At 34.0% G+C, this 137500-nt stretch overlaps 1 protein-coding gene across 1 annotated transcript; it reads left to right on the top strand.

Annotated features, from left to right (window-relative positions):
- The first annotated feature begins 35769 nt into the window (after positions 1-35769).
- LOC136850456 (uncharacterized) lies at positions 35770-114379 on the top strand. The gene is made up of 4 exons (XM_067124032.1): positions 35770-35801; positions 36606-36723; positions 112097-113056; positions 113414-114379. Exons 1-4 carry the CDS (start codon positions 35770-35772, stop codon positions 114377-114379), a joined length of 2076 nt encoding a protein of 691 aa, XP_066980133.1.
- The last annotated feature ends 23121 nt before the right edge of the window (positions 114380-137500 follow it).

Here is a 137500-nt window from a genome sequence, read left to right as displayed (position 1 = left end):
GAGCGTTTGTGCATGTGTGCATGTATATGCCATGAAAAAGTTTACAGAAATTATTATTATGTTATTCAAAATTATCAAACTGTTATTAAAATAAGGATAGAAGGCATTATACTTACAGAGAAAACTTCTTTAATGTACAATGTGCATTAGAGTAAACAGAAGGAAATATCTTTTGAAAAAGAACAAACAAATCATATTAGCCTACATAATTCATATATGTTTTAAAGAATAATAATTATATGAGGCACTGAAGCTTGTTTAGACATATGGATAGCGATTTCTGTATCAATGCTAGTTAATCCGTTTAACAGATGGGAAGTGAAAGGGAGTGGAAGAATTATGTTGCTGGGTTTTGTGACGATGATAGACCAAAATATCTGAAGCATGTTAGATTAATTCTCTGTGCAGAGAAAATTTGGGTTCGATGGTAACATTAATTAATGCCATATACTGAGAATGAAGCAAAAGGTAAAATAGAGCTAAAGCAATGTGTCATATAGAGAGAGAGAGAGAGAGAGAGAGAGAGAGAGAGAGAGAGAGAGAGAGACTTTTCAAACGAAGTGTGTGTTTATGTGTGAATTCTTGTGTGTTTGTGTGCACGTGTGTGTATGTGTGTGTGAAAGAGAGAGAGAGAGAGAGAGAGAGAGAGAGAGAGAGAGAGAGAGAGAGAGAGAGAGAGTGACGGGGGACCCCGCATACTAAATTTGACAGGAAGTTATATTAAGCTTTCAAAATCAAATAACATCAGATCTCACCAAGTTTAGAGATGTTATCCATCGCTTGAGTCGAACTGAGTAAGTATATAAACGCTTGATATCGTATCTGAAGTTTATTCATAAAACAGAGAAATGTTAATACGCTGTTCTTTCTTTTTATATTTTCAAAGTATGTCCTAAAATGCCGAACTAATAGTTCTGTTAGTAATCATTCTTAATCTTATTTTTTTTTGGAAAAAGAGTTCCTAAGAAAAGGGAGCACTGGATCTTTCACGAAATCTCAATATTTTCTTTTCATCATAATTATATCAGTGTTGAAATATTAAATGAATAGGGAAGAAAAATTGTTACATTGGTAACAAGAATAGGGATGTAACAATGGTAACAAGAATAGGGAAGAAAAATTGTAAAAATGGTAACAATCATAATTAGAAAGACGAATGAAAGAAAATGAACGTAAAAAATAAAGATGACTGAGCTAAAATAATGTAATATAGTAGTAAACGTGTAAAGGCACTCATACATGAAATGCCATTGTTAAGTTTAAATGTCGCAATAAATAACTGAAAAAAGAAAGTATGGGTACAGAAATACAATGTAATCACAAAAACTAGATAATAGTAGGGTATAAGGAAGTGTAAAAAGAGTCTCCCTATTTACTGCTACAGAAAGGTAAAACATGATAATCTAAAAAAATTGGTATAGAGCATTTCAGTTTCTGTAGAAAATCTTCACTACAGTCTTCAAAAAAAAAAAAAAAAATAAAAGCACGCAAAATAAAGACGAATATTGTTTATATCTCGAAAAGGTAAAATATGGTAACCTAAAAAATTGATATTGCGCGCTTTAATTTTTGTAAAAATTCTTCACCAAATTCTTGGCAAAACAAAATAAAAATGAATGTTTATTTTTGTAATTTAACAACATAATGGCCATCTTACTCCGACAAATATGCTGGGTTTGCAGGGTAAACAGCTGTGACAAGTTATCGAACGGATATTGTGATCAAGTGTGTTATCAAACTTTTCAAAAATTCATTACAATGAAAAAATTTAGAGGCAAGATTCATGTTACTAATGATATTAAGGTTATCTGGGAGAATATTAAAAATAAATTGGTGAGGTTCCGTTGCGGGGTTTATGAAGGTTATTTTCATTTGTTGTTTAGTAAACTAAGGCAATTTATCTTCTGCAATGTTACAGGGAAGAGGAAACAAGGTTGAAGATGTTGAAAGATGGTAAGGAGGACGAAAACCTCTAAAAGTTTCTCTGTATGAATGGGATTTTTGTTAAGTCTTCGGATCGCTCTTCAGACCTGTACATTCGACACTCCTCAGAGATTCAAGCCACATAAAACTGTCTAAAGATATGAATAAATGAAAACTAAGAAGAAGAAGAAGAAGAAGAAGAAGAAGAAGAAGAAGAAGAAGAAGAAGAAGAAGAAGAAGAAGAAGAAGAAGAAGAGGAAGAAGAAGAAGAAAAAGAAGAAGACGCTTGTGAAAAATGCCATGAGATTCGCCCGGAATCAAGATCAGATTCATATTGCATCATAAAGAACAATAATCTTGTGTCACTGGCTTAAAATTAAAAAGGGCCATTTTATATATAAGACACTCTTTAATCCATCACACAGCATAGCACAACAGCAAATCTTAAATGAAATTCTGCTTAATCAAAAGCTTTCAGTGACCTTTCCAACCAACATAAGTAAATGGTGGGCTCACCATAGAAAGGGTAAAGGTACAAAGCTAATAGACTGGAGAGTGACCTCTCTAAATGCAAATTAGCAGAACCTGTGCAGTGAACTGAGACAGTAGCATTCGTCAAGAGAGCAAGTAATGGATTTAGACGAGGAAGGCTTAATTAGGACTTGGAGTCTAGGTAAATGGAAGAGGTGAATTGTGTATTTCATCTCAGAGTAAGGCGGATTAGCCTTCAATTATAAAGAGATCATCGTTTGGTCTGTATCAACAAGTATAAGGTAATATTAGGGTTCTACCTATTCCATATCTCCGTCTGTCTGTCTGTCTGTCTGTCTGTCTCTCCGACAAAGAGATATTAAATATTTTTTTTTTTTTTTTTTACTAAAAATGACCATAATTCGATTTTTAAATATATCCAGCTTAATATCTGCTAACGACCAAATACTTTGCACAGTAAACTGAGATTCATAGAAATCTCAAGAAATGCGTAAAGAGGAAAGCAAGGCTATTTGGCAAATATATGTGAATTCCTGAGCGTAATTTTGCGCATGTATAATTATGTATGCACACTCAAGGAGTAAAGGAGGATTTGTCTATTAACGTAATTTTTTCTTTGAATCTGTTGATGACATCAGTCCAATTAAATTCTTCCAGGTCTTCATGTCGTTAAGACATTTCTATTCCTTAATGGCTGTCCATTAAAATGGAACAAGATCCTGTCTTTGTTTATACAAATAAATCCTTTGCTGGGTAATCCTAAGCGATATCCGGAACTCAATTAGAGCTGAACTTTCAAAGAAAGCTTTCAGAGCGAAATTTATTCCATTTGGATGAGAAAAAAAAAGGCAAATCAGAGCCCATCAAATTAGCCAGTTCGGAAACCAGAGAAAAGATAAACAGCGGCAGAATTGCGTTAAATAGAACGCAACCGGTTCGAGGTTAGGTACGAGTGAAGAAAGGCAACACAACAAATGAATTGCAACCATGGTGCCTGCTGTTTCCTCTTTTTACCTTATTTAAACCCTTTTTTAGTTTTCTGCTAAAGAAAACTATTGTGCCGGCTTTGTCTGTACGTCCGCACTTTATTCTGTCCGCACTTTTTTCTGTCCGCACTTTTTCTGTCCCCCTCAGATCTTAAAAACTACTGAAGCTAGAGGGCTGCAAATTGGTATGTTGACCATCCATTCTCCATCATCAAACATACCAGATTGCAGCCCTCTAGCCTCAGTATTTTTTTTTTTTTTTTATCTTATTTAAGGTTAAAACTTTCGTGCTTCTGGCAACGATATAGGGTAGGCCACCACCGGGCCTTGGTTAAAGTTTCATGGGCCGCGGCTCATGCAACATTATACCGAGACCACTGAAAAATAGATCTATTTTCGGTGGCCTTGATTATACGCTGTAGCGGCTGTACAGAAAACTCGACTGAAGCGAAGAAATTTCGGCGCAATGTTTACGTGTTTAGTTTTAGGTACGATCAGCAATAATTAGGATGTAAAAACATCAGCTGGTGGTGGTGTAACCAACCCGAGATGGGAAGAGTTAAGAAAAGTTTTGATTGAAATGTCATCCCAATTCTTCCATAACTGTTAACTGAGTAAATGAACCAAACAACAATCTTTTCCCTATTTTTTTTAAATCAAAGTTTCATCCTTTTCGACTATGCACTCAAAGGAATTTTATGCAGCCATTTAAAAGCATTGTATGGTCTACTGAATTCCTATTTTTAATGTTTGCTTTGATAAAGGGAAATGTTATAAAACTTAGCTTTCTTTTAACAATTTGCCTGATACTCTACGATTCCCTTTGATGGGAACCTCATTAACTAGGATGAATCATCTTTACTGAAGTTCCAGTTCAAACAGGATGAAGTTCCTGTTCAAACAGGATGAAGTTCCTGTTCAAACAGGATGAAGTTATTGTTCAAACAAGATGAAGTTCCTGTTCAAACAGGACGAAGCTCCTGTTCAAACAGGACGAAGCTCCTTTTCAAACAGGATGAAGCTCCTGTTCAAACAGGATGAAGCTCCTGTTCAAGCAGGATGAAGCTCCTGTTCAAACAGGATGAAGTTCCTGTTCAAACAGGACGAAGTTCCTGTTCAAACAGGACGAAGCTCCTGCTCAAACAGGACGAAGCTCCTGTTCAAACAAGATGAAGTTCTTGTTCAAACAGGATGAAGTTCCTGTTCAAACAGGATGAAGTTCCTGTTCAAACAGGATGAAGTTCCTGTTCAAACAGGACGAAACCTCCTGTTCAAACAAGATGAAGTTCCTGTTCAAACAAGATGAAGTTCCTGTTCAAACAGGATGAAGTTCCTGTTCAAACAGGATGAAGTTCCTGTTCAAACAGGGATGTTCAAACAGTTATTGTTCAAACAGGACGAAGTTCCTGTTCAAACAGGACGAAGCTCCTGCTCAAACAGGACGAAGCTCCTGTTCAAACAAGATGAAGTTCCTGTTCAAAAAGGATGAAGTTCCTGTTCAAACAGGATGAAGTTCCTGTTCAAAAAGGATGAAGTTCCTGTTCAAACAGGACGAAGCTCCAGTTCAAACAGGACAAAACTCCTGCTCAAACAGGACGAAGTTCCTGTTCAAACAGGATGAAGTTCTTGTTCAAACAGGATGAAGTTCCTGTTCAAAAAGGATGAAGTTCTTGTTCAAACAGGATGAAGTTTCTGTTCAAAAAGGATGAAGTTCTTGTTCAAACAGGACGAATTTCCTGTTCAAACAGGATGAAGATTCTGGAATTAGTTATCATAAGTTCCTGTTCAAACTGATAATTCCTGTTCAAACAGGAAAGGGCTTTGTTCAAACAGGAAAACTCCAGTTCAAACGAATCAGCTCATCAAAAGGATAATACTGTTCAAACAGGCGAAGACCGCAAACATGAAGTAACTAATGGTTAAAAAGGATGAAGGTTCAAAGAGGTGAATTCTGTAATCCATCACCTGCCTAGAGCGGCAAATAAGAACTCGCTCGGAGGAAAACAAGTTTAGAAAGCATACCTTCATAAAGCCAAACCACTTAACTCTAAAATGCATTTTTATCCTATTTAGATATCATAGCCTCCGCAAATCCCTTTCTCACTTTCGACTGAGACCATGACAGGTGCGTATTTGTTGAAAATTTAGTCATTTGTTATTTAGAGCGGCAAATAAGAATTTATTTGTTTTTATTGCCAAACCACTTAACTCTGAAATGCATTTATATATTTATATATCATATATATATATATTTCTCACTTTCGACTGAGACCATGACAGGTATATTTGTAAATTCATTTGTTATATACATTTATTTGTTTTTATTGGCTTATATATATATATATATATATATATATATATATATACATATACATATACATATATATACACATATACATACATATGTATATATAAAGTAGCATACTATATAAGCTGCCTAGGCTGTGTCCCAAGCATTTCTACAATATATTTAATTTCTTCAACGTCAGGATTGAATCCTCCATAAGAAGGCGAAAGATACTGAAAAAAAATATATAAATAATTTTTCCCAGTCGCGAGGCTCCTACCTCCTCAGCCTTCCGAGACCACCGATGCCTTTCATTGCAACAAGGAGGGTTTATAAAAGCTCGCGTAGGGATGCGTCTAGTGCGCCTGTTTTCGTGAATAGATTTCTGAAATGGATCCTCTTTTTTCCTCCTTCCGTAAGAACGAAAGGCAGGAAAATAAAAGGGAAAAGAAAAAATAGAGGATAACTTTTATAGACAGCGATACCGCGGGTGAGAGAGTGAAAGGCCGGCTGCTGGCGTCAAGTGGGTGAAGAGCTTCCTAAAAAGATGGCGTTCAGGCTGTACAAGAAACGAGAGAAGAAAAAAACAGAAATTGAGGAACCTTGCTTTTGAGTGAAGTCAGTTGTGGAGAGAGAAAGAGAGAGAGAGAGAGAGAGAGAGAGAGAGTGGTTTAGGAACATGCAGGATTACATATTACCGGTTTGAGAAATTAGAAACAATAAAAACAGGAGGCTTTAAGAATAAAATACTGAGAAAAGGAAATATTTTTCTTTTGTGCAAAATTATGTCGATCTTATAGAATATATTATGCTTGGCAAAGCATAATATATATCTATAAATATTCGATCACAGTTTTAACACAAAAAAAGAGAAACAGCACCAATAATTCACGTTTGGCCTCAGCTCCCCAGAGCACTATATTTTTATGACAACGGTTTATGGATACAAGTTCCTTGTGGAAAGAAATAAAGGTTTTGTTACCACATTACAGCTTGGATTATGTTAAGCCTCTGTCACTAGGCTTCACATCCTGGTGTCTTTTGGCGTCTTACTGCTGAAGTTTACCCAAAACTGTCACCAATGTATGCCATCTTGCAGCTCAAGATCAGAACTTTTGCTCGTAAAATATGTTCCCAGCCAACGACAATATGATTCTGATCAGGACAGTAGAAGTATTATTAGGTAATGTTATTAGAAGTACATTGCCCAGAATATTTTTCAAACGAATTATTCGTTTATTTGCTTTGTTTTAAAGCAAAAGTAATCAGTTTTAGCCTAGGCAAGGACTGTACGATATCCTTTGGGGATGAATCTACGTGACGATTTTGTTTGTATTAAGCTTATTATTTATTTGAAGTATAGAAATATCTGTTTACGGCAGTAAAATTTGTGGAAAGGCATCAAAAGATGGTTATTAATAAAATGAGTGCAGATTGCTCTGGTGATTTTTGATTTAGCTTTTATTTTGTCCCCTATGCAAAGTGGATAAAAACACTAAAATTCACTTAGCTCTACACTCACTGCTGTTATGTAACTGAAATCTCATTATTATTCCGGAAGCCAATAGCAAAAGTCAATAGGCTTTAGAGGCTTTATAATTCAGATGCGAAAATGTCTTTCGGTATCCTTTCAGGGTAATCTACACTGCTGTAGAAATCACTTACTTATACAGACAATGAGAAATGCAATAACATACCCATTTAGGGGCCAGGATTATTAATTATGGATAATGAAAATGAAAGAGTATGGTTAGGGCTTATCAACGATCAAAGCACTTGAACTATCCCCAAAGGAGTGAAGATTATAAGGGTCAGGGAAACAGAAACAGAAAGGGCATTCCGGAGCTGTGCTGTGGAAGGAATGGAATAGATGCTGAATCGTGCAATCCATGGAATACAAATTCACTCAGGCTAAATAGTGGGAGAAGTGGCCTGATTAATGTTCTGAGACCTTCTGTTAGGAGGGGAAATCATCCACTAAGCTCAAAGTAAAAGTAACGAAAACAGTGCCTGCAGAAAAGAGAGAGAATTCACTTACCAGTCGAGTAATAAGAGGGTGGAATTGTAAGATAAAAAATGGTGCAGTTGGTCGAATGAATTGCTCTGGATTTAATCCTGCTGAGAACAGAGGTCAAATATTAAGCATCAAAGGTATGAGGATAACGCAGCAAGCGGGTACGGATATGTCCCTCACAAAAAAAAAAAAAAAAAAATCTTTATCAGTTTATATGGAACAAAACCTTATGACAACAAAACGGTATATATACTCAATTTGCCATGAGCAGATTTAACTATTTGACTTAAGGAATGTTTCCATGACAAGTTTGAAGGCCCGTAAAGTTTCAAAATACTAATAAAAGTAAGAGGCTGGATGACATTCTCTCGTAAAAAAAAAGAAGGAAAACACAGAAAGGTTTCCTTGATCGAGTGAAACCGTTTACTCTCTCTCAGGTTTCTCTCTCTCTCTCTCTCTCTCTCTCTCTCTCTCTCTCTCTCTCTCCTCCAACTGCTGTATAATATGGCATAATATCAGAATAAGTTCTCCAAACCTATGGAAAATAAACAAGCGGGGAGTGGAAGAGTTTCGACGTAAATCCCGCCCCGTCTAAAGGGAGGCGAGTCATATATCTCATCTCATCTCGTAGCATTCCTAAAAACCCCCATTTTTAAAGTTGGTGGAAGTAACGAAAGTTTTCCTCGCTCCTTTTCTCGTCTCCGTTTTCCAGCCGGAGGGACGAAAACAATGCTGCAGTTTCTGTTCTCCCCACTTTAGAAACAACACGAAACAACGCGAAACAACACTTCCTGCGTTCGCGTAGAAGGATTTATTTCCACCTTCGTTTTGTTACTCATATGAATATTTTTCTTTCGAGTATTTTCTTATATAGCTCACATTCTAACAAGCTTACGTAAGCTAATGTGTCTGCACAAGCAATTACCTACTATTGAATATTTTTGCATAATGAGAAATGGGTGTTAGGGTTATGTAAATTTTATTGTTATATCAAAATTCAAATATCCTTAAAATTTCCCTTTTATTGCCTAATATTCAGTTTAAGAATTCTGAATACGTTTAAATCAAGAGTTATTAGAAGAGTGCCACCTATTTCAAAACAAATAGTGCTGATACAAGAGGAACTTCTTTACGCATCTTAGTTCACTACGGAAACAAACGTAAGGTTTATGGAATCTCGATGTAAAGAAATACTAAAAATAATAAAACCTCAACGTGAACAAACTTCTTCGAATGAAAACTTAAAATAAATTTGTGACGGTTCTGAAATTTAAGTGTTATATTCTGATGTGTCTTAATAATCTCCTTCTTTTACGTTTCACCTCTTTCTAATAGTCCCTGTCTTTGTTACTTTCTTTTTATCATTTCGTTATATTTTCCCTTCAGTCTTTGACTTTTCTTCATCCTTCAAATAAAAGTAGCAGAAAAATGATTGACTCTGATGACAATCCAAAGGCCATTTTGTCTTGCAACATCAACTTTTGTCATTATGATTAGAATTTCTGGTGAAGCCTAAAATTATAAGAAGATTCAGATAGAACGATTCTTTGCATTATGTCGAAATAACCTCAGTTAACGTTCAGCCTCCACGTATGGTTGCTCAGAGGAGACTGAAAATGGATGAACCTTAGAAAGGATTCAGAGAGAGAGAGAGAGAGAGAGAGAGAGAGAGAGAGAGAGAGAGAGAGAGAGAGAGAGAGAGAGAGAGAGAGAGAGATGCCAATTAAATGATACGAAGGGTGAAACAGTTCGAACTTGTAGGGTAAAATTACAACGCCAGAAGGCTTCCCGAAATGTTATATTGTGCATCTATATATATATTTTTTTTGGCGTGACCCAGATTGGCTGCAAGCGATAGACATCACCTTTAGAATTGCTCTCCACCCAGACAGCAGCCATCTTCTCCTACCACTGGCTCTTATATAAGCATATAGGGTGAGAGTATCTAACCAGAGTATCACGGCGGCACGTAACGTACCAAATTTGGTACTTACCGAACCACGACCTTTTTTCAATTTTCATGGCTTACGTAGTTTAGTCCTTTTATAATGTGGACAATGTTCTACTGGTGTTATAGAACGTAACACTATTTGCTATTCGTTTTATGTATAAGAGCAACATATTAAATTTCTGGTACTAAACAGTCTTCTAATTATGTGTTCAAGGTCTGATGGACGACATATATCTATGATGTTTTGTAAGTAATGTATCTTTTAGTTCTCAGCTTCTACAAGATTTTATGAAGATCATTTGGATTATTTCAACAGAGACAAATAGAGGGAAAGAGAATTTTCCTAGAAAGTATATAAGGAAGCAAAAATATGTATTATTTGTGTCATATGTCTGACCAATACGGATGAAAAGAGTAAGATGTGTAAAGATGCGAAGAGATCAGAAGGTCAGCTAACTTAAAATATGAAGAGAGTATTTTGAGATGGTATGGTCATGTAGAAAGAAAGACAATAGAAGAGTGAAAGATTCCATAATTCTAATGAGCTTGGAGGAAGGAGGAGAGAATGACCTAGAAATAGCTACGTAGAACAAGAGTGAAGAAAGGTGTAAATATCCGTGACAGAAGAAAGTACGTGAAAAAAATGAATGGTAGCGAGTACAGATGAGCCACATGTGCAGGACACTTCCACGGAATAATATACTTCATACTCCTACAGAGGAGGCTCACCTGCAGCATATCAAATCCTTCTTCATATACTGCAACACTCACATCTATCTGCCCTTGCCAGGTCTTCCTATCTCTGTTCTCCTAACATCTCCGAACTAGCCTATCATTTTCCATTCTTTATACAGGTCCGAACCATTTCAGATCAGTTGGATCCAAACTAATACGAAGTGGTAATCTCTAAAACTTTCATAATTTTCTTTCATTTTCATGGAGGCGTTACCATTCGTGGGCTGTTAATAATAATATCAAATATTCATTCAACTACTTTTCAAGTTTAAATGTATGAAACTTCTAGGACTATCATTTATGAAGACTTCGTACTCTGCATTTAAATCAGTGCGTGTGTTAGTGAAAAAAATTTCAAATGACTTCTGCCAATATATCTTTCGGTCTTGAAAATTTGCCTTTGCAGAAACTGATTCTCAAAATCATATGCCACTCTGATTTCGTAAAACTCTAAACAGCTAGAGAGTTCCTCAGGTCTCCAGATCATGAATAATAATAATAATAATAATAATAATAATAATAATAATAATAATAATAATAATAATAAAAAAATCGTATGTTTTCCCTTACGTCATCGAGTGCGGGACAAAACAAAGACATCCTTTTGACCACAGTTCGGTCGAACAGAGAATCATATGTAGCGGAAAAGTCTGAAATGAAGGTTCTCTCTCTCTCTCCCTCTCTCTCTCTCTCTCTCTCTGCCTGTGTGTGTGTGTGTAAGGCAAATGCGAGTTAAATGGTCCGTGAGCAATAGGCGTGCAGGGGTGGGTACGTGTGATATGTTGGACGGTTCAAACGGGGAAATGGCAAGATGACTTGTCCTCCTGGACTTTGGGAACTTGGAAGTTATGAAAGGGGATAATATTAATGAATAGAGGTTCGCATGTACAAGGGGAAATATCAATGAATAGAAATTTGAATGTAGGAGGTCATTTTGAAATCAAGAAACCCAATTAAGGAAATTAAATAAGGGGGGAAAATATTAATAAAGAGAGCTTTGAATGTAAAAGCCTATTTTCAAATTAAGAAACACAATTAAGGAAATTATATAATGGGAAAATATTAATGATTAGAGGTTTGAACGTAAAAGGTTAGTATTTTTAAATCAAGAAACTCAATTAAGATTATTATATAAGGGGAAAATATTAATTAACAGAGATTTAAAGGGAAAATAAATAAAATATATAAGGGGAACGTATTAATGAATGGAGATTTGGAGGGAAAAGCCCATTTAAAGGGAAAATAAGGAAAATATGTAAGGGCAAAATTTTAATGAATAGGGATTTGAGGAATAGCACATTTCTAAATTTAGAAACGCAATTAAGACTATTATATAAAGGAAAAATATTAAATTTAGAAACTCAGTTAAGACTATTATATAAAGGGAAAATATGAAGAGATTCGAAGGAAAAAGCGCATTTTTAAATTTAGAAACCTAATTAAGGAAAATTATATACGGAGAAAATATTAATGAATAAAGATTTGAATGTAAAAGTTTATCAATTTTGAATTAAGAAACCAGAATCGTTTTCCTTTCACAGCTTCTCTGGGCTGTTATGGCAAATGTTTCTATTTATTTTAATGAAATATGTACAAAATGTCTTAAATGTTTTTATTCCCGAACTAAGAGCTTCCTATTAACTAGTGTATTCAAAAGTGGCAAGATACAGAATAATTCTACGCACGTAAAATTGCTCTCTTTCAAAATGAATGTATTGTTGGTTGGAATAATGTCATGCATTTCTTATCGTGCGACACATGATTCTCATCAAATAAAAGTTCTCTAGTTTTTCAGGCAAGAAAACCAAAAAATATGTTATGTGTTTGTGCTGCACGATGGGAAGTCTTGTTGTTAATATTCAGTGTATAGGATTATGGAAGTGTCATTATTTATATCAAATAATTATATAAAATATACATAACATGTGATTTTACAATAGAAGGCGCAACAGAACAGATATATACTTATATATAAACACACACACATACACACACACATACAAACACACACACACACACACACACACATATATATATATATATATATATATATATATATATATATATATATATATATATATATATATATATATATATATATATATAGATAGATATATAAATAAATAGATAGATAGATAGATGGATATTTGGAATGTAAGTAACTTTTTTCATCTCTGTACGTAGCGTAGAGTTCAGTGGTCCGCATCATACTTCTAATCTACTACCGACCGTTTGTAAATGACTGTTGTCAAGGCCGTAAGCCGTGCTACAGGGCATCAATGCCCTTCGAAGCGCTGTTGATGCCTTCAGATGCTAATGCAACTACTTCCAAGTCAATGAAGGACCTACTTGAGCGTTATGGAATCCTTAGAACGGGAATATAGCTGAATGCATAACTAAGTAGAGAATAATGTGATGCGACCCTCGATTTCATCTCGGGGAAAAAAAACAAATAATTTCTTATTGATGCGGGAATGTTGCTCGTAGAAAGGAAATAGAAGTCAAAGCTCGCTTCTTTATTTTCCTGTTTTATGCCAAGTGTTTTCTCAGTCAAAATCGACTTGATAAACGTTCGTTTGGATGTATGATGACAGTTCTTAACAGTCATATGATGACGGGGAGGGAGGCAATTGGTTGTTTGGTTATCACAGTCCATAATGGAGTTGTAATAAAAAAAGAAATAGCTGAACTATATTTTATATAAATTAAATGAATAGCCTTGATTCGGATGCTCGGTCTTTGCTCTTCTTTTCAGGAAGATCTTTAATATAGAAAAAAACATAATTTTTCAAAGGACAAATAACCTAACTATACTTGTTAAAGCTCGTCGTTAAATATTTTGGATTATTCCTTCTACCTGACATAACTATACTTGATATGGAAGTTAGAATATCGGAAAATATCAGAGAAGAAAATATTTCAAGCAAGATGCTTAATATCGAGAGAACAGCTCAATAAAAATCGAATTCATCACTGGCTGGTTTTTTGGGACACAATACCGAAAGGTGAACCGAACTTAGCTGGACAATAGGTGGAATAGGGTTTGTGTTAGGAATATACTATAACGATGGTGTTTATTATAACTATAGCGTTTGTGTTATATTATATTAAATTTTATAAATAAATTTATTTAAATTCGATATTTTTTTCTTTTCAGATAACCCATAATTGTATTATTAGTTAATATAACCGTATATGTAATCTCAAAATAAATGTCATCATCTACTGTCCACCTACTTTTGGTTCACCCTGTATCTGAGTTCAAAGTACCGCTGATATTAAATCGACAGTTTTTAATTTTTTTTTCTTTATTCAATTCTTGAATATAGTGAAGTATTGCAGTAGATTTATGTTTTGCACGGTAAGTATCAGAAATACATCGTGTTTTAACGCTGGAGATTTTGAGATTTACACTTTAAAGCTTATCGTTTTGTCTCGGAAAAAAAAGTTTGCTATAAATGCGACAAAAATTTCTTATTAAATAAAACTTGAACTTCATGGCGATTCTAAATTAACAAGCTTTAAAATTAAACTCCAAAAAAAAAAATTTTTTGCCATGAATACCACCAAATATTTTCTGTTTTATAATACTGAATTTAATGGCGGTTTTAAATGAACAACCTTTAAAATTAAACTCTTCAAAAAAAAAAAAAAGAACAGTTTGCGATAAATGCCACCAAAAATTTCCTATTTCATAATACCGAAATTTCCTGCCAGCGTAATGTGAACCTTTTCAGAGCTAACTGCTCCCATGAAAATCCTGAAAAGTAGAACTGAGAGAGAGAGAGAGAGAGAGAGAGAGAGAGAGAGAGAGAGAGAGAGAGAGAGAGAGAGAAAACAACCTTGTTCTTTTAATCTCGGATAACCCGTTTGAAGAATATTCAGAGGAAGTAGCGAGGATATTCTGCCTTTTAAGCGACGCAAAAAAAAAAAAAAAAAAAAAAGGAGTTGGAAGAAGTGATTTACTCTGAGGAGCATCCTCGTATCCAGAGCTTTTAATGAAATCAGATCTTCTCTTCATTGAGTGAAGCGTCCTTTTGATGTTTACTAAGAATCTCCGAGATGCGCCTCGAGGATTCATTGTCTGTTGTTCGACTTCTTTTTCTAACTTCTGGAACTACTATTTTCTGGAATCATTCCGGTCTCACTGTTTCTTTTCTCTCTCTGAAGGAACGCTTTCAGGGAATAATGACAGATCGTCGTCACTTACTTCCGTACTAAACAAAATGTTCTAAGCGTATCATTCATTTTATTTGTAACTGACAAAGGTAAATGTAACGGTATTTACAGTGTTCGCCATGAATATATTCTAGTACTGTCGTTGAATTTTTTTTTTTTTTTTTAGAAAATCGAGAGGGAAAATAAAATACGGAGATCATATATATATGTATGTATGTATGTATGTATGTATGTATGTATGTATGTATGTATGTATGTATGTATGTATGTATGTATATATATATAAATACATATATATATATAAATATATATATATATATATAGTGTATATATATAGTATTTATATATTACATATATATACAGTATTTATATATATACATATATATATTTATATATAAATATAAATATATATATATATATATATATATATATATATATATATATATATATATATATATATATATATATATATATATATATATATATATAAATATATATATACATATATATATATATATATATATATATATATATATATATATATATATATATATATATATATATATATATATATATATATATATATATATATATATATATATATATATATATATATATATATGTGTGTGTGTGTGTGTGTGTGTGTGTGTGTGTGTGTGTGTGTGTTTATATGTATGTGTGTGTGTGTTACAGATACTGTGTAACAGTTAATTTGGGTTTGTCATTTAGCACAGATTTTGAAATTGCTACTACCGGCCTGGTAACTCAGGTGGGGATAATCTTTTTTTAATGACCAAACGTTTATTTCTCTATGATAAATTATTATTATTTTTTTTTTTGGATGAAAGGTACACTTTTAATAGTTTCGATACATTTGTCATGACGTAGAAGTTGTCTGAAAAAATATTTGCAAATATTTCTGATTTTTTAGTTCTTTTCAATGATTTATTTATTATTTTATTTACAGGGCATGTCATGGCAGAATATTCGCATGCTTTCAGTTTGCCTGCTTTATTGATTGTTTTAGTAAATGTTTTTCTTACTTTAAAAGTAACTGTATCAAGTGTCTACAGATTTTGTGTTTAAGTGAGGAATATTTATATATTCCCTTTTTTGGTAGTTTCACGATATTTACAATACAACGGATTAAAACAATAGACAATTTACAATCGCCGTTAGTTACATCGAAGTAGTGATTAACAGATAAGGAAGGAATTAAATTGAAAAACAACTGCATATCGCCATACGGCTAAATTCAAACTAACCAAAAAAAAAAAAAAATAAATAAAAAAATAGACGTTCAAACGTCGCTAGAATGGCCCTTGGGCCAGCTGTGACTTCTTAATTGCAGTTGACAAAAAGCTGTTTTGTTTGTTTGTTTTGTTTTGTAAGACAATATTCTTGATTTCAGTTTTCTACATTAATTTTTTTCATGGTTGATTGCATTAGTTTTTTTTTTACGCTCCTGGAAGGGTCCTTTGATTTTAAGAAATTTTTTTGGGAGTAGCTTTTTCATCAGATCCATGGACTAAAGTTTTTTTAATGTTTGCTATTTCATTTATTTGCCTTTAATTGTTCTTAATTTGAGTGAAAATATATATATATATATATATATATATATATATATATATATATATATATATATATATATATATATATATATATATATATATATATATATATATATGCCTGACAGAAAAGTATTATGTATCCATAACTGTTTATTGTCCTTCTGAAGCGAGTGATGTCAGAAAGGACTGCAGGTCTCAGTTTAAAGTCGCAGGCTAAAAATGGGTTGTGAATGACTGATGTTTGCAGACGTTGCATTACCGACTGGTGATAGTGAAGAGAAACTACAATACTAGCGAAAGAGTTGAAAAATGTTTGCGAGAGGAGAAGGTTGAGAAGAAAGAACTGAGATGAGGATGGTGAGATGGATTGCTGGAATATCACGACTGGAAAGGAGGGAGGGTCAAGATATAAGAAGAATGCGTTATATATAATTTATAATGTAAAGGAGAAGGCTACAGAAGCTCGTCTGAGATGCTATGGCCATGTAATAAGAAGAGAGGAGGTGGAACCAATCAAGAGAGCTAAGAACATGCCAGTGATGGGGAGGAGGAGTGTGGGGCATCAGCGGATCAGATGGACGGATGTGATGAGGAGGGATATAGGTGAGGTGGGAATGGGGGAAGAAGATGGAAAAAATAGAAGTAGATGGAGAAAGTTGACTCGAGTGGCCGACCCTACTATACAGTGGGACTAGTAAGGTCGAAAGAAGAAGAAGAAGAAAGTTGAGAAGAAACATGAGCAAGAGTAAGTTTAAAAGGTTAATGGAAATTAGAGAGAGAGAGCAATGAATGTCACATAGGTGGTTTGGGAATGGAAACATTGATAGCAAGGGAAAAGTTACTTTGCTTAGGTATTTGTAAGTTAATGTATCAAATGAGGGTAGGATGAAAGAGGAGATTCAAAAAATAGGGAGAACGAGGAAAGTAGCTAGATCTCTACAGAAAAATAAAAGGAAACTAAGACCGACAATAAATCTAAAGGTTGAATTGCATAAAGGAAGTGCTAAGCAACCCATATTCATGTGAATTGTTAGGAATTCATACCAGTGAAAGGATAAAGCTGGTGAGGTTAATTGCTTGCATAATTGCTCGCGCAGTAGTTGTCACAGGAAAAACCGTGAGGGTGAAAACACAGAGATATGTAGAAGTGGCGAGAAGGTTAGTCTAAGTAAAAGGAGGATTATAGTGCTTCTAGATTGCGTGGTCATGTGGAAAGAATGGAAGATGATAAGTTAGAGTTAAAAGTGTGTAATTTTTGAAGTTTTTGGAGCAAGGAGAGAAAAAGACTACGAAAATGCTGGATTGATGATATAAAAAAAGGTACTGGAAAGTAAGTTCATCTACATCCAGAAGGCGATAGAGTGTGCAAGGCAGAGGTGAATGTCAGTGCGTAAAGGAGGCTTAACGTGTTGCCTATGATCCTTCTCTGTATGTGATTGAAGCATATGCATATATATATATATATATATATATATATATATATATATATATATATATATATATATATATATATATATATATATATATATATATATATATATATATATATATATATATATATATATATATATATATATATATATATATATATATATATATATACATATATATATATATATATATATATATATATACATACAGTATATATATATATATATATATATATATATATATACACATACATACAGTATATATATATATAATGTATAAACACATACATAAATATAAATATGTATACGTATGTATATATGAATACATGCATATACATAAGTATATATAAACATAAACATAAACAAACTGACACTCTTGGTACAATAACCAAATAAGAGACGAAGGGAAATAATATCCAAAGGTGAAACGGAACGAAATTCAGGTAAAATATACAGTCTAAGACGCTGATAAAACTCGCGGAAAAACAAATGATTAAATCAAGGGCTTTATCCAATAGAGCGAAGAAAAAGACCACAAGTGAAATCAACACCGATTGAAAAATCAAAGCAGGAAGTTCGAAAACCGTTTGGCAACCTCTTGCCCGTGAGGGATTGAATGCTGTGAATTGTATTTTAATACGGGGGTTTTTGTTATTTGGATGCTCAGTGCATGAAATGCAATATATATATATATATATATATATATATATATATATATATATATATATATATATATATATATATATATATATATATATATACTGTATGTATATATATATATATATATATATATATATATATATATATATATATATATATATATATATATATATATATATATATATATATATATAATTTATATATATAATTTTAAAGCCAGGCAAGTATCAAGACCTAAAATACGGATTAATGTTATCGTCTCAAGCCGGTTGAAGATGTTAATTTTTTATTTCAAACGATGCGTTTTTGTTGAATGTATCTTGTCTTACGTTTCTAACATTCGAATTACTAATGATCATACATTACAATTTATGTATGAGGATTGATTTGTGAAAACGTCCATCAAAAAAAAAAAAAAAAACTATAATAAGGTGATTCTTCAACATCGCCTCGACTCCTCGTAGAGTCTCCCAAACGAGAGAAAAGTACGTTGATTAATCGAGCGACCTTGTCAGACGACTCCGCCCTCATCCCCGCCTCCACATTTCGTCTTAATGAGAAGCTGTACAGTCGAGAAGACAGTCCCACGACCCCGTCAGCAGTAAAGTCACAATCCTACCGACGACCCTGGACGTCATCCATCAAGGAAACCCTCTCGAGTCGTGCCACGGGAAGTCATTGTTTGTGGAGGGAAGAAACTCATTCGGAGACTCCTAGGTTTCTTGTCAGATGGTGGGGATTTATCGTCCCCCTTTGAAATACAGGCATGGAGATTAATGGACTTGGAGATTCCCCGGTCATAATGGACCCATATTTTTCCAAGGAGACCTCATCATTTTCCCCTAATAAAGGGTTACGGAAACTTGAGCATGTGACTGATTATCGTCCTCCTTTCAGTAGCTGCTCTTGTAAGCAAAAACGCAGTTCATTTGATTTTGCTTTACAAAAAGCATGGAATGTTTCGTTCATCATATCCCTCTCATTGTATGCGTGCAAGGATTTAGTCCCAAAAAAGTATATGTTTAACATGTGTGACTTGAGATAATTTTGACATAAGCTTACGGCATTTTTGCTCATTAAGGCAATATAACGAAGAATTAGGAAAGTAAAATTATCATTATAGCATCATATAAAATGCTCTTGTTCGTTAACATCTCGGAACGGAGACATAATTACAATTATCATTACAGCATTATAAATGGTTTGTATCTGCACGATTATTCGTTTAAAAAACATTTACGACTTTAAACGTAGCTTCACTTATATTTGTATTATAACTTATCTTACCCTTATGGATAGTATAGCCATTTCAGATCTAATTTAGAAATACACGCAACGTTAATGACAGTGCGATAATGTATTACGAGCTTATAATGTAATATAATACGCTTTCCATTTAAGCCAGCAGTAAATAGTGAACACAGGACACTCTCGTGGAAGATTATCTCATAATTTTTCAATGCTAATCCCATATTTATGAAACGTAATTTGATTATCAAAGCAGCCTACGAGCGACATAACTTAGAGAGAGAGAGAGAGAGAGAGAGAGAGAGAGAGAGAGAGAGAGAGAGAGAGAGAGAGAGATATGGGTAAAACTAAACAGAAAAGCGAGTAACTGTATTACAGTTAATCTACGAGGCATTAGAGTGATCCGTGTTTCTTTAATTTCTAACTTGTACATTATTTCGCAAATAACAAAAGGCCTGATTATAATCACTTTCATTTGTAGAATCCAAGCATTTCTATGTTCAAGCATTTCGTAAATACTAATTCCATTTTTCTCTGGACAAGTTTCTTGTTCATTGCGTTTTTACAGACTATATATTATCATGGTGTACTCTGAAAATATATAAGATTTCAGCACAATCTACTTTTCCAAATTACTTGTAAAGAGTAAGCGAACTACGCCCTGAATTTATATATTTAGGTGACAGTTCATTCAAGGAATAATTTACTTTAATTAAATGCCTTCTTCTAAATAATTAATCAAACCACAGAAAATCAGGATTGAAATTATCTTCATAACGTGATAAGTTACAAAAACCTGAGGACTTAATTTGGCCATACACACACACACACACGCACCTATAAATATAATATATATATATATATATATATATATATATATATATATATATATATATATATATATATATATATATATATATATATATATATATATATAGTATATATATGATATTTGTATGTATATATATATATATATATATATATATATATATATATATATATATATATATATATATATGTGTGTGTGTGTGTGTGTGTGTGTGTGTGTGTGTGTATGTGTGCGTATGACCAAATTAAATCCTCAGGTTTTTTCTGACTTATTACGTTATGAAAATAAGTTAAATTCTGATTTTCTGTGGTGTGATTAATTACTTAGAAGAAGGCATTTAATGAAAATAAATAATTCCTTGGATAAACTGTCACGTAAACAAATAAATTTAGAGTGCAATTCGATTACTACTTTACAAGTGAATTGGAAAAGTAAATATTGTGCTGAAACAGATAATATTATATAGTCGGTAGAAACGCAACGAACAAGAAACTTATCCAGAGAAAATGGAATCAGTATTTACGAAATGCTTAAACATAGAAGCGCTTGGATTCTACAAATGAGAGTGATTATCATCAGGCCTTTTGTTATTTGCGAAATAATCTTTATGTCAGAAATTAAAGAAACACGGATCACTCTAATCATCTAATGCCTCGTAGATTAACTGTAATACAGTTGCTCGCTTTTCTGTTTAGTTTTACCCATCTCTCTCTCTCTCTCTCTCTCTCTCTCTCTCTCTCTCTCTCTTTACGAATCAGGATTGTCAGTTATGTCGCAGGCTACCTTGATAATCAAATTACGTTTCACAAGTATGGAATTAGTATTGAAAAATTACGAGATAATCTTTCAAATTCCCCGAAAATGTCAGAGATTTCTGAAATCCCTGGTTTCACAATCTTACTGTAACACGCAAACACACACACACACACACACACACACACACACACACACACACACACACACACACATATATATATATATATATATATATATATATATATATATATATATATATATATATATATATATATATATATATATATATATATATATATATATATATATATACATGTATTATTTTCAATGCCGGTAGTCACGCTTGACAATTAACTAACTTAAAGTAATGCGGGTTAAAAATATTATTTACGACAAATATTTTCTATACCACATGAGTACATCCATAACTTTACTCGGCATTTTCCACCATTAAGAAACAAATTTCCTGCGTTTCATTCCCTCGTGAACAGGGACGGACATCACTAGCATTACCTTTACATTTCCTGGATTTTCTCTTTATTCCTCTGCTTTAATTTTCCCCCAATATACTTCTGCTTTTACTTCTTTTCGTAGGGATTTATGTGCTCTTTCATCTGCTCACTTTTATCGCCTGTTACAAATTTTCGTTCCTGAAAACCTGCTCCAGTTTCGCACGCAGACTATACAAAATCCACGCACGTTTTGTAGTCATTCATTGTTACTGCCACTACGTCCCTTAAAACGATTTGAAATTTGTTTATTGAGTCGTGGTTTAAATATACACGCATTCGAATAGCCCAGTGCTCTCACAGAATTTTGACTGCTGTTAATTTAAGATTTTTGTTCTAGTTTAATGTCCTCGTTTCTCACGTCCTATAAAGCTTCACGGTTGTCTTAAATCATACTGCACCTATATCATCCTAGATCAACTTTCCATAAAATGTTTGATATTTTCATCTACTTGGTTTTACATATTTTCTTAATCATTATGTTCCTTGAATATCAGTATAAGTTTTCCTCTTAACTGTCTAAAAACAACTGATAGTGGTGCATATTAACTAATTCTAGAATGATACCTAACTGACTCATCTTCGAACCCTCTCCTGCTTTCTGCTGAAGTAATCTTGCTCAGTACGTCCATTGTCCTGCCTGTTTGTCTAAACGTGCACCCTACTATTTCCAATAAACTCACGAAATTTGTTTGCTTTTAGATATATTGCTGGCCTTTTTATTCTTTGCAACATTTCCAGAAATCATGCCATACATTATTCCGAATTCACCAAGCTGTTTCATTATTCCTGAACATGAAACATTTATTATTCTGCATTATGAACTAAGACTGAGAAGTAAAAGTTATGGAGACGAACTGTTGAGTGTGGTAAAATGAACATTATACTGCTATCAAATATTGTGTGCAATAGATATTTTATGATAAAAATTCTCCAAACTCTTTGGATCATTGTAAACTGATTAGGTTACACACCACACAAAAACGAACACCCACATTTCTCGTAAAATGCAACGGTATTCTATCTGATCATATACACTACTTAAAGCTTTTTTTTTTTTCGTAACTCTTGTGGAATATTTTTGAGTAAATTTTCCATATCATTCGCATCAATATCACCAATTGGGAGATGTTGTCTTAAGACAGTGAACTCAAGGATCACTTGGAGTGAATGGCAAGTAAGTTAATGACTTACCAATATCATGTTATCATCTTGGGTACAGTTTGCGTAGTCAGTGACTTTTACGATGTAAGGGACTATAAGCGAATTGCCAGGTGTAGGAGTCCTAAGACTCACTTCCTAGTATCCCGATCTATTTTCGCCCACCGAGTTTGTGATCTTGTTATCCTGAGGTTTAGTAGCACTGTTATCGCCTGTGCTTTCTATCTGTCTTAATGAAATTATATTCTACTTTCACCTCACAGACATCCCCATTTTCACCGAGATAACAGAGAGAGAGAGAGAGAGAGAGAGAGAGAGAGAGAGAGAGAGAGAGAGAGAGAGAGAGAGAGAGAGGAAAAACACATTTCTTGAAAGATATTTTACCTGACCTTACCTACCTATAGATCAGGGGCCATGTTTTAGATTACTTCTGCTTGTTTCTCACTCAAGTTGTAAAAAAATGAAATACATTTAAGCTTTCTTCACAAATATTCACTGGTATCGTTTAAAATATAAAAGTAAGGACAAGGGTCCGGGTTAAAATCATATCAAATGGATTTGCTTGAACTATTAGAGCTTAAGACTTTCACTGAAGTCACGTAATTAACGAAAGAACTGCCACTGAAACGGAGAAAATCTTGACATTGGATTAATTACCAGTTAGAGTTTTAATCTTTGAACGCATCCTTTTGGTGGAAAGTTATCCCTTGAAAGCACTGATACTCGGTTATAACACTGGCAGGAGGTAAAAGAGAAGTAATGAAGAACTGAAATAATTCTAAATAAGGTATCAAGTTCTCTCTCTTTTTATCTTAGCATTAACAAGTTACCTTGCTACCTCATTCATTCTCTCTAACGAATAAGTGGTGATACGAGCTGTATATGTTGCAACATGGGGAAAAGTGCTGCAAGAATTTTTTGATTAAAACGAAAAAAAAACGCTAACAATCCTGTTTCTTTCATGATTTTGTTGAAAAAGTGCTAACGCCTTCCGCTTTTATAAAAAAAAATAATGTATATTTCTCCCGTATCTTCATCGTGAATTTCAAATTTGAAGTTCAATTTCCTTTACCAGATAACCTTATATTCTGTCTCTTTATATCGAACACTTAATGATTTTAAAAGCTTTCTTCATGAAGTTAAAGTTAAGTATACCTTAGTTTTACCAGACCACTGAGCTGATTAAAAGCTCTCCTAGGGCTGGCCCGAAGGATTAGACTTATTTTACGTGGCTAAGAACCAATTGGTTACTTAGCAACGGGAAGTGGCACTAACTATAACTAAGAAGGGAAGTCAGAACATCGTCAGGTCAAAGCGTTTCTCTGATTTTTAATTCACTGAAATTGTTTCAGAATCAAACTGAAGTCAGCGTTACCTCATTCACGGATGGGTGTCTTAAAGGTACTCATTAGTCAAAATACAATAACTGATGAATGAACAATAAGGCAAGTCGAACTCCCTTGTGTCTTGATATACAAGTAGTCAAATAATGACCGCATTAACTCTTTCTTTCATATGAAAATTTGCTCTCTGCATTAAATTCATAGATATGATGATGATTCATTGTAATGTTTCCCTGTGGCATTTAGTTGTTAGAACCGCCATTTCAAGGAATCTCTGGCAAGTATATATATTTTATTCGAGAAAAGCAAAAACATAAATTACAGTATCTGAAATATCTTTCTGTTAAACAATCAGAAACATTAAAAGTGAGACTTAGATCTCTAACTATACTGTAAAGTTAAATGCAAATTGCTGTTTCATTCTTTATGATCTCTCAGAGATAAATGAAAACTAAATGACAGTCATACAAAATAACCTTAGGTTAAAAAACTTAAATGGAATGAAGGATAACGACGACAGACGAAGTATTTCAAACATTTACGTAAAGGCAAACAGAAATACAGCGCATTCACATGCACATTTACAACGTTATACAAGCGTGGACATACACGCAAAATCTCACGCATGCTAATAAAATACTGAGCAATTTTCGAAAACTGACAACTCTTGGAAATTAGAATGTCCTCCAAATAGGATTTTTATGAAGCTATTTCGGCTTTCTTTTCCCTTTGATGAATCAGCATTTTACGCATCCGGGATCGACAGAAATCAATAAAGCAGAATGCAAAATGTTTTCCAGCGGCAATTTATACAAACTGATGAATCCTTGCTTTCAGGAGAGAAAAATTCATAATTTTACAGGAAGCAATAAATACCCACAAACGAACGTTGCATGTAAATCTTGCATTTAATACCGATTTTGCTTTGCGCTGTATTAAATATTTTGTCTCACGGTTTAGGAGAGTTAGTATTTTTTTCTCTCTTTCAGATAGAATTAATCGTAGTGGATTTTCCCTCGCTATCGCTTTCTGGTTAGAAGTTGAATTTAAATCCTTAGCAAAGGCCGTCCTGGCGATTAAAGTACACACACATATAAACATACATACATACAGTATTATTAATTTTATCCCAAAACATAGGTCGTCCAAAAAAGGTGGCAGATATTCTTCAATCTTGAAGTGGATCATTTAAGTAGCTGTGTTTTAATGGAAAGAACCCGTTAGAATAATAATGAAATATAAAGATTGATAAGTAACGTAATCAAACTATTAATAAAAAAAACTATGATTCTTGACTAGTGCCACACAAACTTCATCCATGATTGGATAATAAGAGCTGAATAATCTCGATGTAAGAGCAATATCAATGAATGTAAAAATTCCCCACTAACTGGTGTATTTCAGAGTCAAAAGGAACATGACTCAAAGAGGTTTTCAAAGACCAGAAAACATGTATGGATTTTGTACTGTACATTCATGTAAGATGGATGCAGGATTTCATGAAAGGAAATTTGTAACAGCCGACAAATCCGAACAGGTTGAAGAGTGCACAAATTCTTCCGAAAAGGAAAAAAAGTAAAAACCGAACTCTATTGGGGAAATGACTACGACACCTCGCGAGTAAATGAGAAATGCGTTAAACAGCACCAGAAATTGGCTAATAATAAAAAAAAACCGAATGACACACTAAAAATTAAAATTTGAAGAAGAAATAGTGTTATAATATGGTTGGTTATCGGGGCTTGAGTCAGTTATTTTGCTTCAAGCTCTGCTTTCCCCTAATCTTGCCATTTAACAGATAAAGATATGATTTCTAAACAAAATTTTGTCGTTTGTGAAATGCTTTATGTTTATTTTCCTTTCACAGCGGTTAAATACATGGTATATGCCGTAATTCATTAAGTTGAAAATTAATAATAATAATAATAATAATAATAATAATAATAATAATAATAATAATAATAATGTTTTAAATTTTCATATAAAAAGACAGTACTAGAAACACACAAAATCTAATATAAATAAAAATTTTGAAAGCGGAATCCTTCTCATTAGATATGAAACACTGATTACAATGCCCAGCACATCTAACAATGAGCCGCTCTATGAGGAATCTCCAGCCTGCAAAAGCGCCAAATAAACTGCCAACAAAATTATATGGCCTTCGAAAGATTTCAGAAGGACATATTTACACCTTATTTTAAAACCACATCACGAGGAAAATAAACAGAAAAAGACGAAAACTAAATCCGTCTGAACGCCGATCTCCCCATCGCGTAAGAACGAAAATCCAGCGATGGAATTTGGAATATGGAATTCGTGTCAGAGAAAGATTTTATGCGTCTGGAAACTGCAGATTTGGGATTCATGGTTCATAATCTCTTTCCCTTTCCGTTTTCCAAGCGATGTTTAGAATAAGGAAATAAGTTTCCAAACGCCTCTGACGGCTGAGTCATCGGGATCAACGGAGGGTTCTTAAAGATGAGGAGTTATTCTTGGATCTCTCAACTCTTCTTAGAAGAAGAAGAAGAAGAAGAAGAAGAAGAAGAAGAAGAAGAAGAAGAAGATGGTTAATGGCAACAGCAACAACAAAAAAGATGAGGAAATAGTTGCTTTCCTTATCAAATGCACCTTTAAATACTTCAAAATCATGTCCTCATTGGGTCAATAGCTTTATGCTGCTTTCTAAATAGGATAATGTGCCTCAGATCTATTACCTTCATCATTGCGAAATTCACAAAATTTTCATGAATTTGAAAAACGGGAGAATGTTAAAAAATTAGATCATCGCAGGTGCTATACACACACATATATATAATGTATATATATATATATATATATATATATATATATATATATATATATATATATATATATATATATATATATATATATATATATATATATATATATATATATATATATGTGTGTGTGTGTGTGTGTGTGTGTGTGTGTGTATACAGTATACACACATACCTTTCTTATATTCTTTTTTTTTTTGGATGTAAGGAGTGAAAGAATCAATGTAGCATGTATGGATATGGTAATAGTTTCTACAAAAACTTATCTATGAAGTTTTTGTTGATTTAAGAGCAAATGTTTTATCTCTCTCTCTCTCTCTCTCTCTCTCTCTCTCTCTCTCAAAATTCGAAGGTTTAAACGTTTTTGGTTTCTTTTACCTCATGAGAAACACGAGGAATTTTGGCAATGTCTTGCACATTGCAAAAGAAACCTACAATTTTCCATTAGCCAAAAGAACACTCGGTCGAAAACATTCCAAACTTCGCTGAGGTTTTGTACCCAACCTCCGGCTAAGGTTTTTCTTTTCTTTCTTAGCGTCGGCTATTTTTCAGCAGGAGTGTAAAAACTTCTCTTCGACAGCTCACCAATCATCAACAAGTAACCGAAGTGACGCGAGAACGAAAAACGGTTGTTTCTGCCAGCGTGTCTTCTCACCTCTCTCTCTCTCTCTCTCTCTCTCTCTCTCTCTCTCTCTCTCTCTCTCTCTCTCTCTCTCTCTCTCTATTATCCATTTGTCTGGGAACATATAGTCAATGTTAGACTGTGCCTTACGGAGACGTGTGATTACCCATACAGGGGTCTAACATATTACAGAGTATACGTGATTCTGCTAGCGTGTCTTCTCTCTCTCTCTCTCTCTCTCTATACTATTATCCATTTATCTGGTAGCATATATTCAATGTTAGACTGTGCCTTACGGAGACGTGTGATTACCCATACGGGGGTGTAACATATTACCGAGTACACATGATTCTGCTAGCATGTCTTATCATCTCTCTCTCTCTCTCTCTCTCTCTCTCTCTCTCTCTCTCTCTCTCTGTATTTATTATCTATCTATCTAGTAACATATATTCAATGCTAGACTGTACCTTATGGAAAAGAATAACATATTGCAGAGTAAATGTGATAATATATCGTTGAAATGGATAGATTTCCTACATGTTTCTCTTATCAAAACAAATCAAATAATTATATAAATTCTGTCTGATAAACCCAAAGAGAATGATTTTTATGGAGTCATCGATCAGAAAGGCAATTAAAATCTTACGCGTCAAATAATTAACTTCGGAACAGTTTTGATTTTTCGTGGGTTAAAGCTTAAATTTCTGCGGAGTGCCCTAACGAGGTGGGTACTCAGTCCTTAATCACGGTACGAGAACATGTTATATATTATTATATATATATATATATATATATATATATATATATATATATATATATATATATATATGTATGTATGTATATATATACATATATATATATACAGTATACACATGCATATATATATATATATATATATATATATATATATATATATATATATATATACATACATAAATGTGTGTTTATATGTGTAGACCATAATACAACCATATCATTCAAATCCGTTAGTCTTTAGCTGTTTATTTTTAAGTTAAGGATCAGAAAAGGAATAAGTGCAAATTGTTTTGGCTGTAGAGTAACCACGTATGCAAGATTACAATTAACAGGAATTTCTTCTTCAATCTGTCGAGCGGGTAAAATGGGGAGAGTAGTTGTAAAGTGATAGAATGTCCACTTGAGGAATTTATAAAGCTTATTTGTAAAATCAAAGTGACAACAAGGATATATAACTGTTGAACATTTAGTAGGAATTCTGTTGTAGAACTATACCGACAGAGAATGGGAATTATTAACATTTTTGGCTTTCTGCAAAACAAAAATATTGTGCAGGCTTTGCCTGTCCGTCCGCACTTTATTCTGTCCGCACTTTTTCTGTCCGCCCTCAGATCTTAAAAACTACTAAGGCTAGAGGGCTACAAATTGGTATGTTGATCATCCACCCTCCAATCATCAAACATGCCAAATTGCAGCCCTCTAGCCTCTGTGGTTTTTATTTCATTTAAGGTTAAATTTAGTAATAATCGTGCTTCTAGCAATGATATATGATAGGTCACCACCGGTCGTGGTTAAGATTTACGGGCTGCGGCTCATATCGAGACCACCGAAAAATAGATCTATTTTCGGTGGCCTTGATTATGCGCTGTAGCGGCTGTACAGAAAACTCGAGTGCGCCGAAGAAACTTTGGCGCATTTTTTACTTGTTTATTTCATTTTTAAAACTCACCCACTGAAATTAGATTTCGCTCGGCTTGAAATATACATAGCAACGGGCTTTGAGCGGAAGTAGGTAGTGTTTCAATCAAGTAAGCAGAGAGAGAGAGAGAGAGAGAGAGAGAGAGAGAGAGAGAGAGAGAGAGAGAGAGGATTCGTTTTGAGAAATTTAAGAAAACATAAATTTTGAATTAACTTACACCAACAGTTTTTGTTCAAGAGATATAGCGACCGATCTCCATTCGTCGTCTATCTAACTATTGAAGTTCGAGTTCTTTGGCCTAATTTAATCTAACTTTCGTAATTTATTCAGATTCTAAGGCTGTTCGGTTTGCTTGTCAACACGAAGGGAACTCAAATTGCTTTCCTTATCTCGCACAATAGCTCCGAATCTTGCCAAATTGCAATGAACAACTATTATCTAAAACGAATTTTTCAAAACCAAATATTACCGGATAACCTCATTAACACAATTTAAGTTTCAAAATAATTTTTTTTTTTTTTTTTTTTTTTTTTTTTTTACATTTTAGAGAAGGGGGGCCATATTGGATGAATAAGGCCTCAGGCTTGGTCGCTACATATTGAATCAAAAGGCATAACCTCAACGTAACGCGAAGGAGCGTAAGGTTACTGTGCAATAACAGAAAATGACTAGACTGTCCATTGCTCAGTCCTTCTCAAGTCTCTTCAGACTGAATAGCTTTCATATCAAACATCAAATGACCCTAGGAACGATCTTAAACAGAAGTCCTTCCTTTACTCCTCACATTCCAAAATCAAATGATCCTGTTATTTACAGAAATTCCAAACAGTCATTTAAACAGAGCCATCATATTATACACATGATTGGATCGAATATAATGTATTCAGGGTAATTCCATTAGTAAAGCTCTTAAGCCTCGTCTAATTGCGTGAACGTACGCCGCATTCAAATGAGCTCTTCAATACGGATAACGTCAGTTGCTTCTGACAACAGAAATGTGAAATGTGATTCTCAATTATAAATAAAATAAATATTCCCTGTGGGTTCAAATATACCTGGGCCACATTCTTTCACCCAACATTTTTGTAGAACAGTTAAAAGGGTGATGTTTATATTTTGACCATTCTGCTTTTGATAAGGGTATTCGTGTATGCTTCAGGCATTTCAGATTTACGGGAAATGGGAGGGAATTCATAATTTACGACTTAAATATGAATATAACACTTTGGTGACATTCAATCATGGCTGGTATCCCTACCGATAATAAATAAAACTTTTATGAAGGTCATTCCTACTTGCAAGCAAAACGATTAGAAATTTAAAAAGAAGCATAAAGAATTCGGGAAAATATTGAAATCAAGCTCGTGTAGAAACAACTGTAATCTCGTTTTAGCTCCTGGAGGAAATTTACCTAATACTAGTAGCAGTCTTCTGGGACTAGACAATACAACTTTACAGCGAATCAGGGTCTCTAGGGAAATTGTCAACGGCAGAATGAACGTTTCTTCACTTAAAAATGATTCCTCGGGGGCAACTAAAATGCGGAATTCCGTTTTCATTGTTTTGTGTGGGAAAAAAAGAAACGAAAAATAATCCCCATTGAAGGTTTCGGTCATATGAATTAGGCTGAATATATCGTGTACAAAAGTGCCTGAGTAAAGAATAACTATGCCTAGAAATGAAATGCAAAACGTAATCTAGCAATCTCTTGGGGAAGTGATTATAGTCATATGAATAGTTTTTAGTTTTTCTGTTAAAGAAAACTATTGTGCTGGCTTTGTCTGTCCGTCCGCCGTCAGATCTTAAAACTTACTGAGGCTAGAGGGCTGCAAATTGGTACGTTGATCATCCACCCTCCAATCATCAAAAATACCAAATTGCAGCCCTCTAGCCTCAGTAGTTTTGATTTTATTTAAGATTAAAGTTAGGCACAATCGCACTTCTGGCAGAGCTATAGGTACCAACAACATCGGCCACCACCGGACGGTGGCAGGGTTTCTTGGGCCGCGGCGAAGAGTTTTATGGGCCGTGGCTGAGGCCACCACCGGACAGAAAACTCGATTGTGCGGAAGAAACTTCAGAGCATTTTTTACTTGTTATTGTTTTATCCTCGGTACTCCCCAATAAACAAAAAACAACTCTTCTTTTATCTCTAGCCACCTTTATCTAAGTTCTCCAGTTACGGTATATCTGGGTCATCCAGCTCTTCTTTTGCCCCAGGAGCCCAACTTAAATCATCATATATAGTAGCATTACCCACGGGGTTGTGTTAAGGCCATGTCCAAGCCGTTAACTAAAGCAAACAATAGCAAATATAGACTGGATCCTAACACGACTACAGATGGGGTTGTGACAGACTGTCTACAACAGTAGATATAAAAGCTAGTGTAATAATACAATAAGCAATCTGAGACTGACTATGTCACCTGCGATGGCAGTGCTAAGGTAGGAGTCTAACAGTATTTAATACGTATTATGTGAAAGATATATATACAGTATATATATATATATATATATATATATATATATATGTATATATATATATATATATATATATATATATATATATATATATATATATATATATATATATATATATATATACACATTTATATATGTACAGTATTTATATATATCTACTATCTATCTATCTATATATATATATATATATATATATATATATATATATATATATATATATATATATATATATATATATCCAGTTGTGTATGTGTGAATGGTTATTCACTGACCTCACATAAATTTTAAAAGACTAAACTTATTCGCAAAGGAAAAGAAAAAAATCATTTCCGGACATGTATATTTGAATCACATAACCTCTCTTTCACGGAATAATCCGTTCAGGAACATTTTATTGGCAGGTATTCACGGTCAGAAAAATATATAAACTGGAATCTGAGAAGCAAGTGTTAAGTAGTCAAGCTCCATTCAACGTAACTCACCCTAATGGACCAGAAGGAGGAGGAAGAAGTGCTGGGAAGAATTTATTCATTTGTATATAAGTGCTCAAATGATTCGCGATTCTTGAAGGTTCGTCGTAAAATCGTCAAAATCATATTTTTTTTCAGAATTCCTTTCTTCTTGGAATTTACGACTGGATAATTCTTAAGCAGATTTTACTCAAGTTTCACGACAAGGGTTTAAAAAAAGGAGGAGACATTTTTTGGGAATAATTTCTTTGCAAAGATTTTAAACGGCGTCTTCGTTCCGTCAGATTTTTATCTTTATTTCGAAATTGTCCAGAATTTTATGACTAAAGCTTTACGGTAAATATCAAGTGAAATATTTATCAAGGACTTTAAATGCAGACATTTAAAAAAGGGAAGTTCTTTTCAACTGTGAAGTATGCATTTACTTTCTCCAGAAGCTGTTAGTATTTTTACTACCATGATATTTAATTACTAAACTCGTGAGAAATCTCTTCTGGTAAAAGTTTGAAATTTTGTTGAATTTTATGTGATAAAATTTAAGATTATGTTTCATAAGAGTCAAGATGAAAGAGAAGTAAGATAAGAAAATTTTATTTGCGACAGTAAGATCTAGAGAAATGTTATATATATATATATATATATATATATATATATATATATATATATATATATATATATATATATATATATATATATATACAGTATCTATACAGATACTTATATATATTTGTGTATATATATAAATATATTATATATATACATATATAGATACAGTATATATATATATATATATATATATATATATATATATATATATATATATATATATATATATATATATATATATATATATATATATATATATATATATATATATATATATATATATATATATATATATATATATATATATATATATATATATATATATATATATACATATATACACACACACACACACATATATATATATATATATATATATATATATATATATATATATATATATATATATATATATATATATATATTATATTATATTATGTGTGCGCTCATATATTTTCTTTTTGTACTGTAACTATTACATAATATTTGTCAAACAATTCTGCCAGGGAAATAGCATTCTATATAAAAAAAAACATCAAAGGGAAGAATGATAAAAAATTTTTTTACTTTTAAGCGTATATTATTTTGTAACGCCTCCTTTTTAAAACTGAGTGAACGCATGCAATCTACGAGCGTCGCATTAATAATGCTTCAGGAGTTTAGAACTAATCAATGCACCTTGTTATTTTCGAGATGTAAACAACAAACAAGAAAGAACTTGAAATTTACAAAATAATTTATTTAGATGTCAGTGAACAATAAGATAACCCTTTATTATTCCTTTAAAATAATTGTACGGTTATATTTTGAAAGTCACCTAGCTTTTGCTTCCTTTGTTTATAATAATGTTAATGTGGGCTCTATTGTCTACCCCACGCCAATCTCTCTCTCTTTCTCTCTCTCTCCCCACGCCAAGGTCTCTCTTTCTCTTTCTCTCTCTTACAGTAATGATAATATGAGGTCTATAGTCTCCCCACGCCAAGATGCTCTCTCTCTCTCCCCACGCCCAGCTCTCGCGCGCTCTCTCTCTCTCCCACAATAATGATATTACGAGGTCTAAAGTCTCCCCCACGCCAAGATCTCTCTCTCTCTCTCTCTCTCTCCCATAATAATGACATTATGAGGTCTATAGTCTCCCCACGCCAAGATTCTCTCTCTCTCTCTCTCCCTTACAATAATGATGATATGCGCTCTATAGTCTCCCCAACGCCAAGATCTCTCTCTCTCTCTCTCTCTCTCTCTCTCTGTCTCCCTTTCTCTCTCTCTCTCTCTACTTTCATTACTATGATTATCAAGGGTCTCAGTTCTCGCGAGGCAGATATTCCAATTTTTGGTAAATTTTGGCACTATAGAAGCGGAAGTATTAATAACTTGCTATATACAGCCTCATTCTCTATGTAAATGAAATGCAAATTTTCAAATTTTCTTAGCATGTGTACTCTCTCATATATCACTCGGAAATTTAAGAGAGGTCGGAAATTCACTTTCGCATGTCTATTATCATACATCTTGCACATAAACTTGTGTTTTTACGAGTGAAAAATATTATATGTTTGCACAGGAAAAGAACAGGGTTCATTTACGCATGCAAGCAACTGCTGCAGGTATTCATTTTTCGTAGCGTTGTTATGTACAGCATATTGAGACCCTCCCCTCCCCTCCCCTCCCCTTACACTCATCCGGGACGGAGACACAACGGCCCCCCCCCACCCCTCAAACTGACGAAATACCGAGGCGCTAACCCACTCTCCCCATAATTTTACACTAAGTGGTATCTGCTATTTCAGTAATATTTTCAGCCGGTTGCTCGCCTGTGGTTTACCTTTCGAATATAAGAGTTTTAAAATTCTAGCGTATACACAGTGATTTATTTAAAATACAATGATACTGTAATCCATATCTCCGTATTTTATCGTTAAAGTCCAGAAACAATTATTATACGCTCTTATATTGTTTATGAATGCAGAAAAAATAGATGTTGTACATTTCTTTAAACTTTCACGTGAAGAATTTCCACTTTTTTAACTGGTTTAGTGTTCTCCAGGTTCCTGCCCCCACCTCTCACTCTCTCTCTCTCTCAGCAAGGTGACTAACTTAACCACTCTCAGTAAAAAGCACGATATCTTTTTTTTTTTTTTGTGAACTACTTAACGAAGGAAATCAAACAAAATTAACAATAAATGGATTAAACGTCGATTCAGTATGCTTTCCTTTCAAAATGGCCGACACTGGGGAAAGTTCTCTTTAAATAACTCGCCTTCCAATGGCACTTCCAGCTCAGACAGTGGATCCATTTTCCTCACGGCAAGCCGAGTTGAAAAAAAGGTCGGCCATTTTTCACTTTTACTGTGCTGCAATTTGTAATCCTTAATTCATGTTAGTTTCATCCATCTTCCGGAAGCCTACAGAATTATCTCTATTTTTCACCTCCATTTCTTTTACCTCTAATTACCTCAGCTATGCTTCATGTAAATGGAAAATGTTTTGCTATTTCTGAAATAACCCAGTTTTAGTTCTCTGTAAAAGAAAACTATTGTGCCGGCTTTGTCTGCCCGCCCACACTTTTTCTGTCCGCCCTCAAGTCTTAAAAACTACTGAGGTTAGAGGACGGCAATTTGGTATGTTGATCATTCACCCTCCAATCATCAAACATACAAAATTGTTGCCCTCTAGCCTCAGTAGTTTTTATTTCATTTTTTTTAAGGTTAAAGTTAGCCATAATCGTGCTTCTGGCAACGCTAAGGACTGGCCACCACCGGGCGGTGGTTAAATTCATGGGTTGCGGCTCATACAGCATTATATCGAGACCACCGAAAGATGGATCTATTTTCGGTAGCTCGATTTTACGCTTTGGCGGCTGTACAGAAAACTCGATTGCGCCGAAGAAACTTCGGCTCATTGTTTACCCGTTTTCTTCATTTCCAAGTATGAGGTGGAAAAATAGTGTGTTAAGAGATCTAAGGGAATTGGGAGTGGAGGATCCTGAGAATAACTGGAGACATGCAACAGGGGAAGGTGGAAAGGTCTGGTGCAAGCGGCCATGGGTCACCAAGAGGCCCAAAAGCCACCAGAGTGAGTGAGTGAGTTAGTGAGAGTGAGTCATTTTCAAATATAATGTTACGCCATTCGATTCGGTTCAACGGAGGTCCTTGCGTTGATCTGAGACGTATTTATAGGATGGTACTGATACTAGCTGATGTTATTCTTAATTGAGGATCTGCCTTGATCAATCACGTTTTGAATTGCATTTTTTCCAAAAAGGCTGCACAGGCCTTTGTACACCGCTGTAAGTCCTTACGCGTATTACTACTGTCCTGTTGAAGGCCGCCGTCTGATAATGTTAATAGTTGTTGGTAGAAGACAATAAATGGAAAAAACACTGTGGCGATTTTCGTCTTTCCCCTTATCTTCTTTTTACGGACAGTTTTATAAGGGAAAGACGAAAAGAAGTTTTTTCCATTTGAGAAAATATGACGTTGGAAGTGTATCATCCTTCAGTTACACAAGTTGGAAAAAACACAAAACGTGATTGATCAAGGCAGATCCTCAATATGTAATATCACACATATATGTATATATATACATACACATGTATATGGAAAAAATATATAAATATATAATATATATATATATATATATATATATATATATATGTATATGTAAATATAAATAATATATATATATATATATATATATATATATATATATATATATGTGTATATATATGTATATATATATATATATTTATATATACATATATATATGTATATATATTTATATATACATATATACATATATATATACACACATACATATAACAATAGATAAAATAATGTTAGCGAAACTATATGGTCAAATTCACCTGACCTTTGAAAGCACAACAGCCATTGTTGTGCTATCCACAAGACGCCGCGTCAACCCAGACAACGGAGAAACAACACATCTCACACGTTTGTTCCTCGCAGCCGCAGAAGCCAAGGCTCCTTTGGAACAAGTTTGTTTTGATCATCTGTAGATACGTCGGCCAAAGCATGTTTGCTTATCTTTCGGTACAATAACGCCTGTAGATGGGCTGTTTCCCATGTGTATGCTTACGCACAATGGCCATTGGCCAATTTCAAAGCCGAGGCCATAGGCAATTCCCTCCACCATTTGCAGACTTGGACGGATGGGACAAGATACTACAAGGGCGACTCCTGTCGCTGAGATTTCGAGAGATAATGAATACCGGGCAATGGTGGACATTACCTTATGACCTATCTCCCGTGCAAACACTCACACAATAATCCCCAGCCTGGAGAGAGAGAGAGAGAGAGAGAGAGAGAGAGAGAGAGAGAGAGAGAGAGAGAGAGTTTTGAGTGGATTTGGTTGATTGGGTTTGATATTTAGCAAATTTTCTCTTCTGGTATATTCTCCCGTGCAAACACTCACACAATAACCCCCAACCTGAGAGAGAGAGAGAGAGAGAGAGAGAGAGAGAGAGAGAGAGAGAGAGCTTTGAGTGGATTTGGTTGATTGGGTTTGATATTTTAGCAAATTTTCTCTTCTGGTATATTAGCCGTGCAAACGCTCACACAGCCATACTTGGGGAGAGAGAGAGAGAGAGAGAGAGAGAGAGAGAGAGAGAGAGAGAGAGAGAGAGAGAGAGAGAGAGAGAGAGTTTTGAGTGGATTTGGTTGATTGGGTTTGATATTTTAGCAGATTTTCTCTTCTAGTATATTCTCCCGTGCAAACACGCACACAATCATCCTTGGGAGAGAGAGAGAGAGAGAGAGAGAGAGAGAGAGAGAGAGAGAGAGAGAGAGAGAGAGAGAGAGAGAGAGTAGTTTAATTCTAAGAATTTGGCAAAGGAATCAAAACGTTATGTTTACCTGTGTTCAACATCCTACAGCAGCTAACCTGAGTATTCTTAGATAAACGATTTATCCTTATTGAAGGTTCTCATTTTTAAAAACTTTGCATTGTTCCCATTTACTCAATTAAGGAAACTGAGGAAATGCTGCGATGCAGAACACAACCGTCAATAAAGGCTTTGAAAGGTGCACAACACATTTAATACATCTGTAGATTTTGGATTCAAAATACTTTCTAAGAAAAGCAGTAAACAAAGAACATCAAACAACATAATCCTTAATAACTAACAACGGAATCAACTTCCAAGAACTTTACAGTCAGCGTCGTGAAACAAAGGCCTCAGTTATGCATTATATATATAAATTGTCTCCCTGTGAATGAATACCTCTCGTGGAGAACAATGTACTCTCTCCTGATTCCCGGGAAAGTTCATTATTAACTTACGGAATAAAGTCATCATATGTAGCGAAAGACTGAAGGGTATTGTTGAACTTACGGCCAAGTGTCATTCAATCAAACTCGTCCTACCATACGCGGATATCTGGTGAGCTTATAGTATACGCGGATATTTGGTGAGCTTACACGGTAGAATGACCATTATACTGATAAGGAGAATTCAAGGCAGAGAAACAGATATTCCTCTTGATCTCATGGTTTGAAGGCTGAACTAAAGGTGATCATTCGGAATTATTTAATGAATAATTGGTAAGAAATTCTTCAGGATTCCTTCCGATGATCAAAAGAAGATACCAGACCTAAACAAATGTTAAGGGAATTCTCTTTAAAGTTTCTTGATTGTTATTTACATATTGTTGAATTGTTGTTACCAAAAGGTAGCTGAAAAAATAATGATGTATTATAGCAAAAATTAATTGGTCAAATAATTATAAAGAGGTACATACTTCTGAAAGCTTTTAAGTAGTAGAACCCATTTTGCGAAGATATTTTTAATTGAATTATTTATGAGCTACGGTAACACTTGCATTTACTATGAATAATCTGTTTTACAGCCGTGGACAAAAGTTCTACGCATTTTTAACGTAGAATTTATATGCAAATCTATAGATGTTAGACAGTAATGTCTCTTGTAATAAAAGAAAATAAAGATAAATTATGATCCTACTAGCAAGAACCTATACATATAAAATGAGATTCAAATTGGAAAACTTGGACAAAATGTAAATAATTCACAAAGGCAATGAAGAACATATGGACTCAAATAAACAATCAATTGACAGATAAAATTTAGAATATAGTAGCATACGAAACCAAACATATGAAACAGGCCAGTCCCGTAACCATAGGAAGACAAGTGCTCAGTTTCTGTAGTTGAGTTCCTTCATCTATGAGTATGTAAACCTTTCATACTATAATAGCACAGATGGACAGACTCCTCAGTCGCGTGTAAGGGAACAGTTTAAGCCAAAACTCATTGACAGCTCCAACTGGCATTCGGACAAATTAGCATATGTGAAGGGCAACGGTGGGGAGGCAAGTTACCAGGCCTTCTGTTATTTAGATTTCAAGAGCCAATAAACGCAAATTTGCATTTGAAATGACCACCAAGTTCCCTCTCCCATTCACTGACTCATATATGTATCTGACGTATCGTCTGGGAGAGAGAGAGAGAGAGAGAGAGAGAGAGAGAGAGAGAGAGAGAGAGAGAGAGAGAGAGAGAGAGAGAGGACTTGGTTGGCTGTTACTGGCTTGTTTGGCAAACATTCTTGGAACTATAATTCCCGAAGTTCTCACATTTCTATCAGTTTTAAAGTTCTGACGTACACACAGACACATCAACGCACACACACACATACATATACACACACCGATCGAATGGTGCATGGGACTTCTTTTGATAGCCTAACATTTTATGTATATGTAAATAATATTATTGCACCTCTTTCAAGTTTGGTAATTTAGCAAGTGAGTGTTTATCTGGGAATGGAGTTTTTATCTATGAATGGAGTTTTAGGTTATGTTGCTGTCTAATTGTTTACACAGAGCAATGTAACTGTGGTAAAACCACACGAGAACCTATCTTTGAAACGTCTGAAATACTACGCAACAGAAATTTACTCTAATACCTACGCACTTAAAATTGACAAACATTTTCATAATTATCCTTTTCTTTGTTCATAATATATATATATATATATATATATATATATATATATATATATATATATATATATATATATATATATATATATATGGCCCAATATAGTGATTATTCACTCTGAGTCTCAAGTTCAAAGAACAAGCAAAGATTTTACCCTTTAAGTTACCGTTAATTCTTTATTTATAAGACTAATTACTATATACTTTTAAGAGAATTATTCTTGACAAAATGGCATAGATATGCACCCAGCTATTAAGTGTAAGATCTCCCTATATGTTATTTCCCCTCCATCCTAAAAGTACATGAGAAATGGAATAGAAGAAAATTAAACATATTTTAATGACACCGAAAACCTCCTCAGTGAGATCATTGTCATCTGATGTTTAACGAGTAGCCTTTAATTACCAGACCTCAAAATTATGGTCTTGCATCTGTCAAATAAATTAAACGTTGAATGTTTCCCCAAATTTGTGTGGTAAATCGCTGAAATTTGGTTGTTAGATTTACGTAATGGAACAATAACAACGAAAGTCCTCGGAGAAGTATCTATCCAATGAAAAGAAAATAAAACCCAAAATTTGTGGTCAAAAGACGACACGAACTTTTTTGGGTACAGTATAAAGTTGACATCTAAAGAAAATAATATGCAGACGTTTAATCTTCTTCTTTAGCTTCCAGAAGCACTATTTTCCAGTGTCTCTTAACACACATTGAGAAGGTTAGTGTATTTTTTTTTAAATCTGTCCAAACTTCGTCTCTTCTTCTCACCACAGTCTCTTAATTACCCACCTGTCCGATTTCGCCACTCCCCAACATGGCAGCGACTTGCGCGTCCTGCATCTGTTCCTTCCTACTAATTAATTAAGAGATCCCTCATTTACCGCTTAATTAACTCGATAATTGAGTCGTACATCTCAGACGCTCTCTCCGGATGTTGAGGATGTTAATTAACGCGATATTAACTTAACCTGCTTCCTTTGTTTGTCCATTCGGAATGCCGCGGTTATTAGACATTTCGAGTCGCCGAACTTCTGATTAGAACTCCATCACCTCCGAGGTGTTGACATGCTCTCTTTGTGGCTCCGCTGCCCTCCATTGCTTAGTGATGTGTTGGAGTTTTAGGTCTTCGTTGGTTTGAAGTTGGCTCTATATTACCCAGGTGTCGTAATTCGTAAGTTATTTGTTGTTATATATTATGATACCGCGAGTGAATGACTTGGAGTTTTCGTTGTTCATTGGTTTGAAGTTGACGCTATATTACCCAGGTATCATAATAAGTTATTTTTGTGATATATTATACCGCAGGTGAATGACTTGGAGTTTTTGTCTTTTTAGTTTGGCTTTGACGCTGAATTGCACAGGTTTCATAACTAATAAGTTATTTGTTGTGATATATTATGATACCGCGAGTGAATGACTTAGAATTTTCATGTCTTTTTTGGTTTGAAGTTGACACCGTATTACCCAGATATCATAAAATCGATAAATTATTTGTCGTGAGACATTACGGAATCACTTTTTCAAGCAGGTACGAATTAACTTTGATACTTTGTGAAATCCGCATAGTTTGAAGGAACTGTTGCGGCAGTAAATTTTCAACAAAACAGAGTTGTATTAATTCTCTGTAACAAAATACATTTGCGAAATAATTAATGAAGAAAAATTAGTAACATAAAAGAGAGGTATTCAAAGAACAAATGAGCGCAGGACAGTCGAAATGATAATTAAAGACTAATAATATGACAAGTTTCAAGTAGAAATACAAACTGATATTTCCTGAATACAAACAAATCACTAAATTAAAATAAAATAAAGAAGTATTTCTTTTAAAAACCTGTCGAAAATAAAAATGGAACACAAATACGGTTTTTCATTTTCGGTATTTTAAAAATAAAAGGTACAAACGACAATATAAATCAAATAAAAGAAATATATAATGAAACAATGATGAAGAATACGGGAAAGACAAAATTGCGCAAGTTCTTTCATTTTGAAATCAAGAAATTCTGAAAGCAAAGTCTTATGCATGCGAGAATGCAACAGACAATACAAATGGAATTTAAATGCATGTATTGAAATTGTGGAACCTGGAAAAATGAAAGCACTGCCGAAGAATATAAATTCGTTAGAAAACGAGAAAGTAACTGGAGTGAAAAATTATGCATTTGTCGCTTGAACTTTATTGTTTTTTTTTTTTTTTTTTTTTTGGAAAAACATGAATACTGAATAAATACTAACAAGTAAAAACTGCGCCGAAGCAATCGAGTTTTCTGTACAGCCGCTACAGCGTATAATCAAGGCCACAGAAAATAGATGTGTCTTTCGGTGGTCTCGGTATAATGCTGTATGAGCCGCAGCCCATGAAACTTTAACCACGCGCCGGTGGTGGCCTGTCCTATATCGTTGCCAGAAGCACGATTATGGCTAACTTTAACCTTAAATAAAATAAAAACTACTGAAGCTAGAGGGCTGCAATTTCGTACGTTTGATGATTGGAGGGTGGATGATCAACATACCAATTTGTAGTCCTCTAGCTTCAGTAGTTTTTAATATCTGAGGCGGACAGAAAAAGTGCGAACGGACAGACAAAGCTGGCACAACAGTTTTCTTTTACAGAAAACTAAAACCCATTTGTTACCTGTCAGTTAGACTGCTACGTAGCTAACATATATAATACAGAGAAAATAATGAATTGCTAAAAAGTCTTAGATTATTACATGTCATTATAAATGTATTACCTTCGCCTTGACAAGAGAATGAAAGATTAGAATGATTGAATTCAATGTCTGAGCTGTTTATGTGGCTTGTATTACTACTGCAAGTATTAACTGAGTTACCGAATACTGGACTGAGACTGAACAAGTTTAACTAGAAAATTAAGGCTGATTTAATTATATGAGGAACAGTCCTAACTATTTTCTGAGCCTATACGTAAATTTACAAGCACCTAAATCAATATCAACAGATGATCTTCATTGTAACTACAATTACCAACATGATATTTTAGATACAACAACATGCAAATACTCCTTGAAATCTAAATGTAAATAACATTCTCCATCTTAAGTTCAACGTAGGCTACCACAGTAGTGAATATAACTATAACAGAGAGACATTGACAGATCTCTCTCTCTCTCTCTCTCTCTCTCTCTCTCTCTCTCTCTCTCTCTCTCTCTCTCTCTCTCTGTGGAGGAAAGGGAAGTAGAGAAGTCATCAAACATGCTACCAGCGCCATGACAATGACGATATCGTTTATTTGACAAGTTTTCTTATTAGAGAAAGACTGGGAAAGACGCTGTGGAACTGGAGAGAGAGAGAGAGAGAGAGAGAGAGAGAGAGAGAGAGAGAGAGAGAGAGAGAGAGAGAGAGAGAGAGAGAGAGCTGTAAATAAGAAAAGAGACAGAGAAAAAGAGAGTGAAATCAATAGAAAGAAAGGTATATAGAAACAAAGGATATTTTTGCATCAGAAACAAAGTAGGCTATTTTTGTCTATCATTTATACAGTAAATATATATATATATATATATATATATATATATATATATATATATATATATATATATATATATATATATATATATATATATATATATATATATATATATATATATAATCAGCTATCTAGCGTCTGACATAAAAAAAATGGACCCCAAAGGCTTTCATACGATTTTAAGTGCAATGTCCTAAGTAGTCATATTCTTTTCCCATAAACAGCTACTGTCTACAGAGATTCTGAATAGCTTGCGTAAGAAAATTATCATTAATAATTATAAAAGACTATTGCTATGTCAGGTAATTTTAATGTTTCATGCGGTTTCTCATAACTGCAATAAATTGTCATATAATAATTTTTCTGTTTGATTTCGAGAGACAAAATGAATTTAAAATTCAGTGTGCAGAGTCGAAAAGAGATGCTTAATAAAGAAGCATACATTAAAAAGATAAATAAAATAGGTACATATTAAGAAAAGTATATGACTTTCTAAAGGATTTTATATACAGGAAGCACAAGCGATCGACATTTCTGGATAGTAGCGAAAAACTAGAGAGTGAAAAATCAGGTTTTTGTTGTTCGAATTCAGTGAGGTGTGAAAAATGATAAACGGTGCGTGTCCATGGACTGAATTTGTTTCATAAGTCAAGCAAAACTTCGTTCGTGGGACTTTGCAAATAATATTCCGCTAGGAAATTTTCGCAGGTCATTAATTGAACGAGGGATAGCAGGTCGCGTATCTTAAAATCTTTGCCTATTTACAAAAATTACAGTTAAAGTAATATTTGTGAAGTAATATCAGCGTGTTCGGCAAAATGAAATATAAATAATGCATGATGAAAATGATAATAACACTGCAGAAATAAGAATAAGTAAAAGAAAGTAAATGTTTTGCCAATTATCGACCTGAATTTTATGAGGTTCAAAGAGACTCAGAGCCGGAATAAATTTGAGCCGAAGAAGAAGAAAAAAAGAGGAAAATGAGACATAAAAAAAATAAAATGAACTGCCTTATGTTTCCCTGAAAAATATCCTTACAATTAAATTTCTCCGAACAAACAAAACCGATTGAAATTTAATCCTTAGCAGAGTCGCAGTAACGAAGTTGTCAACATTCTCCTGCATTTGTTTTCATTTCTCAGATAATAAGCTGATCTAATTTCTCGCTTTCGCTGTTGTATTTAAAAAGATAATGTTAATAGAGAGATTCAAGTGTCCTTAGAATTAATATAGGTGTTTGCAGCGTCCCTTCGGCCCCTAGCTGCACCCACTTTTAAGCATTTTATCTAACCTCCATTCTTGCTCCCTTTTTCAGTCTTGCTGTCCAGCCTCTCTAACTATTACCTCTTAGTGCAAATGTGGGGTTTTCTCCCACTTCCACCTTCAGAACCTTGAACTTCATCTCCATTATCTTATGGAGCTCTCAATCTTGCTATCCAACCGCTCCAACAGCATTTTTTTGTCTTAAGCACTGAATGGCAGAAAGTGCCCAAGCGCTTGGCTTCACAGCTTAAATCAAATCATGTATGCTTGCAATTAGTCTAGCGTCATGGATAATAATAATAATAATAATAATAATAATAATAATAATAATAATAATAATAAAACTTCGAATCGCCTTATTATGTTTGGAGTGTAGTTATATTTTCCAGAAGAAATTAAGCGCATTTTTCATTTAATTATCGGATTCCTCAAAACTTACGATTATTTCTGGTCACAGTTCCGCAGTTCCTAATACTGAAAAAAAATTATATTTAAATACTGTATATATATTATATACATATATATATGTAAGTATACTATATATATATATATATATATATATATATATATATATATATATATATATATATATATATATATATATATAAATTAAAACAAACCCCAATTTATCAAAAAGTTGAATATCTACATTGAAATCAAGCAGAAAAATTTATCATTCATTCCTCATCAGTGAATGTGATATTACTAAAAATATCATTAAAAGATAATTTTTCAGATAACATTATTAATATTGAACGACCTGAAGGATAATTAATCTTTAAATCTATTCTCCTAACATTTTATCAAATGCAATTACGTAATTTTTAAATTTTTTAATTATGCAAAATCTGCCTTAACTGCAGCAGTTCAAACTTTAATGTAATTGATTCTAATTATCATATATTTTAAAAATAGGCGTGGTTAATTCAAATATCATGGTACATCTCATGATTAGATAAGAAAATAGTAAAATATCTATGATGTTAATGTTGATTATGATGGTATATATGTATATATATATATATATATATATATATATATATATATATATATATATATATATATATATATATATATATATATATATATATATATATATATATATATATATATATATTGAAATATACAATTCAACAGATTCATGTTTTCTTTTCGATCACTTTTGTCATTCAGAATGTAATTATTAATTATATATATTGAAAGACAATTCAACAAATTCATGTTTTATTTTTCGATCACTTTTGTCATTCAGAATGTAATTATTCATTTTCATTAATTTTATCTGCACGTGTGTTCAGAAAGGCGATATTTTCTCGCTACTTTCCGTCTTTTACAACTACAAGAAGCTTCAAGCTCCCAGCTGGCTCTGTAAAATTCTCTGATTGCTCACAACAAGCTCTTGTAAAGTCAAATAATCTGAAACATAGATTTTGTGTTCTTTCAGAATTACTTTTTTTTTTTATACATCCCACTCAGAACATTACGCAATTCTGTAATTGCGTCATGGCAATTCTTTTTGCGTTTCATTCAGTGGAGAGACTCAGTTATCCGCATTTTATCAGTTCGTTTCTCTCGCGATTAAGTGATATGATTCTAGGATTTTCTCAGCTAAAAATCGCCTCTTTTGCCAAGTATCGGATTCATCTGTCTGTTTTTATTTTCTTTCAACAAGGGACTTGAAAATGTCATTAGAGGTTTTAAAGTGCTTTCGTTTTCTGTACGCAAAAATGATATTCAAGTTCATAATACTTGTAAAATGTGTATTAAGAATTTTCTTTATTTTGACGTCATATAAAAATATAGGCTAAAATATATAAGAGGATTAACATTTGATTAATCGGATGGCTTTTCTTATTATTTTCTTTAGCAACACTTGGAGAATAACGAATGGGGATGAAAAGTCGTTAAATAATGAATTCATAATTTTTGCTCAGAAGGGTATTTTACCTACAGCACGATAACTGCAACTAAGTGGTCGTATACGGAGTTACGTATCCATAAATTTTTTACTATTGTACTGATGACATGCGCAAGGGAATAGTGTTGATTATTTTTTTTTTTTTTTTAGAAAGCCTATGATTTTCATCATCGCGATTATCTGAAATTGCATACCCTGAGTTTGTGTCGCTAAATATTACTATTTACCTAACGGCATGAGACGTCAAATAGCTGTAAAAGAATACTATTTATCTTCTTAGAAAAACTATCTTTTTCATAATCATGATTATCTAAGAGTGCTGTTATAAATACATGTATAAAAATATATATTGTCTGAGATTGCTGTTATACATACACGTATAAGAATACTTACTATCAGAGATGGCTCTTATAAATACATATATAAGAATATTTATTGTCTGAGATTGGTGTTATAAATAAATGTATAGGAATATATATCATCTGAGATTGCTGGTATAAATACGCGTATACGAATATTTATTATCTGAGACATGTATAAGGATATTTATTGTCTGAGATTGCTGTAATAAATACATATACATGAATACTATTATCTGAGATTGCTGTTATAAATACATGCATAATAATTATAAATAATATACAGGAATACTATTATCGGAAATTGCAGTTACAAATATATGTATAAGAATATTTATTATCTGAGATTGCTGTTATAAATACATGAACCGGAATATTTATTATCTGAGATATCCGCTAGAATTCCACGTATGAGATCATTCTCACTAAAACCACTTGACTTTAGAAACAGCTTCGCCATTAAGAGGAATTGTAATTTAAAACATATGAAACACATTTAGCTCCATGGATTACGTTCACACCTTTGACCCTTTGGGAGTTAAGTCAAGATATAGAAGGCGGAGGTAATTCAGTTTATATCCAATGATTCTTCAAGTCCTTAATGAATTGATACTAAACGTTTGTCTGGCTCTAAACACAATAAAATTTTCATCTGTTATGTACGAAGCGAGTTTAATAAGAGATCATGAGAGCCATAACTCATGACGACTGACTAAGAGGATATTTAAGTGTGTAATACGTGCAATAAAATAATGTATATAATTATATAATTATAAATGTGGGAAGAGACGAATAGAAGTGTCCGTTTAATTGCATCATTAATCCTATAATCTCCACTAAGCACACATTTGTTCAAATTATATCACTAATTGCAGCGTAAAAGACTTGTTTAGATTCTCTCTCTCTCCAATAAATTTATTATTTTCCATTGTCTGTCACAACAGAAACAACATTGTAATTTAATTATTATTAGTTATCTATTTGCTTTGCTGTCACTTATTATGTTGATGAAAATGGTGACAAAGGGAGGGAATTTAAGATTATCTATACGAAGTTATCTCGATAGAAGAAAAGTCATTGCATTTCTTCACTAATGAATATACTTTATATATATATATATATATATATATATATATATATATATGCACATGTATATATATACATATATACATTTACATACATACATGCATACACATACACACATATATTTGTATATATATACATACACGCATACATACATACATACATACATACATACACACACACACACATATATATATGTATATATATATATATATATATATATATATATATATATATATAATATATATATATATATATATATATATATATATATATATATATATATATATATATATATATATATATATATATATATATATTACAAGTCAACGTAAAATGGGAATATCTAAGAAATAACCAACGAAAAACTGAGTTCCATTTTTATTCAGATTTCTAAATTGAGCCCCATTTGCCGAAAGTGCCTTAAAATGTGAAATAAAGCCAACCATTACACCTGCACAGAAAACTTGTCAGTACAGTATCCACTCCACCTGACCAGACTGTACTTTTATGACAGATAGATGTAACGCAATGTTTTAGTGTTTTTAGCTGTCTAATGACAGGGTATGCGTGTCCGACAGCGCAAGAAAAACATCTTTAGAAACGACTGATCAGAGTTTCACGAAACTTGGTAATCAAACTCATCAGATTGCCAGCCCTAGGAGCGCTGTTAATCAGCTCAGTGGTCTGGTAAAACTACGGTACACTTGCTAACTCGATAGGATTAGTTAAGTATACCTTAGTTTAACCAGACCACTGAGCTGATTAACAGCTCTCCTAAGGGCTGGCCCGAAGGATTAGACTTATTTTACGTGGCTGAGAACCAGCTGGTTACTAGCAACGGAACCTACAGCGTATTGTGGAATCCGAACCACATTATGACGAGAAATGAATTTTTATCACCAGAAATAAATTCCTCTAATTTTCACTGGTCGGCCGGAGACTCGAACTCGGGCCTAGCAGAGTGCTAGCCGAGAACTCTATCGACTCGCCCAACGAAGAACTTTCGATAGGATTAGATTTTGTGAGAGGTAACCAAAGGTTAAAGAACAGAAGTTTAGGTCACAGTTCTATGGTTAAAAATACTCAATAACTAATTAACATTTCTCTCTAAATGTTAAACGTCAGGGCATAGGAATTTCAGAGATTCACATATTCCGTAACAAGTGTCACCCCTATTGGCATTTTGATGCCCCAGGATGATTGCATAACCTGCATAGTGATACAACAAAAGGGCAGATTCCTAACAGTTAATTTAGTTAGATATGACCTTTAAAGACCAAAGGTCTAGGCAGCAGACCAAACTACAATATTTGTTTAATGTAAGGTCATATGACTTGAGGATAACAACTTGTTCATTTATTCACTGTTTAAAGGCACAGCATCGAGCCTTCTGTTCCTAAAGAAATCTGCCATGGGTTTCTATCACTTCTATATTATCATCATGAACATTGAAAACCCTAGCAAGCAATGTTCTCTCTCTCTTTATTATTATTATATTACTGTTATTATTAATATCATTGCAATTATATTCATCTTCCCCATCATAACACACACACACACACACACACACACACATATATATATATATATATATATATATATATATATATATATATACACATACATATATATATACAGTATATGTATATATATATATTATATATATATATATATATATATATATATATATATATATATATATATATATGCTTATATGTATGTGTGTGTGTGTAAGATAAAAGGCTCTAGGGCTTCTAGTCTATCACTCATGCGTTGCATCAGAAATAGATAATGATACGGTGCATTTTGAGATCCACAAAATTTGACTAACATTAACAACAACTGCATCAACATCAATAACAACAGTATCAGTACTAAGAAGTACCTGAACAAAGGAGGATAAAAAGAATATCCCCTTTCCAGCTAATTCTGGCTCCCCTGATTAGCACTTCTTGTTGGATTCCGTTACCTTGTATATGAGATTTCTCCTGACGTAAGTACTAGTTTGAATGTTTGTCGAAACTTATGTCAAATGTTACGATCAATGGGAACTTTTCCAGCTGATGAGAAAGACGGGAGGTTATCGAAGCTGTCAGTGTCCAGTTACTGGAATTGCATCTAATTATGTGAAAGGTCAACGAGAAGTACGAATGACATAGTGTTGGAGATGGGTACTTTCTGGTTTTGATCAAATAAATACAAGAAAGAAGAATCTTAATCGGGTGAGGAACTTTGACGTCAAAACAAACTTCAACATTCTCTTCTCCCCTTCATTCAAACTCTATGCTATAACGTTTCAGACAACTGTCCAGCATCAGGTTCTGTAAAAATTAAAAATCAACACATTTATAATCCGAAGAAACATAAAACGAATATAAAATGAACATTTTCTTCTCCCTTCATTCAAACTCTATGCTATAACGTCTCAGACAACTACCTGGCATCAGGTTCTGGCATTTCATAAAATGGTTCTCATTCAAACTCTATGCTATAACGTCTCAGACAACTGTCCAGCATCAGGTTCTGTAAAAATTAAAAATCAACACATTTACATAAAATGAACATTTTCTTCCCCCTTCATTCAAACTCTATGCTATAACGTTTCAGACAACTGTCCAGCATCAGGTTCTGTAAAAATTAAAAATCAACACATTTATAATCCAAAGAAACATAAAACGAATATAAAATGAACATTCTCTTCTCCCTTCATTCAAACTCTATGCTATAACGTTTCAGACAACTGTCCAGCATCAGGTTCTGTAAAAATTAAAAATCAACACATTTATAATCCAAAGAAACATAAAACAAATATAAAATGAACATTCTCTTCTCCCTTCATTCAAACTCTATGCTATAACGTCTCAGACAACTGTCCAGCATCAGGTTCTGTAAAAATTAAAAATCAACACATTTATAATCCAAAGAAACATAAAACGAATATAAACTGAACATTTTCTTCTCCCTTCATTCAAACTATATGCTATAACGTTTCAGACAACTAGACGGCATCAGGTTCTGTAAAAGTTAAAAATCAACACATTTATACCCCCAAAAAACACAAAACGAATATAAAATGAACATATTCAAAATGCTATAACGTCTCAGACAACTGTCCAGCACAACACATTTATAACAATGAATATTTACAAGCAACACACAAACAATGAGTTTCAGTAAATGAGAGAAGAGGATATAGAGGTTTGCTTTGATGGTGCAATTCCTCGCCCGATTAAGGTTTCCCTCATCTGAACACCTCATTACCATAATCATTATGTAAGGCATTAAAACAGGTGTTAAAATATTTATAGTCTAAGGTTCCATTTCGATGCAGTTTTCAAAATAACGATAATATGCTAATGACATGTTACGAACGATGAACTTCTTGAAAACCCTCCAACAATGGCCAGGAATATAAACAATAAGATATTTACAAAGAGTTCACAAATGAGGATGTGTGATTTATTGACCAATAAATGGTTTTTTAGATATGAATTTATATTATCTTATTTATCTTATTTTTCATTAATATATTTTCTACAGTACAATATATAACGCATTAACCAATAATTTCTCCTTACATGATAACACATACATTATTATGTAGTACATGTATATCCATGCACACATGCATAATGTTAGCCAGCATAATACAACGATTTAATTCCTTCCACAGAGATTATGTATCGCATTTAACCTTTGTTTTTATGTTTCCGTTTTTTGTGGAGAAGTGGCTACACGCCTCAAGGTAGCTGCGATGAAGCAGAGAATTTGCTTTATTTCACTGTGAGAATGATTACATGCTTTGTAGAAGACCCCAACTTAGTATCAAGCATAACTACTATCCATATCAGGGACCGAGAGCCATCGTTTTTCTCAAATATCTTTCAGACTGATTATTTCATCGAAATGGTACTTTGACACAGTGTACAAGACACCTCCCGCTAATGTTTGGTAATATGGTGCATTGTCAAATGGTTTTGGCTAAGGTATTTACTCTTAACTTACATGGTGTTGCCAAGCATCGCCAAACTATGCAACCCCATCCCGTACCTCCCTCCCCCTTCCCCTCCTCATCCCTCCCTCACACCACTTTCCTGGCCTCCCCATCTCGCCTCCCACCCCCCTTTCCTGTCTATGGTGGATAGAGGACGTTCCGTTGCACAGAATAGACCTGCTGACTCATACGACTTTGCCTTTAAAGTCAAGAGTAAACGCCTTAAATAACACCATTTGACCACTATATTACCAAAAATATGCGGGAGGGTCTTGTACACTGTGTCAAAGTACCATTTCGATCAAATAATTGGTTTGGAAGATATTTGAGAAAAACGATGACTCGCGGTCCCTGAAATGGATAGTTTTGCTCTGCGTCCTTTTATTTCCTGTTACACGTTTTCTTTACTTTCATTTCTAATCTTTTTGTGGATACTGGGATGCGAATGCAGTGTACTTAATGTTCCTCGAAGAACAATGAGTTCATAATCGCTTGGGAAATAAAAGAAAATAACACTACGGTCCACGAAAGTGCCAAAATATCTTGTGAACGAGAAGCAGTATCAAGAAACGAGGTTCTCATTAAAACTTTGAATTTTCTCATTCCATCCACTTTGATAAAAAAGAAAAAAATTATTAAGCCTTCATTAACAGCTAAAACGCAACATCATTTTCGAGTCCCGGGTAAATTGGTTCCAATATTGCTTGAAGAAGTTTCTCGCTTGTATTTTCTTATGTACCTCCCAATTAAATAATATTATTTTTTATCATATTACTCTCCGTACCAAATTACGAAAGTAACACGAACATATAATTTTTCACGGTGATTTTATTAGTTTTTCACGTTGATAAAATCACTCACTAATTTGCAAGTAAACTTGAATTTTGTGCAATAATTGCCAATACCCTTTTGCTAGCAAATTGCATATATGATAGACACACATTTATACAAATATTTTATATTATGTTTTACTGTTATACTTGATATATACAATATGGTTAGTTCAAGGTTTTCAACATTTCCTCTCAGTTAGTCTTTGCATAATTGATATGAGTATATGTGAAGTATATGTGACACATGGGTCACCTTTGATACTCCAACTACATCCCATCATGAGTTGCTGAGAATTTGAAGGTTAACTCACTTTGGAGCCACGCTTTCTTAGGTCAATATATGTATATGTATATATATACTGCATATATATATATATATATATATATATATATATATATATATATATATATATATATATATATATATATATATGTGTGTATGTATATATATATATATTATATATACATACATATATATACACATACACACACACACACACACACATATATATATATATATATATATATATATATATATATATATATATATATATATATATGTATACGAAGTGTGTCTATTAAATAACGAGACTGATTAAATAAATCACCTTTATTTATGCTCCCCATTTGCATTAATACATTACTGCAGTCTTCTTTTCCACTGGTCGAGGGCACGGAGGAAATAAATTTCTGTCAGCTGTTTCAACACATCCGCCGTTTTCTTCTTTACAGCACCAACTGACCCAAAACGTGTCCCTTTAAGCACTGATTTTAACTTTGGGGAAAAGATAAAAATCGCGCGGTGCTAAATCGGGCGAATATGCAGGGTATCTTTGTCAGTGCTCACAGATTCAGCTTTCTAACACTGAGTCGGCGGACTTTTCGAATAACTTGACTGATTTTTTTACATTTTCTTCTGTTCTTGAAAGTGCAAGGTCGTCCAGGGAGTTCATCACCTTTGACAATCTCACGTCCCTCGCTGAATCTTTTGTGCCACTCAATAACGCGCACGAGACAGGCAGCCATTCCCATAAGCTGTACTAAGCATTTGAAAACATTATGTTGATGTTTTGTTCAATTTTACTAAAAATTTCAAATTGAAACATTGTTCAGTTTTTAAACTCAAGCATTTTTTAGGTCCACTACAGACAACACAACCAGACTAAATGGCAACTCACAATCAACTGAACGTCATAAAGTGTTGCTGCTCGTCATGCAGGTTCAGACATGTTCAAAATCGCCAGGCATCCAGTTATGACCGGTTCTGACTGCTTTGCTTACTGGGTGGGATCACAGTCTCGTTATTTAATAGACGTACCTCGTATATATGTTACAGGGAATATGTGAAATCAGGGATTTCACGAAATCCCGAAATCCCTGGGGAATTTGTGAAATGACCAATTCGCTTAGGAATACTTGATCCCCGAGAGCTAGTACTAAACATGGTGAAACAGTGATTCATATACACTGTTTCGCCGTGTTTAGTACTCGCCCCTGGGGCGTCAAATGTGTTTCGCAATGGGGGTTGATCAAAAGTCCCTAAGTGCATTTTTGATCCCCCAGGGCCTAGTAATAAACATGGCGAAATACATTTAACCCCCTAGGGGCCAGTACTAAGCATGGCAAAACAGTTTAGTACTACCAATCGTGGATCAGACGTTCTTAAGCGAATTGGTCATTTCACAAATTTTCTAGGGATTTCATGAAATCCCTGATTTCACATATTCCCTGTAACATATATAAGTTTGTAATTAATTAAGTTTTTTTAATATTACTAGATTAATTTGTCTCTCATATTTCTTGAGGTTATTGATGCATGAAATTTATATTTTTTGTAAGTCTAATGACAATTTTTGTTTTGGCTCACGCACATCTGTGTAAGAACTTAAATGCGCATACTTTAAAAGTTACGACGCAAAGTACGTACAGACCTACGAACACGTACAGTACGCTTTTTACCAACAAACTTAATCAGCCAGGATTGTGAAACTATGAAAATAAACTATCATCAGAGCTCTTGTAGTGCATTACTAATATTTACAAGCCTGACACCTGTAGCTCTGTTCATGCATGAACAATACAGAGGTCAGTTTGGAAAAGATTATTTAAACATTTTTATATATTTCCCAGTACTGGTCGCTTGCTAGTCAAATAGCAAATAGAGAAGGTTTGAAAATATCGCTGTTCGTAGAATTGTAAAGGAAATTTATCTCTATTTGTTGACTGAGCTGTAGTTGCTTTTCCATTTTTTAAGAAAAGATAAACAAGTGTTAGCTCTTATGCAACGTCCTTACCTTTTGGTTTTACTGTAAGTACAAATGCTTTCATCTACGTTTTATTACACTCTTCTGTTGTTCTGAAAAATTTTTCTGCATTGTAAATACCTTTAATTTACTTATTTATCTCTTTTCTTATTATAAAATTTTGTATGAAAACATAAAAACTGTTGTCCTCCAGTGTGCTGTCATACGTATCCACAAACACCTAATTAAAGGTTGTGTAATGTAAAAAAATTAAATATATATATATATACATACATACACACATACATACATACACACACACACACACACACACATATATATATATATATATATATATATATATATATATATCAGACAATAATGTATAAGTTACTGTAAGTCTTACTACCCATTCCTTATCATTCTTTCTGTTACTTGTATCGTTGAAAGAAATGCTTACCACCGCTAACTAGGCTATTTCGACTCTCATGATTATGGGTCTTAATTAAGCCAAAGCCCCATAAAAATAATGATTACCATTTCTGGAGGCATTTTCATGATCACCATTGCGTAAGGCATTCTCACGTTACGCGTAGAGACAATCTTCGTTATAACGTGGTGAAAATTTAATAATGTGGCTGAGCTCTAGTGCCTTATATTAAGGGGGTCTCTTTTATTCTCAAGATGAGAAAGAAAATGGGCTTCGCGCAAAGACTTTTTGCCGTTTTCTTTGTTTACTTCTGGTTGCGTTCTGTATTGAAGAAAATGTGGGTAATTTGATTTATACATCACGCGAAAGATGTTTATTAGTGTGATGAATGTAATTTAATTAAGTTAACATTTTTTGATGACAAATGATAGATGTGACCTACAAAAGTTCAGCTAAGACTGTGACGAAAATCTGTATTAGCGGATTTTACAAAACGCTTTTAAAAATTATTTACATAAATACAAAATACGAGTAAAAATGTTGCCAAATAATGAATAATCATATGCTGGGAATCATTGCCAGGTGAGTCATATAGTATCTATTTAGGCGAGGAGTACCTCTTGTGATAATTAATACTCAGTATTTATACTCAAAATTTACCCTTGAAGATATGGTAACATTAGCTAACTTTGAATAAAATAGTTACTAAGACCCTCCCATAAAGGCGTATTGCAAAATTGAATAGACTTAAACAAAATTAATACCGTTTTAAAGAGTCTTGCGAGATGAAATATGAATGCAATCACATAAATGGTAAAAATTTATAACACTCTTGGCATAAATTTTTCTTGACGCTTGACCAAAATTATTACTTTTGAAATATAATTAATGTAAAATAATGTTACCTGTTTTGAACATATCATGTTCCATACCATAGATGGATCACTAAATGAACTGGCAGACAATTTCGGGGCACAAACTAAACTTGTCATATAAAAAGACAACTAAAAGAATGAAGGACCTAGCCTACTCGTTTAATTACGAAACAAAAGAAATGTCGCCCCAGTATTTGGAATCTAAACTGAATCATTTATTCAGTTATAAATTGCAACGTCACTCTTGAAAATGTGGTGAAAAATCGGAAAGTTTTATCTTTGTGGTGCCATCCCCGCTGTAATTAAAAGAAGTCCTACAGACACATATATATGTGTGTGTATGTGTATATACATATATTATATATATATAATATATGTATAATGTGTATATATATACACACACACATATATATATATATATATATATATATATATATATATATATATATATATATATATATATATATATATATATATATATATATATACAGTATATATACGGTGTGTGTGTGTGTGTGTGTGTGTGTGTGCGCGACATCTGTTTTCGTATAATTTTGAAACAAAATGCTCATACTTGAAATCGGTTTCAATTAACATTGAAATCCAGCATAAATTTTCCCAATATACGCCAACATATTTGCTTAAATAGCTTCAATGATCACATCGTTAATATCATATTTCAATGAAAATAAAATCGCCTTCATATAAACTATAAAAGAATAAAACCATCAACGAAATTCTCAATATAAACATTTGCAAATATATATAATGATCGTGCTGTTCACGGATTTCGTTGAATGAAAAAAAAAAAAAGTAATTCTATTTTCGAAGACTAAATTGACCGTCATATAGCTCTAAATCAAATTATATTTCAAAAGCAAACTTGTTATGCATTCAATATGACCAAAGCCTTTGATGACGATCAAACCAATATTATCATACAGGAATATTTGGATGGAAGGCCAACTGAATCATAATTGTTTTACGCCGAAGTTGGAACACGAGGGAACTCGGGTCTGTATTTTGTTCAGAGTAATAAAAAAAGTTCAAGTTTTCTATGGCCAATGAAAATCATGCATTTTTCAACACCGATAACTAATGAGAAATTTACGAAATGAGGTGGGATGTATGAAAAAATATTTAACTGATTTTTCGTAGGATTACAGAAATATCTAAAATGAAATATCTATAAAATATCAGGTCATCGCGTACTGGGTGACTTAAGAAAACTTAATTTTTTTTCTTTTGTTTTAAGAAAATTAGGTCATATAATTAGCGTCCAAAAAACTTGTATTTTTCGTTTTTCGCTTTAAATAGTAAGCGCATGAGTATTTGAATATGTCATTAGAGCTATAAACTGTTTTGGAAATGCAAATTCAGTTTAAAGCAAAATAAAACCTATCACAAAATACCAAGTACATTATTATACTAAATGGGGAGTAACACAGTGGCCTGAGTCGGTGGCCTTGATGTATACTGTACTATATTGCTGAGGTTATTATTACTGCGTATATCATGTCCACCAACACATGGCTCTGCATGAATAGGCTAGTGAGTGCCCTCAGTTTGATTCCCACTTGGTACCTAGTTGACCATTGATACTAACATCCGCAGTGGCCCCTCTCAATGCATCAGTTGGGCACCTGCCCAAAGGGAACTTGAGAGAGCTGGGCAGCGTCTTGTGGATAACAGCTTCCCCAGAATGACTTAGGTAGTCACTAAAGTGACAACCAACTGTTGGTACGACACCAGGAGAGAGATATGACTAATGATAGTGAATAGTAACCCTCTACTACTGCAATCAGATGAGAAGGGCTTATGGAACATATCAGCGATTCTACAATAGAAATTATAACGGCAAACGTCTACGACGAATATAAAAACCATCGTATATTAACGATAAAAAAAGTCACATCTGATCAAGGAAAATATCCCCAAGGCCGGCCCTACCCGACTCCCATCCTGCTGAGCTCCAGAGGCCAACCTAATATAAAAACATGTAAACATGGAATATATAAACATACCAATTATAGTAAAGAGTGATATATTGGGATGACTCGGAGGAGGCTGACGTGTCACCTTCAGGATGGAGCCATCAAACGACACTACCGGGAAAACCATGGCCCCCTCTTGTCAAGGGCCATGGCCCCCTCTTGTCAAGGGAACTTATGACAGCAGAGACCGAAATACTTGATTGTAAAAACTAACTCCCGAAGCCTCCTCATGTGCGAGGCTTTATGCGTAAAAGAAGATGACCATTTAGTCTCTAGTAGGAGAAATTAAGCGAAAGGAACTGTATCAAAATTGCTGGAAATTGTTTGCCTAGTATATATGGAGTAAGACAGACTGAAACAGTGAGAATGGTAACGATGGTGAAAAGATTAACTCTGTGAAAAGATGGATCACAATATTTCAGGAGCACCCAGGACTGCAAGTTGAAAAGAACTTACTGTATGTTTAAAAAATGTTTTGGGGGAGGTAGGGAATGTACAGAAAGAGGCACACGAACAGAACAGAAGTACACCAGGAAGCCTTTCTTTTTCAGATATTTAATCAGGGCGAAGCCTTCGTTTTTGTCTATTTGGAGATTTTGCCCTCAAAAAAGGTGACTTTCAAAGGACCTTATATGCAAAGTATGGATGGTAAACAGTCAAGTTTGTTTGTATTGTCATATAAGTGACTATAGCACACAAGCCTTTGTGTGAGCCACTCTCTTTTGCCTCTCTCTCTCTCTCTCTCTCTCTCTCTCTCTCTCTCTCTCTCTCTCTCTCTCTCTCCCCTTGTGGAAATGACTGCCTCTCTCAGGGAACGTATAAAGAGATCTTTCCATATTTTCTGTAATTTCCTACAAGCCCAGCAGGAATGTATGAGGGGAACAAACGAGCAGATGTTATCAAAGCTACTGACACCCAATTCCGACCAGGAGAAACTTCAGAAGAAAAACGAGTTTAAAGGGAAATAGCCCTGACACCTTTGCTATTGCCTCACCCTCAGGGAAATTTGACTTTTTCTGGAAATCGAAGTTTTCGAAAACATCTCAGTTGCTAATCCATCGCCGATACAGTTTGATTCTCTTACGTCTGTCTGAAGTTGGTTCAGGATGTTTACTTCTGCACATATACAAATATACATACATACTTACATGTATAAAAATACACATGGACACTCACACACATATATATGTATACCAGGTGCTTCAGCTAATAAACAACACGCGCTTACTTTTGTGATTTCTTAGTATATATATATGTGTATATATACATACATATATATACAAACATACATAAATACATACATACATACATACATACATACATATATATATGGATATATACGTGCATACATATATGTATATACTGTATATACGTATATATATCCATGTATATATATCTATATATGTTTATTTGTCTATCTATATATCTATCTATCTATATATATATTAAATGTATATACATATTATATATATATATATATGTATATATATATACATATATATATATCTCACGATAACAGTTTGATTTTCATATGTCTGTCTGAAAATCGTTAAGGATATTTATTTCTATACACGCCCACAAACATACATAAATACACATTTATAAAATTACCCACACACACACATACACACACACACACACACACACACACACATATATATATATATATATATATATATATATATATATATATATATATATATATATATATATATACTTTCTCCATTTATCTCTGTCTGCACTTCAATTTCTCAATTTCCTACCAGTCCTCTGTTATCCCTCCGCTTTCCAGTCCGCCCCTACATGCCTAACAATTGTTCCTTTGTGCTAATTAATTCGAGATCCTCCATTTATTGCTTAATTAACTCGATAATTGAGTCGTATCTCTCAGAAGGTCCCCGGATGTGAAGGCCTTAATTAACGTGTTATCAACTCTACCTGTTTGCAGTATCCCTTCACATGCGATGCTGCGGTGATGCATTTCAGTTTGGCAAACGTCTAATTAGAATTGCATAACTGCCGCCATTACGTCGACCGATCTTTTTTTTTTTAACTACGTATTATCGCCAGAATTAATCTGATGTTTGGTCTAGCATGACCACCTTGACGTTGACCGAGTCTTTAAAATTTTTTATTTTTTTTCTTTGCTTAATTTCGTCTTGTCAGGTGAAGTAACTGGAAATTTTGTCTACAGATATTTAGTTTTCACAACGTTTAATTCTGGTATCGTAATTTACAATTTATTGACTCAATAGGATATTGTTTTTTTTTTTTATTTAAGTGGAATTTAAGTCGATGCTACAGACTGTTATGCGAAATTTCATTTGAACTAGATATCTAAATTCTCCGTATATTCGATTGGATGCATGTATTATGTAACCAGCTAATACTAATAACAACAATGATTCCTTTGTGTTATTTTTATTACCATAATTTTCATACTTAAATGCCACTCAATGCATTGCCGTCAGCGACCATAACTGCTGTGACGCCAGTTTACAAAACTTAATCCATCACTCTTTGCAACTGCGACTTCAACAACAAAGCTAAAAATAAGGCATCTAATTACTGAAGGGAAAAAGTCTAATTATTTCTGTCTCGATTTCAACAGGTCTTCGTATAAAACAAGGTCAAGAGAGACAAGGTCTACTCATTGGCTGGAGTCGCCTCCCATGGCGGGCGATAACTACGTAGGCAATGACGTACCTTAGCGGTAACTGCTCATTACGGTAATTCACCTGCTGACGCAATAAAGCAGGTAGACAAAGCTCCGCCTACATGGGGGATTTTTGGGGGAAGTGAGCAGACCTTCTCTTTCTCTTGGCCTTGGCATGAAACACCAGTTACAATAAATATCCCGTATTCGTAATCAAAATAGGTCTGGTCCCGTGTGGAAGTCACCAGTTATTTCCGTTTACGACTATAGAGCAAATAAATAAAAACCTAACAAAAAGCTGAAATAGATGCAATTTAGCAATTAGTAAAAAGCATAGTCGTTATGGCATTGGTAAGATGGATGCCTGGAAGAAATGGGGAAAGGGAGAAGTAGTGATAATTATTATTAAAATGCCTCGTATCAACTCTTACATGTATAACTTACTAATCTTGTGAATTCATAAATTGTTACACTCCTCATTTCTTCTATCACATTTAATGTTTTCTTGTTACGTATTATCTTAGTTTAACCAGACCACTGAGCTGATTAACAGCTCTCCTAAGGTCTGGCCGAAGGATTAGATTTATTTTAAGTGGTAAAGAACCAACTGGTTACCTAGCAACGGGACCTACAGCTTATTGTGGAATCCGAACCACGGTGACGAGAAATGAATGTCTATCGCCAAAAACATTCCTCTAATTCTTCACTGGCCGGTCGAAGAGTCACTGGGCGAACCCAGCCGAGAGCTCTACCCATCCCACCAATGAAGAACTAATGTTTTCTTGTAGGTGAGTATTTTATTGCGGGGAAACTTCACAAGTATGAGGGGGAATGTGGCAGGATAAAGTTCCAGGTTGAGAAAGTCGGTCACTGACAGTAAAGAGAAGTTGCAAAAGACGGTGAAAGACTTAGCAAGTCGACATAGGACGTAGGGGATATAGGTTACTTGAGTAAGGTTAAACTTTTCCACGAATAAAAAAAAAATACAGTTAAAAAATAGTTAAATTTATTCATGTATTTGAAAAGATACAGTTAAAAAAATACTGTGTAAAATGATAAAAGTACCGTGACTGATCCATATGATGAGTATTTATCATTAAAAATGACTGGATGTCTGTAAATCGTAGAGGTTCAGGAATATAAAAAGATTCCACAAGAGTTTTGGAATGGAATTGTGTCTGGAGCTGCCATCATCTTTATGATGGATGATTATGCAAGTATGATGTGAATAAAAAAAAAGAAAACGTTAATTTTCTATTTTGTTGAAGTAGATTAAAAATATTATATATATATATATATATATATATATATATATATATATATATATATATATATATATATATATATATATATATATATATATATATATATATATACACACACATATATATATATATATATACATATTTATATATATTTATATTTACACACATATAAATATATATGATATGTTTATACATATATATATATATATATATATATATATATATATATATATATATATATATATATATATATATATATATATATATATGTATAAAAACATTTTTAATCTACTTCCACAAAACAGAAATTGATTTGTTCTCTTTTTTATTCACATAGTATATATGTATATGTATAAATTTCTGACTCACATCAGGATCAGAACCCAGGTCTTTCAATTGACCTGTGTTCGATCCTGATGAGTCAGAAATTTTATTCCACAGGTGATTGTGTGTTGATTATTTGATTGTGTGTTGATTATTTATATTATATATATATATATATATATATATATATATATATATATATATATATATATATATATATATATATATATATATATATATATATATATGTGTGTGTGTGTGTGTGTGTGTGTGTGTGTGTGTGTGTGTGTGTGTATGTCTGTGTTCCTGCGTACTTATTCGTTTGTCGGAGATTTTGAAATTACGAGCTCTATCTCCAAATGTGTTAACGTTACTGAAGGTCAAATTCAGATAACAATACCCCATGACGCAGTAAAAGAAGTAAGAATAAAAGAAAGACACTAAAAGAGAGAATCCAGTCTTGAGCATAAAATGTCTGGAAACGTCGCATGAGAAAATACACCTGTCGTAAATTCTATCTCTGCGAAGAAGGAGCATTTAATAGCGCGCTGTTCCTTGAAGTACAGGACAGTCCGGCTCAGAACACCTAATGCAAAACAGCTGTTGTGTGCAGCGGCGAACTGTCATATTTCCTGGGGGATCTTTGCCTCGCGGGAAAATTATGCATGCATAAAAAAAGCAAATGCTTTTATTTACTGCTTTCTCTCCAAGCAACGCGTGTGGTGCGATTCCCTTTAAATCCCCTTCTATTTACAAGGAGAGGTAAGTTTATTGTGCTGTAAATATCCCCACGACAAAGTAGGCTGTATTTTCGTTTTAGGACATTTTCGGGTCTCCATACATAGCCAACGTTTGCGTAGTTTTTCTTCTGGAAGGAGGGGAGAGGCGCATTCGTAAAAGAGAGGCAGAAAATACGGAAAGAAACTGGAACGGACCTAAAGAAAAAAAATATCCAAGTCTCAATCTTAGAAGTATTGAGAAAGAAATAGGTTATAGTACGCAAGATTTTACATTGGAAATCATGGAGTGTTTGGTTTTATATGGGTAGCTAGGAGAAGGCTGGAGTGTGGGCGGGGGATTCATATTACCTTTAGATAACAGGTTTCCAAAAAAAAAAAAAAATAGCAGAGATATAATTTCCGGACTTAAGGTGGCTTATATCAAAAGAATCACTCTGATCTTCAATCTCCTTAAAGAATTTTGAATCTCTCTTTCGATCTGACTGCTTTTAAAGCCAGGAATAGAAATTCTTTCTTTTTTTGTTTGATTATGAAAGTATGTCTAATATAACGCACGAATATCTAATCTCTTCATGCGATATCTATGGTAGATTTGATATGGTTTGACACTTCAAACCATAGTAATGTTATAGATGAAATATTACATAACTGATAAAACTTAACCTTTTAGTAATACTAGATTTTATCGTATCTTCACTTTAGATATTATATATAAAATAGGATATTCTGTTTTTGGAAAAGCTTTTAAAAGTTGAGTGCTCAGAAACGCAACCTGACGTTTAATGTTTCAATTTCTGGATAAGTGACATTAAACAGATTCAAAGTATTGGATTATCCTTTTTCTTGTCAGACAATACTCCCACACGAACAAAACAAGAAGAAATACAATTCAAAAGTAAAACAGAAGATAAATTTCTGAGGGTTTCTGAAATATCTAACAACATAAGAAACATCCTTTTTGCTGGTCTTAGAGAAATGACGTTATTTGTGAAGGCTTTCCAGAATCTCCTCAACAATCTTTGCGCAGAAATGGAAGTCAAGAGGTAAAGAAACGAACAGGTTGGCTGCCGCTCATTTTGGGGAAATGGTTCTAATAAGGAAAAGAAGTTTATTCTTCTTTCTCATATATATATATATATATATATATATATATATATATATATATATATATATATATATATATAAATAAATGCATGTATATATATAATGTATGTACTGTGTGTATATATATATATATTATATATATATATAATATATATATATAAATATATATATATATATATATATATATATATATATATATATATATATATATATATATATATATATATAATATATATATTTTCTAAGTAAGTTATTGTGTCCATTAGTTCCTTTTTCCGCCTGCAAACAGAACATTTTATATTGCCGATATCTTTTATCTTTTAGGGATGCGTCTTTTAGTTCTCTTTTTCGTTGAGAAATAGATTTCTTTTAACTTTGAAATTTGTGAGTCTTTAGATTCTATTGTTGTTTCTCTTTACTGTTTATTTGTTCTTTGCTTTTCCTTTTTATATATTTAATTATTTTATTTTTGCTTCTTTGTTCTATCTTTTATTTTCTTTTATTTCTCCTTGATTTATCCTCGGCTTAGTTAGTATTTATTATTACCACAAACAGAATTTCTGTTCCATTCAGGAAATCACTGGTCTTTCTTTTTCCGCCCCACAACAATCTTTGTAGACTGTAGAGCAACATAGCAATGAGAAAACAACATGACCCAATCAACACTCAGCAACTCGTGCAACTCCACCTAGCAGCAATGAACGAGTAATAGTATTAAGTTCCGATAGGTTTATTTTACAACGTAGCAATCAGTATATATAACGGTAGGATTGCCGGATAAAGGAAAATCCTCTTTTGCTCTCCGCGGGAACAATTTAATTGCGACAAATGTATTCGAACGATTAAATTGTAACGCTTCGTATTTATTCGGAGGGGGCGGGAGGGGCGCGGGGGGGGGGCGATTCGGTGAATATGGAAATCTTGATGAGTTCATGTAATTTAATTTGAACTGGAATATGACATCTGATTAACGACGCTATCCAGAAATTAGTCACAGCCGTTTACTCTAATAGATTGATAGTTTCTATAATGAAGGCTACTGTCCAGTATACGTATGTGCGCACATAAATTATATGTACATATATATATATATATATATATATATATATATATATGTATATATATATATATATAGATATATATACAAATATACATATATATATTATATATATTTATATGTATATATATAGATATATATATATACAAATATACATATATTATATATATATATATATATATATATATATATATATATATATATATATATATACTATATATATATATATATATATATATATATATATATATATATATATATATATATATATATATATATATATACAGTATATATACATATAATATATTTATATATTAAATATATATATAAATATATATATAAATATATATATATATATATATATATATATATATATATATATATATATATATATAGATAGATAGATAGATAGATATATATATGAATCACATGTGTGTACACGCATATAGTCTTTATTTATAACAAATAACGATCTGTTAGAGTTAAAAAAATGAAGCTATTTTCTGTATAGAGTTGTTAATCGGATGGAATATTACAGCGAGCAATTAAATTAAATACATTTATCGAGATGCCCATATTCACTGAATGGCCCCTGGGAATAAATACGAACCAGTACTATGTAATCGTTCAAATACATCTGTCGCAATTAAATTGTTGCCCTGTAAAGCAAACGAGGATTTTCTTTACACGGCAATCCTACCGTTATATATACTGATTTCTGCATTTTAATATAAACCTATCAGAGCTTAATGCTATCATTTGTACATTGCCGTCGGGTTGAGTTGCTCGGTGTTGACTGGGTAGTGTTGTTATCATTTATATGTTGCTCTGCAAAAGTCTTTTATAAAAAAAAAAACACCGGTGATTTCCTGAGCTGGAACAGAAATTCCGTTTTTTGGTAATCTGAATACAAATTAAGACGAAGATAAATGAGAGGAATATAACAAGAGATCAGAAATAAAAAAATTATTATGGAAAACAGTTTTAAAGAAGATACAAAACAACAGCAGAATCTAAAGTCTCACAAACTGCAAAGATAAAAGAAATTTGTTTCTCAACGGGACGGAGAACTATAAAGAGAAGAGATATCAACCACAGCAGAAATTTCTATTTTCAGGCGGAAAGAGGAACTAATGGAGACAATAACTTACTCAGAAACACTTTATATATAAGGCTAGAAAGAAGAAGAAACTTCTGCTTCCTTATTAGAACCATTTCCCCGAAATGAGTAGCATCCCACCTGTTCGTTTCCTTACCTCTTGACTTCCATTTCTACACAAAGATTGCTGGGGAGGTTCTGGGGGACTTTTACAAATAACGTCATTACTCCAAGACTAGGAAAGAGGAACTCTCATATGTTGTTAGATATTTCAGAAACAGAAATGGATTTCCTCTTTTACTTTTATATCATGTTTTTTTTTTAATTTTATTCATGTTGGGAGTATCGTCAAACAAGAAAGATGTAACTCAGTAATTTTAATCTATTCAGTGTTACTTTCCAGAGCTCTCTACTCTGGAAATTAAATACAACACCTATTTGAAAACTGAATATTTAGATCAATATATTATTTAAAACAGGGTTAGTTATTGGACGTTTCATCAATAAAATTAAACGGCTTTGAACGTCACACCATGTGAAATCTATCATAGGTATCACGTATAAAAATCCGACATTACTGTGTTATAAAAATATTTTCAACATTGTTCACATAAAAAAAGTCTATTTCGAGCACTAAAAGACGGGGCAGGCATATTGATCCAAAATTCAATTATAGGGAATGAAGATCTCGCTGATTCTTTTGATACAAATCACCGTTCGCCAGGAAATTACATATCGCCTATTTTCTTTAATAAAACTTTTATATAAAAGTAATGTGGATCCCCGGCCCAACCTCCCCAAGATGATCACATAATACAATATACACCGTATTAGCAATGAAGAATCTTCTTTATTGTGACCTATTTGTTTCTCAGTATATCAGTATACTGATATAATGATTGCTACATTTTAAAATAAACCTGTTAGAGCTTAACACTATCGCTTGCACACAGCCGTCGGGTTGAGTTGGTCGGTGTTGATTGGGTAGTGTTGTTATCATTATTGCTCTGTTGTTCTTTACAGGTTTTTCTGGAGAGAGTCGAAAAAACCAGTAACTCGTAAAACTTTACTTTAATTGCGCCGCCTGATTCCCAACAGTCGCCGACTGGGGCAGGTTTCTCATACATAAATAGACATAACCTTGCCTATAATGCCAGGTCCTGACCTAACCAGATCTTATCTACTTAAACTAACTTAGGGCGACGTGCCCTGACCTACCAGTCACCCCCAAAAAGGCCGTAACCTGCCCCGGTCGGCGACTGACCGGAATCAGGCCGCGCAAGTAAAGTTTTACCCAGTAATTTCCTGCGCTGGAACAGGATTTATTTTTGTGGTAATAAGGAGTACGAATTAAGCCGAGGATAAATGAGGGGAATTAAAAAAAAAATGAAAATACAAAAGGAAAAGTAAAAAAAATAACGAAATACTAAATATGAAAGAAAACAACGACAGAATCAAGAGACACTTGCTTCATAGACAGAAGATACCTGTTTCTCAACGGGAAAGAGAACTATAAAGACACATCCTTAAAAGATAAAAGCTATCAACGACAAAAATTTCTATTTTCAGGTGGAGAAACGAAAATAATGAAGACAGTAACTTACCCAGAAGCACTTTATATATAAGACGACAAAGAAGAACAAACTCCCTCTTCCTTATTAGAACCATTTCCCCGAAGTGAGTAGCAGCCCACCTGTTCGTTTCTTTACCTCCTGACTTCCATTTCGACCCCAAGATTGCTGGGGAGATTCTGGAGGACTTGTACAAATAATGTCGTTTCTCTACGACTAGCAAAATGGAAGTCTCATATGCTGTTGGGTATTTCAGAAACTTTCAGAAACAGGTTTTATGTTATACTATTTTATATTATTTTCCTTTATGTTGTTCATGTGGGCGTATCGTCTGACAGGTAAAAAGGTAATCCGTTACTTTGAACCTGATGGATGTGTCTTATCCAGGATATGAAACTTTAAACATAGTGTCACTATTTTTTTATCTCTTTTCTAGAACTTAAACATAACTCCTGCCCAAGAAATTCTATCAAATATATTACCTGAAGTGTAGAGACTATAAAATCAAGTCTCACAGGGTAAGTTTTAAAAGTTATTCAGCGTTTTCATTCCATAAAATAACAGGGATTAGCCCGTAAAAACATATCAAGTCTATCAAAGATTATCGAATGAAAAAAAAGTTATATTTTAGTTTGTTATAAAATACTCGCGCTCATCGTAATCACTAAAAAAAAAATCTATTTCTGGCTTTAAAAGAAGACGGCCAGTCAGACAGACAGACAGAGAGATCCCAAATTCAATTAGAGAGACTGAAAATGCGGATGATTTTTTGATATAAGCCAGATTTCGTCCGGAAATTATATTCCTCCTATTTTTAAATAAAATTCTTATTTAAAACTAATATGAATCCCCCCTCCCCCCCACCACAAACAACCCCCTCCTAGCTACCCATATAACACCGTATGCACCATGATTAGAAATGTAAACTCTTCTGTATTGCGACTTATTTATTTAGCAATATTTTTAAGCTTAAGACTTTAGACTTAACTAGACTTATTTCTTGAAGTCCGCTCCTTTTTCTTTCCCTATTTTACCTCTCTTTTACAAATGCGCCTCTCCCCCCCAACCCCGCCCTTCCGGAAGAAAAACTACACAAACATTGGTTATGTATGAAGACCCGAAATGTCCTAAAACGAAAATACAACCTACTTTGTCGTGGGGATATTTACAGCTCGATAAATTTACCTCTCCTTCTAGATAAATAGAGGGATTTTAAAGGGAATCACACCACACGCCTTGCTTGGAGGGAAAGCAACAAAATAAAGCATTTGTTTTTTATGCATGCATAATTTTCCTGTAAGGCAAATATCCCCAGGAAATACGACAATTCACTTCCGCGCACAAAAGCTGTTTTGCATTTAGGTTTTCTGAGCCGAATTACTCTGCGCTTCAAGAAACGGCAAACTATTAAACTATTAAATATATATATATATATATATATATATATATGTATTTATATATATATATTTATATATATATATATATATATATATATATATATATATATATATATATATATATATATATATATATATACTATACACACACACATATTATATATATATATATATATATATATATACATATATATATATATATATATATATATATATATATATATATATATATATATATATATATATATATATATATATATATATATATATATATATATATATACATATATTTATATGCATACATATATATATATATATATATATATATATATATATATATATATATATCTTCTTCTTTGTCTTTTAACGTGCTTTTATTCCCATATATATATGCCTTCTTTGAAGGACTTTTTGATTTATTTATATGGTCTCGATAGCTGCCATACCTATACATACGTATGTTTATATCATAACGCCCTTTCTACACATAGTTACGGGTATAGAGACCAATGTTTTTATGTTTTTAGTGGCATTCATTTTTATTTGCTTTTAAACAAACCTATCCGTTGATTACATATATATCATTAAATACCTAAAGGCAGGATTCGCCACAGACCTCGAAACTATATGAAGGGAAATTCCCTGGCATAGACAACTTCACTTCATATCTCCGTTGTCACGTAGAGCAAGGCTCGACCGAAGAAAGACATGCTCTTCATCCATCAACGCGCTCTTCATCCATACCTGTCAACATTTCTCATCCGCGTATTGGGTTCAATGCATCTTCGAGGAATTTGGGAAATTCTGAGCTGGTCTGCAGAATATTAAGGAACCGTATCCTTCAAAAACACTGTGAATATGTGCGTGGGTGAAGTGCAGGGGGAATCATGTTGGTGTTTTCGTCGTGCTGTTATTCCTAACGAAATGTTTTTTTTTAAGGTGTAGTTCAGTGATATTTTGACTGATATTCGTTTTAAAAAAATAGTTTTAAGTAATTTTTATTATTGTCATCTGTTAACCTGATTTTAATTTTGTCTTTACGTAGGCCAACTCAATCTTCAATATCATTCTATACATCAGTAATGTGTAGACTGATATTTAAAAATAACAGCTTTAACTGATTTTTATTATTACCATCTCTTTACCTGATCTTAAGTTTGCCTTTATGTGGGCAGATTCAGTCTTAATGATTATCTTTCACATCGTTGCATAAACCACAATAAGGCTGGGCGTGGCTTTTGCTAAATGATATAACTTCCGGAATCCCTTAGAAACTACTGGATACTGAGCAAACACCAGTATTGCAAAAGGTAACAGTGATACAGAGGAAAACAGCCGATCATTAATCAGAATTTATAAACCATTTGCTTCCCCCTGACTATAATAGAGTCTAGACTTTTGATGAATAGTTTTTATCCAGATTTTAATGAAGAGGAGAATAACATCTTCAGTAACTTTTTTTTTTTTTTTTTTTTTTTTTTTTAGGTATACGGATATCTAGTCCTTTACAGAGAAATGTGTTTTGATGTGGGGCTTTGATTGAGGCAGAATGGAATGAAATATCGTTATTCGTGTTGTTTCTATTCTGTTACGACTCATCAATGATCTATAGTTCTTCCTTACCATTTGTTGTCAAACGTTGTTTTCCATCACGAGAATGGAAAATATTTAGACAGTGAACGTGTGGTATTTACAGCAGCTGGGGTCAAGAAATTATTTTTCCTGGTTGGCTTAAATCTTATGCAACGGGTTTTGTGCCAATATAAATGTTATGACGATGATTATAACAGGAAAAAGTCTATGATGAATTATAAGACTTAGTATATATATATATATATATATATATATATATATATATATATATATATATATATATATATATATATATATATATATATATATATATATATATATATATATATATACATATCACCACAGGTGAAAGAATGACGTCTGTGATGATGTATGGTAAACGAATCATATATGAAGTGATATATATATATATATATACATCATATATATATATATATATATATATGATGATATATATAAATAATAATATATATGATTATATTATATATATATATATATATATATATATATATATATATATATATATATATATATATATATATATATATATATATAATATATATATATAATATGCTAACCAGCTTTATCTTATTCTCCTTTCCACTTTCTTCTAGAAACGTAAGTTTGATAGACACCGCCGTACTAAATTCTCTCTGACTGACTAAAATTTTTTAAAAATTTTTATCAGTTTTTCAACTTAGCTCGCCATCCTTGAATTGTGTTCCTATATTTATACTCTTCCTACCGTCATTAAACCACATATACCATGTAAACAGCTCATCTCATTTCATTTGCATTCAGCATAAACACTTAACTTCCATAAAGTAGGGTTGGTTCAGTAAAGCCTTCATAAAACCAATTATAATTTTTCTTAGAGTTTTTCCTACTCTACTAAAAGTTTTGCAGAGGTCTGCTGCTGTCTTTGCTTCACTTATTCTGTGAAATATCCTGTTTTCATCTTTACATCATATCTCAAGTGTTACGATTTTTGCCACCATTCAATATATTCAACCTTTTTATTCCTTTCCATTCATCCTCTATCATTTCACGAGTATGCCCTGATTTTTATTAATCTCTTCCAGTCCCATTTTATCCACGTCTACCTCCTCTATCATTCGCTCTCGACAACTCTTCAAATCACTCAGTTCATAGGCAAAGGGGCTGCATTCGATTTAGGCGAATGTTCTGTATTAACAGCCTTTACTTCAAGATCCAAAGGTTATTGACTATTTTGTATGTTTACATCGCCGTAGCGCAGTATCGTTTTCTCCCCGTTTTGTTTTGTTCCTGGCCAACGTGTTTGTCCTCTTCAAACTGTTTTTAATCCCGTAAAAACTTCTAATATCATTTCCCATCAGTCAGTACTTTTATTCCTCTTCCTTCTTTCCCAAACCCTAAACCATTTCCTTTTCTCACGGGGACCTCATCCTTGAATTTTGTATATGCTCCATAAACTCCCCTTTACATCCTCGTCATACTCCATCATATTGCTCCCTGTTTCTTATTAACCAGACTGAGTCTGCGTATACCCATTCATCTACCCTTCAAAGGTTCGTCTTTGGTTATTTGCGTGCGAAAATTAGACCAACGAACCAATCCGGACGAGCAGCGGGGGAAAGGGAGCTAACCATGTAATATGGAAATACTGGGGAAAAGGGGTAGAAAGCTCCTTCCATAAGGAACTTATCTAACGGGAAAGAGGAGGAGCTAATTCGGTAAATAGATTAACTTGGGAAGGAGAGGGGCCTAGGTTCGTACGGGGCCTAGATGGAGGTTTTCTGCTATTACTGTATAATGGCGGTGATGTAGTGTTCCCGCCGGGGAAGGTATTGAAAGGGTAAGGGAGACTGGGTAGTTATTTTATCCACATAGGGCCTGCTGATAGTTTCCTGTTATAAGGGTGTGTATGCTGAAGTCTGGGAGTTCAGCGTTATTTGCTTCTTTATTCATTATTATGGTGTAGCCTTAGGTAACATTTGTATTAATTATACAATTTATATTTTCAGTATCTGGGGATCTGTTTATCTCTTGAATGTGCGTGACTTCACTCTCTTGCTTATTTTGGTTTTGATTTTTGATTGGCAATCACAATGATAATGATGATGTAACTAAAGAAGCTCAAGAAACGAGAGAAAGGCATTGCCTTTATTATTATTATTATTATTATTATTATTATTATTATTATTATTATTATTAGTCACAAAAAGTTTACACTTATGAAGCAGGTCTTGTCATCTCTATTATTGATCCAATCCTCATCTCTATGAAGGTTAACATCTACTCCATTAGATAGTAATATTTCAAAATAATAATACACCCGTTTTCAGGATTATTCTCATTCATAATGAGAATTTTTTTTTCTTCTTTAAATGACCAAAGGGACATTGATCTAGCTAATCCCCACAAAGGCATATTAATGATATTCTGGGCTATTAGTCGTACATTTTGCGTATTTTGTTTCTATTTTAATATTATTGAATGAAGTACAGTCGGTACAAAGACACCTTTCTATTTGTCAGCAGGCAATATTTTACTCACTGTCCCCATGAGTTCAATAATCTTGTTACCTTCCTTATTAGATTTAAAGTATCACTAGAATGCTGTTAGGTTAAAGAGAAAATATTCATACACACACACACACACACACACACACACACACACACACACACACACATATATATATATATATATATATATATATATATATATATATATATATATATATATATATATATATATATATTTGTGTGTGTGTATGCGTGTATAGACACACATGAATACATGAATGAAATGAACGCCTAACTTTTTACTTTCATACTACGATTCCGATAGGTGCTCCTTTTAAAATTCCAAATAGGAATGGAGTAAAGACTGTCTCCCACGTTCAAAGACTCGAAACCTAGCAGAGATAGAAATGCATTCAGTTCTTTATGCGTCACACTACAACGAAGTAATTATGCATCCCTTCTGTCCCTTTGGGGTCCTTTCCCTAATCCAGCCATGCATTATGTAACTGGGCAAACGGATTAATTACAATGTCGTCACCTTATAGTGGTATCTCGCTAGCATCCCATTCTACCGCTGGCAATTTCTAATTTACATTCATCCTTCCATTTATGCACCTTTTAAATCTCTCTCTCTCTCTCTCTCTCTCTCTCTCTCTCTCTCTCTCTCTCTCTCTCTCTCAGAATTCAGCAATTTTTCTGAGTACTCACTCCATCAACAAATGTATATTCTCTTGAGTCAACAATTTCTCAGAGTACTCACTCCATCAACATGGGTATATTCTCTTGAGTCAACAATTTCTCAGAGTACTCACTCCATCAACAAAAGTATATTCTCTTGAGTCAACAATTTCTCAGAGTACTCACTCCATCAACAAAAGTATATTCTCTTGAGTCAACAATTTTTCAGAGTACTCACTCCATCAACAAAAGTATATTCTCTTGAGTCAACAATTTCTCAGAGTACTCACTCCATCAACAAAAGTATGTTCTCTTGAGTCAACAATTTCTCAGAGTACTCACTCCATCAACATGGGTATATTCTCTTGAGTCAACAATTTCTCAGAGTACTCACTCCATCAACATGGGTATATTCTCTTGAGTCAACAATTTCTCAGAGTACTCACTCCATCAACAAAAGTATATTCTCTTGAGTCAACAATTTCTCAGAGTACTCACTCCATCAACAAAAGTATATTCTCTTGAGTCAACAATTTTTCAGAGTACTCACTCCATCAACAAAAGTATATTCTCTTGAGTCAACAATTTCTCAGAGTACTCACTCCATCAACAAAAGTATGTTCTCTTGAGTCAACAATTTCTCAGAGTACTCACTCCATCAACATGGGTATATTCTCTTGAGTCAACAATTTCTCAGAGTACTCACTCCATCAACATGGGTATATTCTCTTGAGTCAACAATTTCTCAGAGTACTCACTCCATCAACAAAAGTATATTCTCTTGAGTCAACAATTTCTCAGAGTACTCACTCCATCAACAAAAGTATATTCTCTTGAGTCAACAATTTTTCAGAGTACTCACTCCATCAACAAAAGTATATTCTCTTGAGTCAACAATTTCTCAGAGTACTCACTCCATCAACAAAAGTATGTTCTCTTGAGTCAACAATTTCTCAGAGTACTCACTCCATCAACATGGGTATATTCTCTTGAGTCAACAATTTCTCAGAGTACTCACTCCATCAACATGGGTATATTCTCTTGAGTCAACAATTTCTCAGAGTACTCACTCCATCAACAAAAGTATATTCTCTTGAGTCAACAATTTCTCAGAGTACTCACTCCATCAACAAAAGTATATTCTCTTGAGTCAACAATTTTTCAGAGTACTCACTCCATCAACAAAAGTATATTCTCTTGAGTCAACAATTTCTCAGAGTACTCACTCCATCAACAAAAGTATGTTCTCTTGAGTCAACAATTTCTCAGAGTACTCACTCCAGTATATTCTCTTGAGTCAACAATTTTTCAGTCTCACTCCATCGACAAAAGTATATTCTCTTGAGTCAACAATTTTTCAGAGTCTCACTCCATCGACAAAAGTATATTCTCTTGAGTCAACAATTTTTCAGATTCTCACTCCATCGACAAAAGTATATTCTCTTGAGTCAACAATTTTTCAGAGTCTCACTCCATCGACAAAAGTATATTCTCTTGAATCAACAATTTTTCAGATTCTCACTCCATCAACAAAAGTATATTCTCTTGAGTCAACAATTTTTCAGAGTCTCACTCCATCGACAAAAGTATATTCTCTTGAGTCAACAATTTTTCAGATTCTCACTCCATCGACAAAAGTATATTCTCTTGAATCAACAATTTTTCAGATTCTCACTCCATCGACAAAAGTATGTTCTCTTGATTCAACAAATTTTAAGAGTATTCTCTCCATCGACACAGGTATATTCTCATGAGTCAACAATTTTTCAGAGTACTCACTCCATTGATGCAGGTGAATTCTCTCGATTCAACAATTTTTTTTTCGGAATCCTCACTCCATCGACCCAGAGGTGTATTCTCTTTAGATAGCATCTAGTTATTTTTATCTTTTATTCTGAGATTCATTAGCCCATTAACCTTTCTTTTAGCTTGGATTCCATACTTTACTTGAATTTATGTCAGAGCGATTACTCACTTGCAATTTCATTGCCTGCCCATTTCTCTTTTCCTTTTTTCTTTTACTGACGTTTTCTCTCTTATGGTTATTTGTTTTTTGATAATATAAGCTTCCATACAACTTCATCTGAAATTATTTAGATTGTTCGTAATAGATCTTCTATGCGAATGATTCTGCCACCTAATGTGTTCACTATTTCTTTTTATCTGCTTGTACCAAAAAACACTTATTGCTGATCATGACTACTTTTTGTGAATTTTGTATACTTTTACCAAACTCCTTTCGCCTTTTTTTCATCCATCATCTTCTTTAATATTACCGTCACTTCCTTTTTCTTCAATACTGCTTCTTCTGATACCGTCTATTGTCACATTTTTACAATATTTCTTTCCAGCTGACATCGCATTCTCATTTAGATATCGCCAGTCAGGTGTCTTCATACCTGTCATGAATCAACTTACTCCTTTATGAACTCTGCATAAACAAGTAAATTATAAAATGCTCATCAACAATTTTCTTTTTTATTTATACTGTATATCCTTACTAGAAACCATACACACACACAAGCACACATACATATATAAAATATATATATATATATATATATATATATATATATATATATATATATATATATATATATATATATATATATATTATATTTATATTTGTGTGTGTATGTATATGTGTATTGCTAGAAATCGTATTCCTTATCAAGAACATGAAAGGGTTTTCGTATTTCATTTGCAACCGATTCTACTCTTCGCGAACGAGGGTTATTAAAGAACCGCGTGTCTTAACCAGGGAGTGATTCCAATTCATCTCGACGTCCCTGGTAATCTTCCCGATCGACGCAGAGAGGGAAATTACCCCTGCTCCGACTCCCTTACGAATCTTAGCTCTGTCAAACCAATCAAACGTCCGGGAACCCCTTCTGCTCACCCCCCAACCTCTCCTCCCCACCTATAAAAGTCCTTGGCCTAATCACTAAATACTTTAAGAATGAAGTACACCGTCGACATTAGAGTGTGTCGATGTCTGAAAGACTTCCTCTCAATCTCGCTTTCATTTCGAACTTCTCCTTAACTGTAACTATAACTGCAAGGGTGGGGGCGGGATAGGAAAGAGTGAAGGTTCGATTACAAATCGATTTAAACCCTTAAGGGTCCCCCGGAAGGGAGATAAGGTTTGGAAGTGGATAAAAGGGGGGGGGAGGTATAAGAAGGAAAAAAGAATGGGACAGTCCCATTTGTAGTCTTCTCCTTAAATTACCAACTTTTCGATCCTTTCAGGAAAAGTCTGCTGAAAACTGAACGGCGTGCTTGTAATTGACATGTTGGAAGCACTACTTGCTAATGTAAGATTTGCAGTACTGGAGGAACAAGTGTTTTTCAAAGTAAAAAAAAATGATATGACATATTTGTTTAAAATGGACTGAAGTCAGGAAAATTTCAATAATGAAACATTACTAAATAATGTATATATCAACTCTAATGTAAATTTAATTACCAAAATAATATTTGCCAAACTTGTAAATAACAAGAAAAATAATAAAACAGCATATAATTTTCGATCATTTAGTGGAAACAGATATGGCCTCCCCCCCCAAAAAAAAGAGAATGCGTTTTAAAACTTATTTTTTATGATAATATTTTATATGAAAATATAACTGAATAAAATTGTATATAAAAGCAAGCTTTTGTCAAAATATGAATATAGGCCAGAGAAATGTCTAAACGAGCTCCAATCCAAAAGGAAATAAGATAAAAGGGATATGTTTTTCTGGCGTTCATAGAGGTGCGAGAAAAAAAAAAACAAGATTTGTTGATGAAGCACAATCACCCTTCTTCACAAATCAGGTTAGGGCTCTTCCTCTCTGGTGCTAATTTCTCTATTTCTTTGTATGTCCGTTTCTGTTTTGACTCTAGTTTACGTAATGTGAGTTTCTAACATTATGTTGCATTTCTCTTCAAGATTTGTTCTTTAAATAAGGGGAATCAATGAAGATTTATCCTCTGCAGTAATTTGCATCTTAACATTATGTGTTAATTGGATTTCAAGCATATATGTGTATATATATATATATATATATATATATATATATATATATATATATATATATATATATATATATATATATATATATATATATATATATACAGTATATATATATGGCTCTAATGTCAATATGTGTTATAAATTACACACACTAACAATATGTTTATAAATATATATATATATATATATATATATATATATATATATATATATATATATATATATATATATATATATATATATATATATATACACTGTATATGTAAAATCTCGACGAGGAGGAGCAATGGGGGTCAGGCATCGGTCACCCTCGTATATTGGAAAACGGAGTCCCAAAACGAGCACCCACAAAATTCCTCCCCCAAAATATTAGCATTAGAATGGGCCCAGTCGACGCCCTTTCCAGGCCATGGCGGAAGCCATTGATGTCAGTGTTCTCCAGAACGGAAGGAAAATGTAATATTCTATCACTTTTATAAAATCACAGGTGTTTTTCATTTTTATCTTGTTAACCGAGTTGTGGCAATGATGATAAAATGGTCATTAGGATGAAGGCACAGTTTTGAATAAGGTTATTACTTGCTAATTCTCTTGTGACCGTGATGATCGTTACGATAACTATGTCACAATTGTAGTTGTGAATAATTTAATTATATTACTTATTAATTCTACTGTGACCATGTTGATCATTAAGAAAATTATGTCACAATTGTACTTGTGACTAATGTAATTAAATTACTTATTGATTCTATTGTGGCTATGATGATCATTATGACAATTACGTCACAATTGTACTTGTGAATAATATAATTAAATTACTTATTAATTCTTTTGTGACTATGATGATCATTATGACAATTATGTCACAATTGTAGTTGTGAATGTAATTAAATTACTTATTAATTCTATTGTGACTATGATGATCATTATGATAATTATATCACAACTGTATTGTGAATAATGTAATTACCTTCACAATTAGCAGTAATACGTTTGGTTTATTGCAAACTCAAAACAACAGCAACTGAAGAAGCATAAGCATAACTGTGGATTTACGATGCGAAAAATTTTCTAAAAATTCCCTGAAAAATTCCCTGAAAAATTCCCCGCACGTTTACTTGACACGTTGAGTCCAGAGAAATTGCGACCATGTCACCCAAGATATTTTCACTTATGCCTGACATGCTGAGGCAGGGAAGGAAATTAAAGATTTTAAAGGAGTTCCTCCAACGAGCCTCGAAGTTTTATTTTCTTTCGTTTAAGATAAAGAAAATAATCGACCTACGAGGAGATTCTTAGCGTCATTTTAACTTTTATTGGCCGTGTGTGTGTCATCTCCGTATAAATAAAAAACATAACTTTAATAATTCAGTCTAGCAATTTTTAAATCTGTGATGACTTCAAAGTGAAATCCTAAATGCTTTCTAAAAACTTTCAGGTTTGGAAACTTTTCGTAGTTAGTATGTAATTTTGTTTACGTTAGTTAGTTAGTTCTTGTTGAGCAAGTTAGAGGCCTTTCTCCTTATTTACCGTTTTATTTTTATTTTTTATATGTTAAATACCAGTAAACACGTTTCAACTATAAGAAAATATTTTTCCATAATATGCTTGGATGAGAAAGACACAGCTGTGCTTTTCGGTCGAAAAGTTCAAACCGAATGAAAAATATCTTTAGTTCAATGTTATTTTATTCTCCCACTGGTACAAAAGTCACTAGACGTTACTGGCACCGTTGTTGTTCTTATCATTATTATGGCTGCATCAGTGGAATCAGTTATAACTCTCCATTGATTTATGTCCGGTAGGTGACGGGTACAATACATGTGCATACGCCACCGGGGTCTAAGTGATAACAGGCAGGGCAGCCGGTCGAGACTACAAAGTCTACCCCAAAGCCAAATCAAATTCCTTCAAAAGAAGGCATCGTGCTTACCCCATACAAATGGGAAAACAAGCACGTTAAAAGAAGAAGAAGAAGGATAAAGAACATAACTAAGCCTTTTATCTGTCTGACAAGTTATATGGAATTATTCTTTGCTCATATATTGCATAAATTTGTTTTGTAAAAACATTTTACACTATATCAATAGTCTGCAGAGGAAATTATTCCATAAGAATGTCTCATCCTAATACTGGTGAGGACATTGTTGCATTTTAAAATTGGTAACAGATTCTTAACAAATAAAATACAGTAAAAAGCGTTACGATAAATTTATCGATAAAATCATTTAGCTGATGCTTTTACAGTTTTATATTTTTCATGTCAATGGTCTGGGAGAGAATTATGTACGGGAATTAATGTACAACCAGCACAAAGTACGGGATGAAAAAAGAACATTTTTTTATGTCGTACTTTTCAGGAATTCTATATGTGGAATAGAAGGAACGTAATCATATTTAAATGAATATAAAAATATTTTTATTCATATATACACTCAGTAGAGACCGTAAAATATTCAACGCTAAAATGTTCCCTCCATCCTATTCATGGTGAACATCCGAGTTGCCTCTGAAAGTTTTATAAGATTCTGGACTCTTGCAAGATTGCATCGATTCGTAACCGTTTGCATCAGGGTACCAAACTTTAAAGAAGAGTTCGACAGCATGATATATAACTAATAGGTTTCTAAATCGGAATGGATGAAAAATTCACTTTGTAAATAAATAAATAAAGATAAATCAATAAGTAAATGAAATTAAGAACAAATAAAGTAAAAAACGGGTTAAGATAAGAGAAGAAATAAATAAAATCGATTTATAAAAATAGTTGCATATATTAAGACTTTTAGCAAACTATGTGCTGGCCTGTGAAAAGGGTGTATCCGGTGCAGGTGGCATTTATGTTGACGTTGGTGGTTTCCGCAGTTAGATACAGCGGGTATCTGATGCGTTCATTTGTGCCTTCTGACCATGGCCAAAATACATGGAGACGACGTGACTCACTTCAGGATAAAATATGGAAAAAAAAAAAACAGTAAAGAGCCATTTCGTAAAGCTAGTTATTTTGCTGTAAAAGAAAACTATTGTGCCGGCTTTGTCTGTCTGTCAGCACTTTTTCTGTCCTCCCTCAGATCTTAAAAACTACTGAGGCTTTTAGGGCTGCAAATTGGTATGTTGATCATCCACCCTCCGTTCATCAAACATACCAAATTGCAGCCCTTTAGCCTCAGTAGTTTTTGTGTTATTTAAACTTAAAGTTATCCATAATCGTGCTTCTGGCAACGATATAGGCAAGGCTACCACCGGGCCGTGGTTAAAGTTTCATGGGCCGCGGTTCATACATTATACCGAGACCACCACAAGATAGATCCATTTTCGGTGGCCTTGATTACACGCTGTAGCGGCTGTACAGAAAACTTGATTGCGCCGAAGAAACTTCGGCGCATTATTTCCTTGTTTAGTCTTGCTTTAACTGGGAAGGAAAAAAAACTATATATATATATATATATATATATATATATATATATATATATATATATATATATATATATATATAATATATATATATATATATATATATATATATATAAAACAAAGTTAGTGAAATGGTGTATTTTTTTACAGGACAGCCTTCATGATAGGCTACCGGTAAATTAAAAAGCTATAAATTTATTCTTTCTTGATTTCAGTTTAACGCAAAGCTAAATACATATGAGGGCTGTTAAACCATTTTTCGTCAGGAACTTTTAACTAACCTATTTTATGAGGATTTTAAGTTACTATAAAGCCCATATTTTAGCCATTTTTCTCTGTCTTCCTAGAACCATGATAGAGGCCTTAGTACTCAGTATCTTTGTCAGAATGTAAATTTATTAAACTTTATTTGAGCCGTAAGTAAGTAAGTATACCTTAGTTTTACCAGACCACTGAGCTGATTAACAGCTCTCCTAGGGCTGGCCCGAAGGATTAGACTTATTTTACGTGGCTAAGAACCAGTTGGTTACTTAGCAACGGGACCTACAGCTTATTGTGGAATCCGAACCACATTATAGCGAGAAATGAATTTCTATCACCAGAAATAAATTCCTCTAACTCTTCATCAGCCGGCAGCGGGAATTGAACTCCGGCCCATCGAGTGACAGTCTGAAGCTCAACCGAGTCGGCCAAAGAAGGGCTTTTATTTGAGCCGTAAATCTGAATGTTTTGTCTTATAGTTTGCTATATATTGAATATATTGTTGTTTTCGTATTTTCACTATAGAATTGTGCAGCTGTTATTTTTGAAGTATGAATACATATCCCAACTTAACCTGCTATCCGGCACTATTTTAAGTCTTCAGCTAACCATTAATCTCAACCGGACTTAAGGATAACTTTACATTTTGAAGCTGTCCATTTGCCTTATTTGACACAATTTACTGTACTTCTTAGCTTCCCTTGTTTATGAAACTGAGATCAAATCTGACGCGATAAACGAACAAAATTCCCAGAGTGAACTTACAACATCAATGTTTGGCAATATAAGTTAATTGAGAATGCATCTCAGGCCCATTTTCCTCTGAAAGGAATGGGCACGGATGTATTCGCCTCTGATCGAACTCTATCAACCTGCGATCAGAAAGAAATTGGTTTTTGATTAGAGTTACTGCATTTAGGTTAATCTCCATAATACTCAATTTTGCCCAAACTGAAAGCTCCAATACTAAGGTTTGGTTGGAGGTATATGATCTGTTATGAGGGATTTTTTCTTTTAAGGGGAATGTAATGTAAATATATTCCTGGGATATTTAGAAGGAATCTTAAACTTAGAAAGGAAATCTAGTTTTTAGTTTTCTGTAGAAGAAAACTATTGCGCCGGCTTTGTCTGTCCGTCCGCACTTTATTCTGTCTGCACTTTATTCTGTCCGCACTTTTTTCTGTCCGCACTCTTTCTGTCCGCCCTCATATCTTAAAAACTAATGAGGCTATAGGAATGCAATTTGGTATGTTGATCACCCACCCTCCAATCAGCAAACATTTCGAATTGCAGCCCTCTAGCCTCAGTAGTTGTTATTCTATTTAAAGTCAAATTTAGCCATGATCGTGCTTCTGGCAAACGATATAGGATAGGTCACCACCGGCCCATGGTTAAAGTTTCATGGGCCGCTGCTCATACAGCATTATACCGAGACCACCGAAAGATAGATCTATTCTCGGTGGCCTTGATTATACGCGCTACAGAAAGCTTGATTGCGCTGAAAAAACTTCAGTGCATTTCTTACTTGTTTTATTTGTTTTTTGTTTTTGTTCAAAATATGACATCACATACTTTTGCATGTCGTTTTCTCTTGTCCTAAATTTCTTCAATAGTGTATAGATCGGGCTTTGATGTTGATTACTTCTGATAATTACTCTAATGTTGTTGTCATTTAAGTAAGATAAACTTAGTGTGTTTTCAGCGAAAAAACTACCACTGTCAATCAAATTCAAAGGGAAACTTAAGACTAATCATCTTTTTTTAAAAATTATTACCACAGTAAGCAGTGCCAGAGTTTCTTGACGTGAATGTTGTTATAAACTATATTCTAATCTAGTATTTATCTTTTGTTTAGTTATTTACTTATTTTTGTTGGCTGCCTTCAGGTTTTTGTAATTCTGAGTTGTATGGCATATCAGGTCAAATTTTCATTATTTTTTTATGGTGAATTTATCATTGGAAAGACTGATAGTCACTATAAATATTGTTCTTGATTATCAGTGATTATGTCTTGTATTTTTATATGTTTCTTCTTTCAAGCGTGGAATGAATATTGGTCGAAATTTGATGGTTTTACTAGAAATTCTTGCACATAATTAATTTTCTTATCCTCACATTGCTAGGTGACTTTAATAAAGCATGATTTTTAAATGAGAATGGCTACTAACCTATGCATCATAGCACTTCAGAACACAATTACTCAATCTCATTTCTTTATACAGAAAACATGGCCCACTCACAAAATTCCAGTGTAATGCGCAGTATATCACTTGAAAAGGCCTTTGAAGTATAAGTACTATAAAAACAAAACAAGAAAAAAGTGACAGCAGCAATATTGAACAGAGAGGATACCAACTTTTACCCTCTTGGCTTTTTAGGCAAACAAGAATATTTATAATTTCGTTTAGATGCTCACAAATACCTTAAGATTGAAGTCTGACGGTAAGAGCACATTTGCAAGCTACTTCTATATGAATACACATGATGATATTATTTGTAAACCCTACTTATATGAGAACAGTCTCTCCTTCAGCAATATGCCTCTCGTACGAAGCTGAAGAGCAAAGAGAATTAGCAAAATATAAAGAAATATAAAGGACAGTACATTTTGTATTTGAATAATCTGGTTAACAAAGTGTAGTGGCGATTTTAACCTGGATAGTTGAATTTAGCTCCGAGCTGATGGCGCGGTAAATTCAATTTTTAACGAAAATTCTGAGCGGGACTCGAATGTATATTGCAAAACGAGCTAAATTTCTATTAGACTTGTCACTTTTGATGGGTACTATTTTATATCTGATGTATTTTATAGTTATAAAAGTTTAGGGGCAATTCTCCGGTTACTTTTCATATAATCTTTATTGAAACACGTTTATCTTTTTTTATATTATCTATTATTCAAAAACCAAGGTATTCTGAATCATGTGATTATATTTGATTATTGCATTTGAAATTCTCAGTTGTAAATTTGAGTTCATGCACAGTAAATGTGTTTTTGGTAATTGAGCTGTCATTGAAAACAAATTATAAACAAATCATAAATATCATTATAAAAGCACAGAAAAAAAGATACTTTTACAAAAAAAAAAAAAACATTACAATGGGATCCGACTGAGCATGGATTTCGGTTTAAACTCCCTTACTGAATCAGTTCTCACCAAATTTGCTTCTCATTGTAAGAACCATACACAGCCTCTTATTTACGCATCTAAGATTAAGCTGTTTCCTAACAGACTGAGGACACCAGATTTGCTTCTCATTGTAAGAACCATACACAGCCATTTATTTACGCATCTAAAATTAAGCTGCTTCCTAACAGACTGAAGACACTAAATTTGCTTCTCATTGTAAGAACCATACACAGCCTCTTATTTACGCATCTAAAATTAAGCAGCTTCCTAACAGACTGAGGACACCTACGACATAATAGGAGAAATTAGCTAAACACAAGGTTTTCAGTCTAAAAACTTCATAAATCACTTATTGGGTATTGGAGAGTAAAAACTTGGTCTCACATGCTTTCTGGTGTTCCGCAGGGTGCTAACTTTGTACCTGTGTTGTTATGTCAATTTTTAAGCGGCATTGTGAGCTTATTTAGTTATTTACATTTGTCTCATTGTGAAATAATGTTTGCATGCAATCGGTTAGTGGAAAAATTTAGTTTTTTTTTTTATGTCAACACGCCTTTAAGTTCTTTGAGGTTTACATTTGTGGCAAATCTAAAACCTCACAAAGCATAGTTTCTGGTTTTAAAATGCAAAGTTTCAGAACAATAAATACAGTTTACCGAATCAGTGATTTGAACTATCAAAACTAACGTATGCTAATATATACATCTCTATGCAAATTTGCAACAGAAATTACTGCTTTTCTTTGAACAATTTTCACTTTAATCGGCTATTAATAAAAAAAATACTAGCTAAATAATTTTGGTTAATTAAACATGTGATGTATCTGTGACGTCCATAATATGAGCCACAGTTTATCCTCTAACATAATCATCTCAGACGTCAAGAAACATATTTCATGATACGACAACAACTTAGACATCTTCACTCTGTCTCCCCTACAAGAATAAAAATAAAAAATAAAAAAATAGTTGATTAATCATATTTCTTGTCAGGTAACTCCGTCATCTTCCCATTTACCCTTCTTCATCGTAGCGAGAGCACACATAAAAGAAGATGGAGTAAGGACTATCCAATCGAAACCTTGTCAGCAATAAAGACATATAACTATCGATTTCAGGTGTCATCTGTCAACGGGACGGATTGAACGACGCCACACAAAATCCTTCGTAAAGAGGGAGAGGAAGAAAGGGAAAATAATTGGGGAAAGTCACATATTTCTTATTAGATTCTTAGGATGTACAGTATATTGTCCTCCGAGGGGAAAAAAATTGGGAAATTAGATAACTGGTGGAAGTCACTTACTTCTTATTAGATTCTTAAGACGTATAGTTTTTTTCTGTAAAAAAAGAGGAAAATTAAATAACTAATAAGGAGTAATCATAATTTCCTTTTAATTTTTATTAGGGTTATCAATCAACGAGATTGTACCTCATTAAGAAATGGTCACCACTATATAACTGAATGTAGGAAATTGTATATATCCCTTGAATTAAATAAAAAGTTAGAGAAAATACTCTTGTCTCCAACTCGCTTTGCGCATAAATATAATCCATTTCCAAAAATCTCTTGTCTTTTTGCTTGGCTGGGCAAGGAGAGGCATTTTATTTTATTTTTTAATTTCTCTCCCTCACATGAATTGATGGTTCTTGATTTATTAATAGATATCGGAAAACTTTATTCGAATAAAGGTGTTAGAAATATTTTTAATGAGTCATTATGGCGTATAAAATTTTCTAGTGACTGAATGCAACACGCACGTCGTATCCTTAACAAGGTCTTCCTTTTAACAATAAATTTTTGCTTGTTTTTTTTTATTAATTTTCTTGATCGAAGTGGATATACAGACTTCGTTTAATTATGTATCGACATGACAACTAGACTCGGTATAGGGTTTCTTTCGAGTTAATGTGATATAAACTAGCTCACTGCAGTGAAAAAAAGCACAAAAAAATATTTTTAAAATTCTTATTGCTCTCCATGACACCTATCAGAGAACATTTCAAAAGGACTTTCTTTACACAATTTTTTTTATGTTATTTTTGTTTCGTATATTTATTTAACAGTTAGGTCAAGAAATCATTCAATCAACTGTTACCAGCCTGAAATCTTAGTTTAGACTTCACTATGATTTCACATATGGAAGAAGACTGATAAATTGAACCCAGAGCCAAACATGCTCTTATTTTTTTTTTTTTTAAATGGAAATGTGAAGTGCTGGTAGGGTCAGAGACGTAACAGGTAGCTTTATTGTATACTTTATTTGTCACTTCATAAAATCCCTGTTTATACAAGTTCCCGCTGAAATTTCCGTCATCACTGCCTGTAAAAAACACATGCATAGAAAAGTACACAGCGGCTGCAATAACGTTTGGGGAACTGTAATAACGTTTGGTCATTTCCATGTAAATTTACATTCCTAGTATTTCTCATAATAACTACGCTTTTGCAGCAGATGTAAGTATTCTTTGTACGTGTATGTGTGTCTCATTAATTTTTCACATTAATATTACTTCAAATATGTCTGCTATACGTATCAGCTTTAACTAAAAGCTCCCTGGGATCACTAGTTATAAATATCTTTTTCCCCAACATTAGATTATCTTCTACTGTGCCTGTATTTTTACATAGTTTTGTGCATTTCATTCTCTCTGGTTTGCGGCAATGGAGATTTATCCCTCCATTTGTATTCAGCTGCGTACTTTTTCCGTTCCGTGCTTGTTTTATGTACTTGTTTTTGCATTGTGGTTTAAATTGATTTGCTCTTTCACTTCTCTTTGGGTTTTCAGTGAGCATTCCTTTTTTTGCGTAGCATATTTTACCTTCGCCTTTTGGTCTCACGTTTATTCTGTATTTTGATGCTATTCGACTAAACGTTACAATTTTACATCTGTACTGGACTTTCCTATACAATCTGGAGTATCTGTGGGAAGATTTATTTCAAATTCTTATCTGCTTCGTGTCATCTCTCTTATGAAAAGGAATTTATTTTCGTACATTATGGGGGTTACTATTTTTTCAAAGGAAAAATTATTTTCGCCATTTGTAATGGAATCTTTGCTATTTGGATAGCTTTGTCATTGTCCTTTCTCTCGTATTTCATTACTTATCAAGTGGTGTCATTCATACGAGATTAACATAGCAAGGCTGAGCGAAGACATTTAATTACACAAAAGAAAAAATAATTTCTGATGTCCATTCACAGGGATACAGATTATCAATCAAACGGACGGTAGGAGATTTGGCAATATTAAATTCATAAAAAAAATTATATGAACTCTGGCAGGCATTTCATCAAAAAGCAATATTAAGGTCAAAAGCTGTGGCGATCTGAATGATTTATGCAAATGACAGATGAGCAAAAGATTGCTTCTGTATATTGTAACGAGCGTTAAGAAAAATAATTCATATACATCTATTTGAAGCAGTACAGGAAATGTACAACGCAAGAGCATCGTGACACGAGCAAACAAAATGAGCCATTTTAATCTGATGCTACAGTTCGTATTGTAAGGCTATAGTGTTAGTACGAACGTATGAACATAAATCTTAAATAATCAGTTACATAATGTAATTTAAAATTAGTTGCCTACTCATACTTTCCAGGAAAAAAATCCGCTAATTTGGTTCCTGTACTCTGATATACAAACAACAAAAGCAAGCGTAATTAGCAATTATTTTACCCAGCTGGTACCGGGCACGGTTCCACCAATTTGTAAGCTTGTTTTACTAGTTTATTGCATCCATAAATTTATTGTTATTATTGTCCAAATGATGCTATAAAACATCACATCACGAATTATTATCAACATTTAACGCCCAGACAAACAGGCCTAAGCCAAATTCAAAGTGATAAGAAATTAGTTTGTTTGTACGTTCCCCTGTTTTGGTATAATGACACATCTTGAAAAATAAAGTTGATGATGTAGAAAGTGTATCAAAGTGACGTAATTTTAGTACTGGTACCTTTTCATTACCATCTAATGTACAAAACAATCGGTATTCATTTGTATCGCTCAGATAGTTACGGAAGTTGATTAAGGATGTAGCAACGGACTGGAATGTTTACTAATCATTTTATGCCTAACAATGAATTCCATTGGACAAATGTCCATTCTTACATGAGATATAATAAGAAGAAAAAGTAATGGGGAGATATAATGGGGAGATTAGTAAACTTTAACAAATATTATTCAGGAACATTTGGGTGGCTCAGGAAAGATGACGCCATAATTCTAATTACATGCCCAATTTTACTCCTAAACAACACAAATGAGATTATATGTATCTGTTTTTGGCTGGAATCAAATATGATCATTCAACGCAAATAACGTTCCAGGAAAATGACACAAATAACATTGTGTCAGATACTGGAATTATTCTATATTTCTAGGATCAGAAATGGTCAGTTTATTAACCAGACCGTCCGCCTTTCAAGAATGACGACTTTTGATATGTCTGGACAAGGATGCGAGCTATATTTATATTTTTTTTATTGAAGGTTCTTCCACGCTGTGTCGTTCTGGCCTAGACATACTGTACATACGCTCTGGCCTTCCTATGGACAAGAAGTACCCGCTTTTCCAGAATGCGGGGGTTAATATAAGGTAGCCTAAGGGGTCTGTCTGAGGTGAAGTCGCCTTCTCTCACAGTACAGTGAATCCTGTGTGAGGTAGGTTATGATGTATAACTGGTCATAAAAGTACAGTACCCGGGGCGTCTAGGAGATTTCATATGATAAAGTATCGCATGCTAGAGTAGTGGGCTTGAATAACTTTCAGTTTTCTCTGAGGAAACCTCTTTCTTTTCCCTTCTTAGATGAACCCTCACTTTTCAGAATAATTCTTATTTCTAACAACTGAAATGCTCATAACGAGCGTTCTGTGGGGCGAAAGTGGGTTGGATTAGAGGAAAACGAGATAATAAAAAAAAAATAAAAAATGCGCCGAAGTTTCTTCGCCGCAATCGAATTTTCTGTGAAACTTTCAGCCACGGCCAGGTGGTGGCCTGTGCTGTTGGCACCTACAGCGTTGCCAGACGCACGATCATGGCCAAATGTAAACTCAAATAAAATAGAAAAAAACTACTGAGGGTAGAGGGCTTCAATTTGGTATGTATGATGACTGGAGGGTAGATGATCAACATACCAATTTGCAGTCCTCTAACCTTAGTAATTTTTAAGGTCTGAGGGCGGACAGAAAAAATGCGGACGAACAGACAAATAGCCATCTCAATAGTTTTTTTTTTTTACAGAAAACTAAAAAGCAGTAAAACATAGGAATACTGCAGGTAGTCAGTTTTTGGTATTTTATTCAGAATGTATTAGAAAAAAATGGCTGAAGTGTAGCAACTTATATCAATATGTCCACACTTTCGGAAATGATCGAACACAAAAGAAACAGAACGCCATTGAAAGCTTGGGAAATCTGATCCGAACATCTGATCATTTTAGGTAATTGGTTGCGAAGTGCGCTCATTTTCGTTAATCAAGTGTTATTTAACTGATAAATGAGTATAACATTCTGTCCTGGGTTATTAACTCTCATGAATCTTTACACTGATAGTGTCTGACTATGTGATGATATTCGCAAAGCAGAAGAATTGCCATTGTGTAAGCAAAAGACTCATTTTGTAATGCAACGTCACGACGTGATAGAACCAGTTACCAGCTTAGTTGGCATGGAGATAATTACTTTAATTACTTTGTATTACAAAGATATACCGCTTCATGGCTTGAACTAAAAACGAATATATTTAAATAAAAATATTACTGAAATATGCAGGTATTAAATATTAAAATCGACTGTATCAAGAGATGTCAATCTGGTTAACATAAAAAAGTAGAAATGAACAACTATAGTCCAATAAGTACTAAAGTTAAATATTCCTTTCCTAACGCAGAAAAGTATAACGCAAAATGTATGTTGATTTAGACACCGACCCATATGAAAAATGCTCTCGTTCACTATCAACTTTGGTCAATATGAATAGTGACTTCAGAATCAGGAAATTCAGCCATTCGGTTTTTGTGGTAAAAAGTTAATAAAAGAATATCAAAATAAAATCTTCGATAACTAGTTCAGGCGAAGCTCTTATTTGAATTAGATTTTATTTTTAAATTACGGGTATTTTAAGAAATTTTCCTTTGGGTTTAGGCGATATAATTGCTAATATTTTTATAGACAAATAAGATTAAATATATCCTAGCTACTAGCCCTAAAGTGTTAAGTACTGAAAGACATTAAATGCTTATCGGGTAAAGGGTTCAGGATATCATTTAAATAAAAGATTTACGATATTAATTCCCAAAGAAACTTGTTTTGCTGCTCCAGTATTACAAGCTAGGGTTGAATTCTATTTAATTTGGGCCTTATGACGGCTATGAATAAGGTTCTTTCCTCGGCAGTCGAAAAAAAAAACCTTAATGAACAAAACTCCTTTATAGCAGAAGAGTGTGCATATTGAAAAATGGAAAGATGGAAAAAATATTTTTTTTTAACTTGAAATCAACAATTTCTAAATTTTTGTTCAGATGTATTGCCCTGTTCACAGGAACAGTTTGTACAGTTCATGAGAAGAAACGATGGAATGGGAAAAATTCATGTACAAAAAGTGTAAAAAAATGCTAGCACAGGTGACGAATTTATCTGAATATTTCGTACCTGTTATTTAGTCAAGAAAAAGAGTTTGTGGATCGAGTGACATGTTTGATGCATATCCTACGCATCACTCCTAAATCCTACGCATCACTACTATATCCTACGCATCACTCCTAAATCCTACGCATCACTCCTATATCCTTTTAACACTGAATTTTACTAGTATGTCATCATTCACCTATTCATTATCAATCATATCATTAATTTATATATTTCACCTTCATTACGGCGCTGAATAATCCTGATGGGTTCCGTCGCTTGGTCTTCAAGACCTAAATTTCATAATCAATCAATCAATCAGAATTATGGACTGTTAGCAGATAAAATCCTTGCATAAAACTTATCGCTAATCGCCGCTTTCAGTCCTGGAACAACAAATGAAATTCTGCTGAATATACAGTAGGTACTTGCTAAGGGGAAACATTTCCCTTGCAGAATGCTTTTGGTTTGTTGTATAATTATATGAAAACTACAAATCTGTTTAACATAATAATAAGTCCGCCTCAAAAGCGTTTAACTATCTTGTCGCATGATTCATAAACTAAGGGAAGCAAGTAAATAATGAGCCGAAGTTTCTTCGGCGCAATCGAGTTTCCTGTACAGCCACCACAGCGTATAATCAAGGCCACCGAAAATGGATCTATCTTTCGGTGGTCTCGGTATAATGCTGTATGAGCCGCGGCCCATGAAACGTTAACCACGGCCCATTGGTGGCCTATCCTATATCGTTGCCAGAAGCACGAATATGGTTAAATTTAACCTTAAATAAAATAAAAACTACTGAGGCTAGAGGGCTGCAATTTGGTTATGTTTGATGATTGGAGGCTGGATGATCAACATACCAATTTCCCGCCCTATAGTCTCAGTAGTTTTTAAGATCTAAGGGCGAACAGGAAAAGTGCGGACAGAATCAAGTGCGGACGGACAGAAAAAAGCCGGCACAATAGTTTTATTTTACAGAAAACTAAAACACTAGAACCTTAGTGAAAGAAAAGGAAGTGAAAAATAAGGAAATGTAACTGATAATAACGAAGAGATTTGTCTTTGGAAGCAGATGGTTCTGTATGATTGCTCACTAACAATTTGGATAATAAACAAAATTCCTCATTTGAACTGAACATTTCATAAAACATGATTTTAATTATCCTTAGCAAATTGAACAATTTTCTTCAATACATTTAATTACAGTAAAATCAAGCAGAAATGATTATATTACATTAAAGAAAATATAGATAATAGAAAATAAAACTTGACAATTAGAAGTAAAAATACATTCACATGTGATTTCAAAGTGAATATATCTACCAAATTTGAGATCACATCCTCTGATAATATTCGCATGCTGCGAATCGTTGAATCCTAATAATCCTAATTACTCTGAATTGCTCTTATAATCTCATTATAATTATCGTGTCCTGACGAGGTGTAATTAGCGAAGCAAGAGAAAATTACGAAACGACACTAAAATCTAACGAAATATTCTAATAATTTTGTATTTTAATGACAACAAGACAAGAACAATTCTTTCAATCACTTTCAACGTGCGCAGTGATATGATTAAAATAAAGCTCAACATCAGTTTCATTTCGGCATGCAGAGTATTTTCGTTAAAATAAAATCTGACATTATTTTCGAGTAATGCTAGATTTCATTTTAACAAATGTTAAATTGGTATCACACGGCCTCCCACTCCGTTGATATTTCAAAGGCCTTCTCGTTAATTATTCAATGGGTTCACAGCCTTTGATAAGTAACCGTCTGAAATGGTCTATTACCGAACTGCTGTAGACGGGAATGGGAACAGAGGTGAGAATGTTGGATTGGGGAGTTCGGCACTTCTGTGAGGGGCCCGGTTGGGTAGTTATTTTATAAGCAACTTAATACATTCTAGGGTATTGCTTTTAATTTTGAGGGCATTGTGCCATTTTTGAGGAACAGATTCTGTACCAATTTATTTTTTTATGTTAAATAAAAAAAAAATAACTCAGATTTTTCACTCTGATACGATGCCAAGGCTATAAAATTTTTGAGGAGCAGATTCCATACAGAAGTTTTTCTAATCAATATTGTAGCTGAAAACATATTAAGTCGAACCGCCTATATTAATATGTGAATATTCAAGAACATGAACCCCCATGTTGTACGCATGCGTGACATTGTCCATGCTAACGAATCATCCCCATATCCACTTTCAATATCGCACTGATTATCCACACACATTAAAGCGTTCATTCTTTGTCAGAGTAAGAAACATCCTTTTTTAGTGTAATGAGGTGGTGGCAAATAATCATAATTATATCCTTTAGTAGTCAATAAAAAGGTAGATGAAATCACTGAAGGTAAAGAACGTTATTACGATTATTATTTGCTCACGGGAAGCGACAATGACTAATAACGAACAAATAGAAAGATCCCAACTTTTTGTTGGAACTAATAACTTTCTACTAAATATTCATGATAGTCGTGGTAGACAGCCATAGCTATCTATTAAGAAATGTAGCTTCTTCATTCGCGAGAGAGAGAGAGAGAGAGAGAGAGAGAGAGAGAGAGAGAGAGAGAGAGAGAGAGAGAGAGAGCGCGTGTCCTTAACATTCATCCCAGTTTACTGAGCACAGTCTGTGGCTAATCCCTGTCTGTCTGTCTGTCTGTCAACAGAAAACTAAAAGAACCTACATATCATTAACAACTACCTATCAACCGTTCATCACTTTTCAAGGACAAGCCTTTTCTTCAGGCAAAGTAAAAATAAGAGATCCTATTGAAAGGCGTGACGAATCTGAAAATGATCTATCTTGTAACAAAGTAAAAGACAGAGAAAATACGAGAGTTCGATCTAGGGAAGAGACGAGGCTTGGGTTATCCTTGCTTCGAGTGGGTTCCGTTCTCAGCTAGCACTCTGCTGGCCGCGAGGTTGAATCTCCTACCGGCCAGTGAAGAATAAAAGGAATTTATCTCTGGTGATAGAAATTCATTTCTCGCTATACTGTGGTTCGGATTCGACAATAAGCCGTAGGTCCAGTTGCTAGGTAACCAATTGGTTCTTAGCCACGCAAAATAAGTCTAATCCTTCGGGCCAGCCCTAGGAGAGCTGTTAATTAGCTCAGTGGTCTGGTTAGACTAAGATACACTTAACTTATCCTTGCTTCTTCCGATGCGTTACATGACAGAGTTCTTGTCACTAGAAATGATTTGAAAATAAAAAAAGTATTCTTCATCTCATTACTTGTATAAATATCAAAGAATATCACTCCACATATATGGAGCTTCTGTTGTAGTTGTAATTGTAGAACTGTAGTTATAATTGTTGTTCTGCTTGTCACTGTTGTTTTAAAAGTACAGAAAGAGTCGTTGTCACTGACAGCGCTCCTGTTATAGTTGTAAAGCAGCAGTATTAAAAAAAGCAGCATGATAAGCAGCGGTTTCTGCTGCTTTAGTTGTTCCCACAAGCCTTCCTGACATGATTAGTTGATTAACGGCAATTACGCAGATCAAAGGGTAAAACTAATTGATTTTTAATACAATTGATGAAATAGGGATGACATTCATTATTCCACCGAATAACTGATTAACGAGTTAGTCTAATAAACAGGTGCACTTTGTGTCCATTACAGTTCTAAATCGCTTTCATCTAATTATCATGAAAAGCTTTATAATTCATGAACACATGCACACACACACATATAAATACGTAATATTTTATGGAAGCTGGAGTCGGGATGGTGGGAAGTACCGATACTTTCTGATAAGATTCCACGAAAAAAAAAAAAAAAAATATATATATATATATAATATATATATATATATATATATATATATATATATATATATATATATATATATATATATATATATATATATAAAATATATATATATATATATATATATATATATATATATATATATATATATATATATATATATAAACATACCTCTAGTTGTTAACAGGCTTTGATCCCTAGGTATGAAAAGTCAGGTTCAAACACTTTCCAGTAAAATAAAAATAAAAAAAAATCAGTAAAAAATAGGAGTGTTGGTTCCCTTTTCTTTATAATAAGAGATGATTATCCTCTTTATCCTCATTCATGTCCCCACGTGGATTTCAAATATTCATGATAAAAAATATATTGAAAAATATAAAAAAGTTTATGGTATTGTGAGTTTTTTCGAGCAGCGCAGTTTCGTATGTGTCTGTATATGTGGGTGGCTGTGTGTGTATGTATATGTATGTATGTATGTATGTATGTATATGTATGTGTGTGTTTGCGTGAGAGAGAGAGAGAGAGAGAGAGAGAGAGAGAGAGAGAGAGAGAGAGAGAGAGAGAGAGAGAGAGAGAGAGATTCTGTTAGTATTTTACCCTTTCATCACAGTCTTATCTAAGTTAGAAAATGACTCACAGCTGTACTTGTAAACTAATCTTTTATGCTAAGATTTCGTAGCTGTCCTAATTCTTGTAGCTATCTAGGTTTTAGCAATTTATCCCTCCAAACCTGTTATTATCATTATAATTCTTATTCAGAACGAGAGGCTATTCTGAACCCATCTTATATTTTTTAAGTTAAAATGTGCCTTCGAAACGGTGTTGGTAATTGAAGCTGGTTTCCAAGAAAAGAACATTACATAAACACATTAGCAAGGTGAATATGCAATTGCAGGTGGGAAAAACAAGCAAAGAAAATAAGAACAGGTCAAAACAACCCAATAAAATATAATCTGGTAAAAAAAACCCAGTCTTTTCAAAGTATAAACTCACACAAATAAGGAAAATATTCTATAACCATTTTGGGTACAAGATCGAGTACGGGAATATCATGAATATATAAATATATATACATACATACACACACACACACACAATATATATATATATATATATATATAATATATATATATATATATATATATATATATATATATATATATATATATAATATGTATATATATATATGTATGTATGTATATATGTATGTATATGTGTATATATATATATATACACACACACACATATATATATATATATATATATATATATATATATATATATATATATATATATATATATATATAACACAAAACCATTTTGTGAAAGTAACCGGTATAGAAAACATTTTAAAACGTTTTTCACCGTACTTCAAAATCACAGAAAAGGTGTTGGTTTTAGAATACACCAATGATTCCACGAATACTTTGGCAATTCTGTCTTCAAGAATCCAGACAATGAAATGAAATTAGCAAATGTAGATTCTATACGAGAGTTATTCAGTATACTTTAAAAGAACAATGAATCATTTTTAAATATTTTCAGATAACTTTAAATCTGAACGCCAGTATAATGAACGAGAGAACGGAGCTTTGAAGGATCTATAATGTGTTTCTTATTTTAGCGTAAAGTTGCGAGCAACTTTTCTCATTTCCAAGATCAAAGGATTATGAGAAAATTGTGGAATCAAAATACAGAGTATAAACGACAACAAAAGGAACGAGTAAAAAATGCAACGAAATTTCTTCGGCGGAATCGAGTTTTCTGTGCAGCAGCTACGGCATATAATCAAGGCCACCGAAAATGGATCTATCTTTCGGAGGTCTCGGTATAATGCTGTATGAGTCGCGGCCCATGAAACTTTAAGCACGGCCCGGTGGTGGACTATCCTATATAGTTGCCAGAAGCAAGATTTTGGCTAAATTTAACCTTCAATAAAATAAAAACTACTGAGGCTAAAGGGCTGCAACTGTTTGATGGTTGGAGGGTGGATGATCAACATGCCAATTTGCAGCCCTCTAGCCTCAGTAGTTTGTAAGATTTGAGGGTAGACAGAAAAAAGTGCGGACGAACATTCAAAGCCGGCACAATAGTCTTCTTTTACAGAAAACTAAAACGAAAGTTTTCAATTTCACACAAAAAAAGCCGTCTGACTATAATATAACTGAAAATGGAATCAAACGAAGCAGCTAATGAACTAGTCATTAAAAAGATGAGCACTCGAGACAAAAGACACAAAAGGTGGTTTGAAAGCCTTAGAGACAGTGCAAGGCCTCTTCGTCTTGAGAGCACAAAGGATTCAGAAAGCATCGCGACATCAAAGAAGATGGGAAGATAATTGCATGGGCTGAACGACTTTGGGAAATCTTTTCCACAGAGCAACTGGAGGATGTCAGCCAAGATATACAAGTAGTTAGAGTCGTGTCTATAACGTACAAACGTACAATCCTGGATCTTGAATCTAAACAAAATTCTCTCTCTCTCTCTTTCTCTGTCTCTGTCTCTCTCTCTCTCTCTAACTGTTAGAGAGAGAGAGAGAGAGAGAGAGAGAGAGAGAGAGAGAGAGAGAGAGAGAGAGAGAGAGAGAGAAATTTTGTTTAGATTCAAGATCTCTCTCTCTCTCTCCAACTGTTAGAGAGAGAGAGAGAGAGAGAGAGAGAGAGAGAGAGAGAGAGAGAGAGAGAAGAGAGAGAGAGAATTTTGTTTAGATTCAAGATATCTCTCTCTCTCTCTCTCTCTAACTGTTAGACAGGGAGAGAGACAGAGAGAGAAAGAGCGAGAGAGAATTTTGTTTAGATTCAAGATCCAGGATTGTACGTTACAGACATGAGTTTTAAGGTCCCATTATAAAGTAAGTGCTTATAACTACGTTATGAACGAAGGGATTTACTTCAAATATTTACCACTTATTCATCAACTAATTATGAAAATTTTCAAAATGGTAAATTTAGAAATTCGACTTCTAATTTAATTTTTTTTTACATTTCGTAAAAAGATACTAAAACTTTTAAAAACAATATGCAAAAAACACTTTTCACTCAAAAATAAATTTCCCGAATACAAAATCAAGATATATAGTTACACTACAATCTGTAAAGTTTCATCGAGTTTGGTTCAGTCTTCTTGGAGTTATAAGCATTTATTTTTGAAAAACTAAGATTTGAGAAAACGGAAAAGAAAAAAATTTGCGCTTATTTTGTAATACTATGAAACCATGACAGTTAGAAGGCTGATTTTGCACAAAACCTATTTTGTTATATAAGAAATATGCCCTGAAATTTACAATATAACCAAATGAATAGAAATGTGCACTCTCTTGATTTATATATTACCTAAAATTTGCATTTATATATATTGTATATATATATAATATATATATATATATATATATATATATATATATATATATAAATATATATATATATATATATATATATATATATATATATATATATATATATATATATATATATATATATATATATATATATATATATATATATATATATATATATATAAATATATATATATATATATATATATATATATATATATATATATATATATATATATATATATATAAATATATATATATATATATATATATATATATATATATATATATATATATATATATATATATATATATATATATATATATATATATATACATATACATATATATATATATATATATATATATATATATATATATATATATATATATATATATATATTTGAAATATATACATACAAATTTCTGACTCTCATCAGGATCGAACCCAGGTCTTTCAGTTGAAAGGCAAGGGAGCTGCCCACTATGGCCTAGTGGGCAGCGCCCTTGCCTTTCAATTGAAGGATCTGGGTTCGATCCTGATGTGAGTCAGAAATTTATTTCTGTTCCACACGTGTTGATTATTTCTATATATATATATATATATATATATATATATATATATATATATATATATATATATATATATATATATATATATATATATATATATATATATACACACACACATATTACTGATGTCTGCAAGCGCACGAACTGCTCAAGCTCACTAATTGCTGGCCTGTGAAAACGTAGTTTCCTATGCAAATGGCTTCTATGTTGTAGTTGGTATTTTCCGTGGTTGGAGACAGCGGGTATCCAACTCGCTCATTCGCGGCTTCCGGTCATGACCAAGATGTTTGGGGAAAACGTGACAGATGGATGGAAGCTTTGTGATATCTGTGGGTTCAGTCAGAAGACTGAGTTCCTTCAGAACATTGAACCTGACGGTGACGTCACACTTGAAGGGAGGGTTTATCAAGTGTATGTGTGCATACGTGCGTTCTCTAATGTGTATGTTATAGAGGAACCCTAGAATGGGTATTCACTTCGATTTGCGGCTGATGTGATCGTTCTTTTGAGCTGTGTTTGTGAATAAGACAGCCACTTTGAAGGACAGCTTCCCGATGGCCATAGAATGTGAGTAAGATAACTTATTAATACTTGTATCTTTTCCAGACATGATGCGGAATACCTATTTTACGTTGCAGTGAAACCCCTCTGTTCTCTATTATGCATTTTTCCTTTTTAAGTGTTTATTTTTTATGCACCATTTCAGGTTTTAATGTAAGCTATGTTTCTCTTTACATGAATTCTGGTTGAGTCCTGTGAGGACGTGTAGGCCTATATTGGAAGTGGTGCTCTTTTTATAACACTATATGTCATTTATTTTGACCTAGAGTAATCATGACCTTTTTATTTTGTTTGGTGACAGGGGTGTTAGTCACTAGCAATGGTTAGTCTAGAATCACTAATTCGATTGATTGTGAGTCTGGGTTTCCTCTAGTTGCGACTTCCATTTTTGTGGGGTGTGAGAGACCAGGCCTCATTTCATGACTGTAGCTTTTGCTGAAATGCTTTCGTTAATTTTCCAAATAAAGTCTAGTTTTGTATCTCAGCGTTTTAATTCAGTTTCCTTTGTTCGAGGAGAGATAGAGGGTATGTCGAACCAGCCAGAGCTACCATTACAGCCGAGGTAAGTGTTTTGTCAATGCATAGGGACCTTGGTAAGACATACATGCATACATATATATATATATATATATATATATATATATATATATATATATATATATATACATATACATATACACATATATGTATGTATGTATGTATGTATATATAAAATATATTACATATATATTATTATATATATATATATATATATATATATATATATATATATATATATATATATATATATATATATATATATATATATATATATATATATATATATATATATATATATATATATATATATATATATATATATATATATATATATATATATATATATATATATATATATATATATATATATATATATATATATATATATATATATATATATATATATATATATATATAAAGGATACAGGCAGGACAGCAAATCAGTCAGACATATCAGGATTGAGGGCAGTGAAACAGACTGGTACATAAAAACATCTTTATTTTTTGCCGACGTTTCAAGACAACTAGTCTTATTTTCAAGGCTGCAATAAAAGAATAAATATTGAGAATACATATAAAATATACAAAAATCTCTTTAAAAACATTTGTACATAATGTTTTTAAAGAGATTTTTGTATATTTTATATGTATTCTCAATATTTATTCTTTTATTGCAGCCTTGAAAATAAGACTAGTTGTCTTGAAACGTCGGCAAAAATAAAGATGTTTTTATGTACCAGTCTGTTTCACTGCCCTCAATCCTTGATATATATATATATATATATATATATATATATATATATATATATACATTACATATACATATACATATACATATATATATACATATACATATACATATATATATATATATATATATATATATATATATATATATATATATATATATATATATATATATATATATATATATATATATATACATGAAGATAAAAAGGCCCATAAAACACTTTGATTGTTGAACCATATATTTTGAGCACTTTCTTCTGTGGCCCTGTTCACTGGTAAAATATGGACACATGATGCATTACAAGAATATATATACTAAGCATATGTAGGTGTTGCAGTATATATACTCTTGTAACATATCATCTCCCCATATTTGGTCATTCTAAGCCGGCTGTCCACGGTGAGCTAGCCTATGGCAATTGACGTTTTCCTATGTTATTTGACGTGCTGAACCAGAATTTAAAATAGCATTTTGGCGGTCGGCTGTAACTAAAATGTAATTGACCCTTGAAAACTGCACATCTGTAGTGTGGGTCGCATACAGCTCAAGGGTAAATTACAGCTTAGCAGCAGCTTACCGGCAAAATGTTACCCTAAATTCATGTAAAGCAAGCAAAACAACACAGAAAAACGCCAATTGCCATAGTCTAGCTCAGTTGGACACTATTCGTTGCTTGCGACCGGGGTGAAGAAACTTAACAGGCAAACAATGCCGCCATGTTGGGTTACGTAACCACTAGGGAGCCATATGTTCAGCGGGGGGGGATGATGGGGTTACGGTACTGCACAGAAAGTACAAGTTGGTAAAGTGACGTAGGACTTACGTAGAGACGTGGTGGTAAATAACAGTTACCCAAAGAAATAACACTTCCATATAAAAAACACTCTGGTAAATCTATATATTAGCTCCGTGCCTGTTTTTACCTTTTCAACTGGTTTTTTCAACACTTTTAGGGGTTCTGATACTGGCGGTGCATCTGTTTGTTGTCGGCCAAATGGACTGTCCCTTCGCCGTGTTTAGTACTGGCCCGGCGGGTGTCGGGTACCCATACGTTAACAAGTTATCGCACTTGCCGGACGGGATATGAACCGTTCGAAACAGACGTAGCCGTGCTCTGTCTTGTGAAGATCGCGTTAGGAAACCCCTTGTTGGATGGACTTCTCAGGTTAATTACACTCGAGCGCCAAAAATTAAAGGTAAATTCATAATTAGCAACCAAAAAACTGTAGAAAAAGTTAAGTTAGAAGGCAGTTGCAACCGCGGAGCTACCATATAGTTCTACCACTCTCTGTCAGGGGCATTGGGTGAACTGAAAGCTCCCCTGTAAATCGACGCATGCGTGAAAAGTGTCTTTGGAACGGCTCCCACTGTCCGTTTATTCGGCCTTTTTTTAACGCTTGTTTTTTGTGTTCCAAATGGCATATGTAACAGGAAACACAACAGTAAGGTGCCCAAACCTTTTCCCAAGTTATTTACCCCACCCAGAACCCCGGATTCCCAACAGGTCCCCCTTACCGTTAGCTATTCTCGAAAGTGTTTTCACCCACCCAAAACCCAGATTCCCAACAGGTCCCTCTTACCGTCGGCTACATTTCTAAGGTAAATTACAGCTCAATTACTTTTGGCCGCCAAAATATTACCTTGAATTCTTGTTCAGCAGGTAAAGTTCTATAGAAAAACGTCAACTGCCATAGGCTAGCTCACCGCGGACAGCCGACTTAGATCTACCATATATATATATATATATATATATATATATATATATATATATATATATATTATATATATATATATATATATATATATATATATATATATATATATATATATATATATATATATATATATATATATATATATATATATATATATATATATATATATATATATATATATATATATATATATATATATATATATATATATATATATATATATATATATATATATATATATTTATTTATTTATCAATGCAAAGTTTTTTAATAACACAAAAATTCATTAATATACGCCATCACTATACTGTTTTCTCCATAACCTATAAAAATAGTAGGCTATATGCTACCAGTGCGAAATTTTTTCATAAATTACAGAATAAATTCCCTAGTGAGGTTAGGCCAGGACTTGGTATTCTAGGAAAGGTTTATTCCCATTGTTTTACACTCGCCCTAAAGTTTTCCGCATAACCTACAAAAATATATGCTATCAATGTAAGTTTTCTGCATAACCTGTACATGTTTTCCGTTCAGATATTGGCGAGGCTAATAAACCACAACTGCGAGGATAAAGTAAACATACGCTGAACAACCTAGCCTACACAAGTCAAGAGTCAGACGACAACTCACTGCAGTAAAATCAAGCTTTGTGGTCTTATATAATTATTGTAATAATAAGAAAAAATAGTAATCACTAATTGGTATATCACTAATCACTAATCTGAATATCACTAATATAGGAAAACAAATCCCTTACCTAGATGTAGGCGCTCTGGTTTTGTTGCTATCCCAGGCGAAACAATTCCCGTTTGCTTCGTCCCTCTCTTGTTACAAACTTACGATACGCGATCGTTCAAATTTCTCTCTCATAAGGGTGGTACTTCTCTTGCTAATGGCAAAGGAATTGCGTGAATGCACTACACGGTAAAAAAATCCGGAAATGCGTCACAAAGCACTAGGATATCGCTTGAACCAGAACCACACACAAATCTAGATGGTCGTTTGTTGGCAGCGTTGCCAAAACTCGGCATATGAAACCAGCATAGGAAATCGGCATACCTATAGAAAACGGGTTTCAGTGTTGAATAATGGGTAATTAAAGAAAATAAAACAAGTTACGCGCTGCACCCTTTTCTTATGAATCTGTCAAATGCAATGATAAAAATAAATCTTAGAAATTATTGGATTTATTTTTTATCATCGTTCATTCATATATCAGTTATATAAGATGCTTTTTTTTCCTTTTACTGATATTTAAATATAAATGTTTAAATATAAATGAATATATTATACAATTACAAAGCAATATTCTGTTCTATATAAATTTTGACTATTTACATATAAAGTATGCGAATTAACATATATTCAAGATATATTACATAATCGAATTAATAGAGGAATAATCTTCAGTGCCCATAAACCTAGACATATTAGGTAGCCTAATATCCAATAATAGAAAAATAATCTTTTGTGTCCATGGTCCTAGACAAATTAGGTTATATCCAATAATAGAAAAATAATCTTTAGTGTCCATAAACCTGGACATATTAGGCTATATTCAACATAACTGACTAGGCAGATTATATTCAACATAATTATTTACAATCGCATAAGCATTCGCACGGTATACTAGAAGAACATATAAGCATATAAATTTATATGATGCACACACTAGTACTATAAATTCTCCTCCTCGCCGTCATCGAATATTTTCTCTCGACTTCTGCACATGCACTGACCTCAAAGGTCACGCAGCATCCTTTGGTCTTCACAGTCTCTGAGACTAAAGCTGAAGCTCTTTGGGTGGACGTCGAAATTTTGTTTCTAATTTTTGTTCTGATCAAATTCACCTTGGAAAATATTCTTTCTGCATCAGCGTTTGAGGCTGGTAACGATAAAATGCTCCAAGCAAAGAGAAGCAAAACCTTGAATTCCAGTTGTCCAGTGTTATCTCTCAATTTTGACAGATAAACAAATAGATCCTCGGCATTTGTTGAAGCTTTCAAATGTTCAGGAAAGTCAGTGTTGGGGATGTCTCCACTCTTCATCCAATTGCTGTAGATCCCCTGAATATATTCGTGGTACTTCTGCAGCTAAATTTGACAATGATGGCATAATTTGAAGCACACCATTTCTGGTGCAAACCTCTACACTTGAATTACTGCATAATTGTAGCAATTTTGAACTTAGAGGTAACCTTTCTTTCATTTGAACACACGCTGTAATCATAAATTGTCGATATCTTTTTGTGACATCGGCGATCAGTGCTTCAATTGAAGCAATTTCTGGCTCTTCCAATATACCGAGAACTTTTGTGCCCATGTATTCTTCATTGAGAGGTATAAAGTAACGGTCATCACTTGGGTTGATCTGACATATTTGTGAATCAGTTACTTTGCTAGACGAGTAATACATTCTCAGGATATCAAAGTATAAAATCTTACACTCCTTATGTAAGATGTGTAATGTAGGTTCCCTCTTTTGGAACAAAGTATTAAATTTATTAAAGTAAGGAAGAATAAAATCAAGAAATTGAAAGTAAATACGGATAGATGGATCTTGCAACATGTCAAAAATCGTTTTAGATGTAGTTAATCTATCTTCCAAATGCTTGCCAGAAAAATGTAAGGTTAATGGTCGCCATTGCTCAAGTACTCGAGATACAGCTGCATAGAGGGAAAGCCATCGCGTCTGCGAGGCATGCCGATATTTTCTCGGCAGGAAAGCAGAGTTAACGACGGCTTGTCGGCAAGAAAAATGCATTCACAACCCGTAGAGTTTTTTCTCGGCATAAATCCTACAACTTCGGCATTTTGGCAACGCTGTTTATTGGTAACAGTAACACCCGACTCTCTGTTTGGAACTGTTACGTACTTATATAATTTCATATTTCCGAAAATACGCAGTAAAAATATGTCAAGAGATATAAAATATTTTATGTGTACTAGCTGGCATGGTACATCTATGATACGACTATGACGAGTTCAAAATATCGAGATACGTAGATATTATATATTTACTTTGATTTGATATTTTTTTAGAGAACGAACCAGCTCATATCGTAGAAAATGGGTAGTTTTAGTAGGATACTGAAGTAAATTTCTCACTTTCTATTATCCAGAATTGGCAAGTCATACAGCCATTGTACGACAATTTGTCGCTCAATATCGCTCACAGGGCGATATCGAGATACATAGATACATATTTACTCTGATATTATATCTCTTGAGAGAAAGAGCCAGTTTTTATCGTAGATAATGTGTATTTTAGTAGGAAAGTAAAGTATATTTCTCACTTCCGCCTAAAAAGTCGTACAGAAATTTTGCAACAATTTTTTGCTCAATGCCGCTCAAATGGCGCTAAATGCGGTGAACAAAAATATATGAAAAAGAAAAACACCTAAAAATATTATTTTGGCAATAATATTTCAGGACATGTTTATTTAGACATATACCAGTCCAAAATTGTAAAAAAACAAAAAAATCGACAATTCCTCGAAATTCGACGTTCAGCGCGCCCCTTAATGTGGAAGAAAGAGTATTTTTGAGGCATAACTAACCCCCAGTGATAGTAATTAAGAGGAGATCTTTCATGGTTCCCATGAAAAGGGTGTCATTATCAGTCCTGTTAACATTAGATTATAAACACTTAATTAAGAGGTTTCTCCTATATTTTCTTGGAATTAGAATGTCATTATCATTTTACGAAGTTTGACAAAATACTAAGAAAATTATGTTTTCGAAATCATTAGCCTGAAACACATGATTAGTTGTATAAAGAATGAATAGGAATATCTTGAATCCACAAACTTACAGTTATGAATTGATAAAATGGTAAAAAAATACTATGAATGATAAAATAAGCAAAACTTCCTCTACGAGCTTAAAAAAGCCACTGGCATTAAGCACCACACTTAGAAATGGTGAGAGAAGTAAATTATAGTTACATGGAGTGGTCAGAATTTACTATCATGCATTACTTGTTTAAGTATGTACCTAAAATTTCAGTATCATTTGACAACCCTCATATTTTCAACAGCCGAATGGCAAAAAGCATTAACAGCAGGGAACTATATCACCTGAATGCTTTGGAGGTTAAAGTTTTAGTAAGCTATTGAGATTATAACGAATTAAATCTACATAGCTCGAATTATGATTTATAATTAATTAGTGGTGAAAATTAGCATGATTAATTTCATTAGTAGTCAGCCCTTCGTCAAAGGAAATGATTGGTAATTTTTTTAAGTAATAGTATTTTTAAAAAATTATTGTATATATAATTTGTCGTTATTGTTGTAAAGTGTTTTGTTTAGCATTATCCCGAAGCTCCTATAAATATGAAATATAGTAACTATAATTCATCTTCTTCTCAGCTAAATCCTTAGTCGGGGAAGCTGTTTCCAATAAGCCTACTCCATCTGTTTCTGTTTTGAACAGCTCATTTCATAAATGATTTTGGCAGGTGCTTTACGGGTTGATGCTCTTCCTGACTCAAACCTTCCGTATTTATGCGGGCTTGGGACCGGCTGTTGTATATAAAACAGTTCTGTCTTTTATAGTAGCCTTAGCATTGTAAACTTAGAAAGCATTTCCATTGGATTCGTAGGACGCAGGCTGTTCCTATTACCATATCTTTCAATCTAACAAAGGCCCCAGATCCAGTTGCCTAAATTTTAGATTCTAAGACACTGGACAAAGCCAGCCTTGTGAAAATGTCCGTGACAACAGTAAATGGAAACTCTACTTTTGATATTCAAAACCACCAAATGAATTGTTTTCTGTACTAACCTTCAGTAGAGAGAGAGAGAGAGAGAGAGAGAGAGAGAGAGAGAGAGAGAGAGAGAGAGAGAGAGAATTTTTGGTTGGTACTTGTTACCAGGTATACATTTCAAAGTTCTAAAGAAAGGTAGATTACAAACATATTCTAATCTAGAATCTTGAGAGAGAGAGAGAGAGAGAGAGAGAGAGAGAGAGAGAGAGAGAGAGAGAGAGAGAGAGAGAGAGAGAGAGAGAGATTGGTGACAAATATCATTAGCTACAATATTTGGTTTATACATGTTACCAGGTATAGATATCAAAGCACTACAGAAAGGTAGATTACAAGCACAATACCAATCTAAACTTTGCAAGTTTAACAGCTTAGGGACTCAGAGAGAGAGAGAGAGAGAGAGAGAGAGAGAGAGAGAGAGAGAGAGAGAGAGAGAGAGAGAGAGAGAGAGAATTTTTGGTTGGTACTTGTTACCAGGTATACATTTCAAAGTTCTAAAGAAAGGTAGATTACAAACATATTCTAATCTAGAATCTGCAAGAGAGAGAGAGAGAGAGAGAGAGAGAGAGAGAGAGAGAGAGAGAGAGAGAGAGAGAGATTGGTGACAAATATCATTAGCTACAATATTTGGTTTATACATGTTACCAGGTATAGATATCAAAGCACTACAGAAAGGTAGATTACAAGCACAATACCAATCTAAACTTTGCAAGTTTAACAGCTTAGGGACTCATAAAATTTCATCAACAGAGCTAAACATTTATGTATCTTTCCTCATTGTATAAGTCCCTTACGTAACAATATTTATCACGCTGTTATTTAATTCGTTAACGTCTCATCCACGTAACTGCAATAAACATCTAGGGAGTAAATCATTCTACAAAACATAAAATCAACTTTTTCTTCTTCTTCTGGTGTTTACACACGACGCATCAGAAGTTCCACATAGTCTCGGGAACATTAACCCGAAGACGAGTCTCATAAAGAGAATGAATAATTCATTTTACCCAAATAGGGACTCGAATTGTCAGAAAGGAGGTTGGATCGAGGGGAAGGAAGAAGGGGAAATGGAAGAAATAAGTTTTTAGTTTTCTGCAAAAGAAAACTATTGTGCCGGTTTTGTCTGTCCGTCCGCCCTCAGATCTTAAAAACTACTGAGGTTAGAGGGCTGCAAATTGGTATGTCGATCATCCATCCTCTAGTCATCAAACATGCCAAATTGCAGCCCTCTAGTCCTAATAGTTTTTATTTTATTTAAGGTTAAAGTTAGCCATGATCGTGCATCTGACAACGATAAAGGACAGGCCACCACCGGACCGTGGTTAAAGATTCACGGGCCGCGGCTCATGCAGAATTGTACAGAGACCACCGAAAGATAGATCTATTTTCGGTGGCCTTGATTATACACTGTAGCGGCTGTACATAAAACTTGATTGCGCCGGAGAAATTTCGGCGCAATTTTTACCTGTTATAAATCTGATTGCTTCGTATTTTGCTGTCTCTCTTTGTCGCTGCTTCTATCTTGGAAAATACACTAACTCTTTTCCTTGACGAGTAATTATGAATAATCTATTCGAAATAAAAATGGTTTAATGGTTATTAAACGTTTGATATATAACAGAAATTAATCGGAGAATAAATTCCAATGCGCGATGTCAGAATGAAGTTACCATTAATTTACAAATGAGCACATTCGTAACACACACATATATACATATATATTATGTATATGTATATATATATATATATATATATATATATATATATATATATATATATATATATATATATATATATATATATATATATATATATATATTGAGATATCTCTCTTTATTCATTTGAAAGAATAAAGGGTTAAAACTGCAAGCTGCAATCTGCAGTAATATTATGATGTCTTTTCTTCAAAGACACTCCTTGTTAGCAGAAAGTAAGAAATGTTGGAAAATTACGCACTTATACTCAATAGTAATTTATCTAGGTTATTTCTGAAAATCGCCTTTCCTGAAATTATATAACAAAACTATTAAAATAATCATGTTGGCGGTAAATGATTACAGTAACGACACAAACAAGACGTGTTAATTATTCCTAACATTTCCGATTCGTAAATGAAAACTTAATCCGAACTACTTGATAGCTTAGCATATCTAATATGTATTTTAATGAGTAATCATACTTAATCTAACTCACAGTGTTACCTTCAGATCTTGTAAATACAACGTCTTGTTTCACGTGTTTGTTCAGTTTCTGCAATTGTTCACAGTAATCATTTCACCCTTGAGTTGGATACCATCGCATTGTGCAATAGGAAGCCATTATGCAATACAATAACAGATACTTCCATGTTTTAAGTAGAACGGAAATGAATCGTGCAATCGTCCACCATTACCCAATGAAGTAGATGGTACTTCACTTGTGAATGCCATCCAGTGCTCAATGAGACAGGATATTACCCTATATCGAAAATTACATGAAAACAGGTATAATTCCATTTCGATATGTTGTTTACTTTCAGATGAATGCACCTTCAAATTTAAACATGAAATACCTTGAAATCTATAGAGGTTTGGATTCCAGTGATTCAGTAGGAAAATGGCAAATAAAATAACCATGTTCAGGCATCCATTTTCGGTTTTTGAGGGGAAAGAGTGTCCTTCGTCAAATTTCTGTTGAGAGGAATATACAGTAGTACTTAATCAACAGTTACAGAGAGTTTGCTGCAATAACTCTTCATGTGATATCCGAAATAATCAGCGTTACTATAGCGCAGTAGAAAATACTGAAAATAAATGTCATAACTCAGTTGATATGCGTGAGAGAGAGAGAGAGAGAGAGAGAGAGAGAGAGAGAGAGAGAGAGAGAGAGAGAGAGAGAGAGAGAGAAATGCGATATCCGCAATAGTCAGTGTTACTACAGTACAGTAGAAAAACTGAAAATAAATGTCATAAATAACTCAGTTGATATGCGTGAGAGAGAGAGAGAGAGAGAGAGAGAGAGAGAGAGAGAGAGAGAGAGAGAGAGAGAGAGAGCGAGAGATGCGATATCCGCAATAATCAGCGCGACTACTGTACAGTAGAAAAAAACTGGAAATAAATGTCTTAACTCAGTTGATATGTGTGTGCGTGTGTGTGTCTTGGTGTGAGAGAGAGAGAGAGAGAGAGAGAGAGAGAGAGAGAGAGAGAGAGAGAGAGAGAGAGCGTTAACATATGAATTCGAGTAAATTACCCTAATTTACGAATTCATTATCTCCCTCTAAATTCTAGCGAGGAAAATTACTGATCCCAGAAGGGATGTTGGTGCATAATTTATTCTTGTTAGGAGGAATATATATAAGAAAAGAAACTTTCGTTCATTTGCCTTCTTTTGAAAAGAGAGAGAGAGAGAGAGAGAGAGAGAGAGAGAGAGAGAGAGAGAGAGAGAGAGAGAGATCAGCTTATTTAGGAAAAGCAAGGAGCAACCGGCAACTGAATGTTATACGGCTGAATATCATGAGGATGGATTTAATTTATATATAGACTTGAAATACCACAGACGGCAGACCAGGAAAAGGAAGGACATCTGTTAACAGAAATGATGCTCTGTATCTATATCTATAAATATACCTGTATCTGTTAATCTATTTATCTGTCTATATAAATAGATAGATAGATAAATAGATAGGTAGACAGGTAGATAGACAGATAGATAGCTGAATATAATTGTGTTTCTGTATGCCAGTGTGCGTATATGCATAATATTATAAGTAATTTCCATGATTAAACAACTATGATATTTCCCTTCACAATTGTGACTGGTTTTGATAGATTGTAAATGACTTCCTTAAGCAAATAATAACACAAACTCCATGCGGTAGAAAAATTCTCCTAGAACTTGTGATACTGAGATCATCTCGGTAAATAAAAACCGGAAATCAAGAGCAATTCTTTCGCTGGATTATTCTTTTTTGTGAATCATTGCTATGACGTTGGTGTGTTCCAGAGCTTATGAGTGACTGGTCGTGGTCTTAAAAGTATTGAGATTCGTCGTATTTATCCAAAGTAAAAGAATGAAAAGTTTGAGCAAGAAAATATGCTTTCTAAATGAGTATATAGTTCTGCTACTACTACTACTATTACTGCTAATTATAAAAATAATAATCCTTCTCCTAAAGAGATAGGCTCGAATACTTGTTTGCATCAAAAGCCATAGAAAAATAAATTTGAGCAGAAAGTAAGTTTATAGTCCTACTGCTCCGACTAATGATAATATTCCTTCCTCTAAAGAAATATGCTCAACATACTGAAGAACGCAAAGAAACGAAATAAAATCAATTAACTCTAATCCAACGTTAACAAAACGGGATAAGGGACACTGCGTTCATTTCACTACGCCATACTTTGCTCTTCCCCTTCCATTACCCATCCAGATCATCTCCTCACTTTCTATTACCCATCCAGCTCATCTACTCCCTTTCCACTACCCATCCAGCTCTTCCCCTTCCATTACCCATCCAGCTCATCTACTCCCTTTCCACTACCACCCCTGCCATTTATAATCCAGCTCCTCCCCTGCCATTACCCATCCAGCTCATCACCTCCCCTGCCATTTACCATCCAGCTCTTCCCCTTCCATTACCCATCCAGCTCATCACCTCCCCTGCCATTTACCATCCAGCTCTTCCCCTTCCATTACCCATCCAGCTCTTCCCCTTCCATTACCCATCCAGCTCTTCCCCTTCCATTACCCAACCAGCTCATCACCTCCCTTTCCATTATCACCCCTGCCATTTACCATCCAACTCCTCCCCTTCCATTACCCATCCAGCTCATCACCTCCCCTGCCATTTACCATCCAGCTCCTCCCCTCCCATTACCCATCCAGCTCACCTCCACACTTTCTATTACCAATCCAGCTCTTCCCCTTCCATTACCCATCCAGCTCATCACCTCCCTTTCCATTATCACCCCTGCCATTTACCATCCAGCTCCTCCCCTTCCATTACCCATCCAGCTCATCTCCTCCCTTTCCACTACCCATCCAGCTCTTCCCCTTCCATTACCCATCCAGCTCACTTCCTAACTTTCTATTACCCACCCAGCTCTTCCCCTTCCATTACCCATCCAGCTCATCACCTCACTTTCCACTACCACCCCTCCATTTACTATCCAGCTCCTCCCCCTCCATTACCCATCCAGCTCATCTCCTCCCTTTCCACTACCCATCCAGCTCTTCCCCTTCCATTACCCATCCAGCTCATCTCCTCCCTTTCCACTACCATCCCTGCCATTTACTATCCAGCTCTTCCCCTTCCATTACCCATCCAGCTCACCTGCTCACTTTCCATTACCCATCCAGCTCTTCCCCTTCCATTACCAATCCAGTTCACCTCCTCACTTTCTATTACCCAACAAGCTCATGTCCTCCCCTGCCATTTACCATCCAGCTCTTCCCCCTCCATTACCCATCCAGCTCTTCCCCTTCCATTACCCATCCAGCTCTTCCCCTTCCATTGCCCATCCAGTTCACCTCCTCACTTTCTATTACCCATCTAGCTCCTCCCTTCCATTACCCATCCAGCTCTTCCCCTTCCATTGCCCATCCAGCTCATCACCTCCCCTGCCATTTACCATCCAGCTCTTCCCCTTCCATTACCCATCTAGTTCATCACCTCCCCTGCCATTTACCATCCAGCTCTTCCCCTTCCATTACCCATCCAGCTCTTCCCCTTCCATTGCCCATCCAGCTCACCTCCTCACTTTCTATTACCCATCCAGCTCCTCCCCTTCCATTACCCATCCAGCTCTTCCCTTCCATTACCCATCCAGTTCATCACCTCCCCTGCCATTTACCATCCAGCTCCTCCCCTTCCATTACCCATCCAGCTCATCACCTCCCCTGCCATTTACCATCCAGCTCTTCCCCTTCCATTACCCATCCAGCTCACCTCCTCACTTTCAATTGCCCATCCAGCTCTTCCCCTTCCATTACCCATCCAGCTCTTCCCCTTCCATTACCCATCCAGCTCATCTCCTCCCCTGACATTTACCATCCAACTCCTCCCCTTCCATTACCCATCCAGCTCATCACCTCCCCTGCCATTTACCATCCAGCTCCTCCCCTTCCATTACCCATTCAGCTCATCACCTCCCCTGTCATTTACCATCCAGCTCTTCCCCTTCCATTACCCATCCAGCTCACCTCCTCACCTACTATTACCCATCCAGCTCATCTCCTCCCTTTCCATTACCCATCCAGCTCACCTCCTCACTTTCTATTATCCATCCAGCTCTTCCCCTTCCATTACCCATCCAGCTCACCTCCTCACTTTCTATTATCCATCCAGCTCTTCCCCTTCCATTACTCATCCAGCTCTCCCCCTTCCATTACCCATCCAGCTCATCTCCTTCCCTGCCATTTACCATCCAGCTCTTCCCCTTCCATCACCCACCCAGCTCACCTCCTCACTTTCTATTACCCACCCAGCTCTTCCCCTTCCATTACCCACCCAGTTCATCTCCTCCCTTTCCATTACCCATCCAGCTCTTCCCCTTCCATTACCCATCAGCTCATCAGCTCCGCTGTCATTTACAGTCCATATCCCAATAACCCCAGTGGTCCCGTTTGTCAAAAGACTGTTAGATTTCTGCCCTTCCATCATACCCACTCAGTTCATGGAATTCTTATGCGGACTGACTAGCTACGATGTCGTTTTTGATGGACTCCTTCCATCTGAAAGGTAGTCATTTGTTGTTTCTGGATTTCATTGAAATTAATGATGAGAATTTGCTTTTGTGATGATGCGATATTTGTTGTTGCTTGCGAATATTCGTTATCTATAATTCATATTGTGAAGGGAGGAAATAAACTAAAAAGAAATTAAAGAAAAAAAAATTGTTAGTATCAGTGCTTCCGGAGAAAATTCGTTTTCCTTTCTGCAAACATCATTACATTGGTCAGACTTTCGTTTTGCTACATTAGGTTTATGGGTACCAGTTCACTTCGTTACCCTTTCTTCATTTCTCTTTGCTCATAACAATCTCCTGAAATTCTTTCGTAACTTATTTTAGGATTCCTGCAATCATTCTGTTGTTGTTGTCGTTAGTGAAAAAGTTTTGAAGGAATTCCTTTGTATGAATTTGTTGTTGTAGGTCGGACTGTTATAAAAACACACACACACACACACACACACACACACACATATATATACATATATATATATATATATATATATATATATATATATATATATATATATATATATATATATATATATATATATATATATATATATATGACGTAGGTACGTTCTCGAACTATCGCAAGACTGATCAAGATTTAACTGTGTTGGCATTCGTTGTATTTATCTGAAGTCGACGAATGAGAACTTTGAAAAAAACATATATACTTTTTCATAAGTAAGTAGCTCTGTTACTGCTACCGCAACTGCTATTAGTAATGATAATAATATCCTCATTAACAATCATTCTTTTAAACGGATATGTTCAGGTACTTTTTGTATCTAAAGTCAATGAACGATAAGTTTGAGAAACAATATATATCTTCTAAATAATTATGTAGTTCTTCTCTCACTAGTAATAATTCTAATGTTCCTCTCTTTTTGAGATGTAGCCAAAAACTTGGCCAAAAAGCAAACGTATTTTCGTAAACAAAAACATGATAAGGAAAAGCAAAAAAATGAACTTTAACGTCAGCAGAAACGCCTGAAAGGACACCGCGTTCATTTCATTAAGCCGTACTTTGCCCTTCCCCTTCCATTACCCATCCAGCTCTCCCCCTACCAATAACCATCCTGCTTTTCCCCTACCATTACCCATCCAGATCGCTTCATCCCTGGCCGTCCCTTTTGTCAAAATATTGTTTGATTTCTGCCCTTATATCCCCATTCAGTTAATGGAATTTTTATGTAGGCTTTCTTGTCCACCTCCTGAACGTAGATTTCAAATAGAGTCTTTTATTGTTTTTGGCTTGTGTTGAGATTAATTATGAGAATTTGCTTCCATAGCTTTGTGATGCTTGTGGTTGCGTGCATATATTCGTAATTTACAATGATTATTATGAATTTTAACTAACCCTCCCCATAAAAAAAATTAAACATTCCTTGTATCGCTGGTTCTGTAGAAGACTTACTTTCCTCCCTCCTAACTTCTTAAAGGTCAGATTACCTTTTGCCACATTTTTGGATAACAGCAGTTTCCTTCGTTATTATATCAATCTTTTTTTATAAATTGGTCATTCTATAATTTTCTGCAATGCCTTTGTGGCTTATGTTACATTTCACGCAATCATTCCGTTGTTATCTATGGATCAAAATTTATTTCAATTCGAGTAGAATTTTCTGGGAAACACCCACATTCCAGATTTTTTCTCTAATATGCTGAAAAATCCTTAATATCCACGAATTCTCACGAAAATGGTTTTATAGCTAATTATGGTTATAACTAATAAAATCTGAATTACCGAAATATTGAACCTGATTAATTAACTGTCATAGTGTTCTAAGCTTGGGTTTTTCAAAGTCTGCCTCTTTCTCACACTATTCATTATACCTATATTTGGGGTTATTATTTATTTTAATAACTAATAGACACGATATGACGGTATTTCTGGAATCCTTTCACTAATGTAAACTTGCAATGAAGATCAAAGGGATTTCGAATTTAATTCTATTTATAACTATGTATGTATATATATATATATATATATATATATATATATATATATATATATATATATATATATATATATATATATATATATATATATATATATATATATATATATATATATATCTAATTAGAGTTTTTCAGGCAGTGCCCGGTTGGTCAGTTAGTAATATATATATATATATATATATATATATATATATATATATATATATATATATATATATATATATATATATATATATATATACACTTCATCTAGAACGTATCAAGGTTGGCAACGGATACGAAGTTAAAATATTCATGCCAGTTACTGGCGTAGGAATGAACAGCCAGGCAATAAAAAAAAAAAAATAATTTCCGTTTAAAGTATTAAAATAAACTGTTTCAATGCACTTGCATATTTTAGAATCGGTGCAAAATATTTGCCCCATAAAGCTGACACTAAAAAAGAGAAATGCTTATTTATTTCAGGGGTATGAGACCATCCAGTGTTTAACATGTTCCATTTTTTATTATAAAACAATTATATATGAATAGAAATAAGTTTTAACGAATAAATAAAAAATATATTTATAAATCAACGCAGAAGTAAATTTGTAAATAAACACAGAAATAGATCTAAGGTAATTAAGAAAAGGCACGCGCCAATGAGAGTAATTAAAATTTGTAACAATTGAAGGTATATAGTTAAATTTAGGCTGCAAAAACTTGAATGCTTTTATCGTGATTGTGAAATTTTGGATCTCAGTAATTTAGACAACTCTCATCCTTTTTAGCAAGACTTTCCAAAATGTGGGGCTATACAGTACATCCTCGTAAGAGGGTACTTTTTAGCATAAACCTCCCATTGACGCTCATTTTAGTTTTCTGTAAAAGAAAACTATTGTGCCAGCTTTGTCTGTCCGTCCGCACCTGTTCGTACTTTTCCTGTCCGCCCTCAGATCTTAAAAATTACTGAGGCTAGAGGGCTGCAAATTGGTATGTTGATCATCCACCCTCCAAAGAACAAACATACCAAATTGCAGCCCTCTAGCCTCTGCAGTTTTTTTTTTAATTTAAGGTTAAAGTTAGCCATAATCGTACTTCTGGCAACGCTATAGGTACCAACAACACAAGCCACCACAGGACCGTGGCTGAGTTCCATGGGCCGCGGGTAAGAGTTTCATACAGCATTATACACTGTACAGAAAACTCGATTTCGCCGAAGAAACTTCGGCGCATTTTTTACTTGTTTTTACTGTTTATTATTACTGATTCCTTTATTTGACTCCCAGGTTTTGTGTCACTTCAAGTTTACTTTTTTCTTCTATGCATTACTTTATTTTTCTTGGTCTGGCATTCCAGCATGCTAGCAATGTTTCTTTGCAAGGTAATAAATCCTTTAACTTAGCTTGTCCTACGGCGCTTGCGCACGCAATGGAAACTGGTGTTCAACCATATCCGGTATTGCCCTGATAGAAACAATTTTCCCCTTCATGACTAACCGGGCTTACTGATTTTTGCCTTTGAGCAACCTAGTTTTTAAAATTCCGAGGTTATGTCTCACGAATTCTGATTATATGAAATATCGGTTGAAAACAGTATCTTGTTTACCATTAGATTTAGTTGAAGTTAAACTAGCTTTACAATGCAGCCGTATTTCTGAGGCGTTCATATAAACGGAGAGAGAGAGAGAGAGAGAGAGAGAGAGAGAGAGAGAGAGAGAGAGAGAGAGAGAGAGAGAGAGAGCACTCAAAACAGTCTCAACAAATTTACTTAACAAATCACACAACTGATAAAACACATATGGCATCTGACAATGTAATATGCTTATTGAAAAATCGCAATTTTGTCAATAATGATACGGAGTACAAAAATAATGAAAAATCCTAAAAAAAGGGGGGTGGGGGTCGCCCCACCGATCGGTATGCGTTGCTCCAATAACCCAGAAACTTTGGACGAATTTGCACAGCCATAAACGAAAATGAGGCACAGGTATCAGGTGAAGGCCGGATTTCAATCGCCGTATTTGAGATCCGATAATTTCATCGCTTTGAACTTGAACAATTCTTGAATTTATGGATTGATAAAGGATCCTACTTTGTCACGTGTATCTTAACGAGAGAATATCTGAAATTTGTAAACAGTTTTGATTTTATAAGCGAAATATCCCCGTAGGGGGGGATGGGGTTTAATGCCGTCAGTGCACCTCACGTGTGCACTGTAGTCATTGCTTAAGGGTCTTTGCAACGTTCCCTCGGGCCCTAGCTGCAACCTCTCTCATTTCTTTTACTGTACCTCCGTTCATATTCTCTTTTTTCCATCTTACCTTCCATCCTCTCTTAACTACTGATTCGTGCAACTGCGAGGTTTTCCTTCTGTTACACCTTTCAAACCTCCTTTACTCTCAATTTCCGTTTCAGCGCTGAATGACCTCATAGGCCCAAGTGTTTGGTCTTTGGCCTAAATTCTATATTCAGTTCAATTCGGTAAGTGGAATATGATATTCGCTAAAGCGTATAATTCAAAAAGGAAAATATTTGTTAATAAATAAAACCTTAATTTTTTTGCACTATCATTTAAATGGATAGTAACCTAAGTACATGCTAAGGTTACTTATTACGGTCCATTTACCAACGTGAAAATACTCATCCTAAGAATTCACTTGTAACTCACCCTCTTTAAATACTTTTCAGATTTTCAGCTCTTCCAACGATCTTATCAGTCTTATTCACTCTTCTGACTATTTACGTATCATCTGCAAACATAATATGTAAGTCCTCTTTCTCTGATTCTCTTCTGTTCATTAACACAAATATCTGTATTTAGGAACAACACATTTTTAGGAGTACAATCTTCATCAAGCAGTCGCCCGTCTGTTTACATAGCAAACACCAGTATGAGTTTTTCCTTAAATCTTCATACTACTAACAGATTACTTTATATATTAGTATCATATATATATATATATATATATATATATATATATATATATTTATATATACATGTATATATATACTTTTATATATATATATATATATATATATATATATATATATATATATATATATATATATATATATATATATATATATATATATATATATATATATATATGTGTGTGTGTGTGTGTGTGTGTGTGTGTGTGTGTTTGGGCTGCCAACTGAAGAGTTGGCTGAAAGAGGACCGTTGGCAATGACGTTAGTGCTCCTTTAAGACGGATCACTCCATTATGTATAGAAAATGTCTTTTAAAACTCGCTTTTATAAGCCAGAGGGAAAACAGTAATTCACCGTTTCTTCCCCCTAAGGCCATTTAACGGGCATCCTATTACAAGCCGGAACTTTCCAGGCCAATTGAAGCCTCTCCTCTCTCCCTGAACATAATTAAAATAACGTGTGACGGAAGACCCATACCCTGCTTTTTTTTAATAATACTGAGCGAGACCCCAGCAAAAAAAAATGCCACATATGTACGTTTATGTTTTATGTGGTACCAAGAAGTACCAGCAATTTTTCATCTTGTCTATTTACCTATCACTCTAGAGCAGTGTTTCTCAACTGGTGGCCCGTGGACAACTAGTAGTAGTCCTTGGTGACATTTTGGGAAGTCTACAAGACGTTCACTATAATTGGGTAATAAACTGGAGTTCGGTACTTGTATCCTTAAATTTGCCGAAATTCAGCAACAACAATTTGTATTATCCTTATTAAAAAATATAATGACAATCTACTGGTTGTAATTGTTATGTAAGAAGTATATTTCAATCTGAAATATCATTATGTGTTTTATTTAACGTTACTAAAAAAAGAAATGGTCTGCAATATATTGTTTTTTTTTTTTTTTTTGGTTGGGGTGGTGGCCCATGATCTGAAACTAGTTCAGACCCATTGATCTAGATTTTGATAAATCTTTCTTGCAGCTTTCTCGAACTCGATTTGGTAAATCCAGTAAAAATGAACGCCTCATTGTTCATCTGAGAGTTACTTACATGTTGACTGACGTACGATATAAAGTGTAAGAATTCCATTCATGTTTTATGTTTTATCGAGGAAAATTCTATGGACTGCATACATTTCACCAGCAATGAACGCTTGACCTAAAACTGCATGTAATGATATTCAAGATAGAGGGCTAATTCCACGTTTGCTGGCCACGGTATTAGGCGTAACCCATATTCGAAAATCTCACTAAACGTTGATTTTACTATAATTTTAGTACAGACTCAATAACCTATGAGATGCACGGGCATATACGCAAAATTCCCACAGCACTCTCATCTCTCAACAGCTAGAAAAACCTGCAAAATATCATGAAAATAGTTTTGATGAGATGGATAATTTCCGTGAGAATGGTTCTTTTACTCTGAGCCTTCCTGACACTTTGATCTTGATTCTGGATCACAGATTATTACGAATTTTCTCTTAAAATTGCAATTAAAACTTAATGAGTCCTGGCGCTGAATTCCTATGAGACTTCAATCATGAGGGGGGACATGATATTAAGAAGGAAATATCTAATCAGGATAAAAATTTATCATGTGAAGTATAATGCGGACTTTTACTAATTAGAGCGATTATTTATAAGGCAGTAGATGTACTTTAAAATGCAGATATTTAATTCTAAAAGAGTAGTCAAAGTTAAGATATGATATCAGTCCTATTAAAGTAATTAACAACAATATATTTGCATAACTCAAAATAGAATTTTAGAGACGAAATGGGCTTTCAATTTAAATTAAAGTTGTCAGTGAAAATTACACAATTTGAGAACCCTCAAACCTGATGAAATGACCTTTTATATTTTTTTTTGCCATATCACACCGGCCGACAGCAAACCGGCTGTCAAACGGTTGCCTTCAATCGGTGCCGCCGAGTTCAGGATTGTAATTTGAATTGAACATCAAGCACAAGTTCTGCTTCCAATTCAGGCGACGGTCCCAATTGATTTGCTTGTGATGCATCGCACTTTCCTCCAGATTTAGGCCGGTTCTGAGTGAAACCCAGACTGCAGGAGACACTTGATGTTAGTGTCATGTGTGATGGTAACCTCAGTAACGAGACAGACAGTGGAATTCAGCCTTCTAAAATTATTGCTCGCAATGACAATGCGCCCATAAGAATTCACTTTATGCACACACGACTGTATATATATATATATATATATATATATATATATATATATATATATATATATTATATATATATGTGTGTGTGTGTGTTATATATGTTATGTGTAAATATATATATATATATATATATATATATATATATATATATATATATATATATATATATATATATATATATATATATATATATATATATATATATATATATATATATATATATATATATATATATATATATATATATATATATATATATATATATATATATATATATATATATATATATATATATATATATATATATATATATATATATATATATATATATATATACATATATATATATATATATATATATATATATATATATTATTTGTATATATATATACACACACACATATATATATATATATATATATATATATATATATATATATATATATATATATATATATATATATATATATATATATATATCAATTTCTGACTCAAATCGAAAAAATTCAGGTACAGAAGGACTTAGGTCCCAACTTCTTTCATGACTTGGTGGGTTAATTGGCAGCACCCTTGCCTTTCATTTGAGAGACCTGGTTTCGATCCCGATGTGAGTAAGAAATTTGTTTCTGTGAAACAAGAGCTCATGTGCAATTAGTTCACACTTTACAGGTAATTCTAAAGAAATGCTACCTCTTGGGTCACTGGTGGGTCGGGAAGCTGGGTAAAACTCTTTGGTGTGTTAGGCGGCAGTCTGCCCAGGAAGAACCTCAGGTAACAGTGTAATTTGGTAGCCTCTATTAAGTTAGTCTACAGCCAAGTTCCCTCCCATGATGTATATGGGGAAAAATCGAAAAGGACTGAATCAAATTGAATGTTAAATCCTAGATCAAAGTCTCTCTCTCTCTCTCTCTCTCTCTCTCTCTCTCTATCAATTTACCTCTAAATCAATAACCTTACAGGTTTATCGCCTGTTAATACCAACGACTCGAAACTGTAATTATGTAAACTCTGTTAATTGCTGTAGTCTACAGCCTACGCCGGTATATGATTTAATTAAGTTTCTGATGCACATAGTATACTTTATCTTGTTTTAGTACCTTAATGTCTTACAGTTGAAGAGTCCGTATAGGTGAATGTTAGGTCTTTATTTACATGTACATTATTCAAATGTATTTAGATAATGAACTAAAAAAAAAACACATATTACTTGCGTCTAGAATTAAAATGGAATCACTGTATAACATTTCAAAGGAATCTATCTGCTTATTATTGATACTGTTATTGGAGTTTCGTTATAATCATCATCATCATACTCTTTTATCGTAAAATTAATCCTGGAGCTGTTTAAATGATGCCAGGAATAATCTGATTAATAATAATGCTGATGATAATAATAGTAACGGCACCAGAAATCGCATAGTGTGTTCATCAAGCACGTGATTTGTTTAATTGATTTGAATGTTTCTCGCTTGTTAGAAATAATGCAATTTTTACTTTAATATTTTATAACTAAAGTGAACCGCGTTGTACATCTTCATTCACACTTTCTTTCTACTTTCAAGTTATTTTTAGCTTTATCAATTAACTGAATTTGGAATGGAAATACATGGGATCCATTCTTTAAGAGAAAATTGCTACCGTAAAAGCCTACATCTTAATTACAAATATTTCCTTAGATATATTTGTAATTAATGTGGAAATTTAGCTTTACCTTGTAGCAGAATTCACGTGGTGTCAATTTCTTTAATGAAAATCCACTCAAATCTGACATCTAGTTCGTCTTGTCTTCTTTGAGAGGAATTTAAAAGGGAAAAGTTTTGTGAAAATATAAGCTGCTCTTTGACATTTTAATTATTAATCCTAAGAACCTGTAACCCAGCTAAGTAATGCATTGCAGAGCATTAACTTTACTGCTCCGCTTTCTTACTAAATGGCGTACTAGACACACTGATTTTTCTAATAAACAATGAAACTTTTTTCCGATATTTATTGCTTTTATTTTATTTTTGCTATTGACAAATTACGCACCTCTCCCTACAGGCTCTCTTGCGTCCCACTCCCACGCGCATACGCAAACGCATACGCAAACACATAAAACGGAAACACAGGAATCTCATCAGAATGCCAATATCACTGGAGAGACGGAGGCAAACTGAGGGGGGAATTTCTCATTAAGAAAAGCACCAGGACGCAAACATCATCTGTGTTTTATGCTGACGGCGACGCAGCCAGGGACGTCCTTTTACCTTCAAGAGGCCCTGCTGAGAATATGTTAGTTCTTTTACGTGTTCTGTCGTATGGCCCCCTGCTTGCGAGAGGTCTAGGGAATTTTGTCACAGAGAGAGAGAGAGAGAGAGAGAGAGAGAGAGAGAGAGAGAGAGAGAGAGAGAGAGAGAGAGAGTGTGTTCTGTTGTATGACCCTGCTCGGGAGAGGTCTAGGGAATTTTGTCACACACACAGAGAGAGAGAGAGAGAGAGAGAGAGAGAGAGAGAGAGAGAGAGAGAGAGAGAGAGAGAGCGCGTTCTGTTGTATGACCCTGCTCGGGAGAGGTCTAGGGAATTTTGTTACAGAGAGAGAGAGAGAGAGAGAGAGAGAGAGAGAGAGAGAGAGAGAGAGGAGAGGTTATTTGGTTACCGGGCGTGCCAGCTGCCGTCAACGTTCTCTCATGGGCCATAAACGTTTATCATCTTGATTCATTATCATTTATTCACAAAGTTCTTCGGTGTAATGGTGTGTGTGTGTGTGTGTGTGTGTGTCAGTGAGCGTCCAGCCACGTTGTCCCCTTGTTCATATGAATATGAATAACGATTATCATAAACCAAAACTGTAATAGACACTAACATTTGTAGGGCATGCTGAAATTTACATTATTTGTTTTCTCTCTGCTTGAATCGTGGATGTTAGCAATCTAATACAACAAGAGACTAGGGCACTCGATTAGCAAACGTTAAAGTCTATGTAATATACCTTCGGAGAGACTCATGGTTACTCTTTAGAATGCACTTTGAGCGAATTACTAGATTCTTTACCAGGTAAAACTTACAAAGAGTTGTGATACGTTTTTTACTTTAAAACAATTTAATCACGCGTTTACTGAATCACAGTCCTTTATAATTTTTACAATTGATTTTTAGTTTTCTGTAAAAGAAAACTATTGTGCCGGCTTTGTCTATCCGTCCGCACTTTATTCTGTCCGCACTTTTTTCTCTCCGCACTTTTTCTGTCCGCTCTCACATCTTAAAAACTATTGAGGCTAGAGGGCTGCAAATTGTTATGTTGATCTTTCATACTCCAATCATCAAACATACCAAATTGTAGTCTTCTAGCCTCAGTAGTTTTGATTTTATTTAAGGTTAAAGTTAGCCATAATCGTGCTTCTGGCAACGATATAGGATAGGCCACCACCTGACCGTGGTTAAAGTTTCATGGGCCGCAGCTCATACGGCATTATACCAAGACCACTGAAAGATAGATCTATTTTTGGTGGCCTTGATTACATGCTGTAGCGGCTGTACAGAAAACTCGATTGCGCCGAAGAAACTTCGGCGCATTATTTACTTGTTTCATATGATTTACTGATTCTCATATAAGATGTGTAAGAGGACTACTGATGCATTCAAATGTGGATGAATTAACAGTGATATTGCTAACGGTACTTTATACACTGAAAATCTGAAGTTTGAATTTAATGCCGAAGTTTCCTTATGATACATACAACCTATCATTTGACAAATTATTAATTTTTAGGCACAATAAGTTGATCATTATGTGCGACCTTGTGTGAGCGTGTATGTGCGTTTCTAAGAGAGAGTGAGAGAGAGAGAGAGAGAGAGAGAGAGAGAGAGAGAGAGAGAGAGAGAGAGAGAGAGAGAGAGCGTATGTATATTTTTTTTTTGTCTTATTGATGGTGATTCTCGTGGGTTTTTATTTTAGACTAGAAAGAGAGAGAGAGAGCATATGTATATATATAGATATTTTTTTGGTCTATTGATAGATTCTCGTGGGTTTTTCTTTTATACGTGATTGATTTGAGCAAGTACTTTGATTCCTAGGCAAAAGCATTTCGAGGTAAACCTCAAGAGTATCGTAGACGTGCCTTGAAATATTCAGACTCTCAGATAAACATTCAGACTCTCAGATAAATATTCAGACTCAGACAAAAGGAGAACTTTGATGCAATATCTCGCTGAAGTTTCGCCCGAGCGAATTTTCCAGCCGATTAGAAGGAATCAAGTTGTCAATCACGCAGTGCGTTGAAACGTTATAGTTTTACTTTGTGCTGTAACTGCAGATGAACAATTCGAGGAATCTCAGATTCCATCATTTTGATTTCCGTGTATATTTATTTATTTTTTATTTATGTATTTTTTTTTCTGGCGTATCAGATCCTCTTTTTTTTAAAGCCAGGATTAATTTTATGATGATATGAATGTCATCTACCAATAAATTTCGGGCAACATCACGTTTGTCAGATAATAATAATAATAATAATAATAATAATAATAATAATAATAATAATAATAACAGGAATGCATACTAATATGAAAAAAAAATCATAGAGTTATGCCGCATTAAGACTACATTTCCGACTGTTCTTTTATGATACGGCATCAGTGACCAGTGATTCTGCAACGCTGACTTGATAATAGATCAACCATTATATACCCTATAAATAATTCTTATCTGTTATTACTCCTGCCTCTAAGAAGTTAAGTAGCATTCTCAAATCTCATTTCGGCTTTTAGCAACTACCTTTAAATTTACTCAGAGGTGAAAAAGAAAACAATGCAAATATGTTCCGAGGCAAAACTTGATATGAAAAGGATGGCCAGTTACAAGAGTTTCCATGATGAGTTTATGAGGACCTTTTCGGACGAATCTGGAAATGTCCCTACATCAGAATAAAAAAAAAAAAAAAAAATTGCGCCGAAATTTCTTCGGCGCAATCTAGTTTTCTGTACAGCGTATAATCAAGGCCACTGAGAAGAGATCTATCTTTCGATGGTCTCGGTATAATGCTGTTTGAGCAGCGGCCCATGAAACTTTAAGCCACGGCCCGGTGGTGGCCTGTCCTATATCGTTGCCAGGAACACAATTATGGCTTTCTTTAACCACACATAAAATCAAATATACTGAGGCTAGAGGGCTGCAGTTTGGTACGTTTGATGATTGGAGGGTGGATGATCAACATGACAATTTGCAGCCCTCTAGCCTCAGTAGTTTTTGAGATCCGAGGGCGGACAGAAAAAGTGCGGACAGAAAAAAGTGCGGACAGAAAAAAGTGCGGACAGAAAACTAAAAATACATAATCCGCAAATCTTAGTCACGTCACAGAGAGGGATGAAAAGCGTGGCAGATAGGGTCCATACGGATCCCTCTAAATACCAATTGGCAGAAACAGGCAGGTGAATTTGGAGGGACGCGTCCCACAAGAGAACAAGTAATGAAGTTAGTGGGTCCTGGTCGAAGGAAGACTTAGGGGAATTACCGGTGTCTTGAGAAATGTGAGGTTTGGTAGATTAACGATCGTCTGTTCATTAATAATGCTGGAGTCCCTTGTTGAAATAACGACTTCGTCTTTGTTTTCAAACTAGGAATAGAGTGTATGGATTATTGGAACAATTCTCTCTCTCTCTCTCTCTCTCTCTCTCTCTCTCTCTCTGTATATTTATGTATGTGTTTGTATACACGTATGTATGTATGCATGCATGAATGTATGTATGCGTCCACTTCCTTTATATATATATATATATATATATATATATATATATATATATATATATATATATATATATATATATATATAAGGAAGTGAACACATACATACATTCATACATGCATACATGCATGTATTGAGGATAAGGCAACTATCTACTTCCTTATCAAAGCCAAAACATTGCATTAAAATTCTGCCATTCCCAAGAAGATATTTATACAGTAAATACACCCAAGTTGAGGAGAGAGAGAGAGAGAGAGAGAGAGAGAGAGAGAGAGAGAGAGAGAGAGAGAGAGAGCTTATCGGTTGTCATTCGCTGATAAACTCTCTCTCTCTCTCTCTCCTCCATAACAACCCCTCTCTCTCTCTCCTCCTCCTCTTTCTCCTCTACTCTCTCTCTCTCTCTCTCTCTCTCTCTCTCTCTCTCTCTCTCTCTCCTCTCTAGCACCCCTCTACTCTCTCTCTCTCTCTCTCTCCTCCATAACAACCCTCTACTCTCTCTCCTCTCACTCTCTCTCTCTCTCTCTCTCTCTCTCTCTCTCTCTCTCTCTCTCTCTCTCTCTCTCTCTCTCTCTCTCTCTCTTTCTCTCTCTCTCTCTCTCTCTCTCTCCTCCCTAACTCTCTTTCTCTCTCTCTCTCTCTCTCTCTCCTGTTAAGAAAGTTACTTCAATTCTGTTGCCCAGCATTTTTGACATTTTACAGCATATTTCACCCCTTCTCACCCAACCCTTCCTCGGGGCTGAACTTGGACTTAAAGGGCATCGGGAGTATCACCATTCATCTCAGCAACCTCGAAAACTATGGATTAAACACTAATATCTGTCGTTTTGGGTTATTTCTACATGTCACCACTTACCCACCCCCACCCCTTTTTTGCCAGTGATGTTCTACCCCCTTTACTGTTCTTTTCCAGATAGTAAGTCATAATTATGTATTCCGAAATGAGGTATGATAAACTCCGTAGAGTTTATTTAGTTACTAAGTCTACAAGTGATGTCTTGCTGCCACAGCACTCTTTTCTAGAAAGTAAGTCATATGTATACCAGGTTTGGTTGAAATTGCTCAGTGCATTTCAGAGTTATGCTGGAAGATACACACATACATACATACATACATACATACATACATACATTTGTATATATATAAATATATATATTTATATATTTATACACATATATATATATATATACGTATAAATAAATAAATATATATACATATATATATGTATATATATATATATATATATATATATATATATATATATATATATATATATATATATATATATATATATATATATATATATATATATATATATATATATATATTGCAAATACCAGAATTAGTGTGGCGTTAAAGAATACTTCCCAAGAGCTTTCGCGTATTTACTGTATAAATATCTTCTGGGGAAGGGCAGAATTTTACTGCTATGTTCTGGCTTTGATAAGGAAGTAGACAGTTGACTTATCATCAATGCTATTTCTCAGGTTTGAATCCTTTGTTTACAAGTTATTCCCGATAACAAGTGAATTCGGTATTATGTGAGAAAACAACCTTATTACACGCATTATATACTAGAAATTTTTATAATACTTCTGATATGTTTTTGAATTCTAGTTTGGTTATTAGGTTGCAACTCCACTGTCAAAATATTCTCCAATATTTGTAATCTATACATTTGTAGTGTAGCTAAGATATCGGAGAACTTTTCTTGGTTCTCAAGTGTTTTCTCTTACTGGAGCGTCAAAACATGTTTTGATACTCCAGCAAAGAAAACACTTGATACTACTATTTGACAAATCTATCACCCCATCTCTTTTTAACCCCTTCTAAACTAACACTTTTTGGCAAATCTATCTCCCCATCTCTTTTTAATCCCTTCTAAACTTATCTTTATATCTCACGGCCTCTTACTAATACGGTAAAAATTATCGTTGATATTGATAAACATTCACGCAACCACCTACGCTGAACATTTGATATTTGATGCAAGTTGCACAAGCCACGTGGGCGGCTGTAAATTTTGAGTGAAAGTGATTTTTCATAGTTATTAAATACAGGCAACCCATATTTCAAAAGTTCATAGTGAGATATAGTTCAAACACTTCTCGCCATGAAAATATAGAAATTCTTTTCAAATCGCCACAAACGACTGTACCTCCATTTACATTCTATGAAAGGATGCCACATCAAAATAATTAAATTTTTGGAAAATGAATGAGCAGTTTTCAACGTATAATTTTTGACAGACAGTTATCGTTCCACCAGAAGCTTCAAATGTTGTTTTGGACTTTCTACGAATGTACATTTTAACCTAAGGTTGAAAATTTGTCTTAATTATTCAAATGAATATCTGTCAGTTTTATGAGTACAAAAACTGTTTGGCAAAGAGCATTCAGTAAATGAACGGTTCTTTATATCCATAATGTTTTTGCGCCTGTTAAAGATACCGAATTAGCAGGCAGGAAAAAACAGGTCACCTCTCTCTCTCTCTCTCTCTCTCTCTCTCTCCAACGAGGAAAAATTCTATTCCAGCTCTAAGTGAAATAAAAAGAAATTTTAAAACACTGAAATGAGGATTATCTAAAAATATGTTTTAGAGAAAAAATTTACCACTATCATGTTAAACTTCAACAAGGTAATAGTCTTCGCAGCGGAAAAAGAGAATGCTTGCCGAATAAATCACGCGGAATACCCACGGACTCAGTTTATCCTATCAGCCGTTGTGACAAACTTTTGATCGCTAAGTCCAGAATAATGCGGACTAACAATCAGTTGACAATAGACTTGAACTATTCCCATTTGAAAGTTAAATTGCCAGACGTGATTGTCCTTGGGAACATATTGTTACGCACTGCATTCATAGTGATCGAGATTTGTAAATATTATTTATCCAATTTAAGGTTCATTGTCGTATACTTGAAGGGGTTTGCAAATTTTAAAAACATGCCTATTCATATTTTAGTGAATTTGTGTTACATACACCGTGACATGAAGCTATTTAAGTGAATAGTCATTATTTTTACCCTGTATGCAATTGCAAATCATTGAAATTAGTCAACAAAATTGAAGTAAAATAAATTGTTTCATAAACCGCATTATATTGGTAACATTTTTCATACTGAAAAATTATTGCATTAATCCCCTAATTGAGTGTGCAAGGCCAGAAGTAACGATCTCAGATGCTTGACAGTAAAAACGTTGTTGCTATTTTTATATCCATGGCGTCCTTTACATAACAGAAGTTCCTCAATAATCATTTTTACAGGGTTTAACCCTTAATTTTTATCATCTTAAAACTTTAAAGGGTCGAATTTCAAGGTTATACACATTACCAGTGGTCTAATCAATTCCCGGTTGCCCCGTACTGGTGGAGTATTCTCTGTTGTGAAAAACTATAACTGTAAAAATCTTATATTAATGTTAGTTGAAATTGGCGAGATCAAGACAACAGTTTTTAAGAGGTTTGGATATTTTATAGCTCATGACGTATTGGTGATATCTTGTATTTTGATAATTAATGATATTAAGTAAGAGGTTTAGATATTTTATCGCTGATGGCGTATTGATGATACCTTATTATTTTGATAATTAATAATATTATATCACTAATAATCATGTGTGCCAAATTTGATTTTCAATGTTATGATCAAGGATAAAGACCAGTTTAAACATTTCATAAATATCAGCTCAAATAAGCCATGAAAAGAAAATGAGCTCATTAATTCGGTGTTCGGGGCTCTCAGTGGAGAAATGATCTCCGCCGAGTGCTCTCGTTTGCTGTATATTTTGTCAGTCATTAAACATAAAAAAAAAAAAACACACCATTAGCTCAAGCGAGACGGGAGAAGCAAGGATTTCCTCGAAGGCTCATGCTGTTATAAATAAACCGTCGAGGAGGCAATTACATCGAGAACACAACAGCAAACACTTCTGTCACATGTTCCAGTATATATATATATATATATATATATATATATATATATATATATATAAAAAGAATAATTGCCTAGCATGGAAAATAACCGGACTTTCAAAGGAAAGATTTTTCCTTCCACAAAAACGCTAGATATACAAAGCCCTTTAATGGCAGCTCTTCTGCTTAAGAGCGGCGCAAGTGAACCAGTCGTAAATATCAAGGATGATCAGGTTATATCATCAGATACACATTCTTCTTAATTTTCAAAATTCTATCAAAGCTTTTCATATCCATCTCTTTACGCAACGAATTCATGTCCTATCCTCCTTTGAAGTTCAGCATTAGATTTTATGAGGAATCTTCGTGTCCAATGTCGTATAATGGAAACTCGATATATATCTAATGTAATTTTCCATATTATCCACAAGCCACTGGTCGTTGATTCCTTCCGATTACGTCTCCCTTGGAGACTCAACCGTAGGGTACTAAACCACTGGATAAAAAACGACTACAGTTATCTTTCATAGCAATTTCTGGAAAACAAACATTAATCACTGACCGATTCACTCGGAGAAGTAAACACGTGTCAGTGCCGTTTATCTTTCCAGAGACTTTGTCTTAGGCAAGGGAAAGATTTATAAAATTATCATTATTGTTTTAAGAGGCATGTATGTCCACAAAACAGGGATGAACAGTAATAATAATAATAATAATATATATATATATATATATATATATATATATATATATATATATATATATATATATATATATATATATATATATATATAAGGATGCTTTATTAGCTTTTCTCATTTTTCTACAGTATTATCCTACGGAAGAACTAAACGGCTTTGACATTTGAGCATCACCTAAAGGAATATTCACTACTTTAGTAAAAAAAATTCCAAAGAATGAAATGTATATTTACAAGGTATTATCTCTCTCTCTCTCTCTCTCTCTCTCTCTCTCTCTCTCTCTCTCTCTCTACATTCGATGAGGCTATTACCAACATTACTACCCACGCATCCCCTATATCCACAACACCCTTCACAGCATCCTCACACCTTTCCCTACCCCTCTTTCCCCTCCCCTGGGTAACATGAGCCCTCCTTTCCCTCCCCATAGAAGCCCCTTCACCATATGCCAATTCCCAACACTCTATCTTCTTCCCGAGTGACACATGACAAAATAAAACTCTTCCATCACATCCCTCTTTCCTAACCACACCCCAACCCTCTTAACCCCGGCCAGCCCATCCTTTCTTATAATCACAAAAATTGTAATGGTAATTATTATCGCCTGCAACGACGTGCGACACAGAGGCTTCGCAATGATTATAATTATTCCAATTACAGTAATTGTGATGTATGTAGGTTTCTAAGGAGGGAGGTATGCTGGCTTGGATCAATAAAGCGAAGGCGAGGGAAATGCCCTAATTAGGACCTAGCTGTATGCCTAAGATATGTAGGATTAGGCATACGGCTGCATGCGAATGCACGATGAGGAAAATAGTTATAGATACGACCCATATGTTATTATTATAAAAATTCAACTGGGTGCCAGAGGTGCAATATTGACTAGTGTCAATGTCTCAATCATATTTGTGTCAAAAGATTTACTCTCTCCATCCACTCTCCTCCCCCTGTTCCACTTCCACCGTTCCTCCTCCACCTCCTCCTCCTCCTCCCACTCATCCTCCTCCTCCCACTCCTCCTCCTCCTCCTCCTCCCACTCCTCCTCCTCCTCCTCCTCCTCCCACTCCTCCTCCCACTCCTAGTCCTCCTCCTCCTCCTCCTCCCACTCTTAGTTCTCCTCCTCCTCCTCCTCCCCTCCTCTTCCCACTCCCCCTCCTCCTCCCACTCCTAGTCCTCCTCCTCCTCCTCCTCATTCCTCCTCCTCCTCCTCCTCCTCCTCCTCCTTCCATTCCTAGTCTTCCTCCTCCTCCCACTCCTAGTCCTCCTCCTCCTCCTCCTCCTCCCATTCCTAGTCCTCCTCCTCCCCCCCTCCTCCCCTGCTCCTTCATTCCCCTGTCTCTCCAACCCGCGGTTCCCTGAATTCACACTCTTTCCCCACAATCCTCACAATTCTCCTTTTCATGACAACCTCCCTTAAGCCCTCCCTCCCCGCTTCCTTCCTTCTCCTCCTTCTGCTCCTTTTCTCAGCGTCCTTAAGAAGAAGAAGAAGAAGAAGAAGAAGAAAAAGAAGAAGAAGAAGAAAAAAAGAAGAAGAAGAAGAAGAAGAAGAAGAAGAAGAAGAAGAAGAAGAAGAGCAACAACAACAACAGGAACGTCAACAATAACAGCTCCTCCAGAATATCTCCAAAAACCTTCCACAAGCCCATCAGACCCTTTGAAAGTTTCCAGCATTTGATCCCAACCTCGCTCGCCAATTCTGCTGCTGCACTTTTTTTCTTTACACACAGAAAACAAACACACACACACATGAATATATATATATATATATATATATATATATATATATATATATATATATTCATGTGTGTGTGTGTGTAAATAAGGGTTATCAGCTTGGGCCTCAGTGTGCCATTAATTATAGAAAAGAGGAATATAGTTGTAACTATAACAAAATAAGATGAAGCCAGCATGAACTAACACAGTCTATCGTGAGTATCTATAACCTTCCTCTTTACTATATCTCTACCTAACAAGACTTTACCTAAGACACTTTATAACGAAGTATATAAAGTGATACGTCTTGAAGATTTATGGCTTTACATAAAAGTAATTTATTGAAGGCATTGAAGAGTTTTTCAAATGGAAATGGAGCGTTCATTAATATATACAGTAATAAGAATAACTGGTTTGGCTTAAAATAGCTATATGATAAGGCTATGTTAATTCTCCTTAGCCACTTCATATTAAATTTCAATGTGTTTCGTCATCAGGGAACTGAGCAATTACTGAATATATGTTGAAAGTACTGCTATATTCAACTCGCATGTTAGTTCAAAGTTTATGTGTTTAAATTCAACGTAGGAGAAATATTTCTGACAATAAAAAACACGCAAAAAGAGACAGAACAGAATGTAAGTAAAAGAGAAAGTTTCACGGAGACCATAAATCTTTGCGTGTCTGTGTGGGGAGAAAGAGAAAGACTGGCTGTGCTGGATGGCGTTATTGTAAAAACAGGTGACCGAGGAAGAGATTGTGGAGTTGGTCGGAATAGAGCACCAAGAGTGAAGGAGACTGGAGAATATCTCATTGGAATATGTCTAGAAACAGGCTTGATTGTTTGAAATATGTAGTATCTAAAAGGAGAATATTTAAATGTATACCTGAGAAAGAGAGAGCACTGAATAAAAAGGTATGTTATACCTGAAACACAAGTGGCTGCGAGAATTTCTGTTAATGATCAGGATGAAAATGAAATTATTTGTCTGTAGCTGGGGTTCAAAATCTTGACATAAATAATCAAGAGTATTTAGTCTGAAAAGAAACAAGTAAAAAATGCGCCGAAGTGTCTTCGGAGCAGTCGAGTTTTCTGTACAGCCGCTAAAATAGATCTATCTGTCGGTGGTCTCGGTATAATGCTGTAGGAGCCGTGGCCCATAAAACTTTAACCACGGCCCGATGGTGGCCTGTCCTATATCTTTGCCAAAAGCACGATTATGGCTAACTTTAACTTTAAATAAAAAATAAAATTACTGAAGCTAGAGGGCTGAAATTTGGTATGTTTGATGATTGGAAGGTGGATGATCAACTCACCAATTTGCAGCCCTCTAGCCTCAGTAGGTTTTAAGATCTGAGGGCGGACAGAAAAAGTGCGGACAGAATAAAGTGCGGACAGAATAGTGTGGATGGACAAACAAAGACGGCACAACAGTCTTCTTTTACAGAAACTAAAAATGAATGATAAGTATGCAACCTGGTCTATGAAAAATGGAAGCTATTTTTGAGAAATATGGAAGCTATTTTTGAGAAATTTGACTGATTGAGTTGCAAAGGTAGCATGCCGTTAATAGGTTTTTATCAGTGAATCTGTTCAAATTTTCCCCCAAAATATTCCTTTGCCATTCCCATTCATTCTGGTGATATCAAATTAATGTACATCCATATAAAGAAAATATGACGGCTTGTTAATCATCTAGGAAGCTTTTCAGGTAATGTCTGGGATATCAGATTTGGCCACTGGAATGTGAGGCTACTTCAGCAAATGGTCATGCTAGATTATATATAATTTATTGTGAAAATTTATTACTCTAATTCTGGTAATGCTATGTTGGTTTCCTGGTAGTCATCAACAATTCATGGAAAATCTTTTACAAAGTAACAGCAATGCACATCTAGAGAGTTATATTGAATTTAAAATTATGCTAAAATGGAATTTGATATTTTAATTTGTCTATAGGTCTGTCTAAAATATTAGCCATTCTCAGATATAATAGCTATTATGAGACTGAATAGATCATTCTGTAATATGTACATGAAAGCAAGTATCAATTTTACATGAATAAATAAGTGTTGTAGTCAGATAAAAATGGTACACTAGTATGTGTTTTAATATCAATAAACCGACCAGTTCTCTAAATGACTCTGTACCTGATGCAGAACGCAAATATTGGCATCGTTTTCTGATATTTTATGGACATCCAAATGCTCTTACATCTGAAATCGCTTACAAAGATCGAACGGGCTACAATTAATAGAGTCAATCTAAATTATCATTTAAGCTCTTACCAGTTTCATTATCATTATCTACTGTGGTTGTTTTAAATATATATTCTATCATTCTTTTTGGAGAGACAAATATTCAGTCTTTGTACTGAACTGAACTGAATATAGAATTTAGGCCAAAGGCCAAGCACTGGGACCTATGAGGTCATTCAGAGCTGAAACGGAAATCGACAGGAGAAGGCTTGAAAGGTTTAACAGGAGGAAAACCTCGCAGCTGCACTATGAATCAATTGTTAGGAGAGGGTGGAAAGTAAGATGGAAGAAAGAGAATATGAAAGGAGGTACAATAAAAGGAACGGAAAGGGTTGCTGCTAGGGGCCGAAGGCACGCTGCAAAGAACCTCAAGTAATGTCTACAGTGCACCGCACGAGGTGCAATGACGGCACTACCCCACTACGGGGTGTTTAATCTTTGATAACTTTAGAATTGTCATCTTAAGGTCGAGGGCTTAGGCTAACCAGGCATTCAAATCAACACTTTCAGTGATGCATTAAGTTCATGAGAAAAATAGTAATATCTGGATATATTCTGGATGCAGGTATTTTTGGTAGTTTTCATAAAGAAACTTATTTTTGGTAGTTTTCATAGAGAAACTAACAAGTTAATACAGCTTATGGATCATTAATTTTTTTAAATAAAAGAAAAATATAGGTAAAGTCTAATTAATGAAATGACAGGAGCGTAATAATAATAATAATAATAATAATAATAATAATAATAATAATAATAATAATAATAATAATAATAATAATAATGAGAAAACTTTGGATGCAGTAAATTTGGCAGTTTTCGTGGAGACCCTAACAGGTGAAAAAAAAAAACTAGGATCATTCATTATTAAAATAAACTACAGATACAGATAAAGTCTAATTAATGGGATTACAGGAGGTTAAGGCAACAACAGCAGCAACAACCTCATTTTTTAATAATAATAATAATAATAATAATAATAATAATAATAATAATAATAATGATAATAATAATAATAATGGAGAAATAAATCCACAGTTATATATATGTGAATATAAAAGTGATTTAAAGATAAAAGTGTACAGATAGTTTTCGGGAATCTGTTCTGTTCCATTCCCAACATCGGGAACCGAACTGATTCCCGAAAGCTATCTGTACAGTTTCATCTTTAAATATCTGCACATATACATAACTGTGGATTTGTTTCTCCATTTAAAGACCCATGCTACTATGAGTATTTTCCAGTAATAATAATAATAATAATAATAATAATAATAATAATAATAATAATAATAATAATAATAATAATAATAATAATAATAATAATAATAAAGAGATAACTTCAACTACAATCAGTTACTTCAATAATGAAAATGATCGCTGTGAAATGCATTTTTTTTTCGACGGGAAACGAGAGGTTAGGAAAAGGGAAAGCTGTTCCCAGGTAAACAAGACCATGGAGGCAAAAATGGAGAATTGGTGAACTGGTCACCGTGTTTTCTGCTTGTTTCAGACCATACTTTTTTTTTCCTTCTTCTTCTTTTTCTTCTTTTTCTTTTCCGGCGTTTCCAACTCGAAAATTAACAGCACAATGTGCGTAACTGCTTCCTAAAAGAGCAATAAAAATGGCCCAGGAGGCAAAAATGTTATTGCTTCGAATATTGGAATTTTAAACAGAGCGAGTTTTTCCTCTGTTTCATGTAAGGCCTTTTGGAAAAAAGGGCGAGTTTTATCCGGTTTTGTTCCGGCATCCCGCAGGCAGTG

The sequence above is a fragment of the Macrobrachium rosenbergii genome, chromosome 22 (genome assembly GCF_040412425.1).
Source record: "Macrobrachium rosenbergii isolate ZJJX-2024 chromosome 22, ASM4041242v1, whole genome shotgun sequence".
Taxonomy (NCBI): domain Eukaryota; kingdom Metazoa; phylum Arthropoda; class Malacostraca; order Decapoda; family Palaemonidae; genus Macrobrachium; species Macrobrachium rosenbergii.
This window is presented reverse-complemented; position numbering and strand designations above follow the sequence as displayed.

Excerpts from the sequence above, each read along its gene's own strand:
- LOC136850456 (XM_067124032.1), top strand. The coding sequence starts at position 35,770 with ATGGGTCACCAAGAGGCCCAAAAGCCACCAGA. Across the intron at positions 36,724-112,096 it reads CCAAGGCTCCTTTGGAACAA|CTCATCTACTCCCTTTCCAC; the intron begins GTTTGTTTTGAT and ends TTACCCATCCAG. Across the intron at positions 113,057-113,413 it reads CTATTACCCAACAAGCTCAT|CTCCTCCCCTTCCATTACCC; the intron begins GTCCTCCCCTGC and ends TTACCCATCCAG.